General features: G+C 45.5%; 2 protein-coding genes and 1 long non-coding RNA gene across 5 annotated transcripts; 2 read left to right on the forward strand and 1 right to left on the reverse strand.

Annotated features, from left to right (window-relative positions):
* Positions 1 to 213: 213 nt before the first annotated feature.
* OCRL (OCRL inositol polyphosphate-5-phosphatase) lies at positions 214 to 48256 on the forward strand. 2 transcript variants are annotated; one of them, XM_070290797.1, is made up of 24 exons: positions 214 to 400; positions 675 to 745; positions 5105 to 5184; positions 7919 to 7957; positions 15922 to 16032; positions 16493 to 16582; positions 17291 to 17411; positions 17500 to 17661; positions 18929 to 19030; positions 19546 to 19660; positions 20730 to 20846; positions 20953 to 21140; positions 23119 to 23230; positions 24756 to 24865; positions 27099 to 27234; positions 31869 to 31979; positions 32589 to 32754; positions 33024 to 33259; positions 40139 to 40162; positions 42898 to 43014; positions 43926 to 44010; positions 44594 to 44721; positions 45490 to 45601; positions 45807 to 48256. In XM_070290797.1, exons 1-24 carry the CDS (start codon positions 362 to 364, stop codon positions 45929 to 45931), a joined length of 2697 nt encoding a protein of 898 aa, XP_070146898.1. In that variant the 5' UTR covers positions 214 to 361; the 3' UTR covers positions 45932 to 48256. The 2 variants fall into 2 exon arrangements, with proteins under 2 accessions (XP_070146898.1, XP_070146899.1); XM_070290798.1 differs by lacking the exon at positions 40139 to 40162.
* A 47625-nt stretch (positions 48257 to 95881) lies between these two features.
* APLN (apelin) lies at positions 95882 to 105306 on the reverse strand. 2 transcript variants are annotated; one of them, XM_070290800.1, is made up of 3 exons: positions 104755 to 105306; positions 98906 to 99092; positions 95882 to 98340 (listed from the first exon to the last, which is right to left on the reverse strand). In XM_070290800.1, the coding sequence occupies exons 1-2, from the start codon at positions 104819 to 104821 to the stop codon at positions 98926 to 98928; spliced, it is 234 nt and encodes a 77-aa protein (XP_070146901.1). In that variant the 5' UTR covers positions 104822 to 105306; the 3' UTR covers positions 95882 to 98340; positions 98906 to 98925. The 2 variants fall into 2 exon arrangements, with proteins under 2 accessions (XP_070146901.1, XP_070146900.1); XM_070290799.1 differs by having other exon boundaries at positions 98921 to 99092; positions 104755 to 105183.
* On the forward strand, positions 103948 to 133745 carry LOC138930486 (uncharacterized). Its single transcript, XR_011446199.1, has 2 exons — positions 103948 to 104371; positions 133189 to 133745. It is a non-coding gene; the product is annotated as an uncharacterized lncRNA (long non-coding RNA).
* Positions 133746 to 143636: the final 9891 nt, after the last annotated feature.

A 143636-nucleotide genomic window follows, 5' to 3' on the forward strand; every position in this document is an offset into this window, starting at 1 on the left:
GGCAACCTTCAAAGTCCCCAAAACAAGTCTGGCGTCACAGACAGCCTTGAAAACTTATCCCTTGCTGGACGTGGGGGAGACGCCCCCAGTCCGTCGGGTTGGCCTGCAGTTCCGCAGCTTGGCCGCAGGGGGCGGAATCTGCGGCGGCCTGGAAAACTGGCGGGGGTGGGAGGCGCCGCTCTCTCTCGGGTCAGGCTCCCGGCTCCCGGCTCTGGGCTCCAGGCTGCGGGCTGCCCGCGCCCAGCACGGAGCTGTTTCTCTAAGGACGCGCAGCCGAGGCTGAGGGGTGTAAGGACGCGGGAGGCAGTATCGTCGGATCAGCCCGCAGTCCGCAGCCCCGCCGAGCCTGGAAGCCGCCGGGATGGAGCCGCCGCTCCCGATTGGAGCCCAGCCCCTTACTGTATCCGCCTGAGAGAAGGGGGAGGGGAGGCCGCGCAGGGCGGGGGTGGGGGTCCGCGGGACTGCGGATCGCGGCGGAGGGGCTGCTAGGGGGCAATCGGGCCCCAAAGCCGAGCCGAGCGGGAGAGGGGGGCCAGCGCGGGAGGCGCTGCCTCGGACGCTGGGGAGGAAGGGTGGGCAGAGGGGCAGGAGCCTCTCGCCACCCTGCACCTCGGGTCCCCTCCTGGGCCGCGCTTGTAGAGAAGACCCTTGACTAGCGCCCGCATACTATCGAGGGTATGGAGATGAAGGGTCCTCTCCGGGAGCCCTGCGCGCTGACCCTAGTCCAGAGGAACGGGCAGTATGAGTAAGTAACCACCTGATACCCACAAAGGAGGGGAGCCTGCCATTACCTCCCAACCCCAAACCGCGACAAGCCACGCACCCTCCTCCCACTGAGGCCACGTGGGCAACAGGTTCGGCCCGGGTGTGAAGTGCCAGTGCTCTAACCACCTGGCTTTCTCCCCAAGTTTGCTCTGGCCTGTGGCTCAGGAAAGGGCTCAATGGGCAGGCAAGCAGGAAGCCTGGGTTCTTAGTTCCTGCCCCTGCAACTGACATGGGTTGTGTAATCCTGGGCTGGTCAATAAAGCTTTCTGGGTCTTAGTGTCCTCATCAGTTTAATAAAAACATGAACTGCCTTACCTTATAGCCTTTGGAGTTAACTGAGAGAATAATAAATATGAAAGTGGTTTACAAAGAAGTAAAAGTGTTGTAAAAACGCTTCATTGTTAACCTTCTCTTAATCTCATTCAACTGGTTCCTCCAGTCTCCCACCCCTTTATTCCATTTGCTTGAAGGCATATTCATTAATTCAGTCATGATTTTGTGTAGGCCAGTAACTGCTTCACTTACTGACTTGACTGCTAGAAAAAGTAATGACATGTATAGAAATGTAAACGACTTTTGGCCTTTCATCAGGGTGTGTTACCTCCCACTCTGCCTTGGACATAAGAGCTCAGTAAAGACTGTTGACTGGTTGATCAAAAGATTTTGATAAGCCATCACTATAGCTGCTGATCTCATTTCCTTGCCACTAATGTTTCATCTAAAGTATCTCTGATGACTATCCTATATAGGTAGGTCCCTATCCCTTTATGCCCCAGCCACCGCCCCTAGTTGTTGGCTGGTTTCTTGACATCAGTGAAGAATTGTCAATCACTTAAATCCTGCCATCCCCCAACAATGAATTCTGCTTAAAAACAACTTTTTTCAGCCCCTGCCTTTAGATTGTCCAGATTCAATCTTTGTCTATGCTGTCTAGTTTACAGAGAAGAAATTTCCATTAGCCTAGCCTGCCCTATTCTGAAACTCTTGGTGCCATTCAAACTGGATGTCAGCTGGTTCTATGGAAGTAGCTCTTCCCTAGATTCTGGTTGGTCAGTTCTGTTGATGTGATAAGTTCATTTTATTTTTCCCAGATTTCATCAAACTGGAAGACCAGTTTAATGAAAGTAAATTCAACAGAAAAGTGAATTGAAAAGTGGAACACCAGTACCACTTCCAAAGGCAAGAATAGAATGGGAAGATGTGAACCTTGGGCAAACCATTAAATTTTTTGTGCCTCGGTTTCCTCTTCTTTAAATTATGAGGATTAAATAAAAATAGCTACAGTGTTGAGATGACCACATCCCAGGATCTGGTCCCTTGGTTCTGTAGGTTTGGAACTGTTCGGCTGATAAGGGAACAAGCGGCTGGCCTTGAGAGAAACACCTCTTTCTATCTGGTCTCATATACTGGAAGCACTTTTAAACTTGCAGTGGTAGCTCTCCTGATTATTTTTATCTTCCCCCCTAGAGAAATCAAATTCTATGTTACAGTTCTGTATAAGTTATGAGTATAACACAAGTCACACTCAATGGCTTGATGTGTGTCAGGTACTCTTCTAAGCACTTGCATGAATTAGTTCATTTAACTCTCATGTGAGGATTGCTGTGAAATTGTAATATTATCATCGTCATCCCCTTTTCCTTGGTGTAGAAATGGAGGTTTAGAGAGGTTAAGTCATTTGTTCACAGTCAGGAAGTAACATAGCTGAGATTTAAAGCCATATAACATCTCAGAATTACATCATATCTGAGAAGTTTCTTTTGAAATCATTTATTGGCGACATTACATTATTGGAGACACCTAATACTGTCAAATCATCTGTATAATCCGTGTCTTTTGGGTGCCTTCTTTAGTTTTGTAGTTCCTGCTGTTAACCATAGGAGACATTTACTTGAGAGACTAAAATTACAATTGAAAATGACTTTATTGCACACAAGGAATCAAACACTGACATTCTTTTTTTTCAAGGTAAATAGATTATGATGCAACCTGTTGTTTCATCTTTAACCTTCCTTAAACAAATCAGAGTATTTCCTAGGGAAATATTTGTGGACTTGACTTGAATTCCCAGCTTATGTTTTTTGATTTTTTTTGGGGGGGGTCGCATTTCTTTTTTAAATTGATATTTATAACATTATGTTAGTTTCAGGTGTACAATATAATGACTTGATATTTGTATACACTTTAAAATGATCACTACCATAAGTCTTTTTCTGTCTTTGTGCCACGTGGTATGTGGGATCTTGTTTCCGGGGCTAGGGATTGAACCTGTACCCCCTGTATTGGAGGCACAGAGTCTTAACCACTGAATTGCCAGAGAAGTTCCTTCAACATTTTTTTTCTTTTGATGAGAACTTTTAAGACATATTCTCTTAACAACTTTCAAATATACAGTACATTATTATAAACTATAGTCATCATGCTATACATTACAGCCTCAGGACTTAACTATTTTCTAGCTGGACATTTGTACCTGTTGACCCCCTTCACCCATTTCACTCACCCACCCCCATCCTCTGCCTCTAACAGCTGCCAATCTGTTCTCTGGGTCTTTGAGTTCAGTATTTGGGGGTTTTGTTTTTCTGTTTCACACATGAGATCATATGGTATTTGTCTTTCTCTGACTTCTTTCATTTAGCATAATGCTCTCAAGGTCCATCCGTGTTGTCTGTTTTGTGTTGGTTTTTAACAAGACAATCCAGTTGAAACTTTACTGTTAATGTTCAACATCATTTCTGTATTACTTTACTTGGGAATTACATTGGTTTGTGTTCATTTTCCTTAAAGTAAGCTCTTTCTCGTTGACCATTATTTTGTCAGTCTTATCTAGTTTCTGGTCTACATCTGGGTTTATAGGACTCTACTCAACTCATGAACTTTGCAGTTTGAGAAGGACCTGCCCCCATATTCTTCTTTCTAATCACCTTAAACTATAAATCCCTGAAAGTTAGGCAAGTAGAATCAGAGCAGAAAAACGGCATTAGTACTTTTATTTCTCTTACTTCTATCTAAGCATTTCTTTCCCCCAAGTTACCCCTTCAAAGTTAACCAATTTGAAAAAAAAAATCAAAAAGCTAAAATGACAAGCCCCCAAAAGACAACAAAATAGAAATTAGGCCCTTCTAAAGAATGACTTCTAAAGTCAAAAGCTGACCAAGTATGTTTAGAAATTCACCTCTCTTTGTAGCTTAATTAAATGTTTATTCAACCAAAGTTATTGATCATCTATTAGGTAAGAGACAAAACTGAATATAATAGGGTCTTTGCTTTCATGGAGTTCAAATCTGAGAGATTCGCATGTAGTTTTTTGTATGTATGTATATAGTTATATATGTACCTGTAATGGAGTCTGTTAAGTGCTATATTTAAGGGACAAGCAAAGGCATGAGGCCACTAGTTCTGCCTGAGGTTACTTCGGAGGAGTTTCACAGGGGAGTTGATAGTTTGAGCTAGGTCTCAGAAGAAAAGAATAGTGCTCCTGGCTCAAAGAACCACCTGAAGAGTGATTTGGGGGAAGTTAGGAGATGTTCAGGATGACCTTTTACCAGTCAGTTACACCTTGATTCTGGACCACTAAGATTAAGTAGTAAGTGAAAATTAATATTTCAGGAATACATAGGAATTTGGAAATCTTGTGTTTCATACTGAGGGGCCAAGTTCAGTCATACTTACCAGAAATATTAGCATTAAATTGTAAACCATGATAAAAACACAGGGATATAAAAGCAATCTGGATGTGATATCTGCTACCTCATTGGTCACTGGATTATTTTGACTGATGCAGCTGGCTGGGCACCTCCTCTTACTTCTCCATGAACCTGTATACTTATTTGAAAAGATAGAATCATTCTTTGATAAAAGCCATGGGAATAAAATCAGAAAGCTAATTCATGAAATTTATAATCCATTTATTCAACAAACGTGAGGGACTGCTACATGCCAGGTGTTGTACTAGGTGCTAGAAATACTGTGGTGAAAAGACAGCCATAGTCCCTTCTCTCATGGTCTTCACACCTAACTGTTAGTTCTTCACTCTGGTATGCGTAATCTGAAGGTGTGTGCACTATAACTCATGCTCTTAAAATTGTAAACTGTTTTTAGGACATAGACTGTGTTCTCCATGGCACTGAACTGTGGGTATTCAGGTACTGATCATCACTAATATCCTTTTAGACCTCAAGCAATATCTACCATGATTCTCAGATCCAGGGAACAAGATCCAACAAGTCCAATAAATACAGACTAGATTTGTATAACAATACAGCAATGTATTTTGTTGTTAAATTTTTTTTTTTAGTTTTTCAGTATCTATTCGTTGATTCATTCTTCTGTTTCCTAGGCTAATAATCCGGTTGCACAAGAAGGAACAGCGTGTTCAAGATATCATTCCTATAAATAGCCACTTCAGATGTGTTCAAGGTACTAGCTTTAATTGCTTAGTTAGTTTTATAATGTTTTTTCCTTCGGTCATTATCTCATTGTATAATATCATACATCTTTAAATTTGTCACTGCACATAAAATGAAATGCATTACCCTCTGTAAATAATCTACCATTGAGAAGATGATAAATTCTTTGTCTAAGAGTACTGAAGGATTATATTGAAATATATATATTCTCACCTGCCACCCTGGCTAGGGTTAGAGATAGATGTGGTCTGTTACCTATGTAGGTAGTCTTTTATGCTGATGAACCTATATGTAGATTTTAATCACATTCTTGGGCTTAACTGATAAACTGCTCATTGTAAACTATCAAGGTCACTTCTATTCACATGCATTCAGCACTTTCTCCCCACACTATTTTAAATTAAAACATTTGGCAACACGCCTTGCCAGATTGTAGTACCTTACACTCAATTGTGCTGATTCTCAAACCTTGACATTGGTGAATCATAAGAAAATCAACTCTTGGGAGGAAATACTTGGCTTCCTGCCTTCAAATTTGGGGAAAGGGAACAGAAAATCTGTTGTTTCATCTGCTACAATGAGACTCAAAAAATTGGGAGGTTTGTGTAGGAGGTGTTGCTTCTGTCATTTCACATTGCCCTAGAAAGGAAATTGATTATTAGAGAACAAATGCATTATGTTTCCGGTGGCTCCATTGGCTTATCAGACAGGCATTCTGTGTCGGCTACAGCTTCTTGGAAAACTTGAATCTTGCCTTGCATAAATTCTTTCTTAAACTACATGCAACTTTTTTGATCACAAAAGTAATATATGTACTGTAAAAAGTTGGGAAAGAGCAGAAAATTATAAAGGAAATAAGTAAAGTCAACGTCCTTCAGAGATAAATACCTAACAGTTTCCTTTTTTCTACACATGTAACTTTTAGGGTCGGTGGAGCTCATATGTATGTGTTTTTTGTCCATTCCATTTGCTATCATGTTTTGAGTGCTTTGACATGCTATTAATAGTTGTATACTATTCAGTTTTATGAGTGACCTCTACTGTAGTTATTCCCTGTGTTTGACATTTGAGTTATTTTTTGTTAGTATAAATAATGAATCTTCCTGCATGTCTCTTACTTCCTTAGAATTTATTCCTATAAGTAGAAATACTAAGTGGGCATGACTTTTTAAGAGAGCATGTATTAAGAATTAAAAATACCCACTGTGAATAGAATCCATATTGTGTAGTAGAATGAAGTCTTTTATTTAGCCTGCCCTGTGTAAGAGAGACATTGAAGGAGGCACCTGCGTGCCAAAATAAGTTACTGTGGTCACCTCACTTCTGATAGCATAGTGCTTTTTGTTACATACTCAGCCCTTTAAGGAGGAGAAAAGCCAAAGACAATGATGTTAGTATCCTATTAACTCTATACCTTCTTTGTGCTACTTCTAGAATCTCTTTTACCCTGTTTCTCTTGGTATTGTCTTTAATAAGAAATAGATGGCAGATTGCTAGGTTGGAATCTAGGAAAATTTGTGTGCATGCACACAGTAATCCTCATGACAAAAGGAACAGATACCTCCTTGAGTTTTCACATCCTTTCTGTTTCCCAACCTGTACATCTATCTTGAAAAATCTATGAGTACTTGGGTTTTAAAGAATTAAAGTTACCAAAGAGCAGTTGTGAATTAATACCTCTGTCTTGAAGCACTGTTGTCCCTTGCTTCATTCATCATGCTAGTAAAAGTATTGAGACTATTCTCTAATATTAGACAACTTGGGGCATTATCAGTTCTTCTGTTGCACCTGAATAATGGAGCCAAATTACAATCCAGGCAAGTGAGGGAGCTAGAAAAGGCTGAGACTACTCCTGGCCAACGTGGATCCAGACTCATCCCAAGGAGTCAGTGCCTGCGTGCTCAGTTGCTCTTTACGACCCCAGACTGCAACCTGCCAGGCTCTGTCCATGGAATTTTCCAGGCAAGGATACTGGAGTGGGTTGCCATTTCCTCCTCCAGGAAGGAGTCAGTACCCAGAGGGAGTACCCAGAGATTAACCAGCCAGGAGGGTCTGACAGGTGCCAATGGCCAAATCCAGGAAAGTCCAAGAGGAAGTGATGAGTTGGATCTAGACACTAGAGGTAAGGGAGGAAGTCTAGGTGAGCCATGGAGAGAAAATAGAACTTTGAACTTGACCCGTTTTATACTTGTTGGGTGTGGTAAGCCTTAGACCCACAAGTGTTAATGGTAGCCTGAAGATAACTTCAAGTATTCTGTGTTCCTGTATGGGGCAGGGGTGGAGGTAATGAGGTCATTGGAAAATTTTCAGAGACTAGATTTGAGTTAAGAAAGTAATTTACCTCTAGGCTTTTGGGGTCACTTTCTTGGCTTTTTATAAGAATTATCTAAATGATACAGTTAGATTATATTAAGTTAGTGTGTTATAGTTGAGGGGAATTAAACTCACCTTCACTTGAATTAACATGTTATATTCCCTACTATTGTCATTGCTTGATTTGCTTTGAGGAATTCCATGTGATTACTTGTTCAATGCATTTTTGTTTTAGTTGAATTGCTTATAATCTTTAGGACACAGTGCTATTAAAATCCCCCTTTAAAAGTGCTAAACAAAAAAGCAAAGGATTGTTTTTAATGTGTTCTAAAACCTAGTAGTGGTGATTGAAAGAAGTAGTTAGGTTTGTACTTCTTTGGATTATAATGAATGGTTTTCTCTTCCCTGATCCTATTCTTCTTTTCCTTTAGAAGCAGAAGAAACTCTTTTAATTGACATAGCTTCAAACAGTAAGTATCTTTCTGAATGGAGTTGATTTTCATTCAACAAATATGTACTTGAAGACCCACTGTATGTAAGACACCTTTTTTGCACAACTTTTATCTTACCTTTTTATCTTATATTCTCTATTTTCATAAGGCAGCCATACAAATTAGTATTGCCTCCCCAAAACACTTAGCCTACGCTTAAGAAAAAGCAGGTGGCTGGCAAGAGTCTTTAAAAAGTTGAAAACGTGATCTGCTTTTCTGATGCTGAACTTCTTTGAGATACCAGTTTTTTGTTGCTATCAGTTAAGTCATTCCTGTGGAGTAGGAAATTGTAGGAAGGGCCGTAGAGTGTTTAAGGCACAAAAGGTTTATGAGGTTTTTTTAACTGCTATTATGTTTTAAGCTTTTTTCCCCTACCTACTTTTGATTTTTACATGTTAAATCATAATGTTTCCCTTAATTTATTATATTATTTGGGAGGCTACAGAGTCCCTTGTGTACCAGGGAAGTCTTTTTTTTTTTTTCTTAAAATAATTTTGGTCTTTTATTTAAGACCGTCTTCTCAAGGCATTTCTTTATCAGAGAGAACATGGTCTTCCTTCTCACTGTTTCCGTTCTCGCATTTTTTATCTGTTTGAAACAAATCATCTTAGACTTTCTGTGCAAGCTGTTCTCCATTTATCATTTAAAATTGTGCTTTGTTAACATGGGGAGGAAAAATTGGGCACTCTAATGCTACTGTATCTACTCTGTGGTTGCCGTGGGAAAGAGTATATGACGACATGAATCCAAATCAAATGGGGTGCTTTATCTCTTGGTTGAGTCCTTGGATGCCTGGGACTTGGCCCTTAGCTTGGGGCTATCAGTTCATACATAATTTTGCTTAGATATAGTCCCTGTCCTTGGCACTATTATTTTGTATTACACAGTTTAGGTACTTCTTCTGATTTGGATTTTATTATTCTTTCCTTTGGTCATAAATTTTGGAAGTCTTAAGGGCTGATCCTAAAAGGCTAAGCACATCCAACTTCTAGCTTCTACTGCAGATATCCAGGAGAGCAAGTAACCTAATATCTATGTCTTACTGTACTTAAAAAGGAGAAGGTAAGAGCAATACTAATAAAGCAAAATGTGAGCAAAGTTTGTTCAGCAGTGACTCACATTGGTGCTGAAATCTTCTGAAATTAGATACCTAAATGTCCTGTTCTTAGTATGGAAATAGGTATTTCCATAGCTGAAAAGTTAAACTGAGCTGTGCCTTTTTTCTTACAAACACCTAATTTATGACGTTGGTTTAGTTGGCCTCTCCTTCGTGGAAATTAACCATGTGTTGCTGTGTCCAGAGTTCAAGTTACTAGATTATATGGGAAGGAGTTAAGTAACCACTTGAAAAAAATCCTTCATTTCTGCCTATTTATTAATATTTGTACTGAAACTAGGTTTTTTCTTGATCCTTAGGCTTCACAGATAAACCTTTAGAGCACACAATATGTTGCTGGAGAAGACCTTGGGTTTGTTAAGCAAGGCTGATTTTACTGAAACTTTGTTTTCCCACTGTCTGGATGTTGGTATTAAACATTTTAAAATGTTTTTTCTGATTATAGAGACAATACATCCTTCATTAGGTACAATTTGTAAAGTTCAGGAAAGTTTAAAGTATCAAATTAAAATTACACTCCTGTGACCTAGAGATCACCACTGTAATTAACATTTTTATGTATCTCTTTCCAGTCCTTTACTTATATTTTTACATAATTGGAATCCTAATATATAGTTTTTATCCTGCATTTTCATTTAACAGATATTGTGACCTTTCCCATATCATTTAAAATAGTTTAAATGATTTTTAATGGCTAACATTTCACCATAGATATGCACCAAATTTTGTTAATTTAACTCCTTTGTAAAATTCAGTCACTGTCAAGGAACATGGTATATCTCTGCTTACCGAGGTTCTATCTCTCAGTAACACATTGTGGTTTCTTCATAGATAGCAAATATTTGTAGGTTAAGTATTTTTTGATGGATTTTTTTTTTGCTGCTATTGTCAGTGGAACTTTTTTTTTTTGGAAGCTTTTTTCTCTTCTATTGCTTACTACTAGTATACAGAGCAGCTGTTGGCTTTTAGATATTTATCTTTTATCCAGCCACTTTACAGAATTTTATTTTGGGGGAGCCTTTTATTTTCTTTTTTGGTTTTGATAGCCCTAGTCATCTGCAAATAATAGTTTTGTGTCTTTGTAGTAGCTATACCTGGAGAAGGCAATGGCAACCCACTCCAGTATTCTTGCCTGGAGAATCCCAGGGACGGGGGAGCCTGATGGGCTACCATGTATGGGTCGCACAGAGTTGGACACGACTGAAGCAACTTAGCAGCAGCAGTAGCTATTAGTTTTGATTCCTATCTCATTATACCAACAAGAATTTGGAGGTCAACGTTAAATGATGATGATGATGACATTTTATGTTTAGCTCCTGATTCCAGTGAGAATGCCTCAAGTGGTGCTTCACTGTTGAGGACATTATTGCTTATTGATTTGATAGTTTTATTTTTAAAAAATGTTAAGAAACTGCATATATTTCAAATTTGTATGAGTTTATTTAATTTTTTTGGCCATGGCATATGGGCATGTGGGATCCTAAATCCCCAGCCAGGGATTGAACCCACGCCCCCTGCAGTGGAAGCATGGAGTCTCAACAACTGGACCACCAGGGAAGTCCTTTGTGTTTTTAAAATGATGAATATATATTAAATTTTATCAAATGTCTTTTTAGTATGTATAGAGATGATTCTGTTGTTCTTCCTTTTTTGACCTATTGATGGACAGTATGATACTAATTCCCTAATACTGAGCCCTCTTTTATTCATTCTTCAACAAATATTTGTAGAGTGCCTTCTATTTGCCAGGCACTATTCTAAGTGTTGCACAATCGGTAGAAAACAACATAGATAAGGTTGCTGCTCCTGCTTTGGTTCTTGCTTCTGTGCTATTTGGTACTAGTGTCACATTGATGGCTATAATCCATTAATCCTTTCCATAAGCTTATGAATACCTCTTATGTGCCAGGCACTATGCTCTAGGGATACAGGGAAAAGCAGCATAGGCATGGTACCTCATGAAACGTAGTTCAAGAAATAGCTTTTAAACTGGTAATGTATGGTTACATAGTTACAGGGTTGTTGTTTTTTTTTTTTTTCCCCCTTGGCTTCATCACCCACAGCTTGTGGGATCTTAGTTCCCTAACTCGGGATTGAATCTAGGCCCTCTACAGCAGAACCCTGGAGTCCTAACCACTGGACTGCCAGGGAAGTCCTGATAGTTGCAGTTTTGATAAATACTATCAGGGAGAAATACAGAGAGTTGATAAGACTAAATTAGTCAAGGTCCTCAGGGAAGGCCTCTTTGAAGAAGTGACTTTTAAATTGAGACCAGAGGGGATAAGTAAAAGGTGAAAATGGGGAAGAGAAGATTCCAGGAACGTCATGGGCATAGGTCCCAAATTGGGAAGTAGCTTGATACTTTCTTTGAAATGAAAGAAGGCCAGGATGCCTGAAATAAGTCTCAGGCACTAAGGTAGGCCAGGCTAGGACCAGATCCAGTAGAATTGTAAGCCATGATGAGGAATCTGGATTTTTAGAGTTTAAAAACTGAAAGAATATGAAGGATTTTATGCCTGTGTTGGGTTGCCAGGAGGCTCTTTCAGTGGTTTAAGCTAGAGTGCTAGAGAGTCTGGTGGCAGTAAGAATGGAGAGAAGTAGACAGATATGATAAATGATTTTGAAGAGTAAATCAACAGAGGTTGGTGTGGGGGTAGGGGGTAAGCTGAAGAGAAGTTGTCAAGGATGAATCCTAGGTTTCTGGCATGAATGTGGTTGGTGGTACCATTTGCAGAAATAAGAACATTGCAAGAGGAATGAGTTTTCCTGGGGTTTTAGCTATGTTTACTTTGAAATTTCTTTGAGACATTTCAGTGTAGATGATAAATTGGCAGTTGAATGTATACATCTGAAGCTCAGAAGTAAGGTCTGGGTCACTAGCACAAAGAGGGTATTTGAAACCATAGGAGATGATGTAATTGTATTGTATAGCTGTGCTATCAGTTATAGTAGCCACTAGTCATTTGTGCCTATTTAAATTAATTAGAACAAAATTAGAAAATCAATTCCTCAGTTGCACTAGTCACATTTCAAGTACTCATTAGCCACATGGGGTCATTGTTTACCATATTGCACAGTGTAGTTATACAGCATGTCCATCATCACAGGAAGTCCTATTGGACAGTGCTGATACAGAGTGAAGAAAAAGGTTTAGGATTGAACTCACTCTACTTTTTAAAGTTTGGGTAGAGGAGAAGATACTTCAAAGGGCACTAAAAATTAGTGACCAAAGAGAGAGAAATTAGATGAGTATGGTGTCATAGAAGCCTTTTAAAGAGACTATTTCAAGGAGGGATCAACTGTTGATTTCTGCTGATAGATCTGATAGTATGACTGAAGAATATCCATTGAATTTAGCAATATGGAGATTATTGGTGACCTTAACAAAGCAATTTCAGAGGGGTAGTGGGAGCCAAAGTCACATTGGAGTGGATTAAAGAGCAAAATGGAAGGTGAGCAAGTAGTAACTTAACTATGTGTCTTTCAAAGCTTGACTGCAGAGGGGAATATAGAGATGAACTGGAGTTGGAGGAGGATATGGGGTCCAGGAAGGTCTTTTGTTTTAAATGAGAAGTTAGAGCAAGATTTATTTAAATGCTGATAAGAAGGAGACTATGAGGGAGAGGTTGAAGATACTGAGGGGAGGTGTCTAGAGAATGATAGAGAGGGTAAGATTCCTGAGAGAACCCAAGGGGTTGTAATTCCTCTGATCTTCTTCCTTGTACCAGAAGGGAAAGAAGATGAATAGAGATACAGGTAGGTTTTATATGATGGCTTCCATTTCCTTTGAAGTATGAGGTAAAGCAGTCTGCTTGGAAGAAAAGAGCTTGAGAAGAGTGGGATTCAAAGACTGACGATAAATGTGAAGTTGTGAATTGTTTTTCCAGATAGTAGTGGGAGACAAGTTGACTATGGAAACTTAGACTGATTCCTATCATACAGGGCTCTGTTGAGGTTAGCAGTCAATTTATAATGGGGTGTGTGTGTGCTTGTGTATCTGATTTTACTCCCTCAGATATAAGTACAGAGAACGCAGTTAGTTGGATTTCTGAGTGTTGAAAGTTAGCCAGGTAGGCATTAGCCAGAACACAGTGAGTGGTAAGGCAGTTCTGGGTTTTTGCAACTGAGTGAAATGATGGCTTCTGTTTGACAAAAAGGAAAGCAAAGGGCTTCCTGGTGGCTCAGTAGTAAAGAATCTGCCTGCCATTACAGGAGCTTCAGGAGACATGAGTTCAATCCTGGGGTCGGGAAAATTCCCTGGAAGAGGAAATGGCAACCTACTCTAGTATTCTTGCTGAGAAAATTTCTTAAGCACAGTTGCAGGGTTAATGCCCTCGCAAAGAAAGGGGGGGGAGGGTAGTGAAAGCAAGAGAGAGTGAATGAATACTGAGAAAGTGAAGGGATCAGTGTGTCAGAGGTTCCCCTAAGAGCAGGTAAGTGGCAAGGAGTTCAGAGTGGGTATTTGAATTAAAGATTTATGAGGTGATGGTGTTTCTGTGACAAAAGATCCAGGGTATAACTGAGTAGTCCCAGTAAGACTGAGGGAGTAGGTGGCTGAGGTGGAGGGGCAAGGTCGTTGGATGAGGAAGTTGAAGGTGTTGACTGAGTTTTTGGTGCTAATTTTGAAGGGATGCAAAATTAAAGCAAAAGTGTGAGTTGAGAGGAAGTCTTATGAATCAGACCTGGATTCAGAAATTTCTGGGAGGTTGGTACATGGTCTCATGGAGGAGGGAAGGGAAAGCGCTGGCATAGTCCAGTGGGTGAGCCTCAAAGGAGAAGGGATTTTTCCTGAGGGAGGAGGAGAGGGAATGGTCTGGAGATGGCATTAGGACAAATAAGGACACCAGTCTTAAATTACATAGCGTGTGAGAGACTATAAATAGCCTCTACTTCGGAGGGCCACAGGGGGAGCTACTCTCAGGGGCCAGCCAGTTTGCAGGTGACTGGTTTTCTGGATGCACTAGATCACCTGGGGGAGTGTTTTTAGAAACTGCCAGGGTCTGGGCTTCACCCCCAGAAATTCTGTTTGCTTGGCCTGGGGTGGGGCCCAAGTGTCAGTATTTCCTGAAAGTGCCTCTGGTAATTCTGATGCTCCCTGAGTTGAGAACTACTGAGAGATTCAGGGAGTATTCAGAGAAGTTGAGGAAAGAGGAGTGTTAGCTGATTTCAGAGGCCAGAAGGGCTGGCAGGGAAGAGAGTAGACAGTTGGGTGGAGGGGGTAATTTGTTCTCTTTCCCATGCAACATGGTGAGAGAGCATCTAGTGTTTTTTGTTTTGTAAGCAGTTTCTGGAATCTTCTGTTAAATGGGTCAGTTTATTTTTTTAAACTTGCTAAAATGTATCTTTCAAGATCCTGGAACAGAGAGAACACATGTTCCTGTTCTAAGTTTCTGTCCGATACAAACTGCTCTTTTTTTTTCTACTTTTAATATAAATTATCAGAGAAAGAGAGGACTATTTGTGTCCTGAAGGAGGTTTTCCCTGTATCTTGAAGGCAGTTCTAATTGACAGTCCTTATTCATGCCCTTTTTTTCTCCTTACAGTGGCAGCCTCATTAATTTTCTTATTGCTGGTCCTCTTGCATGCTTTTTTCCCCCATTTTAATCCTCTATGTTTACCTCTTTCTTCTGATCACTAAATCTGTGTATATAGAAACGTAAAGAAATGCAAAGAAAGAGTCAAAGATTCAGAAGTGGATTTCTACCATAAGATACTACGATTTTCATTTCATTTTCTCATCTCTGTTATTTACAAGTGTGAAAGAGTCCAGTTCTATAGTCATTAAATGCCTTCTGTCTGTGAAGTCTGATGTCATTATTATCAATAAAGTAACTGATGAGCCCAGTTTGCCTGGGGCTTTCCTGGTCTTAGCTTTAGAAGTCTTGAGTCCTAAGAAGCCCTTCTGTCCCAGACAACCCCGGGAGAACATTGAGAGTGTTGTGTTGGGTAAACCTTATGTGAAACCTCTCTTGCCCTCAAAGAGCTTATAGTTTCTAGGGCCATGAGAAAGCAGTATGTGTAATAAACCAGTTAAAATAAGAATATAAACAAGGACCTGGGTTTCCTGGATCACCATAGCCAGACAGTTGATACAGATGGTATATGTAAGGCTTTAGAAAAGGGGAGACAGTATGTTATATACATAAGAAACTGAAGTCCTAGGTAACTTTGCTTCTAATTACACTGTTTTCCAATTGGCTATACTTGAACCAGAACACTCATGGACATGGGTCATTATATTATTTTTGTGAGTTTTTTCAAGATGTAGATTTTTTACTGGAGGTAAATGAGGTATGGATGCTTCTTTTCAGAATAATTCAAGCAGCTCCCATTATGCTTTTCTTTTTTACTTAGCTTATAAATTCAGTTGCCTGAGTACAGTCTGTACCTAAGGAACAAACCATCCTATTTCCGTTTTTCCCTTCACACTTCAGAGATTCATATTATGTGATTTGGATTTGAAGTGGTAGGAATTTCCAGCTAGGAGCTGTGAGGGAGGTGGTTGGGGAATTGATCTTTTGCTAGAATTTGAAGGTTCCTACAGTGACATATGAGCAACATATCAGAATGTAGGAAACTATGATTTTATTATGCATCATGTCACTATATTGGGCTGCTCATTTACACAGTTCATTAGCCTACATTAAATTTTTCTCTGCATCACCCCCAATACCACCACCACAACGAATCCCTTGATCTTATAGGTATGCTTCATACATTAGAGGTCTGGAATGTTTGCTATCTGGATCTTCTTCTATTAAATTGGTAAGTTAAAAATATGATCCCAAGAAAACATTATATGTATATGGATTTCTATTCTTTTTAGGTGGCTGCAAAATTCGGATTCAAGGGGACTGGACCAGAGAGCGACGCTTTGAAATCCCTGATGAGGATCACTGTGTGAAGTTCGTCTCAGAAGTCCTTGCTGCTCAGGAAGGTGACTCAAACCTCAGCAGTTTTCTTTCTATTTGTATGGGACATGCATACAGAGACAGATGGCTGTTAGCAGAGTACCTTGCCCATGGAGCCTTGATAGGTGATTTTTTTTGTTGTTCAGGAATGACCCCAGGGATAGGTTAGGGTAAGTCTATTCAGCTTTAAGGACCCTGAGTCAGTTTCCAGAATCTTCTGTTTCTTGCCATGGCCAGCTTACTGCAGACAGTAATCCTCCTCCAGCCCCAGATGGTCCCAGAGCTGCTCTCCTTTTCTTAGTCTCTTCCTTTGTGTTCAGGAATGGTGCTAAGTGAATGGCCTTTGGTGGTGGTGGTGGTTTAGTTGCTAAGTCGTGCCTGACTGTTGCAACCCCATGGACTGTAGCCTGCCAGGCTCCTCTTTTGGTTATGGTAAGTTCCATTCAGTGGAATGGTTGTTTCACTCTATGACCCCTATCTCTCCAGCTCAGTCACAGCTTCTTGTTCCAGACCAAAAGGAGTCATCCAGCTGGTACCAGAAATTAGACACTAAGGACAACTCTTCTGTTTTTTCAGGTACTGAAAAGATTCTTTTTTTTCCCCTGGTTGCTATGATGATTGCAGAGTCAGTAGATTTTACCTCGGCAGATAAGATAGTGTGGGGTAATGTCAATGTCAGATACCTTCTCCTGTGGAGTGGTTTTGGAATCTGTACTCACCACCTCATGTTCAGTCCTGTTACTTTCTGTGGCACATTAGCTCTTTTGGAGCCAGCTTAGCAGATGGGTAAAAAATGCAGACTCCAGAGGCAGACTGCCTGGGTTTGAATCACAGCTCTCTGACTTCCTAGTTATATGACCTTGGTCAAGTTACTTTGACATCTCTGAGCTTCTGTTTCTTTTTCTGTAACTTAGGAAGATTTTTTAATAGCACCTATCTCATGGGGGGGTCTTTGTGACGATTAAATGAGATAGTGATATAATCCCTAATTATCAACCAGGCATTGTGCTAAAAGTATATAAATACTCGCTCTTTTAGTCACATTCCAAGTTAATGTAACTTACTAGTTATGTTTATCATTCTAGTTAATATGTCAGTGGTTCAGGGACAAATGTGCTTCTTCCCCTAGCTACGTTATCACTGTTCGTATACCTTTCTGTTTGGTAACGCTGCTGAGCAAATAGGGGTCAGACCAAAACCGCTGACCAAAGCAAAGTCCTATCTATCCTGAACAAGTTGGATGTTATCTTCCCCCGCTTTGACTCTGGGTTCTGCATCCTTCAGGGCTTCTTGGATTTGAGGATAATTTTTCATCTATGAATTTGGACAAGAAAATCAATTTGCAGAATCAGCCTATAGGGGTTCACCGGGAACCTCCACCCCCACCCCCTTCAGTGAATAGAATGTAAGTCCTGTGTTGAAACAGATTTCCCATGTGTGAGACTTCCCTGGTGAAGGCAGTTTCACTTCTGAATTGCTCATTTATTTGCTAGGCTTCCACGTGAAAAAGAAGCTTCTAACAAGGAACCCCCCAAAGTGACCAACACCATGCGGAAGCTCTTTGTACCAAACACCCAGTCTGGACAGCGGGAGGGTCTCATCAAACACATCCTGGCAAAGCGAGAAAAAGAATATGTCAACATTCAGACTTTCAGGTTAGTCTCTCTTCTACTTAAGGAGGTGAAACATTAGTTACCTTAGTTGGTATAGAAAAAATATTCTTTTGGTATTTAAGATATTAGTGTAATTAGCTTATTTCAGAATAAAAGCATAATAAAAAAGAATGGTGAGCTGATTCAAGCGCTTGTCTTTTTGCGGTCAGTAACCTACATATCCGCGATAATGCAAATGCTACAATTTCCCTTGGATTTTCTAATTACTAATAATACCACATCTACTAATACTATCCACTCTTAGAGAACGAAATCAAGCTCACATGTACTAGAGAATTGTCTCCTAGCACATTCCATAAGCAGGTGTGTTTATCTATCTGACCTGCTGAATTTCTTTTTGCCAGTACTGGCAAATTAAGTCCACTGTTACCGCTAGACCTTAATTTTCATTTTCCTACTTTGGTAAGTTAACTAAACGAAGTTTCACCCAATCCTCTTGATTGGGAGGCCTATCTTGAATTCTTTCCTCTATTATATTTTTCATTTCATTTTTACTTGTTGATATCCTCTTTCTTGGATTCACTGTGTGTGGCGTGTGGAATGGTGTAGTGTGCCGTGTATCTCGATGTGCAGAGCAGCAACGTTTTTCTTTGTTATTTGCGAACAGCATGTACTCTTTTAGTCCAAGATTCCAGTCCCATCTGCTATCCCATTATGCCTCATTTATTCTAATTCAGTCATGACTATATCCCTGTGCTGAAGCCTCCAGTTCTTCAGATTCCCCAGGATGCTTATATTTGTATGTAAACAGTTAAGACAGTCATGAGTTTTCCCTTCTGCTTTCCCCCTTAATACTATATCTGTCTCAACAGAATTTCCTCCACAGATGTCCTTCTAATCCTTCAAGAAGTGAGTTTTTGGATTTAACTATGGTTCCTTATGGAACAGTTATCCATATTAGACATCCTTACAGAGTGAAGATACCTCTTTCCCATCCAGAAGCTCTCCCTTCAAATATGTTTGGATGGAATGTAAGAGGAAGGAAATGTGGTAGAGCCGTTAAATTTGTGTTTTTTAAATAGAAACTTGATTCCTTTCTGTAGGTTTACCTGCTGTGAAAGTTAGAGGGAATAAGCCCACTGCCTTTGCATTCTACAGGCAAGAAGGGGTTTTGGTATGTGTGGCAAAGCAGCTTGAGAAATTGCACTGGCTTATTGTGAATATACAGTTGTATAGAAGTAATGAGAGAACTTTCTTTAGTTCATACTTTACCTTTGTTTCTAAATTATTTTTTGGTATTATGTATTAGATTTTTTGTTGGAACGTGGAACGTGAATGGCCAGTCTCCAGATAGTGGGTTAGAACCTTGGCTGAACTGTGATCTGAATCCTCCTGATATCTACTGCATTGGGTAAAATACATATCTGGAATTTCATTTTGGCTATGTGTTTGGTGTTACTTTATGTGACATTTTGCCCTTTTTTCCCCACTGTTTGTAAAAACCTACTGTAGACTATATATGAGAGCTAACTTGTGGGTCAAATTTGTGAGATCATAGAGGAACAGATATCTAAAATGGTGTGAGGAAGCATCTAGTCCTCTCAAAACCCATAGAAAACTATATTCTTCATAGAAACTGAGATCTGAGGTTAATTCTAATAGTGACTATTCCTAGGATATATAAGCAAAGCTCTGTTATCCCTTATGGAAGTTTTTTGTGTGTTTTGCTTGACCTATGCATATACTTGTGGGGGAGTCTTTTGAAAAGAAAACTACTTGTCCTTACTGATCACTTGAGCAGTAGAGCAGTTCTCTAAAATTCCTCTCTCCCACATTCCTTTTTTCACCTAATGTCTCAGAAAATGGGACAGGAGGTAGTCAGAGATAATTATGGGATGTAGATCTCACATCCTCTTGTTTTCTCAGATTCCAAGAGCTGGACTTGAGCACAGAAGCCTTTTTCTACTTTGAATCTGTGAAAGAACAAGAGTGGTCCTTGGCGGTAGAGAGGAGTTTGCATTCCAAAGCCAAGTATAAGAAAGTAAGCTGCATTTAATTATCTTTTTTAGTATATGACTAAATAGCACTCACTGGAAGTTACTCTGTTTATAGCTTGTTCCAAAAGAATGGATTAATTGAATTCTCCCCCATGTGTAATACCGGATAGGGCAGACTAATGCTTTTCATTCCTATTTCCTAGAAAAAAAATTCCCTAAGCTTCTCAATTCTATAGTTTCATTGCTTGGCTAAGTTTTAAGAGAAAGGAAGAATTTTACTGTGCTGATAGCAATAATTAACTCAAATGACATATAAGTGATTTTTTGCAACAAGAATTTAAGATTGAAATTGTTTGCTTACACGGTCAGAACTGGATGCTTTACAGAAAAGCAGTTTGAAGCATGTGGGTGCATTGGGTAAGCTTTAGAATTGGAGCAAGAACAGGAGTGTTGTGGAATTTAAATGAGTTTAAAACTTGGTTGTAAGTCAAGAGTAGAGTTGACTTTAGCAAGGTGACCCAATTTGTTGGTCTTTAGAAGGCGCATAGTAGAGGCTACCAAAAGAGTTATTTTAATTATTCAGCTACCATATCAAGCCCTTCAAAAGGAGTCATCTGTCTGAGTAATTTTCATCTGCCCCTTCTTACACCTGATGTAGGTGATAAGACTGCTGAAGATGTTATTCCTCTCATATAGACTAATACATATTTCAGACATATTTCTAGTTCACAAAGTCAATAGGATTGTTATACATTTTATTAGGAAATTTACTAGGAAGGAGAGGCAAAAGGAACAAGCTGGGATAGAGGCTTTGTCTTTATTATTCAGCTTTTAAATACTGCTTACTCATGGTAGGCTAAAACGTGATTAAAATAATGAATCTAGAGCTGAGGGTACTTGTTGTCCCTGAAGACTTTTACTGGTCAGAGCCAGATTAGCGCTTTCCTGGAAAAATTTTGTTGCCTGTTTATGAGGTCCATTGGGAAATTAGAGGATTTAGATTCAAATTGAGGCATGATTATATCTTCTTGGTGGAAAATTACTTGTGGGAAGTTAGAGATGTGCAAAGAGTGGTATTAACACAAACCTCTTCTAATTTCCTGGAACTTAAAGGTTCAGCTAGTCCGCCTTGTTGGGATGATGCTCCTGATATTTGCCAGAAAGGATCAGTTGCGATATATCCGTGATATTGCTACAGAAACTGTTGGAACTGGAATCATGGGAAAGATGGTGAGTTAATCTGGAGTTGAGCTTGATTATGATTTCATGTCCATATGAAGTTCAGGTGCTCATTGTGTCTTTTGTACTAACTGTGAATAATTACTCTTGCTAACAGGGAAACAAAGGTGGGGTAGCTGTGAGGTTTGTATTTCACAACACTACCTTTTGCATTGTCAATTCCCACCTGGCTGCCCACGTGGAAGAGTTTGAAAGAAGGAATCAAGATTATAAGGACATCTGCGCACGAATGAGTTTTGTGGTCCCAAATCAGACCCTCCCACAGCTGAACATCATGAAACATGAGTGAGTGGTTAAGTCTTCTTTAGCCTTTGAGTAGCGGAGCTAAGAGACTAACCATGATGAGAAACTATAGAAATGTGCAGAGTGAGAGATTACTGTTTTGGGATTGGGTTCACAAAGAAGAGGAAGGTTTTGACAACTAGCAGATGCAATGAGTCAGAGAAATTAGATTTGCTATCAGAGGAAAGCTTAGTTCTATCAGCGGACATCTGAGTATTGGTGGAGGGGGTCTGTCAGTTGTAATCAGTTTTCATTATTTTTTATTATAAAATAGAAATATTTATTATAAATATAATAAAAGGTGAAAGGAAAAAAATCCATCATTTCTTATCTCTGCTTTCCCCAGCCAGTCCCTCCCTCCAGAGAAAACCACTGTGGACAATTCAGTGTGTATCCTTCTAGATCTCTGCTGTCCAGTATGGCAGTCCAGTAGCCATAGGTGACTACTGGGCACTTGAAAGTAACTAGTCCAAACTGAGATGTGTGGTGAGCATAGACTATGCACTGAAATTATGGGGGAAAATGTAAACTATCTCAATTTTTAAGATATTGATGACATGTTGAAATGACAAAAGTTTGGATATATTGAGTTGAATGGAATTTGTTGTTAAAGTTATTTTCACTTGTTTCTTTTATTTCTTATATTCAGCTACTAAAAAATTTTAAATTACATTTGTAATGTGCATCCTATTTCTTCTGAATAGTGCTGTTCTAGACTTTTATCTGTGCACATGCACACACATACTCAGTATATAGGACTGTATTATCCTATTTTTTGTGAATTATTTTCCAAGCCAGTAAACATAGGTCTACATTATTCTTTTCACTGACTGTGAATCATTCAGAAAAGGGGCCATGGTTATTTAAAAACACCAGTGGTTAATATGAAAGGTTAGTGAATAATGGAATTTAATAAGAACAGAAACAAAAATCAGTTGAGGAATGGATTCTCAAGGAATCAGTTGAGAAAATAGCTGTGAGGAAATTAACACTAGTAATTGAAACTCTGAGAGGGTGATGAGACTTGGAATAAGTGGTTTGAGATAGGAATTAGCAGGAAAACAAAAGATAAATTGAGGGCTATTAGAATCAATAGAGAGTGGGGTAATTGAGGAAAGAGTAGGGCAAGATAGTGATGTTGGCCTGTTCATATTGTCTCAACATTTAGGATCATATGGAATTCTGCTTCACAGTGGTAAAGCAAGGCCTTGATATCAGTGGTCATAAAATTGACCTGAGATTCCATAAATTTATTTACCTGGGATTCCTTAAATTTCATGTTGCATCAAAGATTGGCAAGGAGACCCATTTAGAATTTGAAATAGCCCGTTTTGGTGCAGTCATTTCAGGGTCTCCCCTGTGGCGCTCTAAGCACACCTGGGGGTCTGTTGCTGTGATTGGGAGCCTGTGGGCCCCTGTGGGCTTGCCAGTCTTCTTCCTTCCTGGGACTTGGACTGTGGTTCCCGGGCAGGGGTAGATAGACTGACAACAGCAGAAAGCCCTGGACCTCTGTTCGCTAGTGGGCCCCGCCTGAGAGAGGTGTCATTCAGACTGTGCAGACCCTTGTGGAGAGCCTGTAGAACATCAGAGCTTGGAGAGGCAGAAAATGTTCAGATTCTCTTCCCCTAGAGACCTGGCAAGCAGCCAGGTGAAATTTTGAAGCTAGTCCAGCAAATAAACTACATGCTTTTCTGAGGCAGTTAACTCCTTGGCTACCGAGTCCCACACACACCCCATATTTCTCCATCTTTGTTCCTCATGCGTGCAGTGTCCGTCCTCCCACCTCTTTTCTCATCCCCTTGACCCTCTCAGGCGTTGATAGTACTCATCCCCAAAGGATAGTTAGCACTCAAACCCCTTGTCAGATAGTGATAAATGAATGCTTATCAGTAATCTACCCATTTTCCTTCTCTGCATTCTCCTCTCATTGACTTTTATGCTAATTACTGCTACTCTTACTCATATATTGCTTGATCCTCAGTGTCGTCATCTGGTTGGGAGATTTGAACTACAGGCTTTGCATGCCTGATGCCAGTGAAGTGAAGAGTCTTATTAACAAGAATGACCTTCAGAGACTCTTGAAATTTGACCAGGTAAGTAAAATTTTATCTTATAGGTTCTTTCTTACATAGCAGATAAAATTGTTAAGCCCCATGGGAAGTGTGTCTTAATCTAGAAGTAGATGGAAAGGTCTCATTGTCTTGGGAAAACATTGTGACTAGTGAAGCAGTGAATACACACAAGGTTTTTACAAAGTACTTGGATGGGAGGAGGGGAGATAATATTAGTGATAAATAGTCAATGTAACATTTATTCATTAAGTCTTTATCAAGAAGAGATTTCAGAGATTTGTATAAATGAGTTGGAGAATGGGTGGGGTTAATTGGAAAACACTTCCTGGAGGAAACAGGCCTTCAGCTATGTTGATGTGGTTTGGCAGATGGAACAGGGAAAGCTGCTCTATGATTACTTGGCAGGCTCAGCAACAGCTTGGAGGTAAAAGAGGGAGGCCCTATGAGGGGATTGGGGAGCATAGAAGAGAAGTTTGTCTGGGACAAATAGCACAAACTGCGGTCTAATGGGAACTGATCGAGAAGTTGAGACTAGCTGCTTTATAGATGTTAAAACTTGTCAGGGAAGCATTGATATGGTAGCATTTATATAAAACAATATTGAGGAACCTAGTTTTCTGGCAATTTGCCTCAGAACCTGGCACAGGACTTGGATTTTTTAGTTCAGCATATGGATACTGCTGCTGAAAGTGAATGCTTCTTATTGAGGGGAGAAAATGTTTCAAGTTGACTTGAATGTCTATTTTTTTAATGTCTTTAATCCTAACATGAGGCTTTTAACCTTCAGATATGGTCAGAATTCTGATGTTTTGCTGTAGAGTGGTGTTTATAGTAAGCCTATCTTCACCCTGTCTACCTTCACATTGAAGTTGGCTACCTAACTTCTTTGCATTTTTTCCTCTGTCCTGCCTCCAAAGGGGGTACAATTGGCATCTTATGTAATTCTGGTGAAATACTTGAGTGAGGATAATTTTCAAAATGATCTCTAACTCTTACTGAATTTGGCTTTGGGAATTATCCAGTCAACATTTGTGTGCTTTTTTAAAAAAAGCTGTACTCAAACTATTATATATAGGATAAATAAGATCTTAGTGTATAACACAGGAAACTATGTTCAATATCCTGTTATTAACCATAATGGAAAGGAATATGAAAGAGAATATACGTATAATTGAGTCATTTTGCTATACAGCAAAAACTAAGAAAACATTGTAAATCAGCTATGCTTCAATAACTTTAAAAAAAAAACATGCTAACTTCAGGGAACTTATGATTATTCAGGTTTCATTTTTCCATTGTACCCTGACCACCATTAGCAATAAAAAATTAGTGACATGCTTATATGAGCATCCTGTCTGTGGGTGAGTTTAGATGCTGTGGGAATGTCAAAATTTAATTCATAAGGCACAGAAATATTATCTATGTACTCTGACAATTGCAAAAGATACAGAAACTAGATGCATAGAAAAATAACTGATCAACCTGATTATCACTTCTATTAAGATGGTGTTACCTTGGCTTATATGATACATTTTTCTATCTCTAGCTAAATATTCAACGCACACAGAAAAAAGCTTTTGCTGACTTCATGGAAGGGGAAATCAAGTTTATCCCCACATATAAGTATGATTCTAAAACAGACCGATGGGATTCCAGGTAAAATAACAAGAACCTCATTATGGAATAGGTTAAAACCTGATCTTACTTCTGTCCCTCTGAATTGCTGAGGGACTGGGAAGTTTGGGGGTCTTGCCAGAAGCAGAGATAAAAACGTAATGGCTCAGTGCTCTTAAAGAAGAGTTTTTAATTCCTGTGTACTCACAGGTGAGCTCATCTTGCTTGCTTCTGCTTTTGCTCAGTTGTGGCCGATTCTTTGCGACTTCACCAGGCTCCTCTGTCCATGGGGTTTCTCGGGAAAGAATACTGGGGTAGGTTGCCATTTCCTCCTCTAGGGAGCTCACCTTAAGAGGGTGTGAACTGCTCTGAAGTTTTATGAGCTGCCTGCAGTGCCTTATTCTCTCACCTCAGCAGACTGCTTATTTGATTTTTGCCTTCCTGATCTTGCCCCTATTTCCTTACCTAGTGCCCTATTCTGCTTCTTTGCCCAAACACTTTTTCATCTCTTTAACTCACGATACCAGATGTGAAAACAAAGCAGCATGAAAGGTTTTTCCAGCACAGTGATTCTTGATCCTGAGTGGACATTAGATTCTCGTGTGTGTGTGTGTGTGCACACGCGTGTGCGCACGGCTGTGTGACTCTTTGCAACCCCATGGACTGTAGCCTGCCAGGCTCTTCTGTCCATGGGATTTTCCAGGTAAGAATACTGGAGTGGGTTGCCATTCCCTTCTCCAGGGGATCTTCCTGACCCAGGGATCAAACCTGTGTCTCCTGCATCCCCTCCATTACAGGTGGATTCTTTACCACTGAGCCACCAGGGAAACCCTAGAATCTCTTGGGGGACTTTTAAAAATACCAGTGCTGAGCCTGGCCTGCATGACCGCCAGAGGAGGCTGAGAATCCTGTCTAGTGAGGGGCTATTGATTTCCTGATCACCCCTAGTAAAGTGCCCCTGTTGGTGTGTGCCTGGTGGCTGTGTGTCTTCTTACTGTTTCTTCATTCACTATGGTTTCCTAGTTGTTTGAACCCAGAAGTTTGAAAGAAAAAGAGAATTCCCAGGCATCATCAGCTTCTTTAGACTTGGAGTGTGGGGAGGGAGGAGCCTGTCTCCCTGTCCTCTGAGGGAGGGAGCTGCTCAGCAAGTGAAAAGTGACCCTGACAGATCTTGTGCATGGCGCTTTGTTTCTTCCACTTGCCTGAGAGTCAACTGAAGAGCTACTGATATGAACTTTATTTGTGTCCCCATCTGGATCAGGTGTACACTGTTGCTTATTTTAATAGAATGATGAATAGGCTTCTTCCCTTCCTTTGGTATTCTTATAGGCTGTTATGTGTTCAAACTTGCATGTTTAGGTTTTTTAGTTCATCATTATTAGAAGCTCGACTTGTCCACAAAAGTCTAGGTTTAAAGAAACCTCTGAAAAAAAAAAAAAAGAGGAAACCTCTGCTATTACCCATCTCCATTGATTCAACCCACTCTAGAAGTATAGGACTGGATTTTTAGAGTTCATTTGTTGTCTATCTGTTGTGAAGTGTCATTGCAGTTGATAGAGCAAACAAAGGGGAAGTATTCTGAATATAATCCTACCCTTCTGAGGTTATTTTAAGAAGGTGCTATTCTACTTTCCCTGGGGCAACATTATTGAAAATGTAAATCCTGACCTTAGGAGCACTGTTTACTCATTCCCTGATAGCTCAGTTGATAAAGAATCCACCTGCAATGCAAGAGACCCTGGTTCAATTCCTGGGTCGGGAAGATCCCCTGGAGAAGGGATAGGCTACCCACTCCAGTATTCTTGGGCTTCCCTTGTGGCTCAGCTGGTAAAGAATCTGCCTTCAATGCAGGAGACCTGGGTTTGATCCCTGGGTTGGGAAGATCCCCTGGAGAAGGGAAAGGCTACCCACTCCAGTATTCTGGCCTGGAGAATACCATGGACTGTATAGTCCATGGGGTTGCAAAGAGTTGGACACAACTGAGTGACTTTCACTTCACTTCACTTCACTTCACTGAGCACCTACTTTCATCAGATCTTGTGCTAGGGGCTGAGAATTCAGTGGCAAACAAGACAGTCCCTTCACAGAGCTTGCAATAGAGTAGGGAATAGTTGAAGTCGTTAGGAAAGGAGAAGCAGATAACAAGGGGGCCGAACTCAGGTCTGAACCAGTGTGGTAGATATTCTACTCTTGCGTGGTATGTTCTCCTTCTAATCCCTTGCTGGTTTGTTGTTGTTGTTTTTTTGTTGTTTTGTTTTTTTTTTTTTTTTTGCAGTGGGAAATGTCGAGTGCCAGCCTGGTGTGACCGAATTCTCTGGAGAGGCATTAATGTTAATCAGCTTCATTACCGGAGTCACATGGAACTGAAAACCAGTGACCACAAGCCTGTTAGCGCCCTCTTCCATATTGGGGTAAACACTTGTTTGTTCACACAGTTGTTTGTTTGTGTGTTAAGTATCTATTCTTAGGGCATTATTCAGACTCAGAATGGATCAGTAATTCAGTGAACCATAAACGTTTTCAATTCATAACCGAATAATTGTTTGCAACATTGAGAAGTTAGAGCCCTTGACCCTCCTAAATGCTGTCCATATGGCCTTTTAATGACACAGATGTTTCTCATGCTGCATAATGTCTGGTAGCACCCTTCACCTCCTAAAGTTATTATACATAAAGAAGAGCTTGAAGCCAGGTTTTAAAGGATTATGAATAGCTTTGCATCAGAAAGATAGTGAAAAGTAGAAGCACTGGGAGAGAGGTTCCTGGTGGAGGGCTGGGGACAGCAGAAGCAAAGAGGCACAGACTGGTCAGAATACATCATCTGTATCTAACTCTAAGAGGCATACTGTCAGTCCTGCTAACTAAGATACTAAAGTCTTCCCATCCAGAAGCGTGGGTTTGTTTTTTTTTATTGTTGTTTTAAATTTTATTTTTTTTATTGAAGGATAATTGCTTTATAGAATTTTGTTGTTTTTGTCAAACCTCAACATGAATCAGCCATAGGTATACATATATCCCCTCTCTTTTGAACCTCCCTTCCATCTCCCTCCCCATCCTATCCCTCTAGGTTGATACAGAGCCCATTTGAGTTCCCTGAGCCATACAGTAAATTCCCGTTGGCTATCTATTTTACATATGGTAACGTAAGTTTCCATGTTACTCTCTCCGTACATCTCACCCACTCCTCCCCTCTCAGGAGCACAGATTTTAAATTTCTCTTTAACTCTGTTGCATCCTGGGCTGGAATAATGGCCAATATTTGAATTGTCTTGTCTCCGTTGTGAGTAAAGTTTTTGTTTTCCTGTTGTATTCCTAGGTGTGTATTATTAGTACACAGGTTATATTCTGGGATCTTGTTGACTTAATTTAGTACAACTAGTACATTTAGATTATTCCATGTAGATTTTCCAGACCTGATGTCATATGATCTGACAGAATCTGTATAGGGCAATGCTAGATAGAATGGACCTTATAGCTAGGCTGCTTAAACTCTCATCCCAGCTCAAACTCTTTCTAAATGTAACCATGGAAAATCTATGCAACATCCCTTTACTCCAGCTTCTTCCTCTATAAAATGGGGATAATGGTATCTCCTCAAGAGGATTAATGAGTTCAGACATGCCAAGAGCACAGTGGGGTGGATTTCTTTCCTCTGTGCATATGTAAATTTTTTTTGACTTCTGAGATTGGTTCTCAGCAATATGTCTTATCTAGCTCCTGTCTTAGAGGGGAATGACTTTAGAGCATTTCCTTTATGTAGAAATTTAATTCTTGGTCTTAGAATAGATTCTAAATTTTATTGAGTCAATCATGACTTGACTTTCGTCCATTTTGATATTTTAAAATAATAATGAATAATAATAGTATGTGTTAGTCAAATAGTAGCTAGTATGTAGCAGACACCATGCTAGGCAATCTATACACATCTCATTTGCTCCTCACAACAATGCTTTGAGTTAAATATTTCTTGTTTAACAGATGTGCAAGTGAAAAACCAGTGAGTTTAAATAAACTTCCTTAAAAAGCATTTAGCTAGAAGAAGAGCTGAGATTCAAATCTTAAGCCTGTTTAATTCCCAAACTTACAGATGATCTTTCCACTACCCCTGCAAGGCCTCCAGAAGTCCAAAGAACTTACTGAGTACATATAGCTTCAGATACTACTTTTTGCCCACTTAATTTCTAGCTTAGACTTGTAGACTGCCATGTTTTCTTCATTTGAGTTCTCTTAATCCATTTTTAAAAGGATATCTTCCTCCCAAACACTAACTTTTTTAGTTTCATTAGCTATGCTTAGCTTTTCTGTGCATATTTTTTTCAGAACCTCAGAATATTTCTAATACTCCATACATATTAATTCAAAGCTCCCAGAAGGATATTTACAATTTTTCCATGCTTTCTGTGTGTTTTTGTGTATCTTTAATGTGGCTCAGATGGTAAAGAATCCGCCTGCAAGGTAGGGGACCTGGGTTCGATCCGTGGGTTGGGAATCTCCCCTGGAGAATAGCTACTCACTCCAGTATTCTGGCCTGAAGAATCCCATGGACACAAGAGCCTGACGGGCTATGGTCATTGTGGTCACAAAGAGTCAGACACAACTAAGCGACTAACACATACATATTAATGCAGAGCTCCTAGCAGGATATTTACAGTTTTTCCATGCTTTCTGTGTATATTTGTGTAAAATATATTATATCTGTAATAAAGGTCTGCCTTTCTAGTTTTTAATACTTTTTCAATTACACAGAGATGCAAACATGTTTTCTCTTTAAACTAAAAATAAGCAAAATTCACAGATAAAGCTGAGATCTTCACCTGTTCTAGCCTCCACTCCCACTTTTGCAAGGCCAACTATCCTTATGAATTTCTTTTCTTCCTAGACTAGCGCTCTCCAATAGATTTTCTGTGATGATGGAAATGTTCTAAATCTATCCTGTCCAGTCCAGTAGCTACTAGTTGCAGGTGGCTACTGACCACTTGAAGTGTGACTGAAATAACTGAATTTTCTATTTTATGTAATTTGGAATTATTTAAATGTGAATTTCCTCATGTGGCTACTGGCTGATATATTGGTTGGCACAGTTCTCAGTGTTTGCATTTGCTTTTCTGTTTACCCATACCCAATATGGTATTATTTGTGTGTTGCTGTGTATATATCATAAATGGTCTTATCCTATATGTGTCGGTATACAACTTACTATTTTTTAATTCAGTGGTATATTCTAGGATGCTATCCATGTCTTTCTATAAAGATCTAGCTCATTGTACTTATTTCTTAATTCTAATTTTGTTGGTAATTTATTTTTCTAAAATGGGTGTGTTAAGTGGTGACATTCTGTGATGACATTTTTCCCTTCATTACCCTTCATGTGCATTAAGGGTTTTGATCGTGATAATGCTCTGAGAAGAGCTTTGATTTTATTGGGTAACCACCCCATATTTTGGACTCTTAGGCATGCTATGATTAGAGGCTTTAAGAACCACATTATGTTTCTTACCACCATTCGCATCAGTGACTGTTAACAAAGGGACCAAGTGCTCAGGGGCCAATTAACTTAAGCCTTGCTGTGGGCTGGCTGAGATTAAGCTGAGATGGAGTTCCGACCCCTGCAATTGGTAATGGGATCTGTTGCATTCAGACTTTGGTGGATTTCAGAATTGCCTGAGAGCTTCAAAATGCATGGACCTTGTCCTCTAGAGATTTTGATCTGTGGGCTGAGGCATCTGTGTTTTTAAAACCTACCCAAGTCACATACCTGGTATGTTGGAAAGGGTCTTATGCTAGAGGTTCAGATAACACCTCTGCTGTTAACTGGCAGTGAGCAAATTAGTTGATTTTTTTGTACCTCGAGATTTTCAACAGCGAGAACAGTAATCCTTGCTTTGGTCACCTCACAGGTTGTTGTGAAAATAAGATGACACATGTAGAATACTTTTTGAAATAAAACTTGGAAAATGTTGAAGAAGAATTTAAGAAGTATTAAATTCCCCTTACCCTAATGATGGGTTACCCCTCAGTTCTCTAAGTATGGTTCAGATATGTAAAAATCTTTGAGATATTTGAGATACTTGGCTCAGCTTTGATTATTTTTCATGCTTTCCTTACAGCCTCTACTGTATGCATCAATCTGTTTTTTTTTTTAATTGAATTTGTAAAGTTTTCTATTCTGAAAAAGAAATCAGGATCTTAATAAGTGAAAAGGCTATGTTAATTTTGTTCATTTGGAGCATCGACTTGTATAAAGTTTTAACAGTAAAAAAAAAAGGCACAGCTGTGTCAGGAAGCTGAAAGTGCTGTGTCAGATGGGAGTTTTTTGATCTGTTAGTCAAAATGATTTGTCTGTCTGTTGTCACACTTTTGCTCTGGGACATTTTGTATCAGCTGTTTTCTAAAATGGCTGTAGGGTCTATTTACTAACATACCTTTATCATATAATCTGAGTATCGATATTACGATTGTGCGTTGTGCATAACAGCTAATAGAGTTAAATGCTTTAGTAATTATTTTCTGCTATTTCAGTGCTTCATGATCATTGTTGGAAACAGGTATGTTTTGACACTGTCAATTTGTATAATGCTGGAAATAATATTTAAGCACAGTCATCACATTTTCTCCACCACTAAATTACTTAACAGTGGAGCAAAGAATATTCTTCCTAAATATTTATTGCCAAGTTTCTTAGCACAGAGGTGTAACTTTTCCAAGAAGTTAACCAATTAACCTTACCTCTACCTTGCAGTGTATGATTCTGTAACGCTTATTTAATTTCTGTTTGTTTTACTGACCTTTGAAAAATAGTTAGATTCTTCAAGATATATCAGTTGAGAGCACAGAAAACTAAATAAGGATCTATCTGGTTTGTTTTTTTTTTTTCAGATAAAAGGTGTGAATGAAATGAGATTTCAGAAAGTGTTTGAGGAAGTTGTTTGCACCACAGTTTATTTGAAATGATTGCTATAATGACTGGTTTTAAGCCGTTAGGTAATCTCGAAGGAAGATGAGCTGTGAGCATGCAAGACTGAAAAGAGGGTTTGTTTTCTTTCAGGTGAAGGTTGTGGATGAACGGAGGTACCGGAAAGTGTTTGAAGATATTGTACGCATCATGGACAGAATGGAAAATGATTTCCTTCCTTCCTTAGAACTCAGCCGGAGGGAGGTGAGCATACCCAGCCACCCGTCTCCTGCCCATAGTGGTCAGCACAGGGGAAATCGTGTAACTAGCAGAGTTGTGAAGACTGTGTGAGCTGAAGGCAGACTGCCTCTGTTCCTGTCCCTGCGCTGCAACCTAGTAGACATATGACCGTAGGCACCTGTCCTACCCTCTCTGAGCCACAGTTTCCTTTTCTGGATAAAGGGACAGTTGTGAGGATTACTTGAGTTAATACATGCGAAGCCCTTAAAACAGCACTGGGCACAAAGTAAGCCCTCAGATGTTAGCTGCTCTTATTTAATATTTCAGATTTACTGGTTAATTCATATCTTAGGAACCAGAAGTTGATCATGGGATACGTGCCCTGATCTGAGGTCAGGTTATCCTCTCAGGATCCCAGGAACAATCAGTAACCTAGAGAAGTAGTGAGACGTGCCTCACTCCGCTGCCATTGTGAGAGGGGACGGTGGACAGCTGGCTCGCTTGGCGAGTACATCAGCAGTTAATAATGGTTAATAATGACCTTGTTCTTTATTCATATTCTCTATGGAATAATCCAACTGACTTTCTTCCCCTACTAGTGATGCATGTTTGTGTCTGTCTGTTATTCCCCAGTTTGTGTTTGAGAATGTGAAGTTTCGGCAACTACAAAAGGAGAAGTTCCAGATCAGCAACAATGGACAGGTTCCCTGCCATTTTTCTTTCATCCCTAAGCTTAATGACAGCCAGTACTGCAAGCCATGGCTTCGGGCTGAACCTTGTGAGGGCTACTTGGAGCCAAGTGAGTTTCCCCTTTACCATTGTCTCTGCTCGAGATGCACTGTCCCCTCGTGACTCCCATCCCCTCCCTTTGTTTAACTTCTTGTTTTCTAACCACATGTCTCTCACCTTCACTGTCATTATATTGGGGTTCCTCCCTTTTTTGTGTGTCCCATCTCTCCTTCATCACTTGATGATTTTTTTAGAGGACAGTTCTTCTGTTGGTTCTCATCCCCTTTCTGCTTTTCCACTGGAAGTTTCTGTTACTGTTTATCATCTCTTATATTTCAGATGAGACCGTGGATATCTCCCTTGATGTGTATGTCAGCAAGGACTCTGTGACCATCCTGAACTCAGGGGAAGATAAAATTGAAGATATTCTTGTCCTCCACCTGGATCGAGGCAAAGATTACTTCTTGACCATCAGTGGAAATTACCTCCCAAGTTGTTTTGGTACATCCTTAGAGGCTTTGTGCCGAATGAAAAGACCAATCCGAGAAGTTCCTGTTACCAAACTCATAGACTTGGTAAGAGGCATCGTAAAGCATGAATCTCCCTAAGATGGAAATTTAACAGTGCTTCAGTGATGTCCTCCTTGTCTCTGTGCTTTCTCTTTGGTCAGGGCTGATGGGAGGAGGTGGGCAGTGGACCACAAGCGGTGAATAAGAATGTCACTTTACTCTAGCACGCCTTTCATTGGATTAAGCCTAAAAGGAAAGAAAAGAGAGTAATCTGTAATTGACTCTTGTCGTGGCTATAATAGATAATACGAAGTTCACTGAGTGAGATTAAAGCCTCCCTTTTCAGAGATACAATGCTTAATTGTTACACTCTTCATATTTTCAAGTCATTTTTATATAAATTAACATGTATGTGAGGTCCAGTGAGGGGTAGGGCGATATTATCCTCATCAAACTTATAAGAAAACTGAGGCACAGAAACAATAACCTGCCCAAAGTGGAATAAGTTAGTGATGAGTCTGTCACCCAGATTTTCTCAGTCGCAGTCCAGAGCTTCTCACTGTATCATCATATCTGATCCAAGTCAAACTTGGCTGTTTGTTGGAGCCAAGACCATAATGAAGCACAGGGTACCTGCCTCAGAGCCCCTCGGGGTCCTTACCTAGGTGCAGGCCCATCCCCCTCCTCACCTGCAGCAGTGGAATCAGAATCTCAGGGTGCAGGGTCTGAGGATTTGTGTTTTTGTCTGCATCCCAGATGGTTATAATGTGCACTGAAGTTTGATGCAAGTTTAATATGACTCAACTGGAGAAAAGAGAAGAAGAGGATTTTCATTTCCCAACACCAAGCTATGTCCTTATGGAGGAAATGCTTATTACCTTCAGGAACATAAATTATTTAGTAACAACTGTTAGGAGAAGGAAATGGCAACCCACTCCAGTATTCTTGCCTGGAAAAGTCTATGGCCAGAGGAGCCTGGCAGGCTGTAGTCCATGACGTTACATGACTGAGCATGCATGTAAGAGGAAGGTGGAGGGAGATGGGTTGGTAGCAATAAACTGGTAGAACTACAAAAAAAAAAAAAAAGAACCTTTCTTCTAAATGAAAATATTATATTTGTGTGCAGACCTGTCTGGGAAGTACACTCGGTCTTTTACCAAAGAAAATTAAATGATGTGACAGCCATATGTCATCATTACCACCAGTGTTCACATTGATCCTTTTGGCTTAGCTGGAGCAGTGATTGTATCATCTGGCAGGGAAGACTAGACCGGCGGGCAGGCTGCTGGCTTGTCAGAGTGTGATCTGTTCTGTTGCCGTGGAATTGTTGTAGCAATGACTCAGATGGCAGATTAAAACCCTTGAGCTCATTCACAGCGTTCTTTCTTGGAATTATGCTTGTTTCCCTAGAGCCCTCATGACTGCGTGTATTATTTTTCATGATACTTATTTTTTTCTTCTACCATCATATTTCTGTGTTTTAGATTTACTATTTCACCTTTTAGAATATAATCTAAATGAAGTTGTTTCCCTTTCTTTTTCCTACCACCTTGCCTCAATCCCAAACGCCATTTCCCAGCTTTCTTGTTCCCAACTTTTATTATGAAACTGGCACATGTGCAGAAGAGTTGAAAGAATGGTACAGTGCACCCACATGCTTTCCACACATATACCGACATATACCTTTTTTTTGCTATGTTGTTAAAAACTAAGTGGTCATGTGTCACTTCCCAGTGTACACTTTGACCTGCTTCTCAAGAAAAAGGACACTTTCTATATCAGCACAATGCCATTATGACACCTAAGAAAACTAGCCAGTCAATATTCAGATTTCTCCACTTGTCCCAATAATTCCTCTCATAGCTTTGTAAAGCCAAGATCCAATTCAGATTCATGCAGTACATTTGGTGAGGCCTCTGCAGTCTCTTCTAGAGAACAGTTCTTCCCTTTTTTTCTTTTGATGACGTTGGCTTTTTAAGAATCCAGGACAATTGTCCAGTCAAGGGCCTGCCATTTTAAAAATTTGTCTGATTGTTTCCTCTTAATGATTTTTTAAACTTATACTTTTGTACTCCCTCTAACTGGAACCTTTTGCTCAAAGTTGGCTTAGGCACTATATACTACCCTTTACTGAAATTGTCCCATCTTAATTAAAGGGATGGGAAGGAGACTTAACCAGCATTTAGGAAGGTTTCTTTAAGATATTATCAGGTAATTCAGCCACATTTGACCATGAATAGGAAGTAGCCAAAATCTTTAGTGGAGTTAATGGCTCTGTAGGAAGCCTTTTTCCTTCTTTTTGTGCACGAATGGTTCAGAGTTTGTTTGTTTTTTAAATAGAACCCTGATCATTTTTTCTTACGAAACTATTGAGTTCTTAAATTGTATGTGTGTGGTCACAATTTATTCTGTTTAAAGCTTTAATTTTGTAGGATTTAGAGTCCTGATTCTTTTCACAGCCTGTTGCATTTAATTATTATTAAATTCCTGGATCTCATTGATGAGGAAATTATCCATATTAGTGTGGGGCAACAAACAAGAAATCTAAGATTGTCTGTACCCCATTTGTAATACCTTCCCATGCTGGTTTGGCTTGATTTTGACCATCTGAAATGCTTCAGTTTGTTCTTGCTTATTGCAAGACCCAAGATGATAGTTCAAATCCCATGAGATGGTACCTATTGTCCTTTTTTGTATTATTTACTCTAAAATTTGAGTGAAACTAGACATGAGTTCAGTGCCTGTGTTGACTCTCCTGTGCTGTTTTCACCAAGATTCTTCTGCTACATGCTCTTCCCTGCAAGTGCAGAATAAACTAACTGGTATAAATCCTTTTCATTCTCCCTGGTAGTGACTTTGCCGCTACTAGAACTGTTAGGATTAGCACAGGCGACAAACAGGATAATCTCTTTGTAATTATCTTTATTCTTTTCCAGAATTAAGGTAGATTTTTCTGGTTTATTAAGTAGTGTATACTCATCAATATGTATTCATTATATATTTAATACAAAGTATTAGAGAGTTTATTGGGTTCCTATAATTCAGTGGTGATGAAATTTTACTTGTATTTACAGTATGGCTAAATTCTAAACCGAGGTTAATAGGAAGTTTGGTTAGAGATCATCTAAACATTAACTTCCTTTACTGGGGCCCATGTTCAATGTGTTTGGTAAGTCAATATTTTGGAAAGTTATTTAAAATGAGTCATTTAGAATGTGGAACTTGTAATTTATATTAACAAATAGATTCCTTTCCTGTGCTCCTTACTCAAGCCCTTATATGCTATAGAAGCTTATTGATTGATGAGCTAATTTCTGTGCAAATCAGTCTCAGAATCAGCCTATTTTGGTGTGTGAAGCTGACTAAGTAGGGTGGGAATGGGGGATGGAGAGTCTTGAAGTCAACAGATGAGTTTATACTGGAGCCAGAGGGCATCTAGACCCATCGGAAGTCTTTGATGAGTAGTATGTGGTTGTAAATGGTCACATTAGTAGGTGGTTATAAATAGACACATTTGGAGGGACATTCTAGTTTACATGTAGATTGGACTAGTGGGAAAGGAGACTAGGCTTGAACCCATCAGATTTAGCTAAAGGTTCGGCTTGTAAATACAGAGATGGAAAAAGTTGAGGGATGAGGGAACCAGCTGTATTTGCTTGGGGACCTGTCTATTAAGGGCTTTTCTGGCCACTCAGATGGTAAAAAATCCACCTGCAATGCAGAAGACCTGAGTTTGATCCCTGGGTTGGGAAGATCCCCTGGAGGAGGGCATGGCAACCCACTCCAGTATTCTTGCCTGGGGAATCCCAGTGAACAGAGGAACCTGACAGGCTACAGTCCATGAGGTCGCAAAGAGTCGGACACGACTGAGCGACTAAGCACATCACATGTCTATTAACAGAACAATATCAAAAATCTGAAATAGCATGAATAACAACTTGGTGAATAATTTGTTCCCAGTGATCTCTTTAGCAGACATTTATTTTGTCTTTCTGACCTAATGACCCATTTCTTATCTTATGAAGTTTAAGGTTTGTGTTTCTTTTTAGATTTCACATGAATGAATCCTTTCTAGAACTTCAGTATCTGTTCAGTTTTCTGCTTTTTATTTTTAAATTTGAATCTGCCTCTAAATGACTTTTTTACATGATTTTCATTGCATTTATTACTGGGAAATTTCCTCTAAGGCTGAATGCTGGGGTGAAGAACGATTCGCAGTGTATTTGTTATAAGCCAGTGTTCCTGCTGGGGACTCCTGGGCTCTTTTCCCCTTTTTTGTTTTGTTGAACTTTTTATTTTGTATGGGGTATAGCCCATTGACAATGTTGTGATAGTTTCAGCTGAACAGAGAAGGGGCTTAACTGTACATATACATGTATCCATTCTCCCTCAAACTCCCCTCCCATCCAGGCTTGGCTGCCACATAACATTGATCATAATATGATCAACATGTAATCTTTTACAGCCAGTAATCAAGTCAGTTGGACTAAGTGATTAGCAGCAATGGTAGGCCTGCGTTAGGAGAATGCTCCTTTCTGCTCCCCCGCCACTTGTAATGTCCCCACCTCGTCTCTACCCTTTAAAATCCTGTGACTCTTTTAAGGCCTAGTTGGACTTCTTCCTTTGTACAAACGCTGATTTTTTGTTTATGTATTTTTACCATTTATTGAGAACTCAGATTGGTGAATCAAAATAATGCCAGGCCATAAATTCTGGGCCTCTTTACCCCAACTCAGTTGCAAACCCAAGTCAAAGACCATGTCTTTCCCCTCTGTGTAGCCTCACTTTTCACACCTGCCCCCCACCACCACCCTTCAAAGACATTTAACTCAGTGTCTTGCACTGGTAGATAGTGCTCAAAGAAGACCTTTTGGATGGTTTGGCAGGTTAGTGTATAAAAACTCTGCCCGGTTTTACTCATCATATCATATGGCACATATTCACGGGAGGGAAGATAGAGAAGTCTGTCAGACAGGAAGATTCTCTGTTTGTTAACAAGTAGTTCCAAATTTTAAAAAAGATTGTACTCCAAAATTGAGTTAACCTAGATGTTTGGCCCTCCGAATTAACGTCCAAATATTATAATTACAATACTATAAATTTTGTATCCTTTATAAAGCACTATTGTTCTGATTACTTTTATTTCATTCTATATATGATATTTCATTGTATATATGCTACAAAAGCATGTTTAACTCATAATGTAGCTAATAGTGCTAAAAACTCTACCCATCATATGGAACAGTCATGTGGGACAAATGCGCTCAGCACCACTAGCTGGAGTGTCAGGGAACACATACTTCCCCACCTCCAACCTCCTGCACATTTCTGATGGTGAGAGCAGGATTTCTCCTTTCACTCTCAGACCGAGACATGGGATTTCTATTCAGGTTCTTGGAGGCCCCTGACAGGGTTGGGAATTGCTGGGGAGGTGCAGGGAGCTTTGAGAGACCTGGCCTGCTGCTGGCCTTTTGCAAAACCACTGCACACCCTCCGCCCCACTCCCCTACTCCGAGTTTTAGGCCACTTCCGCGTGCCTGTGAGGTAAATGTTGTTGTCTCTGGTTAGAGATGAAGAAACCGAGGCTCTGTGAAGTTCAGTAGCTTGCCTGCAGTCCGTACAAAATGAATAAGAGGTAGAATGAAGATTCATACCCAGGACTGCCTGACACCCATGCCTGTACTCTTTCCACTAACCCTGCTGCCTTTTAACTGTCTTTAGCCTGCCGAGTGACTTCACTTTCACTTTTCACTGTTCACTTTCATGCATTGGAGAAGGAAATGGCAACCCACTCCAGTGTTCTTGCCTGGAGAATCCCAGCGGCGAGGGAGCCTGGTGGGCTGCCGTCTATGGGGTCGCACAGAGTCAGACACGACTGGAGCAACTTAACAGCAGCAGCAGCCTGCCAGAGAATAGAATACATTCTCGAAGAGTTCCTCTGCCTCTCTGTCTAGGAAGCAATCAGCTTATCCTTTTCTGAATTACCTAAGGGAGCATAGTGGTCATGACTGTGGAGTCAGTCAGACTTGGGTTGTAATCCAGATTCTGCCACTTAATACCTAATAGTGTGGCCGTGGGCAAATAATTTAATCTCCCAGAGCCTCAATTTCCTCATCTATAAAATGGGAATAGTATCTACTTTGCTTTTGTCTGCAGACTAAATGACACTATATGAGCCCATTGCAATTACCGCTACATGGCAGATACCCCTTAAGTGGTGGCAGTAGTTGCTGTTGTCTTTGTTAGATGGTAATAATGGTGAAACACAAAGATGATTAAAAAGATAACCTTCTTCCCTCTTCCTTGCTTCTCTTTTTTTCTGTTATGCCCTGTAAGAAAACACACTAGGGGATAATGATGAATCTTATGGTCCACAAAGGTCTGGAATGAAATGAATTCGTATTTCAGAGAGACTGTATATTTGGGGACTCTAATGGCCCTTGAGGAAGGGAGAGGGTACCAGGCGGGGGAAAGGAGTGAGAGAGACTGCTAGCTAGGCTGAGAGGCATGGTAGTGGAGAGGAGAGATGCTCACCATCTCCTTCTGCGTGGCTGCTCTCGGGCTCACAACCACATTCTTCCATTGAAGTGGCACTAGGGTGAGCGAGATGCCGCCTAGCAGCGCAGGAAGAGGAAACCCCAGTGGGCGTTTGGCTGATCAGCTGACATCTGCAAATGGACACCAAAGTCTAGGACTGCACACGTATGTTTCTTGAGCGATAGTCTCAACAAACTGCCCAAAATTGAATATGCATAATCGAGAAATTTGTATGTGAGAATGTGTTCCATTTTCAACAGAATTTATTTGCAGAATTTAAAGCTGTTTAAAATATGTGTATCTAGTAAGCTAGTGCATTCTAATAATACTGATCTGTTTCTAATTCTGTAAGTTAATTCTAATCATTTTCTATCTGTCAATGACTTTCTTTTCCTGCTCTGCTCTCAGGAAGAAGACAGCTTCCTAGAAAAGGTAATGCAATCCGTTGGTGATTATGCATTTCCCTGTGCTTGGTTAACATTTAACCATGGTCCTTGGAATTTATCCCTTGGCTTTCCCATATCAGAGACCTCTGACTCCATGAGAATCCCCCCCGAATTCTGCCAGCTGTGTTTAAGTGTGTCTAAAGTACAGGAAAGATACTTACTACACCTGCCAAGTCATTGAGACCCAGAACATAAAAGCAATAGGACCCAAAGTTCCAGATTACTGTTTTTTGAAATGAGAAGTAACTGAAGAGCTGTCTCGATGTATATGAAAGCTCATAAGATGGAGGAGGGTACCGCTTAGCCATTCTCCATTTTCAATGGAGATAGTAAAAGCAGAAGTGAATTTCTGTTCTTTAAGAGTGATTTGGGGGAAGTGATAAGAGTAATTACCGAAAGAATACACAGATATGGTCAAGAATAGAGCATAGAATAGAATCCTAGACCTGAATGAGATCATAGGGATCATGTGGTAGAGTTCCCTGCCTTCAGACAGGGTAAGATGTCGTCTCCATTCTAATAGACAACCCAGGAAGGTTGAGAACCTCATTGAAGTCATCCTGCTCCTGACATCAAGGGTGTGGAGCACAGGGGACTAGAACCCGGGTCTCCTGCATACCCAGTACAGGAACCAAGTGAGCACTCCTTCTGTGTTGCTTGTGGCCCAGCTCTACACAGGGTCATCTAATAGAGAAATATGGGCTTGAAAACCATTCTTAAAACACTTTCACACAGTATCTAATGCGACCTCCCCATTTGGTGGAGTTTAATGTGTTTTGATGGTAGGCATGGCATACTGTTTTCGTGCTTCAGTTAACAGCACGAAGGTTACAGAGTGTGAACTTATCAAGTACTGAATGTGTCCCATTGAAAGAAGACACAGCGTGCCTGGTTTCTCTTTGAAAAATTAGAGTTCAGGATCATTTGTGGACTTTTTTTAAAGTTTGTTTCTTGGGTGTAATCTTTCTCTAGACTTCAGAGACAGCAAGCATGACATTTCATATTAGCACACGTGAATTTGAAAATGGATAGTGGATGGTGTATGTAACCTGGTGGCATTTTATTAACCTTTTTAAACCACTAAGGATTGAGACGGCTCTGCTTCCCAACCCTTTCCTGTTAATAGCAGGCCATGTGTCTTTTCATCTTGAATAGTGCCTTGTGTTGCCTTAATGCCTTAGTACAGGAAAAGTGCTAATTGGATGTCAGATTTTTTAAAAAGTACATGAATTGGTGCTGAATAATTTATTCTGCTGAAGAATCTGTACATGTGTTACATTTGGTCCAGAAAGTGAGCAGAGTGCATTATGGACAGTGTTTTGGCTCAGGTGTCATGTGGATGCCTGGATTTAATACTTGTAAGTAGAAAGAAGTTAATGGATGAGCCATGATTGAAGGTCTGGCAGCTCTAGGAGACGTGAATATAAAGTGATGGATTCCCAGGGAAAGAAAGGAAACAAAATGAATGTGAAGAAGATAGATTTTAAATGCTAACCAACTGTCATGCTTCCTTCTCTTCCTGATGCCCATAGAAAGGCACAGCAGCTTTAAAAGGTCACCCGTGCATGTTGAAGAACAGAATACTCTTCTTAGCCCTCTGTCTGTTCTAGTGTATGCGCTCTCTGGAAGTAGTGAAATACTTCTCTTCTTTCCCTTCAAGTGACACAGCTAAGGGTTGTGGATCAAATTTACAGCACTTCCTAAGTTTGACTATACATAATATGTGACCTTAAACCAGAGGTGTAGGAGATGGAAGATGCCAAAAACTGGTCACCATTTTCTGCACTAGATTTTGTATGAAGGCTACCTTCAGATGCCTTTTAACCTATTTCAGAAATCCTTGTGATATATTTTATATTTGACTATATAAACATGAAATAATTGAGTTTATTCCCCATTTCCAGGTTTAGTTACTGGTCTAACTTATATCACTTCTGGGTTTTCCTCTGAGATTCCTTCAGGAGAATCTAAGAGAGAGTAGAAAGTTAGGTGAATGGAGTCAAAGGCCTAAGAACTCTTTGCTGAGCTGTTACTATAAAGAATAACTTCTGGACTCAGAGCCTAGACTTTTCGTGGTATTTCTGGCTCTTGGTATGCTGTGTTCAGTTTACTATTTTTGGATCTTAGGACTTTGAGTTTTAGTGCCTTAAGATTAGATCTTCTATCAAGCCTGAAATATTCATGCATGTAGGTCTAATGTGAATTGTCTTTCATTCTTGAGGACCGGAGAACGCCATTTAAATCAACAATGCAAGCTCTGATATTTGTGGTAAGACCTGAAAGAAGAATAAATTAAAAGTCAACAACTCAGTAGCTGCTGCTCTCTCCAAGTGCTCTGTTGACAATTGTAACTTAATGGTCCGTGAGTCTCCGGTAGTGTGTGGACTCTACCGTGACTATATTGCCAGTTCTCAGTGTCACCCTTGAAAGGATTTACAGCGCACAGTGCATCGACATGAGAAACATAATAAACCCAGATGGAATGCTTAACAGTCAAATGAAGCGTCTTGTTAGAAAAGGAGATCATTTAACTGTGGAAATCCATATTGAGTGCCTTCTGACCAGGAGCGTCCCAGTGAGGGGAAAAAAAAAAAAAAAAACAGTCTTAAGAGCTGAAGATCAGATAATACCCATATAAGCAGAACTTGGGTGGGGGGAAGATGGTTTCACACAGGAATTTTTATTGAGACCCTTTGACTCTCACTGTTTTTCATCTATTAGGAGAAATCCCTTCTGCAGATGGTTCCCTTGGATGAAGGTGCCAGTGAGAAACCTCTTAAAGTGCCCAAGGAGATCTGGCTCCTGGTAGACCATTTATTCAGATATGCCTGTCACCAGGTGAGTGAGGGCAGGCCTCTGGGCACCTTTGGAAGGCACCCGAGTCTACTGGGAAATGATAGTACCTCGTGTCAGTATAGATAGTGCTTTTAACTTTCCCAAGCCACTTCTGCAGAACAGCACTGTCACATGAGAGCACCTGGGCAAATGGAAGTATTCCCAGGTATAGCTGTGAGAGCTGAAGCAGGCAGGCTAGGGGATTTACCGAAGACTATGGCATAAGTGTAGTGGCAGAGTAGAGCCCAACTGAGCTCCCCTGTCCCCTGGCCACACACGCTTTCCCCTGGACCACTCAGCACCTGAGTCCGGAGCACCTGCTTCAGCTGTCACCTTGGCATCACAGATTTCAAAGTCCAAAGCAAACTTCCATCCCATTTTTAAAAAAAATTTGTCCTTACTTTTCAGTCCCATCTAAAATACCTACCATCCCCAACCCATTCTCCCAAGAAAGAAAATTTTCTTGGGACTACATTGAAAGATAATGTTGTCTTACCTACTGAAAAGTAACAGAACTTGAAAACAAGGTTTGGTGTGGACATACCCTTGACTCCTGCCCTAGCAGTCCGTGTGTCAATATTTGGATATGATCCCCTGTTTGGACTCCACCTTCTGTACCTGTCAGGAGCCTGGAAGTGGGAATGCTTGATGTCCCCGTCAAGTCATCCAGTCCCCTGCCCTGTCAGGTGCAGGCTGAAACCTTTGATGATAATCTCCTAGTTTGAAAGAAAATTTCACATGGATTACAGAGATGATAAAGGGAAAAGGTGCCATTGTCACACCTCTGTTCCTCATCATGAATGATGCCTCTTCCTTCCCCTCGCTTCCTGGTACTCTCCTGATCGCTGGGTAATCATCAGAACCTTAGGGCTGGTCATTTTGCGTTGTTCCATTCATTGTAACCTCTTTGGTAGGAGGATCTGTTCCAAACCCCTGGAATGCAGGAGGAGTTACAGCAGATCATTGATTGTCTGGACACCAGCATTCCCAAGACAATCCGTATCCTTTTTGACAAAGGCTTAGGAAGCTGGATGTGCACTCACCCAAACTCTTCTTCCCACCTGCGTGTGATTTTTGTGTTTTCCGTATTTATTTTATTCGTAACTGTCTTTTGACTATACAGTTCTCAATTCCCTTTAGGAACTTTCACGCTTTCTCTGTATGAGATGCTTACTAAAAGGAATCAAAGGGTAGATAACCATGAATTGTAATTTGCATGGGACGTATGACCAACAGCCGTGGTGCTGCTCTGCTTTAGGCCAAGTGATCACTCCTGCCACAACACGACAGGGAGGAGGATGGGAAATCTTGATGATGAGTTTCCAGTGTGAACTGTCATTCTGCAGGCCACGTTCCCTTGACTCTCGAGTCAGGCCAAACCCCCCAAGAGTGTTCGATCAATTCTCTAACAACTCAGCTGCAGCACACCTGGACCACTAAAATATCAAACCCCAATTAGGATCAGGGTGCCCTGAATAAGAGGAAGAAAACCTCCCCTGAGAGAGCTTGAGGGAGGGAGCACATTGCGTCTAAGTGTGGCCTTTTTCCTGGAGCCTCTTTCCCTTGACAGAAGGCCATCCAGCTGGCAGTAACCACTCAGTGGCTGAGGCACTGCTCATTTTCCTAGAAGCCCTGCCGGAACCTGTCATCTGTTATGAGCTCTATCAGCGATGCCTCGACTCTGCTCAGGATCCCCGGATCTGCCGACAGGTGAGTCTTGTTGCTCTGAGAATGTGTTTGAGGCAAGTTCCCCAACAGAGAAATCACTCATTTTTACAAAGCCAGCTGGACAACCAGCTGTATGCTAGGACAGGTCTTGATCTGTTCAGAGCAGGAAACCAGCACTGAGAGTTGGGACCCTTCAACTGTAGGCTGTGTTATTCCTATTATATTTGCCACCCTTTTCCAGTTAGCCCATTGAGTAGGGTGCACACCTCTTCTCCAGGGTAAGATTGGTAAAACTGATCACATGCGGCATTCTAGCCAACATGACCAGGAAGGGTGGGTGACACTCGTGAGCCTTTCTTTTTATCTTCTCAGTGTTTGTTTTTAATCTTGAAATGCTTTTGAGGCACAATAACTGAGAATACCTCTGAATCAGACTAGTGAGTATCAGGAGGTGCTCCCACCCATGCCAAAAGGCATTGCACAGAAAGCCATTCAGCTTGGCAGATGCCACCACCACCTGCCTGGGGAGGTTGGGAGAGACCAGGCTGACACCCATCTGCTCCTGAGGCAGGGCGTGCGTATGACTATGTGTTAACGTGGCCTGCTCATTGAGTGGACAGGGGCCAAACAGGATGACCATTCTGCCGTGTGAGTTACCATTCAACAGGTAGTATTGGTCATGAATCAATAAGGGAGGGGTCCTGTAAGGGCTGAATTATAAACTACTTTCATGGCAGCTGTGAGCTCTTCTTACTCCCTTCCTCCATGTTATCCTCACTGCCCACCCCCTTTTTTTAAAAAAAAAAACAGGTGATTTCCCAGCTTCCAGGATGCCATAGAAACGTTTTTCGTTATTTGATGGCATTTCTTCGAGAACTCTTAAAATTCTCCGAGTACAACAATGTCAACGCCAACATGATCGGTAAGAACACTTCCTAGGAATGGCCACATGGGAGCATTGGTCAGGACTGTCCGTGGATGGTGGACACATGTATTCCCTTCTTCGTGTCCAGGCGTGTAACAGTCACTTCCTCCCACTGCCCTCATCCCCTGGCCCCCATCCCTGAGGTTTTGCTTAGGTTGTGTCTGACTGAGTGTTTTCCCCTTTTCTTTCTCTCTCCCTCTAGCTACCCTCTTCACTAGTCTCCTTCTAAGGCCTCCACCCAACCTTATGGCAAGACAGACTCCAAGTGACCGCCAGCGTGCTACCCAGTTCCTTCTGACTTTTCTACTTGGGAGTGATGAAGACTAATGATAAGCCTTTTCCTCTTACTACTCTCCGAGGTTCTAGAGGCAGAAGATCTTGGGCCTCGAGTATTTCAGAATGATTTCAAAAGTCATGCCACAGGAAGGGTCCGTTGCAGAATTTCGAGGCTGTTGGCATGAAAAAGTTCTGTTTCTAGTGTGAAAGGAAAAGAGTCTCCTAACCCCTCCCTTGCCATATTCTACGCAGCAAGATACTTTTAGACTTATATTGCCAAGCCAAAGTTAACCATATTTTGGTGTTTTTGTGTTCTCTCTTCATAAGGCAAAGAGACCTGTATTTACACTCCTTTACCTGGGGATGTGTGTGTTGCCCTCCAGCCCAGCCATCATGATTGTCCTTAGCACCTGAGACCTAGATTCTGAGGTGTACCTATTCTAGGCCCACAAGCACTACTTGCCATAGCTCAGACTTGTCTGTAGTCCTTGGTCTAAAGCACTTTGGCCCTACCGCCTCCCCATGTCACCCCTTTGTGCTCTACTCCACTAATACTACCATGACGAAGAAAGTCGGTGAGGCTAGTGACTCCTTGGGTGTCTCCAACAGTGAGTTAACCATCTCCATGTGGTTTTTACATGCATTTGTGCATTCCTACCACAATGGTATCTGTCCCCATCCCTGACATTGGCCTTTTATGGATCTATGATGAGTGGAAGCACATTCTCTTGTCTCAGACCACACTTAGTAGCAGAACATTAGGGACTATTAGAGATGACATCTCATTGATGTGAGAGACTCACAGAATGGAAGCACTCTTGAGTGTTTCAGGAGTGAGAATATTCATGTTCGACAGGTCCTGCTTCCTACTATCCCTTTTGGTTCTTATGCAAATTGTACACGAGAACCAACCCTGGGTGTCTGTGGGGGCCATACCCCACTTAGAAATCCAGCTCCAGAGCAACGCTTGTACCACAGTCAAAAATGGAGGCTGTACTCCAAGTGGGCCTCTCTACAGAAACTGTTCCTTCCCCCAGCAGGGGAATTGAGGATAACCCCAAGAATCCCCTCTCTGCTCTCCTGACGTACCGTCACCCCCTCCCACATCAGGACTGACTGGGGCTCTGCAGCCAGCTGCCCTCAGCTCCCAGTCACCTGTCCAGTGCTGCGTAAAAGAGACTGTGCAGTGGGACAAAGCAAGCACCTTCTCTCCCTCCCAAGACAACCCTCTGAGCTTGTCATTTACTCAAGCTCCCGTGGGGCAGCCCTTTTTAAAAAAATTAATCTATGTTGGTTGGCAAACCAGCCACTGACTGCAAAACTGCCTGATGTAATTGACTTCCTCCTGGTTTTCTTTCATTAAAACCACCCTGAGTTGACTCATTGTCACATGTTCACATGGAAACCCCAGGGCCGTGTGTATAGGCTGTGTGCAAGGTTTTAGGCATTGACTCCTGACTCTTCTAGAGCATCGAAGCAGAGAGCCAGGAAAGCACTGCCACTGAGTGCTTCTTCAACTCCCCTGTCTCCCATGCATTGAGTTCTTGGGAGGAAGAAAAGGTATGTATCCTGTGATATTCTGCCTAAAGCCTTTCCTGATTGAGAATTATGGAAGTAGGAATCAAGTTATTGGTACCAAATAGCCGCAGACCTAATAAGTCAGGGGCTGGGTGCTGAACTTAGTTACTGGCCGACTGAGCACAACCCTTTTGTCATGTCCAGTAGGTCAGAAAAGGATCTGAGGAGAGGCAGGTGATAGATAGACGCTGGGGCAAGGTGGTCACACAGAGACAGGGAAGTGCCTGTCCTAGACACATTTCCCGGTCAGCTACCACCTGGGGCCTTCATGTGGTCAGGGCTGTGGTTGGTGGGGGCCGTGGGCAGCATCTAGCTCACTCTCCGAAAGGCAGGTGCACTCGGTTGCTTCACTGCCTCCACCTTCTGTCCAGCTCTGGTCCTGGGATGTACACAGAGTCAAGGGTTTTAGACAATCTCTCGGGATGGGAGATCAGAAACAGAGCAGACATAAGAAATCTGTTTCCCTGTGTACTCCAGCACCCCACTCTCTAACCCCTAGGTGCCTCTAACGCACTGCTTCCTAGCACCTCTGAAGTAAGGAGTTTAGATCCAGCTGGTAGGAAGGACTCTGCAGCTATCGTTTTAGGGAAGAAATGGTTTAACCCCTCGTGATGATGTCGCATTAGTCTCCCTTTCACTGTTTCCTAATTTTTACCCTGTAATGAATGGTTTGTTACATTTCCCAAAAATGTCTTGGTCACTAAGCAAAGCTGCTAGTGGGATTCTGTATTTCGTGTCATCTTTTTTATTATAATTTATTGCAAATTTTTTCTGAATAAATATATGTTGTGTGAAAAACCAAAGTGTGATCTTAGGAAGAACTGAGGAGGAGGCTTATGTCGCCAGGTCCCACATGACTGCTGCCATCCCCCCAGCTATGCTTGGAGTGGCATTTCCTATCTTGAAAGGAAATAGCATCAGAATTCTCAGTGTACTTGCTGTTGGAGAGGAGAAGAAACCACATATTATCAAAAATAAAGCAGTCACAGTGCTTTCAGAAGTCAGCCAAGGATCCTTATTTTGACCCTGGGGATTCAGGCAACAAAATAACACTGTTAGAAGAAAAGATGCTGATTCTTGATGGCCACAAATGTCACACTGAGTCAGACCCATGATTGCGCCAGGCCCAGGAATCTGACAGGCTCTGTCATACACATTTTTGGAGAACCGCTTTGGCGTTGGCACCATAGCCTCAGTAGTTTACACTTGCCTCCCAAAGAGCCTGTTTTCACATCGTTCATTTGCAACTTTAAAAAAAAATCTGTTTTGAACTTGTAGTACCTCTTGGGGTGACAAAGCCCATAAAGTTAGTTGTGCTTTTTTGAACTTGAATCTGAGCTCTATCACTTGGAAGAGAAAGCCTCTCATTTGAACATAGTGCCTTTATTCCCCTGCCTCCAATCTCTGGTATGGATTTGGGCATTCTGATTCCTTTCCCTTCAGGACTCAAGAGGCCTCAGCTGGAGGCTGCTTTTCAATCAGGGATCTCTTCCAGTCTGCTCTGTGAACTTGACCCAAATGTGTGTGCTGATTCAGTGTTGTCATGAACGGTTTTTGTAGCCCCACCCAAAGCCTTGGCAAAAGAAGGTGTTTCCTTTTGCAAGTGATTCCCCACAGTGGATGGAGCAGCAGGCAGTGTGACAGGGCAGCCTCAGTGACTACCCTCCTGGAGGTTAGAAACTGCCTGCCAGCTGCTGCTACAGGAGACCCATGGCGGCCTTCCTGAGTGCAGGGCAGGTGGAAGCCCTGTCTCTTAGTGTAGCCTAGCAACCTAAAGGAGAAGGCAATGGCACCCCACTCCGGTACTCTTGCCTGGAAAATCCCATGGACGGAGGAGCCTGGAAGGCTGCAGTGCATGGGGTCGCTGAGGGTCAGACACAACTGAGCGACTTCACTTTCCCTTTTCCCTTTCATGCATTGGAGAAGGAAATGGCAACCCACTCCACTGTTCTTGCCTGGAGAATCCCAGGGATGGGGGAGCCTGGTGGGCTGCCATCTATGGGGTCACACAGAATCGGACACAACTGAAGCGACTTAGCAGCAGCAGCAGCAGCAACGTAAAGCTACATGTTGCCCTGGCAAGATTCCTGCTAAGTGGTAGAGAACCTTGGTGGTGGTCTAATCCAATCCTGTTTTTTCTCATGGTCTAAGTCAGGCTCAGAGGGGACAGTGAGTGACTTAATGTCACTTAGGTTAGTGACAGGACATGGCATACTGGGGGAAAAAAGAGCTCCAGTTTTGGAGTTAGACCTAGTTCTTTTTTCTAATTTTTTTTTTTTTACAAAACTTTTCAAACGTATAGAAAAGCTGAAAGAAGAGAACATGAACACCCTAGACCCCTAACCTGTGCTCACCAACTGTTAACATTCTGCCCTAACTGCTTTATCTCAGAGGGGCCTGGTTTCAATCTGGGTTTGGCCACCACCTCCTTGTGCATGGTCCTGGACTAACTAACCTCTAGTTTCCTGGCCTATCAAATAGAATGGGCAGAGTACCAGTGTTGTATGACTTAACTACATCACTCTCATCACTTCCCTCTTGAAAACCCTTCAGTTACTTCCCAGTGCATTTAAGAAAAAAGGCCAAACTTTCCTATGGCCCACCAGGCCTTGCGTTATTAAGTGAGAAAGAAACAAAGTGGCAAATGTGGTGCCTGGCACATAGTGGGTGCTGTGTAGATGCTACCCATCCCCCTTCCCCAAGCTCTGCGCCAGACAGCATGATGCTGGCTCTGCTGCCCTACCCAGGGCTTTCTCACTCTCGCTGTCATGTGATGTTAACAACCTTGGCTCAGTAAAATCTGACACCTGCTCTGCTGCCCTCCTCCCCCCACCACAGACACACCATCCAGTCCGCTTCCATACTTCCATATTTCAGTTTCACCACACATCTTTTTGGGAGTGGGACTGAAGTGTCAGTTAAAGGATGAATAATGAGGTGCCATCACCAGCATGTCACACCTGATTGCGGTGAGCCCTGAACCTTGGAACCCCACCCATGGCTCTGCCCGTGCCCACCGCCAGTTTCCTTTTGCTCCTTCCTGTGCTGCCCACCCCCAGTGCCTGGCTTCTAGCCCCACTTCCTCTGCCTGTGCCTGGGACAAAGTGCCCCCCTTGCCCAGTTACCACCTTTGCTGCTCACCTAAGTTGATCCTTTCCCAACCAATGCTGCCTTCTTCCTCACCTCGGTCCTGGTTCCCTGGGAGGAGATGAGGTCACACTTTGAAGCCATGGCTCTGTGCTGGTCAATGACCCCATCTTGGCTACTAGAATCATCTAGACCATGTTTCTCAAAGTGTGGGCCCCAAACCTCTATGCTGAGCACTGAAATGAATTCAATAAATATAATCCCTGCTGTCTACAATCAGGCCCCCAACCACTAACACCTAGAAACAGGTCTAAATCAGTGGTTCTCAACACTGACTGCATAACCTGGGGTACTTTAAAAAATACCAGTGCCTGGGCTCCATTTTGGACTATTTGCATGCCAACCAGTCACCATCCCCCATCCCTGCCACTCTACTGTGACTCTGTCCTTTCACTCCTCCCAATGAGCTAAGCTCTTTGCCACCCCAGGGCCTTTGCAGATGCTGTTTTCTCTGCCCAGAAACCCCCTCCCTCATGCACTTCAGAAAGCCTCAGCCTCCATCTTTGCCATGCTTAACCCTGAGTCACCACCTGCCCCACCCCGTGGTCCCCTTCACTCTGTGCCCCCATTCCTAGGTTCCTGGCACAGCATACTGGCTGGCTGGCTGCCTCTGGACCTGCCATGTGCCACTTAGGCCACAGTCCTCCTCATATCCTCCTGATCCTTCATATACCCATGCCTTGGGGACCAGGGAGGCAGGGAACTGCAGAGGTTCTTCACACAGGCTCCAACAGCCAGACTGCCATGTCCTAAATGTCTGACCTTGGGAAAAAGTGAATTGACCTCTCTGGACCTCACTTTCCACATCTTAAAATAGAAGTAATGATAATGCCTTTCCTCATAGGATTGTCATGAGATGAAATCAACTAGTCTGAGGGGCTTGGAACAGTGCCTGATGCATAAGTGCTAAATAAATGCAACTAGTACAATTATTCCAAAACCCTCCACTAGCCTCAGAGCCCAGACCCCTCTTTTGCTGCCCTTCAGCTCTCAGCAGGTGACTGCACCCTTTCCTTTGTGAAAATGTCAACGCGGTCAGCCGAAGCAGTGCACTTGAAGCCCTGTACTGCATATCAAAATGTCTCCAGGGTCCCCTCATCCCTCCCCCTTCCCTCCTGTCTTGGAAGTAAGTGATCTCCCCTGCCCAGGCCACTCCTCCTCCCCACCTCCTCCACCCTCACTGACCTTGTTCCTGTCACCATCACCCCTCCTTTCTCATCGTCTACACCAGCCATTCATTCAAGTATTTGCTGAGTCTCTCCCTTGCACCAGGTGCTGTTCAAGGTGCTGAGGACATAGAAGTAAACACGGTAAAGTGGCTGCTCTTGTGGTACTTTCTCCAGGAGGGTGAGGCAGAGCAGAGTCGATGGACATAGAAATAAACTGTGTGCAAGGTAACTGGAGATCACAGTGAGAGCTCTAGAGAGAATAAAGCAGGATGGTGTGCCAGAGGGCATGGCAAGGGGACTTGCTCAGGGACATTTGCTTTGAAGTCATGATGTCTGAGCTGAGATCTAAATCTCAGGAAGCCAGAAGATCCCATATCTCGATTTGAATGAGGATTACAGAGCATACATACTCCCTTGTCCCAGAAAAAAGCTAGCTGCACAAGATCTGGCAAAGAACCTTCCAAGCAAGGAAGGAACAAATGCAAAGGTCCTAAGGCAGCAGAGAGCTTGCTGAGTTCAGGGGTCAGGCAGGCAGAACACAGCTGAGGGGTTGGACAAGAGGCAGGCAGGGACCTGACCAAGTGCGGAGCCCAGGAAGGAGGCTGTCTTATTCGCCGTGCAGTGGGAAGCCGTGATGGTGTTACTCAGGGGTCATGTGATTTATGTTCCCTCTCCAAACCTTAATAATCATAACTATAGCTATTCTTTGCCCCAAGTGCTATATGAATACATTTAACCTCACCTTAGCCTTGACAACCACCTTATAGGATACCACTTTATCCCACTTTCACAGGTGAAAAAAAACCTGAGGCTCAGAAAGTGAAAAGTGAAAGTGAAGTCGCTCAGTCATGTCCGACTCTGCGACCTCATGGACTGTAGCCTACCAGGTTCTTCCGTCCATGGGATTTTCCAGGCAAGAGTACTGGAGTGGGTTGCCATTTCCTTCTCCAGGAGATCTTCCCCACCCAGGGGTTGAACCCAGGTCTCCCACATTGTAGGCAGATGCTTTACCATCTGAGCCACCGGAGGCTCAGAAAGACTACCTAATTTGGTACTCGGATAGTGGCAGACCAAAATATGACCCCAGACCAAAATTTGTGCTCTAAAACACAGATACTATCACCCCAGCTGGAGTGGGGGTGAAGGCAAGGATGTTCCTTAAAATCTCTCTCTTTTCTAGCTTGTTGTTGTTGTTCAGTCTGACTCTGCACACCAGGCTTCCCTGTCTGTCACTATCTCCTGGGGTTTGCTCAAACTCATGTCCATTGAGTCAGTGATGCCATCCAACCATCTCATCCTCGGCCACCCCTTTTTTCCTTTTGCATTCAATCTTTCCCAGCACAGCGCAAGATTTCAAGTCAGCTGCATAACCTGCCAGTAGCTCAGATTCAACCTGACATTGACCCTGAGCAGTTTCCCCTGGCATCCTGCTCTCTCCCACCACTCAGACTTGACTCCATGCCTTGGCACCTGTCCCACTTCTAATCAGTAAACAATGGCAATCCAACAAGTATTAAGTTTCTGGTAAGCATAGGCCACTATGCAAGGTTCAGAAGGAAACCTAAATAAGGAAGACTAATTATCATAAGGTAAGATATATGTGATACTTTTCTAAAGGAAGGAGAGAGGGAGAAAGGAAAGAGGGAAGGAGGAGAGGAGAGCAGAGAGGAAGGAAGAAAAGGTGGGATGGGACATCCACAGAAAAGAAGCTAAGGTCAAGTCATTCACAGTATCCATCCGGCCCCTCCTTGTCACTCCCCGCCTCCTGTGCCATACCACCGAACTCAAACCCTCATTACCTAATCCCTTTCTAACTAATTTCTCAGCTGCCTGTAGCTCTCCCTTTCAGTCTGCTCTACACACATCACTGCACAGCTTGATGTCATTCCCCTAAACCCCTCTGGGTCCCTCACCCCTGCTTACCACAGAAGTGCCAATTCTTCAGCCTGGCATTAAAGCTCTGGGTCTCTTCCACCCATCTCACCCACAGAATCCCCCCCTATTGATCTTCTCATGCCTGTGTCAGCCACCTAGAACCCTCCAGCCCCTACCCCTCCACCTGCCCAAACCCCACCACAGCCACTGTCACCTCGCCCTGGAAGCCTTTCCCCATGACTCCTGCCTCCCTTGAACTCTTAGAACCTTCCCTTTGTACCTCTATTTCTATCACACCACGTAACAAAGGGTGGTGTTGCCACCTTTGTGAGAGTGGGGTTTCCCAGAAACCCAAGCTAGGCATATTTCGGGTTTCCCCATGATGCCTCACAGAGACCGAGAGCTCAACAACATTTGGTTAACAAATATTGTCCCTCAAAGCACTTAAAGACACAAGTCTATACAATAGGTGTTCCTGAAATGTGTAAACATTTAGTTATTCATATTGAGCTCTTTTAACTTTGGAGACACTCGTGTGTGTGTATAGTTAGTAAAGTATAGTAATGTAATACAAGAAGTTGATAGCTTTCAGCAATATCCAGTACTATTTTCTATTGTTTCGTAGACAAGAGAATTAGCCTTGCTGAATTTGCTTCCTGAGAGTTCTCAAAGTTCCTCAAAAATTTAAAAATAGAGCTAACATAGGAGGGATTTCCCTGGCAGTCATATGATCTAGCAATCCCACTTCTGGGAATAGATCCAAAAGAATTGAAAACAGAGCTTAAACACATATTTGCACACCCATTATTCACAATGGCCAGAACACAGAAGCAACCCAAGTGTGCACTGACAGATGAACAGAGAAACAAAATGTGATATACACATGCAATGGAATATTATTCAGCCTTTAAAAGGAAAGAAATTCTGACACATGGTACAATATAAATGACCCTTGAGGTCATTGTGCCAAATGAAGGAAGCCAGCCACAAAGAGACAAACACTACATAATCACACTTACCTGAGATGCCTAGTCAGCTTTATAGACATGGAAAGTAGAAAGGTGATGGCCAGGGGCTGAAGGGCGGGAGAAATGGGAAGTTGATATTTAACGGAGACAGAGTTTCAGTCTTGCAAGATGAAAAATTTGGGGAATCTGTTGCACACTACTGAACCGTAACCACTCAAAAGGGAAAAAAATAAAATTAACCAGTAGTGATAAATTTTATGTTAGTTGTTTTTCTTTTAACCACTATTTAAATTTTTTATTTTAAAAATAGTGACTCTCAAAAGGCAATTTTGACCACACCACCCTGGTGTTTAAAACTATTTAGTAGTACTCTGGAATTTTTCCTGGGATCTGTCAATACATGGCCCAGCTGGTCTGAGCAGCTCTCCTGCAGCCTCCACCCACATTCAGCCACCGGCCACCAGATCCTCTTGGCTTCAGCCACACGGAACTTGTCTTTGACTGCTCTCTGCCTCCCTCACTCCAAAGCCAGCTCCCCCCGCCGCCCCGCACCTCCCCCCCCACCCCGCCGCCACACACTGCACTCTCCTCACACCCTCTCCTCTCTCCCAGATAACTCCTCCCAGTTTGTAATTCTACATTCATTATTTGATCAGGGTTGCTTTCTCCTACTAAGTCAGGAAATCTGGGGAGGCAGACACCAAGTTCTTTTTTTTTTTTTTTTTTTAATTTTCTTGCTAAGGTGTCTCCAGCATGCAGCCTACTGTTTGGCACCCAGTTGCTTACGTCTAGCATAGGCACAGGCGAGGGAAAATCCACACATCTATTGTTTGCCAAAGGGTAAAGGAGCCTCAACTTGCTAGAAGAAATATGGCCATGTATATCAAAGAGCCTGGAAGCATCTGTACTATTGATGGTAATTCCTGTTTTAAGAAATGATCCTGGTGGTTCAGTGGTTAAGAATTCACTTTCCAATGCAGGGGACATGGGTTCGATCCCTGGTCCAGGAAGATCCCACATGCCAAGGTGCAACTAAGCCTGTGTGCTACAACGACTAAGCCCACATGCTCTGAAGCCTGCAAGACACAACTAGAGTCTGTGCACTGCAGTGAAGATCCCCCTCTGCCTCAGCTAAGACCCAGTGAAGACAAATAAATTTTAAAAAATTAATTCATAGGTTAATTAAATATTTTTTTTTAAAAAAAGATCCTAGAGGAGCACACAGACATAGATCCATGGAAGTTCATTCCAGCATTTTCCATCAGGGCAAAACCTGGAAGCAAGTTACATAAACTTCCAAACTGGAAGGTGGATCTACACATTGCAGATTTATATGGATAAAATACTATGCAGCCTTTATAAATAATGTTTCAGAGGAATGGTGACATGGAAACATGTTAAGATATGCCATTGAGTGGAAAATAAAATATAAGCAGGTATGTCCTAAGTGTCCTAAATTTTAAAAAATCAGATATAAAGATAGTACATAAAGATAAGATATATAATGTACAGCATGATGACCATAGTGAACAATACTGCATTGTATATTTGAAAGTAGCTAAAAGACTAGGTCTTAAAAGTTGTCAGTCATCACAGGAAAAAAAAAACGGAACTCTGTGCACCAGTGGATTTTTTTTGCGGGGGGTGGGGGAGGCACTCGGCAGGTACGATCTTAGACGTGGAGTCTTAACCACTGGACCACCAGGGAAGTCCCGTGTGCAGCAATGGATGCTAAGGAGGCTTATTGTGATCATTTCATAATATATACAAACCTTGAATCATTATGTTGTACACCTGAAACCAATATAGTTATCTGTTAATTGTATCTCAATAAAAAATAAATTTAAGAAAAGATAACACACAGGCACAAAAATGGCAGACAGTAGTCACCTCCAGGTTTGGTGGCACTGTGGCCAGTGGGCCCTGCAGGAAGTCTATAATGGATGCTTTAGAAGCCATTCAAAGAGGGGCTGGGGACTTTCTCCTCAAACTGCAAGCTGCTCTACTAGGCAAGCAGAGGTTTCCCTCAAGTTGCATGCGTATTTGGAGTGACTTTGGGGGTGCTAATGGAGGTTGCGGTAAAGCCCCCCAAGCCACCCTCTGGTGCCAACCTAAATGATGTTTTTCTACTTTTATATTTGTTTGGTTTCCTAAATGTTTTACAATGAGCATGCTTTACTTTTTATATCAGGAAAAGATTAAAGAAAACATTACTCCTTAAAAGAAAGAGATGTCTGTGTGTTGAATGAACGGACACAGTGTCCTGCTCAGGCATGTAGGCGGCTTCAGAGGGCCTCCTGGGCACAAAGCCGGGCCCACTGCTCACGGCTTCCTCGCATCCCAGGCCTGCTCTGTCCTCATCTGCAGCCTTCTCTCCTCTGGCTTCTAGCACTTCAGACCAGAACACCACCAGGCAGCCTCGGGGCTCCCTGGCTGGCCAGGGTCTCATCCTGACTGTGGGCCATGGGGCTCCATGGGACATGTCACCGTAAGTCATGTCCATGCACAAAGACATTTACAAGGGCCGTTCAGTGATCTTGTGCCACTGCTCTACCTTTAATTATGGTGGCCCTGGCTCCAAAGACCAAAGATCATTTATCGATTGCAGCTGTGGCCAATAGATGGCAGAGAATGACTGTCCCCAGTTGTAAAACTGGTATTTAAAGCTACAGAGACTTCTCATTTTCTGATAATTTCTTTCTATTTGGAGTATGACTATTATAATCTCTTACTAATGGCCTGAAAAATCCACAAAAACACCTTTTCAAGAGTGCATTGTAATCATCTAAAGTCCATGGAGGTGGCAGCCTTCTCTTTTGCTGAAAACCAGGTGGAATTAAATAGCATTTTCCTCCCTGCCTCCTCCCCCGCCCCCTTCCAAGTTATTTAGAAATTTTCACGGACAGTCAGTGGGGAGGTGAATTTGTCACTGCAAGCTGATGAGTTAGATCTTCTTTGGAGATGGGTAACCTGGGAAAGAGGGCTGGAGGTGATGACGCAGTCGGAGGCAGGGGAGATGCAGATGTGAATGGGGAGAGACAGAATGATCTCTGGCCAGCCAATTGGAGAGGAAGAGAAAACAAAGGAGAACAAACGGCTGGCTATTGGTTGAATTATGTCTCCCCGCTTCCAATAAATTTGTGAGTTAAAGTTCTAACCCCAAGTATCTTAGGTGCTCCAAGGCTTGTGGGATCTTCCCCAAACAGGAATGGAACCAGTGTCCCCTGCATTGCAAGGTGGACTGTTAACCACTGACTGCCAGAGAAGCCCCATCATCTGTTTTGTAAATAAAGTTTTATTGGAACACAGCCATGCTCATTTATTTGCATGTTGTCTATGGCTTCTGTTGTGCAGCAAAATCAGTGCTGAGTGGTAGGGAGAGAGACCATATGGCCCACAAAGTCTAAGATATGTAGTATCTGTGGCCCTTCACAGAAAAAAAATTTGCTGACCCCTCCTCTAGACTGGGGTGGTCTGAGCCACCCACCACTAGAGGCTGTGGCCCCTTAACAAAGCACCCACAAACCCAGAGGTTGGTCCTGGTGGTAGTTACACATCGCATGGCATTTAAACTGCAGGAATTCACGTGTAACAGAGAGATAAAAATCACTATTTTGTGCAGCAATTTCACCCTCTACCACTCAACGAGCAGATAGCTCGGCTGAGCATGAGATTCATGGGAATCATGACTCTGCTGTTCCCTCCATCTCAGTGCCCATGTGTGTCCCTTGCATGAGCATCTCCCCCACTGCTGTGCACAATTCTAAGTGTTGACTCTTTGCTAAGCTACCCCCTGGTGGCTCAAACAGTAAAGAATCCACCTGCAGTGCAGGAGATCTTGGTTCAATCCCTGGATCGGGAAGATCTCCTGGAGGAGGGCATGGCAACCCACTCCAGTATTCTTCCCTGAGAACCTCATGGACAGGTCGCAAAGAGTCAGACACGACTGAGCAAATGACACTCTCATTTTCAAGCTGTATTGGGGCACCATAGAGCTGGATCCAGACCTCGCACATAAACCAAGACAAATGCCCTTCATCAGAGACTGAGAAATTCTTTCCCCACCTGAGGAGGTCAGGTTGGAGACATGAATGATGACTGATGCCTTGTGGAACCCAGTGAAGGCAAGAAATTGCATTGATGGAGTTGGTCTGCAGCAGGTGGCCCCCTTGCTGAATAGAACGTGGCCCCTTGGGCCTTTCACCTGCGTATCTCTCAGCACTGGCCAGGAAGTGGAGCTAAAACACCATCTAGGATGGAGCAGGCCAGTGGCTCATGCAAGGTGAAAGACTCCAGAGCATGTGTTGACGTCACAAGCAGATCGCAGCCCCTCAGCCCAGGAGGTCAGGCAAACTGTTGTTGTTCATTAGTTACTGGAAGATAAGTGGGGCGCTGCACTGCTCAATGACCATGACCATGGTCTCTACCCAAAGCCCGCCCAGATGCACACAACCTCAAGAAGTCCTCATTCTGAGAGGTTCACAGCCCATGGAAAAGATGGGCTGTTTCATTTTTCAAGCAGATAACTGGAGACCCAGTGATGAAGTAAAAGGAAGAGAGCTTGAGGCGCTTTAGACCCTAGCTGGTGTTTAAATCCTTGCAGAGACTCAATCTCACAGTCTGAGAAGTGCTCACCTTAACAACAATAACAAAATAGGTATTAACTCATGTAGTGATGAGGTGAATGTTATTGTTATTCCCATTTTACAGATGAGGCACATGGCAAGTTGCATGTTTGTCCAAAGTCCTAGGCCCTGGAAAATAGAGTCCAGGGCCCCTAGGGGCCATGGCAAACGCTGATGTCCAAAATCCTGCTAGAAAGCAAAGGGTGTGCTATTCCTGGAGGGTAGTTCACCATCTCCAGCCAGATAGCACTTGGTCAGTGGTCACCTCAGCCTCCTCCACCCGCCACAGCCTGGGGTATTCCCAGGCCCCCACAGCAAGTGCCTTGAGTCAGACAGCAAAGGTTAGAAGCTGAACTTCTGGATCCGACTTCCTTTTTAAATTCCTCCAGACTAGTCTTCCGCTCCTGCCCGCAAGGCCATCTGAGGCCCCAGGTCTCTCAGCTCCCCAGCTTGGGGCCCAGAACCTTGGCTCTGGCTGCACACTCAAAGCCTCTGGTGTGGAAGAGAGAGTGGGTGGGACATTTGCTTGTTTCTTTCTTTCTCTGGCCGAGACCCCAGAGAGGATGGCGGCATGCTGGAGAGCTGGACGGTCACCCTTGATGATGGCAAGACCCACTGTGTGGCTGGCAACATGGCCACGGTGGGGAACCCATCTGTCAGAGCCGCCACCCCTCCCCAGGCACGTATGGGGAGGGGATCCCCAAACACAGCTACCTTTATGGGTTTTTCTCAAATATGGAAGACTGAGAATTTAAGGGACTCTGACCAGTTCAACCCTGAGCCCTGACAAGGACAGAGACCTCAGGGCCTGGCTGTTCAATTCTTCAGGTGTAACCTTGGGCCACCTCTCTACCAGCAGGTTGACGGAACAGATGTGGTGTTCAGATCCGTAAGAGCCAAGGTGTGCTAACAGAACTCCTGAAGGATGGCCAGCAGAAGGGGCAGGACCACTGTGCCCTGCCAGGGGAGAGATCAGGATGGTTAACCTCTCCCTGTAAACCAGTCCAAAGACCAGTCTCCCATGTCACTTCAGGCTTCCCTGGTGGCTCAGACGGTAAAGAATTCTCCTGCACTCCGGGAAACCTGGGTTCGATCCCTGGGTTGGGAAGATCCCCTGAAGGAGAACATGGCAACCCACTCCAGTATTCTTGCCTGGAGAATCCCCATAGACAGAGGTGCCTGGCGGGCTGCAATCCAGGGGGTAGCAAAAAGTTGGACGGGCTTGAGCGACGCACGTCCTCCCCTCAGCCTGCAGTGTGCTGTGTGACCACTGAGAGGTGCTGTTGGCTCACAAGAAGCTCTGAGAAGCCCTGCCACCATTCCAGTCCTAGCCTTCTGGTGGTGAGAAAGGCTCTAAGGAAACCTGTGGCTTTTGGGAATTGTTTGGGATTTTCCTCCCTTGTAGGAAAGATGTGTCCTAATCAACCTCAGAGGCCTGGGCTGGGCACCCCATGCCAGTCCTTGTGGAGTGTGGAACAGAGAGACAAAGAACAGAAGCCTGAAGGTGGCCCAGATGACACTTGAGGCTGCAGTCCATTGCTGATAAACTGGACCATACAAAGGGTGAGACCAAAATTCAGAACCAAGCAGATATGGAAGCCAAGGAGCTGGGCAGAGGCGAATGGGGAACTGCAGGATATATTGGCTCCTGGGTTCAGGGATCTCTAGGAGATTTTAGGAAGAACCCTTGACCTTGGTGTGTGTGGTGTTTAGGATGGGGTGCAGTTAGAGGACCAGACACGGAGCAAGCAGCTCAGACTGAGAGTGGATACAATGTCTGACGCTTCCTTCTCACTTTCCCTCACCCACAGCATCTCCAAGTTCTTCCATTTCTGTCTGCAGAATACTTCTTGAATTTTTCCACTTCAATTCCAACTCTACTGCCTCCATGCTAGTCCAAGCCTCCATCATTTCTCCTTGATGACTCTAGGATAGGATTTCCAAATAAAATATGAGCTGCTCAGTTAAATTTGAATTTCAGATACACAATGATTCTTTGTATGTCACATACAACATTTGAGATAGACTTACACTAAAAATTGTTCTCTGTCTGAAATGTCAATTTTAGTGACATCCTGTTTTGTTTTTTTTTAAAATCTGGCCACCCTCCCAAGAGCTTCGCCAGCCTTACACTCCTACAGCCCGTTCTCTGCAAAGCAGCCAGAACGAACTCACGGAAATTCACCTGTCAGTACCCTGCTCGGAGCTCTTCAGGGACTTCCCAGTTGCCCTGGGATAGGGTCTAAGCCATTCGAATGACACACGAAACCCTCCACCCCTTGAACACCAGCCAGCTCTCAACGTCATCTCCCACTGTCCCCCCCAACCCTCACTATGGCACCAGCATATGAAACATTCTATCATCACTTACATATGTGCCGTGCCTTCACATCCACACCGATCTCTATCCAGAAGGCCCTTAAAGAACGTAAAGCCAGTCATCAAACTCAACCACCACCTCTTCTTGCCAAGCTCTTCCTGACATGTCCCCTGTCCCTCCCTCAAGCCAAACATAATGACCTTTAACAGCCTTTATTTCACTGTATCAAAATGATCTCTCTGTGTGTCTGTCTATCCCTCGAGACTGCAGCCCCCTAATCAAGGTCCAGCAATGAAGTCAGGGAAGAAGTATGGGATTGTAGATAAAAAGGAGATGTAGCCAATATTCAGTTCATGACTCACCTGGTTTATTGCACAGGTTGGTCAGAGTGGGGAAAATAGAGGAGTAAGCAACCACTCCAAGGAGGAACCCGGGGATGAGGCATCACCACAGGAGCCACCGTCTCAGGTTCAGCCACAGTTCTGGCCAAGGGTCTCACATGTGTGAGCGGGGATCACCCTCTGCTCACGTAGTACCTCCAGCAGCGACCCTGTGAACAGCTCTCAGCAACACAGAGCCTGGTCTTCCAATGAGGAAACTTCAAGTCGCTCAGCTCAGTGGTCCCTTTTTAAGAAGTCCATCAGTAGGGTGTAACAGTTATGCCCCAGGGTGTCTTGTCTCTATCAGTTGCTCTTGTTCCAGTGAAGTCTTTTTGTGGACGTTGCCAAATTTCTTATGTAAGTAACACTCTTCAATTTAAGACACTCGCAGTCCTATACCACATGCTTTAAAACCACTAATATGGAAGTTCACATTGGCCACTGTGACTCCATTTAAACTGCTTAAGATGGCAGAACAAACGTATCTTAAATCCTGTGTTTCACAGAATATGAGTAGGAATCACAACACAAAAGAAATCACATCATAACAAGGCCCCTTCAGAGAGGAGTCCTAACGTGATTCATCTTTGTTTCCACAGTGCACAGCGCAGAGCTTGACCCAGAGCGGAGCCCTCGATTCGTGTGAGGCCTGAATGAATGGGTGAATGGCCATAAGCGATTCTAGATCTGAAACCTAGCAGGCCCCGGCAGTGGCTGCAGTAGCAACGCAATCCACCAGGGGACAGAATAACCTCAGTTTTGTTTGGCTTGTTGAGGGAGTGGTACAGAAAGCTGCCTCCCTGGCATTCGACTCCCTTTGCCAGTTCCAAGTTTTTGTTTATATTTTGTTTTGTTTTTAAATCATGGAAACACAGAACAGGAAGGGACCTTGTGAGACTATACAGACCAGCCCTCTGCTTTCAGATAGTTTTAAAAAATTGTATTTCCATTTAATATCTGCTTTCAGACAGTTGGGCTTCCATGGTGGCTCAGCTGGTAAAGAATCTGCCTGCAATGAGGGAGACCTGGGTTCAATCCCTGGGTTGGGAAGATCCCCTGGAGAAGGGAGCAGCTCCCCCCTCCAGTATTCTGCCCTGGAGAATTCCACGGACTCTATAGTCCATGGGGTGGCAAAGAGTCAGACATGACTGAGCGACTTTCACTTCAGATAGTTTAAAACATTCTTTGGTTTCTTACAGATAATCACAGCTTAGGAGACCTACTCCAAATTATACAGCAAGAGATGGAACAAGGAGGCCTGTGGCCCACAGTTCAGCCAATGGCATCCCATTGGCTTCTCCTGCAGCCCTCTGAGGGCGGCACCACCATCACCTTCCACTTGAGGACACTCATAGAGAGGTTGTTCTTTAGCCAAGTCAGTCGGTGGGAGAGCTGGGCCTCAGACACAGGTCTCCAACCTTCCTTTCCACTGCTCTCACCTCCCTCATAGTCACAAAACTTTGCTTGACTTTTTTTGGGGGGTGCAAGGGTTGGAGGTGAGGGGTGCTATTTTCCGGGCAACTTCCTTGCAGGCCTCATCCGGGCTCCCCCTGAAGGAAAGTCTATGTCTGGGCCTGTCCTCCATTCCTCCAGCTGCTGGGTCAGCCTCACCCCAGAAGGGCCACAAGGAAACCACACCCACGAAAGCTCTGTGAAAAAAGCTCAGAGGGATGGAAGGCTTTCGGGGATGGAGTCTCACACCGTGTAACTGGTTTGTTGTGGAGTCTTGACTCAGTGGGGTACGGACATACAAAGCTTTTCTTTTGCTTCAGTCACTATCCCCAACCTGGGAACTGTCTGGGGGCCTCCCCATGTCAGAATTCCCTGAAGTGGAAGAAGCTCTTCAGCCATACAGATGACATCAAGTATGTAGAAGCCCTATAGAAACTGTGAAGTGCTGGTCCAAGGAGAAATGCTAATTATTAACCAATTAGAAGAAGCTGTGTGTATGTGTGTGTTAGTCACTCAGTCATGTCTATTCATTTGAGACCCCGTGGACTACAGCTCACCGGGCTCCTCTGTCCACAGGATTCTCCAGCAAGAATACTGGAGTGGGTTGCCATGCCCTTCTCTAGGGGGTCTTCCTCACCCAGGGATCGAACCTGGGTCTCCTGCATTGTAGGTGGATTCTTTACAAACTGAGCCACCACGGAAGCCCAGAGGAAACTGTTCATACCCTCGAAGAGCTTACAGGGATTGGGTGGGGGGAGCGCAATTCAGAGCAGATGATAGCAGAAGTTGAACTGTGGAGGGCAAGAGAGTGTGGTGGTTATAGTAGGGGGGATCTTAGAACTGGATACACCTGGAATCTTGCAGGTTCTGCTGTGTGACTTTGTTTGAGTTTTTTGCTTTGTTTTGTTTTTATGGCCATGCCACTCTTGCAGGATCTTAGTTCCTCAAAGAGAGATCAAACCTGAGCCCTCGGCAGTGAAAGCTCACAGTCTTAACCACTGGACTGCCAGGGAATTCCCTACTGGGTGACTCTGGATAAGTCACTTGCCCTCTCTGAACTTATTACCTCAGATTTAAAGTAGGGATGATAACACCCTCTCCCCTCAGGATCCAGAGGATCAAATGAGATGGCATTCATGTCGTACGAGCTAGTGAAGGGCTTAGTGTGTAGTGGTATGAGGTAAATGTTGGTTAGAGCTATTGGTATTAGATCAGCAGGAATTAGAAGGGAAGGGGGAGTAAGGGAAGGCTTGTTAGGGAAGGTTAGGGTTAAGCTTGGCTTTAAATGGGGAGACGAATTTGGAAGGTCAGATAGAAGAAGATTCTTGTAAGTCTTGCCAAGCATTTGAATGAATGAATGAATGAGTAAAAGCAAGGCCTCAAATTTCGCTTCCATCCTCTCTCATGGATGGTCTGAAGACATGGTCACACAGGTGGCCTGACCCAAGAGGGGCATACCACTGAGAAGTCACAGGGAAACTGAAGTTTTGAAATGACCCTCTTACTCCTGATGAAATTCAAACCTCCCCATGGGTAGAGGAGGGGTAATCCTGGGCCAAGCTGTGTGGTCTGCCTGTCCCCTCCAGCCCTCCCCTGAGAAATGGATCCCTAAGAAAGTGCCTCCTGGTTGTTAGTGGATAAATGAGTAACGCCTTCCAGGGAACTGGTCTGTATTTCAATGGGGGCTGTCTGGAGACAATGCCTTGTCTCCCAGGGTTTCCCAACTTTTTAGCAGGGAGAAGTCTTGTTTTCTCACTTGAGAGCTCCATGAATTCCCGGAGCAGTTTACATCTTCACTGTTGGCTGAATCCTGGGACCCAGAAAGCATGATTTTATTTACGTCTGTTTGAATACCCTGGGCTCACTGGATCCACACACAGTCGTGAGGGGCAAGCTGGGCCAGAGGGACAAGCAATGGTGGCTCTCCTCCGCTTCTGCTCTTGTTTGAATAAACACGGTCTACTCTGCGTCCTTTTCTCGGCCGCTGTGCGTTGCTTTAGGTAGGCCAGGTTTGCAGCAGTGACGCAGAAGCCCTGCAATCTCAGTGGTTTACCACAGGAAAGGCTTGTTTCTTGTTCACGCAGAGTGTGATGTAGGTTGAGTGATAGGTAGCTGGGCTGTCTGGAACATGTGTCCTCCGAGAGCTCCACAGCAGGGAGGAGAGAGACAGGGAAGCGCGAATCTTAGTCATCTGGGGCAGCCATGACAGACTACCACAGACTGGTTGGCTGACACAACAGAAATCTACTCCCCGCAGCTCTGGAGGCTGGGAAGGCCAAGATCAAGGTGCTGGCTAATCTGATTCCTGGTAAAAGCTCTCAATGGACATGAGTTTCAGCAAACTTCAGGAGCCAGTGAAGGACATGGATGCCTGGTGTGCTGCAGTTCATGGGGTCGCGCACAGTTGGACATGACTTGGCAACTGAACAACAACAACAAGCTCTCTTCCTGGCTTGCAGATGGCCAGCTTCTCACTGCGAGCTTCCTGCTGTCTCCTCTTATCAGAGCAACTGTCCCATCAGACTAGGGTCTCATGCTCATGACCTCATTTAACCATAATTCCTTCCTGAACCCAAATACGGCCACCCTGAGAGTTAGGCCCTCAACATATGAAGCGGAGACACAGCTCAGTCAGAGCTGATAACAAGTCTTAAGCCCCTCAGCCCCCAAAGTGATGTACATGGCTTTCAACGACTCACCCTCAGTCAGAATTCCTCACGTGGACCAAACTTAACTCCAAGGGAGGCTGGGAAGCATTGGGGAGCAAGTGGATATCTGCTGAGCACGACGCTTGCCACGCATGGTCTGTTGGACAGGGTCAAGTGAAGAAGAAACATTTTGAGAGAGCAGCAGCACTGAGATATAAGGGAGGAAACAAATTCCTGACATGACCTTCCAGGCAGGTTTGAGGAGCCAAGACATGGAACCCAATTCTAAATAGGATTCTTGGGGGTGGGGGTGGGAGGGTAGGAAATTTGTCCCTGTGGTTGGGATATTTTGAGGTTTTACCGTGTCTCCTGCTCAGGATGTGGACACAAACGTTTCCTCACAGTTATATCAATAGGGACTCAGGAAATTCAGATGAATTGGGCAGTGACCAGGCTTTGGATTCCATTTTTTTAAAACTGACATATTGCATATTTCCCTTCCCAAAGCTCCATTTTTTATTTTTTATAAATTCATGTTCTACTGTGTGCGTGTCTGCTAAGTCATTTCAGTCGTGTCTGACTCTTTGTGACCCCATGGACTGTAGACTGCCAGGCTCCTCTATCCATGGGGATTCTCCAAGCAAGAATACTGGAGTGGGTTGCGTTGCCCTCCTCCAGGGGATCTTCCTGACCCAGGGATTAAAGCCGAGTCTCCTGTGTCTCCTGCATTGGTAGGCAGGTGGTTCTTTACCACTAGCACCACCTGGGAAGCGCCTATGTTCCACTACACATATACAGACAAGGGAGCTAACAATCGCTGCCAAGGACAAGTCTTCAGGAAGCTACCTTAACGACTAGATACTTGAGCAATGTGTTCCGACAGGTTGTTTGAGGACAGAGTATGGGTCACGGCTTCCCTCCTGGAGGCTCACAAGGCCCACGCCTGCCTCTCCAACCTCACCCCTCTGCCTAACGACCCAGGCTCGCTGGCCTCCATTTTATTTCCAGAAACTTCAAACCCTTGGCTGCTCTGGGGCCTCTGGGTCTACTGTTCCCTCTGCCTGGAATGTTCTTCTCCCAGATCTTTGCAGTCTGCTTCCTTTTCATCTTTCAAGTCTAAGTTCAGACCACCACATAGAGGTCTGACTACCCACAAAAAAGCCATAAAGTCTCCCACCACGCCCCCCTCCAGCCACAGCATAGACAGATACCCTTTATCATCAGTAGGTTTATTTCTTTGGTATTATATCAATGATCACCATCTGCACCTACTTGGGTTTTAAAAATATTTTTAGTCCATTTATTTCTTTGGCTGTGTCAAGTCTTATTTGGATGCGCAGGCTCTTTGTTGTGGTGCTTGGGCTTCTCCACTTGCGGCATGTGGATTTCTCTCTAGTTGAGCTGCACAGGCTCCAGAGCATCAAGCTCAGTAGTTGTGGTGCCACAGGCTTAGTTGCCCCATGGCATGTGGGATCTTCCTAGACCAGGGATCGAACCCATGTCCCCTGCACTGGCAGGTGGATTCTTAACCACTGGACCACCAGGGAGGTCCACTGTGCCTGCCTGTTTGATTACTTCCTTCTGAATGGCTTGCAAGTGATTTCTCAGGTCTGGACCTATTGAACTGAGTTTCCCCAGGGAAAGTAGAGGAGACCATGATGTCTCTATCCTTTGTGTCCCTTGTGGGAGGGAGGGCCAAGGCTGACTCACGTATAAGAATATTTGAGGTCTAACATGGCAGGAGCGTTCCCAAACCCCTGGGTAAAAGTCACATGTGAGATTCAGTTGAGCATATGCTGTGTATAAGCTTTATGCCCACTGTGTTCTAGGGATCTAGGCAATCCTGGCCCCTGCCTGCCTTCATGGAGCTTGCAGTTCCTATTGAAGGCCCATCAGTTCAGTAGTGACATTACATGTACCCCTCCTGCTCCGTGTTCTCCTCCTCATGACTGTTATATTGATAACAGTATCAATAGCAAACATATTCTGCTCATATGTGTCATTCTTGACGTGGTGGGGCAGAGGACAAAGATTCTCACCTCATACATTCATTGTCTAGAAAGAACTATACAAATAATAAGTGACACTTGTATAATGCTTATTACCTACCATGTTCCAAGCACCTTACATCTATTCATTCATTTTAAGCCCTACAGCGGCCCTATGAGGGAGGCACTATTATCATTTCCATTTTTACAACGATACTAAGGCTCAGAGAGGTCAAGTAAGTTGCCTGAGGTGGCCCAGCCAGTGAAAATGAAATGAGTTATTATTAGTCACTAGCCAGGGAGTTCCCCTGTTTCTGTTGTGGTCGTTGTTGACCTAAGTTGCTTAGGAAGTTCTCTATCAGCTCCTACTGCAGTTTAGATCCTGTCTGCTGGTAGTCGTGATAAACAACATTGCTGGAGGTGACCTGTGTGTGAACGGAGCACTCCTGAATTTTCTCATGGCTTTTGTATGTGATTGAAGAACTTGAAACCTCAGTGAGGCCCTTCCTTCAGAGTGACGATTGCAGTAACTGATCTTGGCAGGGAAATCATGTTTATAAGATTTTTTTTTTGTTTTAAATTAGGATCTCACCCTGACCATTTTACTGGCTGTATTCCCAAATACCAAGCCTGCCCCTCAGGAATGGCTGAGAACGCATGAGACTGTAAACACTATCATATTTTGCATCATGCTCAAAAATAGTAGCAATCAGTGAGTTCATTCAATCAACATTCTTCTTGAGCGCCAACTCTATGCAAGGCACTGTTCTTGGTACTGGGGCTACAGCAGTGAGCAAAACAGCCTAAACCTCCCTGCCTTCATGACCCATACAGTGTGCCAGAGAGATAAACAGACAATAAAGAAAATGAATAAGTATAACATAAAATTTGATGATAAATGTTGTTGTAGAAAAGTCAAGAAAAGAAAAGGAGAGCTGGGGATAGGTGCCCTTTTAAATAGGGTGGCCTGGGCAGGCCTCACTGACAAAGTGACTCACAGGCAAACCTCTGAAGGAGTGAGGGTGTTTCCTGTGGCCTAGCTGGAGACCTTTGTATACGCAGACCTAGGGCACTGGCTGGCTTGCCAGGGCCTGGGAGGTGGATGTCCTCTTTCTGATTGTTCCGCGTGCTCAGCAGCTAGTGGGTGGGGCTTGGCACCACTAGCTCAGACCAAGGGCACCCACCCACCCTGCCAGGGGCTTGGGAAGCTGCTGTGTTGAAGTGACCCCACCCCTGTGCTTCTCCTGCAACTGAAGGGATGGGTGGACAACCACAAGAAGCTCCCAAAGTTTTAAAGGGGCAACCCTCACTCCGCAGTGCTTTATTAGTTTCCTGCTGAGAGCTTCAGCTGTGTCTGTCCTTCTGACTTCGTATCTTTACTGTGGAGGCAGCCCTGCCATAGGCCCTCTGTCTCCCTCCGACCCCCAGGGGTGCACTCTGCAATCTCTTCCCTGCTGGAAGTTGTAACCTTTGCATCAAAAAGATGTTCCCAAAGCGTGGAATGTGTGTGTGTGTCCTGTGTGTGTGCACTCCGTGTGTGTACGTGTGTTCCGTGTGTGTGCATGTGTGTGCATGTGTGTACCATGTGTGTGCCCGTGTGTGTGCCCCGTGTGTGTGTGTGTGTACATGTGTGTACTTTGGAGGGGGGGCTGTATTTCAGACCTTCACACCTATCAATTCCTGTCTTGTGCTTCGAGCACACGGCTGCTGATTGAGGCTTCTTGCCTTCATCGCACAGTGTAACACGGGGCGATGAGCCTGACTCTGGCATCAGACTGACTTGACCCTAAATACCAGACCCACCACCACCCACATGCTCTATGGCCTCAGACAGGTCACTTGTAACCTCTCTGGGGATGCATTTTCTCATCTGTAAAATGGAGAGAAAAGCAGCACCTTCCTCACCGAATTGTCCAAATTAAATGAGATGAGCCAGCAGTAGCCAGCAGTGGCCAGCAGGGGCCAACTTGGTTCTGCTCCTCACCTGCCCAGATCCAGCTGCCGCACCCATGAGACCTTGCAGTCGGGCACTCAAGCATGTGGTGTGGCCCCCACAGAGGCCAGGCCAGAGAGAATCCCCAGATCAGTGCACCACCCACACCCGCATGGTCCACTCTCCCTCCAGTGCTAGAGCGGCAGCTAGGGGTGCTGGGAGCTACTCCCCCATGGAGGTGGTGCCGGCGTGGGGCCAACGTAACAAGGTCATTGTGGCTCCGTTCCTCTCCCCAGCTTCTGGGCCACAGGCAACGTGTCATCACTCTCTACCATTTTTTGGGAAACGGCTTCCTCTCCTTGTCTGAGACTTTTCCTATTCGCTTTTAGGCCCTTTTCTTTTGCCACCTGCCTGTCCCCCAGTCTCCCACTCCCCTATCCCCATCTTTAGTCATCCCTAGTCTTGGCAGCTAGTGGATCCCTCTTGTCATGGGGAGGCTCATTGGATCTCATCATATGTCTCACTGGGCATGAGAGCATGGCCCATTGTTGGGTGCTGTTGGTGAGAGAGGAGGATGGAGAGGAAGGGAGAAAAAAAGAGGGGACTTGGTCTTGGCCCTGGCTGATGGTGGAGGATGCCACCTCACGCAAGAGGGTGGGAGGAAAGTTTAGGGGGATTCTGTCCATAGCCCAGTGCTGGACTCTGCAGCCTGTACTTTACACAGCAGAAGGAGGATTCTGCACGTAGGGAGTAAGAATAGGGCTGGACGCTGCAGGAGAGGAGGGATTGGCATGGGGTGGGCAGATTGAGTTCTGGCCGGGTTGGGACGCACTCATCTGTGTGAGGGCTGGTGGAGGGGACCAGCAGGCCTTCAGTGAGGACGGAAGGAGATGTGGGTCAAGTGCAGGCAAGAGGGCGAGCAGCCAGGTAGGGGCAGAGGTAGGGGCAGCAGAAAGGCAGAGAGGGGCCTTGGGCCAGATGGCTGCAGAGGCCGTGAGGGTTGCCCTTTCTCCCCACCCCATATTCTCTTCTCTTTGTATCCTTTATTTTCTGCATGCATCCCTACTCTCTCTCCCTCCTTTGGGTCTCATCATCATCCCTTTTTTCTTCTAAGTCTCAGTTATTTCATCCGCCGAATAAAGGTATTCGTGCTGGAGACTGCAGGCCCCCAGTGTCACTTCTCCTGCTTTCCCTTCAGCCTCTGAAATCTGATTCAATAAGAGCTGCTGCCTCCAGACTGTGGATGTTCCCCAGGCTGGCGGTGGAGCACGAGGGTCCAGACCTTGGCTTCCCTGCCCCTGCTTGTGTAGCAGCGGTTGTGAAACAAGCCTGTTTCACTTCTCACCCAGGTTGGACATGGGAGAAGGTGCCAAATCTAGAAACAACTTTTCTTCCACAGTCAAATGGCTTCCTCTCAGCACCAGTCCCTTTAAGATGAGAGGGAAATCAGAAAAGGAGATCTTTGATGTTGTTCAATTGGGAAATCCATCAGGTGGGAGAGAGCCAGAAATGCCAGAGAGAAGGGTTCCGTGGTCACTGCATTGGCGGGCCCGCTGCCTGGACTTTGTTTTTGTTTTTGTTTTGATGGTAAATATCCCCTGACATAAACACAGGCAGAGCAGGGTAAAAACAACCTTTGGTCCTCAGACAAACAAAACAGGAACGGGACCTGCCTTGCACGGGCGATGGGTCTTACTTCAATGATGCAGCTCAAGGAGCCTTCACTGTGGAATTTCCTGCCTTGAGCATGATGGATTTTCCATTCTTGTCCCCGGATGAATACCCGCCTCAGCGCCTTTGCCCTTGGCAAAGCCCCCCAAGAACTGAACAGCACTGTCTCAGCTGGGCCCAGCTTCAGAGGGGTGTGCCTCCCCCTCTGGAGTCGGGGCTAAGGTGAGTGCCGGAGACTCATTGCTGTCAGATGCCTGACGATTTAACTGGAAACCAACTTCCTTTTCTGTCCCATCTTGGACTTCTCCCTTCATGAGCCAAACACTCCAGTCCTAATAGACTCATCTCTTCTTTCCAGGAGGGGGCCATCTTTTCCTGCATCCCTGACTGTCTGCTTATTCTGTTCTTTGGACCACTCTGCTCCCATCCCATTTCTGCCCATCCAAGAGACAGTGTAGTCTAGTGGTGACAAGCACGGACTCTGTCTAGATTTGATCCTGGACTCCCTTGCTTGCCATCTGTATAGCCTCTATGCCTCCATTTCCACACCCATTAACTGGAGATAATAATGGTTCTTCTTTTGTAGGATTGTGGCTAACCCTAAATGAGTTACCATGTGTAGTGCATGCAGGAGAGTATCTGGTAGATCAGAAGCACTATATGAGGGACTAGTAATTCATATCCAAATCCAACTTCTTTTCAAAAGTCAGCTCCAATGCTACCTCCTCCATGAAGTCCTCCTGATCCACTCATATGAAAATACTCTCTCCCTCCTCTAACTTTCCACAGGCTTTTAATTGGATGTGTCCTGGGGACCCACTTGATGTCATAACAAGACACGTACAAGTGCCAGTCACCTAAGGGCTGCAATCCCTCCTGTAACTCCCACAGGGCCTTATATCAGGGAGGTGCTTATTAAGTCCTTGGGAAATGATTGCATGGAGTTGAGAAGGGGTGATAATGGGATCCAGGGGGAGACACAGTTGCCCCTCAGTCCTGGCTGGCCTCCCCCACAGGAAGGTGGGGGACCCATGACCAGGGAGGTATGAGTGCGGCCGCTGGGGCCAGCTCACATGGATCCACCAGCACTCCTTGATCAGGCCCCCCAGGCTGGGGAACAGTCGACAGCAGGCCCCATGTTGGCCTCTGACAGTAGTGGTGAAGTACACTCTGGACCACATTCGGGCTGCTTGATGCCTTCTCTCATCCTGGGATTCTCAGCCTACAGTATAGCCAGATTGACCAGGATCTCAAAGCCAAACCCCAGAGATTTCCTGCCCCCCACCCAGTGTAGCCTGCTCCCCTTCCTGCGTGGTTGACCCAGTTCTGCTGACCTTGGGCTCCAGATGCTCTCTCTCCCTCCTCCTCTCCCTCCTGGCCAGCGATTATGGACACATTTAGCATCAGACCCATCATTCATTGGGGCCTTGGGCCCTATGAGGGTGCTGGGCTATTTTCTTGGTGGCCCCAAGCACCCCCATATACCTTTAACTACTCTACTCATATTTTTGTTCATTGCCTAGGCCACCACTTGCTGAAATGACTCTGTGGCCTTCAAGCAACTGTGGCTTTTCCGTCCACTTCATAGGACATGGCATGATGGAGTGAAAGTTTTGGCCTTGCACGCAGTAGAAGCTTCCTTAATCCTTTCTAGTCCAATTGCTGAATTAAGGTGTGGGAGGAGGGAAATACAGCTGCAGTCACTCTGATCATATTCTCCTTAAATTTGAAATTCTGACCATACTAGGGACCCCAGAGTTACCAGGTCATGCATGCCCCTTGAGATCTAAATGATATTACTTTGACTTCTCCCATCCCCACCCCCAGGCCATGACCCAGGCAAGTCAAGAACCGTGTCCAAGGTATTGGTCAACTTCTTAGGGTGGAGGAATAAGTAAGATTTATATTCTCACAGCCCCCTGTGCCACCCAGGTTCCTGGAGCTTTGGGCGTGGTCTCCCTATTGATTTCCACCCTATCGACCAAGGCAAGAAACCTAGACCCTTCCCATCAAGAAAATAAGAGCAGAATTGACTGAAGGTCTTTGGTTGATGGACCCCCACAGAAGGAGTCACATCACACACAATTCACAGGCTTCCTCCAGCTCCCTGTCTCCTCTATCCCTCTTCCTCTCTGCTCCTTACTCTTTCCCTCCAGCGTTCCTAAGGTTGCCCCAAGTTCTTCCTCCACTCCCTGAAGCCTTTGGGGACCTTTTGTCTAAGTCTTTTTACCAACATAGGTAGTTCTTGCCCTGTGGATTCTTGTCGTTAAGGAATAAAATTTTTTCCACCTCATTATATGAGCAAGCTCCTTTCCCTCTCTGCGCCTCAGTCTCATGATATGTAAAATGGTCTACAATCACTAGATCAGCCCTGTTCAATAGAAATACAATGAAAGTCATATATGTAATTTAAGATTTTCTAGTAGTGGCATCAAAAAAAGTAAACAGGTGAAATTAGTTCTTGTTTATCCTCTCAGGTAGCAGTGAGGAAGCTACTAAAGTATTGTTTAACAACATCAGAGAGGTAAAATTGATATATAATAAACTGCACATATTCAAAGTGTACAGTTTAAGATCTTACATATGTGTATACCTGTGAAACCATCCTCAGGATAAAGGGTCCTTGTGCCTCTTTGTAATTATATATGTTTAATAGTATACTTTAAGTCAATTTATCAAAATAGTCCTTTTTACATGTATTCAATATGAAAATTATTAATGAGGTATTTAACATTTTTTGAATACCAGATTTTCAAATTCCAGTGTATCTTTTCACCCTTTTTAAAAATTGAAGTATGGTTGATTCCCAATGTTGTGTTAGTTTCCTGTGTACAGCACAATGATTCAGTTGTGTATATATATATATATATATATATATACGCATTCTTTCTCAGATTCTTTCCCATTATAGGTTATTACAAGATGAGTAGAGTTCCCTGTGCTATGCAGTGAGTCCTTGTTGCTTATCTATTTTATGTATAATAGTGCTAATCCCAAATTCCTAATTTACCCCTCCCCACCAAATTCCAATGTGTTTTACACTAACAAGGTGTCTTCTTTCACACCAGTCACATATCATGTGGCTGCTGGTGACTGTTTTGGACAACAGAGATCCATGGGATTTCTCAGCACCCTTCTCTTTCTCTCATTGAGGGGCTCTCTGTGTCTGTCTCTCTCCTAGGCATCGCCTGATGCGTGCCCTCGTCTTTGGTCTTCAGACACTACAGCATTCTGTCCCTGGATCCTTTACTTGACCCTCTCTGAATGGGGTCCAGCTTGGTGGCTTATGCCTTGGGGGTGGTGAGCAGGCTGCTTCCCGGGGTTCAATATGGCTTGAACCAAACTGTAGCTATAGTGTGTATGGTCTGGGTGCTTGTCCCCTGGTGCAGCCCGCCATCTGGACTCATGGTCACCCCCACCCCAGTGGAGACATCCAGGAAAGGGCCACTCACTGAAACCTCTTATGCAGTTCAATTCAAGAGAAGGTTCTGGACGAGGCCATTTCCATCAATAACAGAGTTAAGGCAAATCAGCTGTGACGTGTGTGACTAATCATAGAACAGCTAAGCACTTTTTGTGATAAATGAGATTGGATTCAGCATCATTCTTATTTAAATAAAAGTAGAGTCAGAGTTCCCCCACAGAGCAGGTCACTTTCATCCCAGCAGGCCTTGTTAAATGGGAGAGAAAGTGGGTTATAGCTTCTGGGCTGGGAATCATGCATGACCCCCAGCCTGTCTTCCCACCCTTGAGCAACCATTGAGGATCATGAATAGGTGCAGCCATGATTACTACTTATGTCTGTGTGTAGGTTGGGGTGAGGGGTTGGTTGTTATCACAACCCAAGTATGTCAACAGAAGCATACTCAGAGTGATTGTGTTCAGTTGCTTAGTCATGTCCAACTCTGTGACCCTATGGACTGTAGCCTACCAGGCTTCTCTGTCCATGAGATTCTCCAGGCAAGAATACTAGAGTGGGTTGCCATTTTTTCCTCCAGGGGATCTTCCCAATCCAGGGATCGAACTCACATCTCCTGCATTAAAGGTGGATTCTTTACCACTGAGCCACCTGGGAAGCTTAGAGTGAGTTGCAATGCTTAAAAAGATCAAGGAGTCCTAGAACAGGGAAGTCAGGTGGGTTAGACTGTCCAGAGTGAGAGGCCTCCATTGGCCTGAGGCCTAGTGTTGTACACTGAGACACTGACATGAGGTGAAGACATGAAGGCCAGCAGTGCCCAGCCAGAGCACACTAGGAGGGGCCCAGGGAAAGCACAAGAGGGCAAGCAACCTTCCAGACCCTGAAGCCCTCAAAAGCAGCCCTTCTTTTGGCAAAGCAGAGCAAACCCAGGGTCAGACAGGCCCAGCTTTCCCTTAGGCCTATGGGGCGCCCTGCTGAGGGTTGAGGGAGCTGCTTGCTTTCCTCAGGGACAGGGAGGGAGGCTGGGAGGGGGACTCGACAGCTCCCAACCTCTACGACTGGCATTTGGGGCCAGAGGGAAGCGACATCTTTGCTTTTGCAGCTGCAGCGGCAGTGAAGAAAGCGGGAGGGCATCCTGAGGCGGGAAATGCCTATCAGTGTCATCCCCAGCTGCTTCCGGCTTCCTCCTTCAAGGATTCCATGGCTCCTCTGTATCCCCGCCAGCCCCTGTCCCCTGCCCTGGGTTCTGGCCGGCAGCTGTGAACCCCCCTCAAGGCCCACGTCACGGGGCCACTGAGGGGCTGTTGGCTCCCCATTGTTCTCGAGGCTTCTCTGGCATTCCTTTGACTCAGGAGGGGAAATGCCTGAAGCTTCCCCTCCACCTCCTCAGAGATGCTTGGCCAAATAGTCACTACCAATGCGGATCCCTCAGAGGACACTGCAGGGAGGGTCTGGCCACGCCACAAGTCCACCTGCTGGAGGCCAAGGACGAATCTGAGGCATTGACTTGCTCTCTGCTTCTTCAGCTGACCCTAAAGGCCCTTCTCTCCCTCCTGAGTGCAGTCACCCCACAGTTACCACACACACACCTGCACCCCTTGTTCCCATCCTACCCATTTCCACACAGTTCTGCACACACTGTTGTCCACACACCCCACCCAACCCATTCTCCCTGGAAAGCCGTCAGAGGTGGCAGGGCCAGAAGCTACTGCTGCTGCAGATGTGACTCGAGGCTCTTTTAGAAGCCTTCCCTGACGATAGGCACAGCTTCCTGGGTGGAGGCTGCCCCCAACCCCACCTACTGTGTGCCAGTTTCATAGACACTGAGAATGCAGTGCAGAGCACCCCAGACCAAACCCTGACCCCTCCGCAGTTATGCTCTAGTGAGAGGAGGTGGAGAACAATAAACAAAGCAGTAAAATGGACAAGTAGGCGGGGACAGAGGATGAGATGGTTGGATGGCATCACTGACTCAGTGGACATGAATCTGAGCAAACTTCAGGAGACAGTGAAGGACAGGGGAGCCTGGTGTGCTGCAGTCCATGAGGTCGCAGAGTCAGACGCAACTTAGCGTCTGAACAAAAACAAAACGGATAATATGACACATGGTGCTAAGGGTAATTGGATAAAAAATAAAGGAAGAAAGAGGAATAGTGACTAGGAGAGGGTTTGCAGCTTTAAATACAGTGAGTAGGGAAGGTTGACCAAGAAGATGACATTTAAGCAGATACCGAAGGATGTGAAGGAGTAGACGGTGCTTATATCCAGAAGAACATGATGGACATGGAAGTGGGACATGCAAAGTCCCTGTGGTAGGAATATGCCTGGAACGAGCAAAGACTAACAAAGAAGCCAGTGTATTTGAAGTGGAGAACTGGAAGGAAGAGCACTAGGAGGTGAAGCTAAAGATATAATGGAGGCCAGATCCTAAGGGCCTTATTTGCCATTGTAATGAGGGAGATTAGGGCCACTGGAGGGTTCAGAACAGAGGCCCAACCTAATCTGATTTAGATTGTAAAGGATTATTACAACTGTGGTGTAGAGAATAGAATGTAGGGGGACAAGGGCAGAGACAGAGAGACCAGTTAAGAGCATCTTCCAAATAATCCAGGTGAAAGGTGATGGTGTGCCCCAGAGGTAACGGTGGGTGAGACATGGCAGAATCTAGATATATTCCGAAGGTAGAGTTGACAGGATTAGACAGGAGGGGTGGGATGTGAAAGAAAGAAAATAATCAAGGATGACTCAAAAGATTTCCACCTGATCCACTTGGGAGTTGTCATCTACTGCCATTTCCTGCAGGGGGAGCAGGTTTGGGAAGTGGGGCAGAATCAGGCAGGTGGTTGTGGCCATATTTGAGAAGCCTATAAGATGTCTAAATAGGCAGTAGGGTGCATGAGTCTGAAACTCAGGAAAGGAACCTATATTTTCTCTGTTAACATTTTTAATGTTTTTTTTAATACAGTGTGTATAAACAATTTCTATGGTTGCTTTATGAATGTTTAAATTTTATATAAATGATACCATGTTCCTGTTTGAGATTGATCATGTTGAAACATACAGTTCTTTCCAGTTAACTTTATAATGTTATTGTATCATTATGCCCCAGTTTATGGACCCAGTCCCCTATTAATGGACTTAGGTTGTTTGAATTTCTAGCTTTTTTTTTTTTTTTTCTGATTCTATGGAGTGTGATGCAATGCTTTCTGCTGCTGGGCACACAGATACAAAGTGATTAAGTGCTTCTGTTTACCTCCATCTGTGTGTCTGGGATCATTAAGTCCAAGGTATTAGGAAATAAACCATATCTGTTGATTTCACTGCGCCCTGTTCTTTAAGCTGGGCCCAGCCAGATTTCTCCCTGATGACATTTGGTTAGCCATGTTGTCCAAACTGCTGGAAAGTAACAGCAATAATTTGAACTTCATAAGTTGCCCCCAAACTTCACAGCTTCAGATGACAGGCATTTTTTTTCAAACTTTAAACTTCTTATTTTGTATTGGGTTATAGCTAATTAACAATATTGTGGTAGTTTCAGGTGAACAGTGAAGGGACTCAGCCATACATATACATGTATCCATACTCCCCCAAGTGCCCCTCACATCCAGGATGCCACATAACATTGAACAGAGTTCCATGTGCTAGACAGTAGGTCCTTGTTGGTTATCCATTTTGAACATAGCAGTATGTACATGTCCATCTCAATCTCCCTAACTATCCTTTCCCCTGGCAACCATAAGTTCATTCTCTAAGTCTGTGAGTGTCTTTCTGTTTTGTAAGTAAGTTCATTTGTATCATTTCTTTTTAGATTCCACATATACAGGATGTCATACGATATTTCTCCTTCTCATGATAGGCATTTTTATCTCATGGTTTGTGTGGGTCAGGAATGGGGTACACTTAGCTGGACTCCATCTCAGGTTCTCTCACAGGCAGTCGAGGTGATGGCCAGGTACAAGCACCTCAAGGTTCACCTGGAGGATGGTCACTCTTATGAGGCTGTTGGAGGGGCCTTCAGGCACTCACTGGCTATTAAATTGAGAGCCTCTGTTTCTTTTTTTTTAAGTTTTATTTCTTAAAGTGAATGATAGGTACATGTATCGCTTTCTATATCCTTCTGTATTTTAAACATTGCCTAATGCAATTTTAATCTGAAGTACATTTAATTAAAATATAAATTGCTAAAACATATAATACCTCCTATGCTAAATTTTATTAAAACTTTGTTTAAAAATGAATTGGAAAAAAATCCTAACATGGAACTTTAAAACTGAAAACTACTCAGAGATCCCCTAGCTAGCTACTTCACATAACCAAAAGAATAAAACCAGAGAGGTTAAGTAGTTGGCCTATTCATCACTATAGACTGGATCTACTAACTTATAGTCTTTTTATCACAGGAGTATGAGTTGAAAATAAATTGACAGCAAACATTATTTCTAACACATATTTGGAACTGAGAAAATTAATTTGCTATGGATCATAAAATACTTGCTTTGCTATGCTAAGCAGTCCCTGTGCATAGTCTCACTTGACCTTACAAGGTAGGTATCATACTACCAGTATCCCCATTTTAAAGATCAGGAAACTGGTGAGCCTCTGTTTCTTGCCAGCTGTTGGCTGCCCTTACTATAGGGCAGCTCACAACATGGTAGCTGGCTTCCAAAGCACCGGCAAATGAGAGATGATGGGAGAGTGCAAGAAAGACAGGGGTCACAGTCTTACAATCTAACCTTGGACACAACAGCCCATCACCCTTCAGTTCAGTTCAGTCGCTCAGTCATGTCCGACTCTTTGCAACCCCGTGAACTGCAGCACGCCAGGCCTCCCTGTCCATCACCAACTCCCAGAGTCCACCCAAACCCATGTCCATTGAGTTGGCGATGCCATCCAACCATCTCTTGTTCTGTCATCCCCTTCTCCTCCTGCCTTCAATCTTTCCCAGCATCAGGGTCTTTTCAAATGAGTCAGCTCTTTGCATCAGGTGGCCAAAGTATGGGAGTTTCAGCTTCAACATCAATCCTTCCAATGAATACTCAGGACTGATCTCCCTTAGGATGGACTGTTGGATCTCCTTGCAGTCCAAGGGACTCTTAAGAGTCTTCTCCAACACCACAATTCAAAAGCATCAATTATTTTGTGCTCAGCCCTCTTTATAGTCCAACTCTCACATCCACACATGACTACTGGAAAAACCATAGCCTTGACTAGATGGACCTTTGTTGGCAAAGTAATGTCTCTGCTTTTTAATATTCTGTCTAGGTTGGTCATAACTTTTCTTTTGAGGAGTAAGCATCTTTTAATTTCACTGCTGCAGTCACATATGCAGTGATTTTGGAGCCCAAAAAATAAAGTCAGCCGCTGTTTCCACTGTTTTCCCATCTATTTGCCATGAAGTGATGGGACCGGATGCCATGATCTTCGTTTTCTGAATGTTGAGCTTTAAGCCAACTTTTTCACTCTCCTCATTCACTTTCATCAAGAGGCTCTTTAGTTCTTCTTCACTTTCTGCCATAAGGGTGGTATCATCTGTGTATTTGAGGTTATTGATATTTCTCAGGGCAATCTTGATTCCAGTCTGTGCTTCTTCCAGTCCAGGATTTCTAATGATGTACTCTGCATATAAGTTAAATAAGCAGGGTGACAATATACAGCCTTGACATACTCCTTCTCCTATTTGGAACCAGTCTGTTGTTCCAGGTCCAGTTTTAACTGTTGCTTCCTGTCCTACCCTTGCTGCTGCTAAATCACTTCAGTCGTGTCCGACTCTATGCAACCCCATAGACGGCAGTCCACCAGGTTCCCCCATCCCTGGGATTCTCCAGGCAAGAACAGAGGAGTGGGTTGCCATTTCCTTCTCCAATGCATGAAAGTGAAAAGTGAAAGTGAAGTTGCTCAGTCATATCAGACTCTTAGCGACCCCATGGACTGCAGCCTACCAGGCTCCTCCATCCATGGGATTTTCCAGGCAAGAGTACTTGAGTGGGTTGCCATTGCCTTCTCTGGACCTGCCCTTGACCATATTCTATTTGTGAGAAGTGAGTCACTAGGTTCAGCCCATACCCCAGGCAAGAAATAGACAGGGGTAGGAATCTTAGGAGGTGGGGATCATGGGGACCATCATAGAAGCTGCTTACCACAGAAACCAGAGGACTTAAGTGGAGAGGGGTCAATGAGACCAAGTGCCTGCAGAGACACACACTAAGAAGGACGAACGGTGAGGTGAGGAAGGGGGCAGAGCCAGAGAGCAGAGCTGGGGGACAACTCTGAGTTGAGCCGATGAAGGTATCTGGCAGAGATTCTTTTTCTCAGATTTGGCAGTGAGAGCAAAGTGCCTATCAGTGAAGGGACGAGAAGCTCCTAGCACATTTGAAGGTCAAGGCAAGGAGCCAGTGGAGAGGTGAACATTGCAGATGGTGGAGGGGGAAGGAGAAATTGTGGAGCCAGACCCCCCTAGGACAGGACAAAGGGAAACCTGTCAATTGCTGGGAGCATTTACGTAGTGTGCTGTAGGCTACAGGCGCTTTTACATGTATGTACTTATTTGATCCTCATACCAACCCAGAAACATTAGCAGGACAAGTTATAGCATCATCCCCATTTTACCCCTGAGGAAACAGGTGTAAAGAGGGGCTGTCTGAACCAGGGCTAGAATTCAAGTATTCTACCTCCGAGTGTTTCAAGTCCGTGTGGCTTCCTCACTGGGCCCCAATGCTCTCAGTGTGCTATTCCACTGCTCAACAACTAGCCTTGGCTCCCTCGTGCCTGTGAAGTTGAGGAGCTTTTCTCACCCCGAGGGGATGGTGAAGGACAACAGTTTCACTTAAGGCAGGGTTGCAGATGGGAAGGAGTAAGAATTCCTCAATTGCCAAGGGGGCTGTAACTCAAATTGGACAGCTTTGGGATGGGAGAGGGGGGTGGGGAAGACCCTGCAGAGTGGCCTGGTGACATATATGCCAGAGTCCACGGGATTCTGATTAGACACCATGAGGCAGTGTATGGGGACAGTTGCCTGGTCAACGTGGGCCAGCAAGGCCCCCAAGGCTGACTCTCCCAGTGGAGGGGTGGTCCCTGTGAGCTCCTCTTTCAGCCACTCAGCATGGCTGACTCTCCTGACTTTGGCAACATTTGGAAACTCACTGGGGAGATGTTGGCCTCCCTCTGGGAATGTCTGCCACCAGCTCCACCCCTCTCCCCCCACCGTGGCCTTAACCTTGCCCCAGAAGACCTGGAGCACCTTGGGACTGGGGGCTGTGTCTTGCCCAGCAGGCAGGGAAGCCATGCCCTGCCCTTGGTGAGCTCCAGGACATACATACAACACACACACAGCAACACACACAACACACACAACTCATCCTGACCCCAGGACAAGGAGCCAAGAACACCCGGCCATCTGGAACCACCTCAGCTACAAGGGTCCTCAGAGTCTTTTCAGAGCCTCATTTTTAGATAAGGAAAATGAGTCAAAGGAGAAGGAGCGACTGAGTGGCTGAGAGGGAGGCTGAATAGTCTGAGGGAGACGCGATGCTAAGGCAGGAGTACTGCTAAGGAGATGTGAAGGAGCTGATGTAAGCAATGCTTGAGAAGGCCTGGGAGTGGCATACAGTAGGTGCTTAACAAATGCATCATAAATAAATGAAAGAGATTCTTGCTGCAGGAGTCGGGGAAGGACCAGGCCACAGGGGTATAAAACTCAGTCCTGCTGGTTTCAGATCTGTGAAACTGGAATAGCCTGGCTGGGCTTTTCTTTTCATGGGACACAGCTCTGACAGGAAATGGGGGTGGGGACAATGAGGGGCGGGGTTAAAGGGAGGGAAGCCCCACCCTTAACTGGGGCAGAGAGCTCCCTCCTTGCTTTCTCCTACAATTTTTATGGAGCATTTACTTAGTGCCAAGCAAACGCATGGGCACATGCACACACACACACACACACACACACACACAGCAGTGACACACACGATCAACACCTCGGTATTATAGATCAGGAAACTGGGCGTGAGAAGTTCAGGACCTCGCCCATAGTCTCACAGCCAATAGTGGCCATTTGGTTTCAGTGCCTGCGCTCTTAACCCCTACACCACATGCCCTTCTGGCTGTAGGGACAGCAAGGGCCCTAAGGAGACTGTCCCAGGGAGGCCTGCAGTCACAGCTCCCAGTCTAGAGAAAGAGAGCATCTACCAGGAGTGCCACCGCCGTGGGACCAGGGCCCACACAGGAGCAGTGAAAGGGCCATGGGCACCCCGAAGAGGGGCCAAATCTAGATCTAGTCCAAGCCTGGTCTAGCATGCCAGGGAAGGTCTCTTTTGAGCTTTCAGCTGAGATCTAGTTTGATTCTTGCCACAGCCCAGTTTACAGAAAGGACAACTGAGGCCCAGAGAGGTCAGATGACTTGCCTGGGAACACAGAGTCAGTGAGTCACAGAGCTGGGACCCAGAGTCGAAGCTGAGACTCCCAGGCCCCCCCAACTGCCCTGCAGTAGGAGCAAATGCAGACAAGCTCCAGTGAAGGAGGGAAGCTGTGCCATGAAGGAGGGTGTGAGGCAGCGACCCTTGGAAAGTCTCTGGCTGGAGCCTGCACACTTTGGCAGTTCCTGGGGGCAGACAAAGCCGGACCACACCCACCAGACCACCAGCTGGGAGGTAACTCCACGTGCTTCTGCCCCAGACCTTCTGTGTAATGGACGCGGTGTTCATGACACCTTCCCCTGAGTTTCCATGGCAACTAGGAATCATCTCGCTCCCCAATCACAACTCACAAGATGTTCTGCCTGTTGTGGCCAGCAGCTGTGTCAGGTTGTGAAGAATAACAGATGCCTGCCCTTTGAGACTCGATTTGTTCTCCAGTCGTCTCCGATGGGGCAGAGGTAGCTGTGGTTTTAGTTAAGGTAGTAAGGGGTTTCTAATACTTCGAATGTATCCACCTGCCTCAGCTCAATGTCACTAGAGATAGACCATGATGAGCATTCATCCCACAATCCCCTGCTGGAGCTAGTAAGGCGATGTCTCTGCTGAAGACATGCTCAAGATTCAATAGACCCAACCTTAAGTTACCCTCGAAGATTCCATTTTCTCACCTGCTAAACAAAGATAATTTCTTTTTCTTTTTGGCTGTGCCACATGGAATGTCAGATCCTAGCTCCCTGACCAGTGATTGAACCCACGTTGCCTGCATTGAAACTGTGGAGTCTTAACCACTGGACCACCAGGGAAGCCCTGGAAGAAAATTATACCTGTCTAAATAGGTTATTATAAAGAAATAAGATGATATCTAGCACAGAACGTATGTCTTAGTAAAATGTGTAGCACACAGCAGGTGCTCAAAAAAGTCAAATTTGGAAGGTCCATTCTAAACATTTTTGCCTGTCCCTACAGATCCTTATTAAAACCTCCACAAATAAGTAGAAAGACAGAAGCCCCTGGGGTCTTCGAGAATTCAAAGAGCCCAAGTTAGAGGCCAATCAGATATGCATAACACACTGGTTTATTGACAGTGGGCCTACTAGCATGAGAGTTCTGGGTTTTAGTCCTGGCTTCCCTTGTAACTCAGCTGGTAAATAATCTGCTGGCAATGCAGGAGACCTGTGTTTGATCCCTGGGTTGGGAAGATTCCCCTGGAAAAGGAAATGGCAACCCACTCCAGTATTCTGACCTGGAGAATTCCATGGACTGTACAGTCCAAGGGGTCTCAAAGACTGAGCTACTTTCACAATGATTGACTGTGGGACATTAGGCAAGTCATCAGTCATCTTTGGTCCCCAGTTAGTCTTTCCATTTAGACTGGCTTAAGTAGAGGTTTTTCAGACTATGTTCCACAGCAGCTAAGGTTCCTCAAGGACACTGTGGTAGGGAGAAGGACAAGACTGAATGGGGAATGCCCCTGCCCATCCAACTTTGATGGAATTCATATGTGCCACAGCTTTCACAGTAGTTTGAAAACTCTGGCCTCATGCTCCTGGATTTGCTAGGCAGACATGGCGCCTTAGCCCAGAGGGTAGTGAGTCCAGTGGCCTGGCAGCAGCCATACCAGGATATGTCCCCAACCCCAAAGGTATCCCAGACTTCATCCCCCCCCCCTGAAAAACCAGCCCGAGCCCTCTTCCTGCCCTGGCACTTCTCCCTGACAGCCCCAATGGCCCAAGCCCTGGTTGCTTCAGCCAGACACTCCAGACCAGTATGGTGAGGGGCCTGGGGCAGAGAGGGGGCCTCTGAGGGGGGACAAGGCCGGGCTGGCTGACTCTTCCCTTGGGGGAACAGCAGGAGCCAAGCCCCAGGACACTGGACCAGTAGTAGCCTGCCTCCCAGGGTGTTCTTGCTGAGTGTGGTGGGTAGGGGCCTAATCTGCATTTGGGACAAAGCCTACCCGGTGCTTGAGTGTTGTTGCCATGGAGACTCAGAAAGGTGTTATTAGCATCTTTTCAACTCAGTGGCCCTGTGTGGTCCAGTCCCGTGCAATCTTAGCAGTAGCACACCATCACCCTGGCAACCCATTAGCCTAGTGTTGTTACCATGGAAACCCCAGCAAGGTCGATCAGCCCAGGAATTCCCTGGAGGAGATGTGCGCTGGGGGACCTGCCCATGGCAGTGCTCACTCCTCAAGCCTCCCAATTGACAGTGCCCCACTCCATGGGCACCAAAGGTAGTTTAGGATCTTTTTTGGAAGAGCTCAGAGTCAGTGTGACAGGAAAGAATTTGGCCCTGCAGAGTGGCAGATCTATATGCTTCGTTACCATGGAAATGGTGCTTTTTAAGGATCTCAAAGCACAATGCAAAACTAACTCTTCCAGGGGACTGAGGCTGGCAGGAAAGGAGACTGTGAGCCTCATTCATTTGTGCAGTCACTCATTCATTCATTCAGCATTCATTGACTACCTATTAATACAGTGAAAGCTGCGTATGTCTTAGGTGCTTCCCTGGTGGCTCAGACAGTAAAGAAGCCACCTGCAATGCAGGAGACCCAGGTTTGATCCCTGGGTAGAGAATATCCTCTGGAGAAGGGAATGGCAACCCACTCCCAGGTGGCACTAGTGGTAAGGAGCCTGCTTGCCAATGCAGGAGACATAAGAGATGCAGGTTTGATCCCTGGGTCAGGGAGATCCTCTGGAGGAGGGCATGGCAGCCCACTCCAACATTCTTTCCTAGAGAATCCCATAGACAGAGGAGCCTAGATGGCTACAGTCCATAGGGTCACAAAGAGTCAGACACGACTAAAGCAACTTAGCATGCAAATGTATGTGTTGGCTTCTAACTATAGAACCATCTTCTCACTCACTAACCCCAGTTGAAAGAGGACTAATGAGATGGGGGTAACTATCCTACTTCCTGCTTCAGTCTCCATTTGAGGAGAAGGTACTGGTATGCCAAAGGGAACGGAATCACAGGGCCTCTGTGTGTCTAGGGATACACGGAAAATATTTGCCTTCTGTAGTCTCCTGTTTTGACTTACACCCTACTTGAGTCTTCAGGAAATTGGCATCTTTGTGTAGTCTGGATCACCAAAGGCCTGGCCAGACATGTGAGAAGATTCTAGCAACCACAGTTGCATGAAGTCAGAATAGGCTAAGCTGGTGAGTAGTGAGCTCTCTGTCACTGGAGGTATGCAAGCAGAAGCAAAACAGCTGCTCAGTGAAGACTGTCTATAGGCCATCGAGCACAATGATTAAGAGCACAGGTTCTGGGGGCCGACCGCCAGGCTTCAACTCTTGGCCCAACTGACTCGCTAGGTGACTTGGGGTAATTTTCCTAAGCTTATCAAGCTTTGGTCTCCTTGTCTATAAAATGAGAATGAAAAGAGTTTCTACCTCAACGGGCTGTTGTGGGGATTACATGAGTATAATATATGCCAAGCACTTAGAACAGTATATAATAAGTGTTCAATAAATAGTAGCTTCAATTATCTACTGATGGCTCAACTAAGGTCCCTGCCAACCCCAGGACTCTTGGTTACACCTTGGGGATAAAAAAGAGATTCTGGCAAAGCTAAGATTGCAAGCTCCCCTGTTGGGAAGCTGCCTGAGGGAAGCTCTCATTCCTTACCTGTTTCTAGCAACGATTTCGGTCTCCAAGTGCTTTGGGAATCAGTGACTCCATTGAGCCTCAAGACAACTCAAGAGGTACAGTGATCATTGGCATGTTACAGACAAGAGAGGCCAAACTCGGAGGGGGAGGGTGACCCCGCTACCAAGGGGCAGAACAGGGATGGGAGCTTCCCTTCCATCACACTGCCTGGCAATCCTCAGGGCTGCCACATGGGGAAGATGGCAGTTGGAAGGGACATGCATGTCATGGGGCAGGCAGAGGAGGAGCCCTGCCCAGGCAGTAACTTGTGGAGAGCAGCTCAGCACAGTTCGCATTTTTCCTAGGAGGAGCTGAGGCCCAGGGAGCAGAAGAGGGTGTTTCCTAGAAATGCTGTGGGTGTGGCTGGTGTGCACTACCCACGGGCAAAGGACAAGGCCAGGCCTGTTCATGTGTTCTTACTTGAACCTAAACTTGAATCCTCCCGAGCGCCCATCCCTTTGATCTCACTGAGAAAGCTGGGCCTTTGGGCAAAGTCCAAGGGAGTCATTAGACTCTGATCTGACATTTCTGTTCTCAACCTAATGGCGCAAGTATTTAACTGATGGCTGGTGGCCTGAGCAAGTGATTTTGCCTGCTGAGACTAGTGAGGTGGACTAGTGTTTTCATGCCATTTGGAGACGTGATGAAGAAGGGGGCTGTTTAAATAGAAAAACCTGCTGTTAAGCTGGAGAACAAGAGTAATACTCATGGTCTCCTGAAGCTCCAGGTTAATATGTATATATATTACCTGGGAGTATAGGAAATGGACAGGGGTGACCGATAATCTTTAATAACCAGCATGGCATGGCCACTAACTGATCAGAATGTTCAGAAACACCCAGGAAGGCGGCACTAGAGCACACAGGGAAAGAGCAGCCCTGAATTGGGCCTTGCCAGGCAGTGGGATGCTCCTTTGGGCCTCTCCTGGGAGCATGTGCAGAAATCAGATTTGTTGTTGCCTCCAGAGGCTGTGAGATTCCCACAGCAGCTGCAGGTGTACAGGGGTGTGCCTGCTGGGGGAGAACTGGTGGAAATGCTCTTTGGCAAAGCCCAAGACCCAGACAGCCTAGGTAAAGTCTGGTATGGAGGCAAATAGGGCCCAGCCTGGACTCAGAGAGCCGAATGCCACCTTTTGAAGCCACCAGCTGGAGAATTCTAGCCCGGCGCCCTTAGGTGTCAATTTCTGTCCCTCTTTCAGGCACAAGCAGGAAGCATGCATGCATACAGTGCATGCCGTGGAGCAAACACACATACCTGCCCAGTGTTCACAATCAGAGCCCGCCTGTGCGCATGACCTGTAGATACCTTCTCAAGTCATGGGGCCTCCACACTCACACCCACGAAATCATTCACAGACTCAGAGTCCTGCAGCAGAAGCAAGCAAAACAGTCAGTTTTCACTAACTCCAGTTGGTTGCCCTCCACATACACCTTGGTCTTTGCCCTTCCTCACACCTCCCGGTGAACCACAGAGTTGAGGTGACCTCAGGAACTTTCCTTCAATGGCCAGTGAGAAGTCCCTGCCATTCCCAGGCTCAGCCAGCAGGGAGCAGCCTCTCACGCCACACTGAATTTCTCCGGAGGACGGAGGGGCTAGGAGGAGAAAGAGAGGCGGAGTGCAAGAAAAGTGGAACATCTAAGAAGCGTGCCAAGTGTCCAGCCAGTCTGAGAGCTGGCCCAGGCACAGCCAGCCACCCAGTCCTGTGGGTGTGGGCCTCGCCCCTCCTGCCCAGCTGATGAAATCGATAGAGCCTTGGGCAAGCTAATGAGGAGATGATATTTTAGTTACCATAGCAGGGCCCTTCTGTCGATCTGCCCAGCCGAGAGCTCAGAAGGGAATCAGCTAACACACACGACTTGAATGGAATCTCTCATTTTGTGAATCATAGCGCCTCTCAGCGCCCACTTTCTGTCTGTGAAATGGGTTTAAAAATAAATCACACACGCTCACTCCCTCCAAGCTGTGGGCTCTCTCTGCCAGGACTTCCTTTTTCTTGCTTTATTCTCTATTCACCCTGATGTCTCCTGCCACATACTTCTCCTCAAGGAAACTTCTCGGACTCTCCTCCCCAACTGGATCCCACCACTTCTCCGAGATAAAATTCCTCGAGTCCTGTGCTTGCCCACAGGGGCCTGACACCATCGTGATCAGACCTGCCCTTGTGACTTTTGAATAACACAGGTCTCCCTCACCAGGTTCTAAGGAATGTGGCACAGAGCAGGCACTCAAAGGCATTTCTTGAATGTTGAGAAATGAATTTCTACGGCCCCTGGCAGGAGACAAACTGGGCACCCTCTGAGGTAGGCATTGTTCACACCTGAATCACCTCTGTAGTGTAGCAAACTTTTTCACTTAAGAAACTTCAGCCTCTCGACAAGCCTGTGAGGAAGCTAGGGATTATCATTTCCATTGTACAAACAGTAAAACTGAGGCCCAGAAAGGTGACATGTGACCCAGGCTTAGTGCTTGGAGGAGCCAGGATTTTTAAGCCTCCAGATCCCGTGCTGATGCAGGTAGATGTAAGAGACGTGGGTTTGATCCCTGGGTCAGGAAGAGCCCCTGGAGAAGGGAATGGCAACCCACTCCAGTATTCTTGCCTGGGAAATCCCATGGACAGAGGAGCCTGGCAGGCTACAGTCCATAAGGTTGCACAGACTCGGACATGACTGAAGTGACTTAGCACAGCACAGCACTCCGTGTGGAAAGGAGCTATCATTAGATTCCCCTGTCAGTCATCACTTCGGGCATCATCCCCTCCATTGTGGTAAAGGTCATGCTCAGTCTGGCCAGAAAGTATATATTTGGCAAGGACACAGGCTTTGGTGGAGGAACAAGCCTGCCCGTGACCTTCAGGACGGGAGGAGCATCTGGTCAGGCTTCATAGGGGAGGCGGCCTTAGCTGGCACTTGAAGGACTGGGAGCATTAGAGAAGGCAGAGAGCCAGGGAAGGGAAGGCTGGGGAGACTAGAGGTCTCCCGAGAAATGGGGTTTGGATGACAGGCCAAGTCCTTCCCAGCCTCTGCTTCCCGAAAGATACATGAGACGCTCACTGCATCACACTACTGCTGGGCCCAAGGCAGCAGCCAGGTCCCACCCTTGCCAGAGGCAAGGCGAGGAACAGTCTTCTCTGTGGTCATTCACCTACCATCCTGCACAGAGTAGGTGCTTTTTCTGTTGAGCTCATTGTCCAGGAGATTGATTCTTTTGAATCAGTCTTGGGTGGGGGCAGGCAGAACAGGTTTTTCTTGCGCTTTGGTTCTGAAAGTATTAGCCTCGGCTGAGGCGAGTTGGAGCTACAACTTGCATGGGACCTGAAACTTGCCAGGCCATTCGGAAGCTGGGATGGGGGTAGAGAGGGCTATGGGGCTAGGCTGTGGGGTAGCCCAGAGTCGCCTTGGAGTGGGATAGGAGGGGAATCAGTTTGAAACTCCTGGGGAAAGGAGCATCTGAGGTGATGGAGGTAGAAGGGACCCAGAGGTGAGCCCTCCCTCCTGAGATGCCTCCTTCCCACCTCCCCCATCCCTGTGTGCTCTCTCCCCTCCCTGCTTTGTTTTTCTTCTCTTATCATTCAGCTTCAGTTCAGTTCAGTTCAGTCGCTCAGTCATGTCCGTGTCCGACTCTTTGCGACCCCATGAACTGCAGCACGCCAGGCCTCCCTGTCCATCACCAACTCCCAGAATTCACTCAGACTCACGTCCATCAGGTCGGTGATGCCATCCAGCCATCTCATCCTCTGTCATCCCCTTGTCCTCCTGCCCCCAATCCCTCCCAGCATCAGCCTTTTCCAATGAGTCAACTCTTCGCATGAGGTGGCAAAAGCTCATCATTCAGCTTAGGAGTTCCCAAAAAAGTGTGTGTGCTAAGTCACTTCAGTCGTGTATGGACTGCAGCCCACCAGGCTCCTCTGCCCATGGGGTTGTCAGGCAAGAATACTGGAGTGTATTACTATGCCCTCCTCTGGGGGATCTTCCCAATCCAGGGATCGAACCTGTGTTTCCTATGTTTCCTGCATTGGCAGGCAAGTTCTTTACCACTAGTACCACCTGGGAAGCCAAGAGGACTCTAGGCTATGAGAAAGTTTGGGAGTCTAGAGATAAGGGGTAGGAAAGCTTATGACAGTGCCAGGGTCACTGACTCTTGTCCCCACACTTGCTGGGGAAGGAGTCCGAGACATCCCTGCCTTGATCTTCATCCAGGCCAGGCCAGTCTCCCAGATCCCACAGACACAAGTATTGTTGAACTGAGGGAGTCAGAGTGAAGGCTTCCCCATCCCCGGGGAGTGACTGCTTGGCATTTCACTAGTGCCTTTGGCTTCCTTTAAAACAGTGTCACCTGGGTCCCCCATTCCATTGCATACCAAAGAAGATCCTCAGAAGAACTTAGTCTCTTCGTGCCTCAGTTTCCTTAGCTGTAAACTGGAGTTGATGGGGACTAAGTCAGCCAGGGCAGGCGATGCACTCAGAACAGTGCTTGGCACCCAGGAAGCGCTGGCTCCCTAAGTGTCTGTCAGGACCGGCTTGGCGTGTCCCTTTAAGTGAGTCCCTTTCTTTTTCTGAGCCCAACTTTCTGTAAAAAAAGAAGAGGCTCAGGAGACTGAATGGCCTCTCAGGAGCCTGCCAGCTCTGCCCTGCTAGGATTCTGTAAATCTGAGGGAAGGGAAGCTTTAATTCTTGTCCTGTGAAAATAGATGAGGGGGAACTGGGACCCCCAGATGACTTGCCTAGGGTCACACAGCCAGTTACAGGCCAAGCTGGGATTAGGATCCCAAGTGCTGAGCCACTAGCTTCAGGCCACTGGGCTGCAGCCTGCCAATTCTCTCACACTCAGTGAAGGTCAGAAAGCATTTGGCTTGCAAGATGGGAGAAGTATAACACGGAGGTTCCAGGGACTTCCCTGGTGGACCAGTGGTTAAGACTTTGCCTTCCAGTATAAGGTGTGCCGGTTCGATCCCTGGTCAGGGAACTAGGATCCCACATGCCTCAGGGTCAAAAAACCAAAACATAAAACAGAAACAATATTGTAACAAATTCAATAAAAACTTTTAAAAAATAAATTTAAATGAAGGTTCCAGCAGCCTCTGGGGCCAAGGGAAGCTTAGACAGACCCACAGAACCCAGTCATGGACTTCCTCACTGTCCAGGGGTCCTGTTTCCCACCATTTCTTCAATTTCTTCTCCCAGAGCACTGAGTCCCTCTGGAGAGTGGCCTGAAGCATCTTCACTGTTTTCTGGGACCCCAACAAAGCCCTGTTCACAAGCAGGTTCTTCCTACCCACCCCCTCTTTCCAGGCAGCCAAGGCAGGTGAGGAGGCTGAGACCCAGAAGGGACTGAGGGGAGACTTTGCCAAGCTGCCCAGCTAGCCCTGGGCAAAAACAGATTTGGGACTGGAAGTCAGGTTTCCGGGTCCCTGGCCTCTGGTAGAAAGGAACCTAGGGGCCAGGCAGTTCTTCTGGAGCAAGTGCCCAACTCCAAAATTCCGGATAAGGTGTTGCCCAAGGTAATGCTGCCACAGGGGAGAGTGCTGAGGGCCACCAGTGCTCGGGTAGGCCCTGTGGATTGTCTGCGTGTGCGCATGTGTGGTAAGTCTCTTCAGTTGTGTCTGACTCTTTGCGATCCTATGGACTGTAGCCCGCCAGTCTCCTCTGCCCATGGGATTCTCCAGGCAAGAATACTAGAGTGGGTTGCCATTTCCTTCTCCAGGGGATCTTCCCCACCCAGGGATTGACCAGTGTCTCTTCTGTCTCCTGCACTGGTAGGTGGGTTCTTTACCACTAGCACCACTTGGGAATCCCATGGGTTGTGTAGACAGCTAACCTGAGCTGAGAACGGAGCCAACTTTGAGACTGCCCTGGCCAGTTATGGCTCTCCAAGTCTGAACAAGTTACTTGACCTCCCTGAGCCTGTTATTCCATCTATAAATTGGGGACAATGATGGCTGCCCTGTCCACTTCTCAAGGTTAGACTGAGGCTTAGTGAAGATAATATTACTTCCCACTAGGGAGCTCATACATGAGCCAGGCATGGTGCCCAACACTTGACCTGCATTGTGGCATTCCATCCTGGCCATAGTGCTCAGAAGAAGCCAGAGGATCCTGTCCGCAGAGGAAATGGGACTCACTGAGACACCGGCTTTCAGGTCTCACAGATAAGTGAGTGGTGGTGCTGGGAGTTGAGCCCTGATCTGACTTCAGACTTCCCCTTCCACAGACAGCCCTCTGCTAGTATATCTATGGTCCGATAGCATGGCACAGGAGCCAGCTCCTAACAAGTTGATTAACTGCTTTTAATTCTAGACCTGGCTGCAGAATGGGAGTCCTCCCTTTGGGCCCCAGACAAGGGTTCAAGGGCTCTGCTGGAGGGCTTGCTGATGCTCCACATGAGAAAGGCTTCTATGGCCCACCATCGTTTTTATAAATACAGTTTTGTAGCACAGCCACTGTGGTTCATTCACATTTTGTCTATGGCCACTTTTGAAGGGCAATAGCTGACTTGAAGACTTGGGACAGAGACCTCATGGCTTGCAAAGTCAATTTGCAGCAAGAGTTCACTAATCCCTGATTTGAAACATTCTAGGGGGGGATGTCCTAGATGCCCCCCTGGCCTTTGATTGAAGTCCAAAGCAGCAGTCAGGAGTGTCCTTTTCTGAACACTGGCCAGTATGTAGGGAAAATTGGTTTTTCAAAGAACCCTGGAGAGACCTTACATTTCAGGGGTTCCAGAAAAATGCTGGCTCAGTCGGCAGCCCCTTCTAGGATCAGAAAAGAAGATAGTAAGTCTTCTCCACCACGCCCTTTGGCAGTCAGCTGAGAGAGATTCACTCTATTTAGAAATTTGGAGTTGAGAAATTTCAGTTGAATAAACTTCAGGCCTGAAAAATAGAATTCTATAAGCACCTCGGAATGACCGGCCCCAGTTAGCGGTACCGAGTCAGCCAGGGCTTGTGGGAGAATTTGAAATGTTACACATCTAAGTGGCTATGGCTCATTTTATACCACACCTGGGGTCCTGAGAAGCCTTGTATAGCCTGAGTCTGTTTGCCTCCCTAATCTCTGCCTTTTGGGGACTGATTTCCAGGTGGATTTGAAGACCTGTTGTTTTTCAGGTTTATCTGCACCCCCCACGCCCTTCCACGTCTTGGTCCAGTAGTAACCAGTGAACAAAAAGTGATTTCCTTTTTCTTTTTTTTCTCTTTTTCAAAAACAACCCCCCTATTCTGATTCTATTGTATTTACTTGGTCAAGATATCTCCAAAAGGTGGCAACCCTTATGTCCCACCTTCTTTGGGTTTAATGTCTAATTATACTTACAGATGGCTTCCCAGGTAAATAAAAAGAACCCGTCTGCCAATGCAGGAGATGCAAGAGACACAGGTTCGATCCCTGGGTTGGGAAGATCCCCTGGAGGAGGGCAAGGCAACTCACTCTAGTATTCTTGCCTGGAGAGTCCCATGGACAGAGGAGCCCGGCAGGCTACAGTCCGTAGGGTTGCACAGAGTCGGACATGACTGAAGTGACTTAGCACACACGCACGCCTATCTTTACAGAAAGCCACCAGCTTTACTTCTCCTCATGGTCCGGTCTAAGGAGATCAGACTTACCATCACCCACTAGCATCTAGTGACAACACATGCCTGGAGGACCCTGGTAGCTACTCCCCTTCCTTGCCCCCACCTCCACTGTCCACCATCCTCCTGCCAACTTTACCAAACGCAACTGGGTCTTCTGGGGCCAGTGTTAGCTGGTCAGCCTCCGTTAGCCTTTCTTTGATTCCACCAGTCCACACTACACCACCTATTTCAAGTGCACTTACTGGTGTTTAAGTACATTTTGTACTTAAGTCTTCTCTCTAATTAGGGGATCTTTCATAGTACTATAGGAACAGTTTACATTCTAGAATTCAAAGTCCAGATTCTAGATTCACTTACTGGCTCTGAGCCTTTGGGCAAGTTCTCTTAGCCTGTTTTCTCATTTGTAAAATGGGGGATCTGTGTTGTACAGTTGTTAGGATAATAAAAAGATTTGATATTTTTTCAAAGAGCTCTGTAGACTGCTAAAAGGCTACACACTTATGGGTCAGTATTAAGTTGTTCTGTCCTGCCACCGCCCACCCCCTCCTTGGTTTCATGTGAAATTAGAGCTTTGGGGGTGATTAGGGGAGGTAACAGACCAATCAGCATGAAGCCAGCCCACCCCAAACCTCCTTGCCTAAAACCAGTTCCTTTGACGACCAGTTTGCCTAAAAGTCAAAGTAGTAATTTTGAAAGAAGGCATTTTGTACCAATTTTCCTAAGAGGCACTTCCAACATGATGTTTTCTAAAATCACTGCCACAATCTGCAACATTTTGTCAATGATAAGATTGCTGTGTGTGCTGGTGGGTGTTATTTTCTATTTTACCTTTCATTGACCAGCTTTATGACTTTTTAGCAAGTGTCTCAAGACCCTTTCTTCAAATTGTATATTTCTAGAACTAAATACCTGTCAAATCTGTAGAATTTCCCACAAAACTTGAAGGCACTTTTGGATCACTCCTGTCTCCTCTTCGCTGGGTTTTACTCTGGGTTGTGTATGCCTGTGTGCACCTAATGAGTTGATTAACCAAATTAGCATGTACCCAACGTTCCTTTCTGTTCTCCAAGATATTGGCATTTTGACAACAAATGTGAAGAAGTGTGACAGATGGGGCAGAATTGCATCGAACTCCTTGCATTTATTTCTCAGGCTATCTTGTGCATCAAGCAACTCTACTTTGTGAGACATAAAATGATACATACAAAGTCATTATCAAATGTATTTATTGCAGGAAACAGAACATTTCTCAAGAAAGGCAAACTGGCTAAAAAGTCCCAGGAGTGTTCAAAAGTAGATAAAAATAGAAGAAGGCACGCACCAAGGATATAAAACAATTTTTAGTAGAAATCCCACCTTTAATCAGAATGTTCTTAAATAAATTTTTTAAAGTCCCTTAAAGGACACTGCACATAACAATTAGGACACTCAAACAGATGCCAACACACTTAAAACTGGACTGCATGTTATATGAACTGGTCATTAAGCATCGCGATTCTTTTTGTGAGTTTTGGGCAATTTAGTTAGAAGCCATCAGACCTGGAACTGATATAGGAGGCAGGCACTTCCTTCCCTGTGCGTGAAGTTCATGGGCATTGCGGGGCAGGGGGTGGGGGGGGACTGGGGACCTCAGGGGAGAGGTGTGCCCCTCCTGAACGTGACCTCCAAGAGTAAGGGCGAATTGTCAGCTTTTCATTCTTTATTATAAAGACATATTTACACTGAACAATCTTTACAAACACAGTGAACACAACTAGGGAAAGGGGATGCTTTCTTAATGAAAAGGGCCTTAATAACTTTGTATAAATTAGTCTAAGAATCACACACAACCACTTTAAATAAGACAGCCCCTCAGCACCCCCACTGCTCGTGTCCCCAGGCTTTCCCAGCCATCCCTTTCCATCTTGTTCCCCACAGGGCTGGGCAACTGATGCGACAGGAGAAGCAGAGAGGAAGAGGGGGAAACGGCCCAGTCCCTGGTGGGGGTGTCCATGACAGAAGAGGCTTTCTGGACACTGGTCAGCCCCCACTCCAGGCTGAGAGGCACTGGGGGGTCAGCGGGTGCCCAGCCTGGTTCCCCAGGGTGGGCCTTGAAGCAGCAACAGCAGTAGCGTTAGCAGCAGTGGAGGGAAGGGGAAGGGTTCAGGTATAGGCGAAAGGGATTTGTTGTGGGACTCGGGGGGCCCTGACTCCCCCTGCTCCCACACATACATGGGTGGCCATCAGGCTCCTGTCTTCCCTTTTCTCCTTCCCAGGCCTCTCAGAAGAAAGCCTGCTGAGATCCATACTTCCTCCCATCTTTCCTTCCTCCCTCCCTCCCTTTCTTTCCCCTTTCTTCCCCTCCCTTTCTGTCTCCCCCCTCCCCAAGGAAAGGCCACTGGAAGAGAAAGTCCTGTCAACATGAAGGGAAGGCTATTGAGTCCAGTTGGTTAAGGCCACCTCCTGGCTCCTGGGAGTCTCGGTGCCTGAGCTGCCACTATGAAAATACCTGGGGTCTGCGAGTGTCACAGGAATGGGAGTGGCTGGCCAGTCATAGAACTTTCCAGGCCAGGTTGGGGAATGGACCCGAGGCCAGGGAGGCTGGGACAGCTCCATCCCACCACGGGGCAGCTCACAGCTAGTTCCCTCTCCCTTCCTAGGCACCCTGAGCCCTAACCCCAGGAGAAAGGCACTTCATGGCTTCGGAAAGCCTCATCAAGAAGGAAGAGGACGTCCCCACGTGGGAGCAGGAGACCTGAGCCCTCATTCTGGCTCTGGTGACACTGAGCAGGTCACCATCCCCCTCCAGGCCTCTGCTTTTTGCAGGAGTTTGCATAAGGAGGTGGAGCTAAGTGATCTCCAAGGTGCCTTTTGGCTCTGATAGTCTGTGATTCTTGGCAAAACCAAGTGTCCTGCTTGGCTTTCGTTCCTGGGAGGGTACAGAGCCGCCTCAGGCCCATCTCCTCTCCTCCAAAGCTGGAGCTGAAACTAGCTGGGGTAGGGGCAGAGGGACAGTCAGGCAGTGCAGCAAGGTGGTGAGAGAAGTGATAAAGTATCCATAACAGCTTTATGGAAAGCCCAAACGAACTTCTTGGCCAACCCAGTACAGCATGGCCCCTCTCCTTCACCTCTTTCCATAACTGGGCCAAATTCAAGGAGGAGGAAGACACCACAGTAGCTATTCCTCTCTTCTCTGGTGCTTCACCTCCTCCTTCACCAGAGCGCCAAGCCCCCATTCCCATGCCTCCCAAGGCACCCTGTCTGCATGCCAACACCCCATCCCTCTGCCTTCTCAATAGAGTCTCTCATTGCTTGGCTCCCTCTGCCCCTGTGGCAGCCAGGGGAAGGCTGATGCCCTAGTTGAAGAAAGGAGGGTTCCACCCAGCCCGCATGGCATACCTGAGGCAGGAAGGGCCAGAGAAGGGTTAGGCATTAGGGTATCAGACAGAAGAGGTAGGGCTTAGAGCAGGGGGAAGGCTGGCATTCCAGTGCGAGGTCTCCCAAGTCAGGAATCAGGGGCTGAATGGATCCTTGATGGGAAGGCAGGTGGGGGAGGAGAGCCAGCCGGTGAGCAGCTAGAAGAGGGGCCAGGTGAGGCGAATGGCTGTGAGGGCTCCAGAGAAGCAGGCCGATCTATGGAGGAGTAGAGAGAAATCGCAGGGGGTGGGCGTGTGGTGGCCCCTTCGGTCCTAAAGAGACAAAAATGACCAGAGAGGAGTCATTGATGTGTCCTAGGTCAAAGGAACCGCCTGGGGCGGGCCAGAAGACCACCTTCACCCTCCTCTGCGCAAGCCTGAACCTAAAGCCTCAGGCCCCTGAGCTGGTGCCCCTGTCCTGGAGACAGGGGGAAGGACAGCAGGTCACCTCTAACCTCTCCCCTCATAGCTCCGGGCAGCTCTCTTCCTGTCTTCTGCCTGCGGCTACCCCAAAGTTCCCTGCCTCCTTCTCTGCCTCTGGTGAGGATCCACACTCACACACATACCCTGGGGCAGCCCCCCCCCACAACCTCGAGTCTTCCAGAACACTCCACCTGGGCCAGCCAGCCCAACTCTAGGCAGCCGGGCAGATGGGAGCCAGCACCTGAGTCCTGGGGGAGCGCCAAGCCCCTCTCCAGCCTCGGCCCGCTGTCTGTGAGCCCCAGGGTTCTGTGTGGGGCTGAGACTGCCTGGCGCAGGTCTCTGGCCAGCAGTCAGCAGCAGGGCCACCCAGCTTCCAGACTCTTCCTCCCCTGCCCCCTCTGTGCCACCCACTCACCAGAGGCTCAAGTACCTGCTTCAGAAAGGCATGGGGCCCTTGTGGGAGAGGCGTGGCCGCTGGCGCCGGAACTTCCTCCGACCTCCCTGCCAGGGCCCTGGGCCGCTCCTCGCCCCCCTGGGCTGCACCAGGTAGCGGATGGTGCCTTCTTCCATCTCCTTCCCGTCAGATGTCTGCAGCAGGGGTCCTGTAGGAAGAAGAAAGCCAGTCAAGCCAGTCATCCCCAAAAGCTGATGCAGAGGGCAGGCGCCCCAGGGGAGGGGCAGATTCCCCATGAGGTGGTGCTCTCATAGTTTGTCTTTCTTTTTCAATCCATGAATTGATGAACTTTTTGCAAGAGTTACACTGTTCTGGGGCAAATGGAACCCATGACTCACATCTTGCGAATTATACACCTGATTGATGTCCTTTTGATAGTCTTATCATGTTTCTGATGGGCACAAATACATGTTCTGTGTTCAGAACGTCATCAAGAGGTGCAGTTTGGGGTATCAGACCTGTACTGAGGCTGGGGCATGGCAGACAGTATACCTCCCACTGCCTCCTAGCAACTGATACACTGAAAACATTTCAGATGCACAATATTTCAATGAAATGAACTCCCCCCCATCACGTGGCCATCACCTAGATTCAACAGTGATCCAGATGGAGTTACATATGCTTTGGTTCTCCTGTTTCTTTCTTTGCGGAGGTATTCTAAAGCAAATCTGGAACATGATGTCATTGTACACCCTTTGATATGCAGGTGACCCACTTTTGAGTCCTAGAGCTATCAGACCTCCCCCCTGGGCATCTCATCAGTGTCTAGCCATCTTGGGGCTCACTTGCTCCCATGGCCTCCTGGTGGGTGACTGGAGGACTGCTGGGGGGGGCCAGTCTCTGATTCTCTGTGTCAGGGGGGCAGGGAAGTCTCTGACTCTGCCTTATGCTGGATTCTATTCAGGTTGTGACCAGATTCAGAGGCCAATAAATATTGTACAAATGAATGAGTAAACAAATGAGTGAATGTCACCTGAAGCAGCAAGTGCATCAGGAGGGGGCTGGGCTGCTAGAGTTGCCCCCCTTACCACACCTCTTTTCATCCCCAGATCATACCCCCATCCTGTATCTGATGCACATTCCTTCTATTCTGATCCCAGTTGGCTTTTTTTCTGCTCTAGGGGCTCCCCTCTACATCTGTGCACAAAGTAGAAACCTCCTGGTGCCAGAGCAAGCCTGGCCAATAGAATCCAAGTGGTGCTGGGTGTTCCTGGGTGCGATGAGGGACAAGACCCATGGGCCACCTCTCATGGAGGCTGACGTCCAGCCAGGGCAGGCGAGCTGGCACGCCACAGACAAGCCAGCTACCAGAGGCCAGCAGAGCGGGGAGTGGTGACAGTCCTGGGCGAGAGGCAGCCCAGCAGAGTGTTGGGCAATGCCCAGGATGCGGCTGCTCTGGGCAAATACAGCTTCTGAGGCCAGCGATCATGAATCCCAGTCTCCCTCTTCCCACACCAGCAGGTTCGCCTCCAGCTATATCCCTCTCTCTCTCTCTCTCTCTCTCTCTCTCTCTCTCTCTCTCTCTCTCGAGACCTGTTTCTATCCTTCCAGGAGTCTCCACCGCTAGCTCACAGTTTCCATATAACCGCCCCTTGGCTGCCAGTTCCCCCATTATACCCCTGGCGGCTCTTCCTTTCCTTCCTCCCTGCCTCCAGCATCCCCATGCTCCAGTTCCTTCCTTGGCTAGTTGGCTTTTGTGATTCCTCCTCCACTTGCACACAATTTCCAGGCATTTCTCCTCCTCTTAGGCCAGAAGCAGGCGAGGTCTGTCCTTAGGGCCCTCCCTGCCCAGGCCCCTGGGGCCTGCCGCTCTCCAGCGCTGGCCCAGACACGCATGCGCACACTCTCTAGCCCTTCGCCCTCCCTCCCACAGAAGAGTCACAAGCCCATTAGGACCTCTCTGTTTACCAGCCACTCTTCATGCTTCTGGTTGGGGGTGGGTTAATGTGGCCCCCTAAACCCAGCACCTAATGTAAATTCAAACACAAATTGTCTTCGTGCTTTGGGGCAGTAGGGGCCAGGAGGCTGCTTCCTCCCATCGTGGCGCTACCTTCTGCAAAGGAGCTGGACCGTGTGTAGAGACAGGAGGAAGCCCCTTCACTCAGCCCCCTACCCCAGCTGCTTCAGCTTCTGCCCTGTGTTTTGGAGCCCCCTCAAGGCTGCCCTGCCCTCTGCAAGAGGATAGGAATGATGCTAACGAACAGTTAGTACCACAGAAACTCTCGGGGCAAAAAGGACTGTGCTGAGGTTGTGGCCAGGCACACAGAAGCACCCTAAGGACCATAAAGGTCTCAATGAGGTTTTGATTCTTGCGTCTGAAGGGTGACCAATGGCACAGGCTATGGTCCCAGGAACAGCAGGCATGAGAAGAGAGGCACAGTGCCCAGCTGCCCAGCTGGGAAGGGTATCATCTGCAAATGCTCAGACCCAGGGCTGTAAGTGGTGGTGGCAATCAGGGAGAGAGGCCTGGTGGGGGAGGCCCCTAAGAGGGAGGGAGGCCCAGAGCCAGGATGAGGAGCATGGCTGCTGGGCTCAGACTCTAGCCAGGGAGATGTCTAGACACTAGGGCTGCAGAGAAGAACTACCTAGGCTGACTGAGTTCTCAGCCAGACCCTGGAAAGCAGTCACCCAGAAGCCCCAGGCATCTTGCCCCCCACTAGGCGGGGGGCTCACTGTCCTCATAGCCAGAAGTTTGCAGTTCCTCTCCCACCGTGATCCCATCACCCACCTGTTTCGTACTTTTGATTCTGAGTCTGGTTCACCCTAAGATAAGCTGACACCTGAAACCCAGGCCCCTTTGTCTAAAGGGGCCAATCAGAGGCTTATGATTCTCATCACTGCAGAAGACCTGGCTACACAAGAGAATTCCCCTGTAGAAATTGGGGCCATCCCCAGTGAACTTAAATATTTTCCTCTAACTCATCTGCTACTTAAAGGAAGGCTAGGGCAATCCAGCCAAGAGTTGCAAGCCTTCAGGGACCGAAGTGCCATCAGCATCTCCACTGTGAACCACAGTCAGGGGTAAACAGGGCTTGCTTTTCACACCACATGAACTCCAACCCTGCCAGCACACAATGAGGTGTGTGCCACTTTTCAGGAACATGCCATCCTCACTTGGAATGAAGTATCATTTTTTTTTCTTCTTGCCATCCAGCCTGTCTTGTGATGGCTTTAAAAGCCCACACAATTGGCAGTGGCTGTGTCCCCTCCACTGCTCTGGGGTCCTGCATCTGTCTCCGGAATGAGGTGCTCCTCCTCTGTCTGCCCAGCCCCATGCCCTGAGCCATCTTCCCACACCAGCCAAGCCACTGAGGACACCTGCCCTGGCAGCCCTGCTCGTCTGCTTCACCTGCGTTAGTCCCTTACTGACTCAGGTTACCTGGGGGCTTAGCTCTGAGGCATAGGGGATGGAGTGGAGACACCCCTTCCCTGAGTCAGAGAGGTCAGAGGCTGTCCTCATGCTGTCACAGTGGCCAGGCCTCAGCTGGGGCTGGGGAGAGGCAGGAGGGGGCCGGAGAGAGAGAGAGGTGCTCAGACAAAGACCAAGGGCTGCTTGGCCCTGGCTCAGCAGTTTGCAGACTCAGAAGAGCAAAGTGTATCCCAGGTCAGGAGGCAGCGGAGGAGTCTGTGTGTGTTAGTGGGGGTGCATTCCCAAGTCAGGGCAGTGTTGTGGAGGAAGCATGGATTTCAGGCCTGGAACTCTGGGGACTCGGGCTGCGGACAGCATGTGAGTCTGCGCCAGGGGTGAGGTGCTTCAGAAAAGCTCTTTTTCTGACCTAGGACAGGAGGCACAAACAGCAGGATCTGTGTCCTTGGACCCTGAGTGGTGGCCTCCTTGGCTCCAAGAGAGGCTGGGGGAGGGGTTAGAGAGGGAGAGGGAGGCTGGGAAGTTTCCAGTGCTTGGCTTAAGCAAAACGTGAGGCCAACGAATTTACCCAAAGCAGGCTGTGGAGATAAGGCAACCTAATGAAAAAAGGCGAACTGAAGCAGGACATGGCAGGGTCTGAAACAGACAGCGCCTTCCCTCCTGTTGAAACCAGCTCTGCCTTTACCTTAGTGCTACCCCAACAGCTGGACACCTAAAGGGTCCGAGTGCTGGTCGGTCAGTGAAGGGTCTCCCTGGAGGCTCTGGGGGAGCCCCAAGTGTGCCAATCAGGTAGGCCCAGCTTCCTCTGGGATGCCCTCTCTGCACCCACTCTCCCTGAAGGCACCACCTGGGGCCATTTGCCAGTGGTGGTGTCCTCTGGGTGTCTTGTCTTGCCAAGTTCTCTGGGCGGCAGGCTCCCGGAGGGCAGGTCCCTGCGGGGTCCTTCATTTGTATCTTTTGCTCACTTTCTGCCACTGTCTGCCTGACAGGAGTTTGTCAGGAAAAAGCCTGCTCCCCTTCTTCTCAAAAAGGTGGTTGAGCCAGGGCTCGGGCCCTGAAAAGAGAGACCACTGGATAGCTAGCTGAAGGCAGGTGGTGCCAGAGCCAACCAAGTCACCTTCCTGAGAAGCCAGGCAGGACTCCCTGGGGCCAGAGCAATGCCAAAGGCAAGAAAGAGCTGAGAAAGCAGCTGACCTACAAAGAGAGAGGTGGAGCCCCGCCAGGCCCCTCAGAGCCTCCAAGATTGCATTGTGTTCTGAGGGCCTGGAACCAAGGAGGACCCGGAACCAAGGAGGACCCGGAGCCTGCCTCTAGGGAACATGCTGCCCTGCTCTCTGCCTCCCTCAGCTCCTACCTCCCGGAAACTCCAACCCTAGCACTGGCATTAGTCCACCTGGTCTTGGCCTTTCTATTCTGTGGTGCCAGTCAGGCAGCAGTGACAGCCAGATCACAGGACTGTGGCAGCTGGAGGTGGGAGCTGGCAGCCCCAGGAGACACTGACGCACAGACAGGCAGCCTGGACCGGGAGGCTGGGCTGTGGGTGGGGACCAGGCTTGGGGATGATTGCCAAGTATGCCAGGTGGGGCTGTGGTGCAGGTGGGGGCCAGCTACCTGGAGGTATCGACCGGGGTCAGGCGCTCTTGCCTTGTTTGGTGCCTGGAGACAGGGGGACTGAAGCGAAGCATGACCATGCCTGGGGTGAAGGGGAGGTGGGAGGGAGCCAGGATCTCGAAGAACTGAGTCCCTGCGGTGGGACTGAGGCCTTGGGGAGAGTCTTCCCGTATGGGAGCAGGAGAGCAGACCAAACAGGACTTGGGGGTAAGGGAGGAGACCAGCCCGGCCCGGCCCTGCCCGGCCCAGCCCAGGGTAGGTTGCCTCAGCTCACATGCAGGCTGCAAGGAGCAACAGCTGGGCTCCAGGCCGCCGCCCCCGCCGCGCGCTCCTGCCTATGCAACAAGTGTCACGTCTGCTTCTTGGCACATCATCCCCAGTGGCCCGCGCCCCTGGACCGGCCGGCGGCCCCTAACTTTCCACGCGGGAGCCCTGCCCACCCGGCTCAGGTCAGCTCCCTCCAATGATCCACGAGGGGAGCGGGACGCGCCTCCCCCCGATTCCCTGCAGCACGTGGGGCGTGGGGCGCGGGACCCGGGGCGCACTCCTGCGGCCCTGAGCTCCTCAGACTGCGAGGGGCGACCGGGAGGGGCCAGGCTCCGGACCGGTGAGGCCCCAGGCCGAGCCGAGCCCCCCACTGCCCCAGAGGGAGCGGTGTCCGCGGCCGGCGGGCCCCTGACCCCGGGCGCCCTGTCAGTGGGAGGCCCGGCGCGTGGCGGCTCCGGTACGGCTCGCGCGCGGCTCCCGGGAGGCGGAGAGGGAGTGATCGTCGGGGCGGAGGGCGGGGAGCGCGGGGTCTGCAGCGCGGACTAGCGGGAGGGCGCGCACTCACCTCCGCACACCGCGTTCAGGCAAAGCCAGAGCAGCAGGAGCGCCTGCACGCAGAGCCGCAGATTCATGCTGCTCCGCCGGCCGCCGCCGCGCGGCCCGGGCCAGGGGGCGGGGGTGGGGGGCGGAGAGGCCGGGGGCCGAGGGAGGCGCGAGCTGCGGCTCGGGCGGGCTGCAGGGCGCGGAGCTCGCGTGGCTCCAGGCCGCGAGACCGTGCGCCCCGAGCCGCGCCACGGGCTAGCCGGCCGCCGCCTCCTGTCTCCTGCAGCCTCCCTCTCCCGCCGCGGGGCAGCGCCGCCCAGCTGGTCTCGGCGGCTCCGGGGGCGAGCCCGTTCCAAATGGCTGGCGGCTCGGCTGTGGCTCCAACGGCCCGGGGCTCAAGCTGCCAGCGGGAATGCGCCCCGCTCACTCCAGGGGCTGCATTTTGTAGCCTGTGGCTTGGCCGCGAGCCCACTTGGTCATGTGGTCATCGGGAGGGCTGGAGGGGGGGCCAGGAAGAGGGAGAGGGAGCGAGCCTCCCGCACCGCCCCCCTCCCGGCACGCACTCGGCAGCCCCAGCCAGGGCGCGAGAGGGAACCTCGAGGTGGCCCCACAACAAAGGCGGCGCGGCCGCTCTGACAGCCCACAAGCGGCTCCCCGGACAATGCCCGCCTGGCCGGGGGCCAGAGGGTTCTGGAGACCTGAAGGATTTCAAACACAGGAAGCGTTTGGGGCGGTGGCGGGCACACTTAACCCTTTGTCGCCACGCTTCCTTAACAGCTGTCAAGGAACCGAGGCACTGCCCCCGCTCACTCCCTCTACCCCTGACTCGGTCCATCCGCACGGCCACCCCGCAGCTGTAAGGACTTAGCCGAGACCCTCAGGCACTGGCCCGCCTCTCTCCTCTGTGTCTTGACTGGGTTTGAATTGTGCCCGGTGCCCCCATTTCTCCTATCCCTCCAGGAAGCACCCTCTAACTGGAATGTCCCCACCCCATCCTTCCACTTATTCAGAAGACTTGCCAGGATAAAGGATAATCCAGAAGAGGCTGCCCGGGTTCCTCCTCGTCCTTGGGACATGCGACAGCTCCTAACAGAGGGCATCTGCTCTCTTGTTCCCCATCATCACAAGGAACCATCTACCGATTCCAGGCAGCCTAGGCTGAATTCATTTTGCATGTACTTGGGACTCCCCTCTGAAAGTGGGTCCCGAAGTTGTTTGCCTTCCCAGTCTAGACTGTCTCTTCCTACAGCCTGGGAGCTCCCAAGACAAGGAACTGCGTTTCAGCGTCCTGGGAACCCCCTAAGATAGGACCTTGTCTTCTCATCCTTCTGCCTCTCTCCAAAGTCCCCAATATCGGGCTCTGCACATAGGTGGCACTCAACACATGTTAAAAGACTAAATTGAAAGGTGTTTCCACATTTCAGCAGGCCAAGTAGTTTGCTTGAAGGGCAAGTCCAGATTTACACAAAAAACACCTTGAACGGTGTGTGTGTGTGTGACATTGAAGATGTAAGAGACCACTGTAGATTTAACATATTTTTGAAATGTTAAGACAATCCAGTGTATGCCCAACTTTTTAGGAGTCTCTGTCCACGGTAATTGTCAACTCTAGAGTGTTGGTCTCTGCTTTGTTCACAGCTGAATCCCCAGACCTAAAACAATGGCTGGGGCATGGTTGGTGCTCCCTACTAATTTTGAATAGATAAACGAACTATTCAAAACGCTTTCTATTGCCTAAATCAAGGTAGTGGGAAGGGGATAATATAGGGTTCTTGTCCATAGCCTACGGCCAGATTGGCCCCAGTCCAGTAGGAAAAAGGCAGAGATAGGAGAGGTAGAGGTGTCTTCACTTCTTCATCCGTGAGGCCCAGGTGGTGAGCAGTGGGCATTAGCAACATGAGATCGTTCCCCTTGTGCTGCCCCCTGGAAAGAGTCTTCCCCCTCCAAAAGGAGAAACAGGGGACCTCTACTTTTCACCCTCAACGGCTGCAGGGCCTTGCTGTTGTCACCTAAATTTACTGCATCTCGCGGGGATGATCATCTCCGTGCTACCCCCTTCAGGGTTGTTAAGGGATTGAATGAGATAATGTACCTGAAGGTACCATGCAAGTCGGAAATCAACCCTTGCGGGATGCTTCTTAGGAACCGTGATCCTCTGACCGCTGATGGAACTAGCCCAGGCATTTGCGAATGAGCGCCCCCATAAGTCCGTTCATGGAAGTGTTCATATTTAATTGCTCCTTAACCAGGGTGTGGATGGGCTATTTGCTAAGTGGTTAAGAGCTGCAGTACTTGGATGCAGTCTCAAAAACGACAGAATGATCTCTGTTCGTTTCCAAGGCAAACCATTCAATATCACAGTAATCCAAGTCTATGCCCCAACCAGTAACGCTGAAGAAGCTGAAGTTGAACGGTTCTATGAAGGCCAACAAGACCTTTTAGAACTAACACCCAAAAAAGATGTCCTTTTCATTATAGGGGACTGGAATGCAAAAGTAGGAAGTCAAGAAACACCTGGAGTAACAGGCAAATTTGGCCTTGGAATGCGAAATGAAGCAGGGCAAAGACTAATAGAGTTTTGCCAAGAAAACGCACTGGTCATAGCAAACAACCTCTTCCAACAGCACAAGAGAAGACTCTACACATGGACATCACCAGATGGTCAACACCAAAATCAGATTGAGTATATTCTTTGCAGCCAAAGATGAAGAAGCTCTATGCAGTCAACAAAAACAAGACCAGGAGGTGACTGTGGCTCAGATCATGAACTCCTTATTACCAAATGCAGACTCAAATTGAAGAAAGTAGGGAAAACGGCTAGACCATTCAGGTATGACCTAAATCAAATCCCTTATGATTATACAGTGGAAGTGAGAAATAGATTCAAGGGCCGAGATCTGATAGATAGAGTGCCTGATGAACTGTGGAATGAGGTTCGTTACATTGTACAAGAGACAGGGATCAAGACCATCCCCATGGAAAAGAAATGCAAAAAAGCAAAATGGCTGTCTGGGGAGGCCTTATAAATAGCTGTGAAAAGGAGGGAGGCAAAAAGCAAAGGAGAAAAGGAAAGATATAAGCATCTGAATGCAGAGTTCCAAAGAATAGCAAGAAGAGATAAGAAAGCCTTCTTCAGCGATCAATGCAAAGAAATAGAGGAAAAGAACAGAATGGGAAAGACTAGAGATCTCTTCAAGAAAATTAGAGATACCAAGGGAACATTTCATGCAAAGATTGGCTCAATAAAGGACAGAAATGGTACGGACCTAACAGAAGCAGAAGATATTAAGAAGAGGTGGCAAGAATACACAGAAGAACTGTACCAAAAAAATCTTCATGACCCAGATAATCATGATGGTGTGATCACTCATCTAGAGCCAGACATCCTGGAATGTGAAGTCAAGTGGGCCTTAGAAAGCATCACTATGAACAAAGCTAGTGGAGGTGATGGAATTCCAGGTGAGCTATTTCAAATCCTGAAAGATGATTTTGTGAAAGTGCTGCACTCAATATGCCAGCACATTTGGAAAACTCAGCAGTGGCCACAGGACTGGAAAAGGTCAGTTTTCATTCCAATCCCAAAGAAAGGCAATGCCAAAGAATGCTCAAACTACCACACAATTGCACTCATCTCACATGCTAGTAAAGTAATGCTCAAAATTCTCCCAACCAGGCTTCAGCAATACGTGAACTGTGAACTTCCAGATGTTCTAGCTGGTTTTAGAAAAGGCAGAGGAACCAGAGATCAAATTGCCAACATCCGCTGGATCATCGAAAAAGCAAGAGAGTTCCAGAAAAACATCTATTTCTGCTTTATTGACTGTGCCAAAGCCTTTGACTGTGTGGATCACAATAAACTGTGGAAAATTCTGAGAGAGATGGGAATACCAGACCACCTGATCTGCCTCTTGAGAAATCTGTATGCAGGTCAGGAAGCAACAGTTAGAACTGGACATGGAACAACAGACTGGTTCCAAATAGGAAAAGGAGTACGTCAAGGCTGTATATTGTCACCCTGCTTATTTAACTTACATGCAGAGTACATCATGAGAAATGCTGGACTGGAAGAAGCACAAGCTGGAATCAAGATTGCTGGGAGAACTATCAATAACTTCAGATATGCAGATGACACCACCTTTATGGCAGAAAGTGAAGAGGAACTAAAGAGCCTCTTGATGAAAGTGAAAGAGGAAAGTGAAAAAGTTGGCTTAAAGCTCAGCATTCAGAAAACGAAGATCATGGCCTCCGGTCCCATCACTTCATGGGAAATAGATGGGGAAACAGTGGAAACAGTGTCAGACTTTATTTTTTGGGGCTCCAAAATCACAGCAGATGGTGATTGCAGCCATGAAATTAAAAGACTCTTACTCCTCAGAAGAAAAGTTATGACCAACCTAGATAGCATATTAAAAAGCAGAGACATTACTTTGCTGACTAAGGTCCGTCTAGTCAAGGCTATGGTTTTTCCTGTGGTCATGTATGGATGTGAAAGTTGGACTGTGAAGAAGGCTGAGCGCTGAAGGATTGATGCTTTTGAACTGTTGGAGAAGACTCTTGAGAGTCCCTTGGACTGCAAGGAGATCCAACTAGTCCATTCTAAAAGAGATCAGCCCTGGGTATTCTTTGGAAGGAATGATGCTAAAGCTGAAACTTAAATACTTTGGCCACCTCATGCGAAGAGTGGACTCATTGGAAAAGACTCTGATGCTGGGAGGGATTGGGGGCAGGAGGAGAAGGGGACGACAGAGGATGAGATGGCTGGATGGCATCACTGACTCAATGGACATGAGTCTGAGTGAACTCCGGGAGTTGGTGATGGACAGGGAGGCCTGGCGTGCTGTGATTCATGGGGTCTCAAAGAGTTGGACATGACTGAGCGACTGAACTGAACTAAGAGCTGCTCTCTCTAAGGACATGACTGAACGACTGAACTGAACTAAGAGCTGCTTTGTCTAATGCAATTGGCCCCAGTGACATTTAAATTAAAATGAAAAAATCATTTCCCCGGTTGCACTGGCCACATGTCAATTGCTCAGTATCCATCTATGACTAGAGGCTACTGAATTGAACGGCACAGAATAGAACCTTTCAACCATTGCAGAAAGTTCTATTTGACAATGTTGGGCTAGAGTAGCCCAGTCATTCTTTCTTCTTTCTTTCTTCATTTGGCTGTGCTGAGTGTTAACTGAGGTATGTGGGATCTACTTCCCTGCCTGGGGATCGGACCTGGGCCCCCAGTGTTGGGAGCATGAAGTCCCAGCCACTGGACCACCGGGGAAGTCCCTCATTCTTTCTTCTATAATCCTTTTCCCCACCTTACTTTGTCTTCAAAATGCTCAAGGGAACAACATACAAAAGCAAAGCCAAATACAAATTTAAGACAAACAACTCTCAGTAAATAGAAGCTGCACTGTGCAGCTTGTGGGATTTCAGTTTCCTGACTAGGGATTGATCTCAGACCATCAGCAGTGAAAGCTTGGAGTCCTAACCACTGGAGCACCAGGGAATTCCCAAGACATGCATTGAAAGCAAGATTTAAAGAGCTGACCATGTGGGAGAGTTATGTTTTAATCTAATTCTTCTCTCCACTTCACTGAACTGCATCCATTTTTCCAATCCTGGATCCAAGATCACATCTTTTTCCTTTCTTAGTCTTCTAGATCTCATCTTTTTCCCTTCTCAGTCCACTCTTGCCAATGGTAACTTTATCTTCTTCTTAACAGCTATGGTTATAACTTTCATTGGCAGTTATTTCAGCCTGCACTTTTGTATCTGCATGCCATGTTCTGTGGGCCTGTGGAGAGGGTCCACTACCAGGATACCCCTTTCAGAACCGAGGCCTGTGAGGTAAGGGATATAACTCAGCTTAGTCATCCTGAAACCCTTGTGGGTTCCTGTATATCTCAGTAGCTTATTCAAATAACTAGTTTGCATACTTGTCTCCACCCATTGAAGGTCATCAGAATGATAGAAACTCATGCAGTGTGTGGCAAAAAGTTGGCATTGGAGGCAACTTGCTGAAGAAATAACTGACTGTTGGTAGAACTATGTGCTGTCTTTTGTTCGGAAGAGGACATTGCTGAGTTCATATTAGCAGAATAAATGTTTAAAGGTCTTTGCTATCTTCCCTGGTGGCTCAGACGGTAAAGCGTCTGCCTACAATGCAGGAGATCTGGGTTCAATCCCTGGGTCGGGAAGATCTCCTGGAGAAGGAAATGGCAACCCACTCCAGTACTCTTGCCTGGAAAATCCCATGGATGGAGGAGCCTGGTAGGCTACAGTCCATGGGGTCGCAAAGAGTCGGACACAACTGAGCTACTTCACTTTCTTTCTTTCTTTTCTCCAAGGATGGGGAGGAGGTGCAAGCTGCTGTCCCCACCTTCCTGCCCTGAGGCAGCAGCATTCTTGCAATTGGAGCCTGTAAGGAGGGGCAAGAGTCGGTTTCCAATCAAGTTCAGAGGCAATTCTGAGGACCAGGGTAGATCCACTGTACTGTTGGAGACTGAGATGAGATATCGGACCCCTGTGAAGCCAGCCTGTGACTCGTTGCCCTCATGGGCGCTGTGCACAAGCTATTCCATTCTGCTTGGTGACCTCTGTATTCCTTCACTGCCAGCCTCTGCTGCTTGGTTGACTCCCTGTCCTCTAGGTTGCAGTGAGCAGTGTGGTGTATCAGAAAGAACTCAGTTTCTGGAATTTCAAATACCTGAGTTCAAATCCTGATGCTCAGCCTCAACCCTTAGTTGTGTGACTTTGGGCAAGTTTTTTAACCTCTCTGAGCCTAAATGTCTTCAGTTAGCAAATGGGGGTAATAATAGTACCTACCTAGTTATGTTGGGAGATTAAACAAAATAATGCCTGTAAAGTACTTAGCACAGGCCCCAGCCACAGTAGTTGCTCAGTCAATGTTAGTTTTCTCCTTTTACTGATAAGATCCCCCCCACCCACCCACCTACCTTTGGGCTCTGGCCTCTGATCTCTTGGAACTGATCAGGAAAGAACAGCTCTATCTTTGCCCTGTTCCATCCATACCTCTCTTCTTAGTAGACATCAGAACTGTTCACTATCTTATTCCCCCAAAGCACCCATCTCTACTGGAGTTAATCTGATGAATACACTTGATCCAGGAAGTTAATGCATGACAAGAATTTGAGGTTTGCCTCCCAGGTATGGTATTATGATAGTAGTCCGATGAAGTATGTCCTATTCCCCAGAGTAGTATCAAGCTCCACCCTTTCAAGCAAAGAGGTATTCTCGTGACTTTGGCTCAAAAAAGACACTGTACTTCATTGCGGTGTGCAGGGCTTCTCTCATTGCAGAGTGTGGGCTCTAGGCACGCAGGCTCAATAGTGGCATATAGGCTTAGTTGTTTCATTTGACTGCTTTATATAGAGCTCCAGCTTCCCTCGTAGCTCAGTTGGTAAAGAGTCTGCCTGCAATGCAGGAGACCGGGTTCAATTCCTGGGTCAGAAAGATCCCCTGGAGAAAGAAATGGCAACCCACCCCAGTATTCTTTCCTGGAGAATCCCATGGACAGAAGAACCTGGCAGCTACAGTCCATGGGGTTGCAAGAGTTGGACACGACTTGGCAACTAAACCACCACCATATAGAGCTCACCTTGCTTCAGAGTCAACTCAAAAAGGGATTCCCCTCTGACAACTTACAACCCAACCTTCTTTTTTTAAAAAAAAAAAAATTTTGTTGGGGTAGAGTTAATTTACAATATTATATTAGTTTCAGGTGTACAACATAGTGATTCAACATTCTTATAGACTATGAAAGTGAAAGTGAAGTTGCTCAGTCGTGTCCGACTCTTTGCAACCCATGGACTGCAGCCTACCAGGCTCCTCTGTCCATGGAGTTTTCCAGGCAATAGTACTGGAGTGGGTTGCCATTTCCTTCTCCAGAAGATCTTCCCACCCTGGGGATCAAACCCGGGTCTCCTGCATTGCAGGCAGACGCTTTACCATCTGAGCCACCAGGGAAGCCTATACTCCATTTAAAGTTATAAAATATTGGCCATATCCCCTGTGCTGTACAATATAATATATCCTTGTATTCGATTTATTATGTACTCAGTAGTTGGTGCCTCTTCATCCCCTACTCTCACCTTGCCACTCCCCCCTAATCTCCCCAATTGTAGCCACTAGTTTGTTCTCTGTGTCTGTGAGTCTGTTTCTGTTTTGTTATATTCACTAGTTTGTTTTATTTTTAGATTCCACATATAAGTGATATCATACACCGTTTGTCTTTCTTTGTCTGACTTATTTCACTAAGTGTAAAACCCTCCAGCTTCATCCATGTTGTTGCAAATGGCAAGATTTCACTCCTTTTATGGCTAAATAATATTCCATTGAATATATACCACAGCTTTATCCATTCATCTGTTGATGGACACAGGTTACTTCCATCTTGGCATTTGTAAATAACACTGCTGTGAACAGTAGGGGGGTGCATGTAATTCTTCAAAGTAGTGTTTTTGTAACAACCCAAGTTTCAACTCATAGGTTCATATGCTGAAACCTCAGAGTGCATTCCTGTTGTAGCCCATTCCTCTCTTACTGTCCCCACAGAGGAGGAGGAGGATGTAGCTAAAATTTATTGAGTATCTGCTGCATGTGAAGCACTTCACATATGTTAACTCATTTAATCCTCATGCCCATGAAGTTGTCCTACTTCTCACCATTCCCGTTTTACAGATGAGGCAACTGAGGCTAACAGAAGTTAAGAAATTTTCCCAGGTCTGCTTAACCTGGAAGACCACACACTTCCCTCACTGAACTTTGAGAAGCAAATTCTCACTTCTCTGAGCCTAATATATCACTTTATTTGCACTTCTTTTTTTAAGATTAACTTATTTATGGCCACATTGGGTGTTGGTTGCTGCGTATGGGCTTTCTATAGCTGTGGTGAGCAGGGGCTGCTCTTCATTGCAGTGTGCAGGCTCTTCTCGTTACAGAGAGCATGGGCTCTAGGCACGCAGGCTCAGTAGTTGTGGCACATGGGCTTGGTTGTTCCATGGCATATGGGATCTTCCCAGACCAGAGGTCAAACCCGTGTCCCCTGCATTGGCAGGTGGATTCTTAACTCCTGAACCACCGAGAAGCCCTATTCGCACTTCTAACACTGCACTTGTACTGTCTTGAATCAAATTAGGAAGCAGTGAAGCATAGTGGTTAAGCTTCTGGGTTCTGAAATAACACCACTGTCCCTAAATAGGTAACTTAGAGCAAATTATTTCTGAATTTTAGGTTCCTCATCTGAAAAAAAGGGGGGGCTTAGCTCCCTGGAAAATTGAAAGGATTAAACCCAACAATACCTAGGAAGTACTTGGTACACTGCTTGACTCTTCTAGTAAGGGAAGCATTATATAAATTTTATATATTCTCAGAGGTATTTGTGTATATCTTAACAACAGTAAGAGATAGTAAGGCTATGCCTTACTCATTTTTGTGTTCTTACCAGCAGTGCTAATGCCCAAAGCAAATAATAAATATTCATTGAACGTGTGTTAGTCACTCAGTTGTGTCTGACTGTTTGCAACCCCATGGACTGTAGCCCATCTGTAGGCTCCTCTGTCCATGGGATTCTCCAGGAAGTACAGTCATGTTAATAATCAATCTGGGTTTATGATAAATATCAGGTATCCTTATTTGGGCAAAATCATTACAGCCTGTCCAACAGGTTCTGAGATGGGTCGACAGCAAGAGTTAGCAGAAATAACACAAAGATGTGAACTCCCCCCACCCCTAATTGGTGGTGGCTATGTTAATAGGAGTAATATAAAAAGTGGAGTGAGAAGTGCACATCTGGAGAGTGATAAGCCTAGCCAGTACTCAGAGAACACTCCCTAACCGAAAGAATCCCAACCCCCTCATTATGCAGATAGAGAAACTGAGGTCCAGAAAGGAATAGTGACTTGCCCAAGGTTACACAGAAAGCCAGCGGCAAAGTCGGGACAGAGACCTAGATGTGATTAACTCGTGTCTCTTGCTTTTCCCTCGGTGCCTTCCCTGCATACAGCTGTCACTCACTCACTGGCTGAGCAGTGCCCCGGCTGACTGTGAAGCCACTCAGAACGGCTGTGGTTAGTCACCGACTCTCATTCACAGTCAGGCCTTCTGGAGCACATCATAATAATGAACCTTCCCAATATCACTCATCCAATTTGTTTCCTAAGACATAAGCTAAATTAATGATCAGAGAAGTTCAGTAGCAGCAACCTTGGTGAAAAGTCTTTAAGAAGAGCCTCAAAGCTTCCGCTGTCTCTGTAGCTACTTAACAGGAACTTGAAAAACAGCAGAAAAGGCTGCTGGTTGATGCCTCACTAACTAGCTCCTTGACAAATGATCTTTGCTTGGCTCAGCACCAGCAGAGAACATGAATTTTCACTGTCTCATTACTAAGTATTTGTCTTTCTGATTCTATTGGCTAGAATTGAGCTTTCTAACTCATCTATATGCCCCAGAGCAACCAACGCAATGTTTGCCATACAGTAGAAACTTAATATATCTTCAGGGATTAACTTTCCCACTTTGAGTGTGAAACCATGATGTTAATTACATGGAAACTAGGCTGAAACTTACTCTATAAATCAAAAGATCCTAATGACCAATTGGGGGGGAAAAGTCAGTTGTTGGGATTTTGGGACATTGCCAGGATTTCTTCTTCAGCTAGCTGTATGATTCTCCCCTTGCCTTGGACCCTCCCAGTCTTTATCATCAACTGGATCCTAACCCTGGCAACAGATTAAGGTCTTGCCTCTCACACTTGCCCTTGCCCCAAGCATGCAGCGTCAAATACTAAACATTATAAGTTATCACTTTTGCAAAAATTAGAGAAGTAGCCATTTTGCAGCATAACCACACTACCTCTATTCACATCCCTGGCTTTAATTCCATAACTCAGTCCCCTTGCATGCTAAATCCTTTCACAGGGTATGTTTCTGCCACTTGCAAATAGGTTCCAAATGTCCCAGAAATGTTTATTCAACGTTTACATTTCTTCCAACTTCTTTGCAAACAACATACATTCCCAGTTTCTCTTATATATTTAAGAGATCAGGGGTTCCCTCACAGATACGCCTCACATTACACAGCTACATTCCTGAAAGGTATTATGGCAATGGAATTCAGATCACTGGCAATATATCAAATATTTTCAACGGACTGACTTCTCACTAGCGGGATCCAGTCCTAAGAGGGAGCCTCCAAAAAGGTAAGGAAATGTTCTTCCACCCCCACTGCCACCCTAGCCCCCAGAGTTGCCCCTTTTTCCTGCATCCTGCCCATTCCTTCTGATCCTTCAGCCTCGCCCAGACCCACACAGGTCCCCGTTCCTCCCGTTGGTCTTTCAGAGCAGTTTCATTTCCTCTGCACATCCTCTATGACGTCTCCCAGGAGCCTCCATCCTTCCTCTCCTCCAAGGTCTATAAATACACTGGTTCCCCGGTGTGGTGGTGGTGGGGGCTATGAATTCCTTCCTCAAGCAGCAAGGCCCTGTGAACTAGGATGGCCACGCCCAAATGAGCAGGTTTATCTCCAAGGTCCAGTGGGCCAGTGAACCTTTCTTCTTCTTGCTTTGCTGGCTAATCTTAACCAGACTTACATAAGGTGGGGTATTATACCACCTCAAATCTGGTACCTTTGTGTGCTGAGACAGAGCAAAGATGGATGGGGACTAGGTGTTAAGTCTGTGACCAGTTTGGCTGTGTGCTTAGAGCTCTGAGATAATGAGGTTAAGCTAGCGAGATCATCTCGGTCAGCTTTGCTCCATCCCAGATGTGAGTTTCTACCCCTACGGTGATCAGAGATGGCATTGTCACAGCTTTGGTCTTAACCCAGGTCACAGACTGAGAGCTTCTTGATGTCTCACTTCTTCGTCTTCCATACATTTCTGGAACACAGAAAGAGAGAGCCCAGTAATGTATTAACTTTAAAAAGGTAACATTTGAGGGGGAAAAAAGAAAAAGAAACGTAGCCATTTTACAGCAAAATCTCACATATTACTTTCTGAAGGTGGCTGTAACAAATTACCACAAACTAGGTGGCTTAAAACAGCAGAAACTTATTCTATTCCAGCTCTGGAGGCTAGAAGTCTGAAATCAAGAAGGTTCTAGGTGAGAATCCTTCCTTGCTTCTTTGAACTTGTGATGACTCCAGGCATCCCTTGGTTTGGGGCTGCAACATCTTCACATGGCCTTCTCTCTGTCTGTGTGACCTCCGTCTGCCTCTCTCTTTTCTAAAATATTTATGTATTTGACTGCTCCAGGTCTTAGCTGCAGCATGCAGGATCCTCAGTCTTCGTTTTGGCACATGGGATTTTTAGCTGTGGCATGTGGGATCTAGTTCCCTGACCAGGGATGGAACCCAGGTCCCCTGCATTGGGAGCTCAGAGTCTTAGCCACTGGACCACCAGGGAAGTCCCTGCTTCTCTCATTTACCACTGGATTTAATGCCCACCCGCATGATGCAGGCTGACCTCCTCTTGGAATCCATAACTTAGTTACATCTGCAAAGACCTTTTTCCAAATAAGGTTACATTCACAGTTTCTAGGGGTTTAGACATGGATATATCTTTTGTGCACTCCCATTCAACCTACTGCACCCACTACCTCTGCTCGCATCCCCAGCATGCTGGAATCGTAAAAGCATGAACTTTCTGTCCACGTTGCTTCCAAATCTCTCTCAAATCTGTATACTTCTCTACGTTTCTGTGCCCCATCCTCATTTAAGCCCCATCAGTCCTTGCACATCATTCTCCAAAGCAACCAGAATAGTTAGGCTGGCCTGCTCAGTTTGCCAGTCTTCCATGGTTCCCAGTGGCTCTGAGGGTTGAGACCCAACTCTTGGCCATGGCCTGCAAGTTGCCAGCCACCTGTCTTGCCTCTCTCCCTCTTTCTATCTGCAGTGTCATGTCCTTTCCTCTTGGAGAACTCTCTACTCCACCCCATCTTCTCTTGTCTAACACCCATCATGCATCAGCTCAGCTCTAAGGTCAAATACCACTTCCTTAAGTGATGCTTGCCTTGGCCCCCAGACCAGCTGAGAAATCATCATATCTCTCATAGTTTGCAATTAGATTTGCATTGTATCAATAACTCTCCTCACCTACCTTCCCCACCAACCCCAACTGATTGAGCTCCATGAGGGCCTGTGGCTGTCTGGTTTCATCACTGTCCTCAGAACCTAACTGGTGTCCAACACATAGTAGGTGTTCAGTCATTATTTGAATGAATATATGAATTAATTAATTCATCCAAACATCTGTGTTCTCATCGCTCGTGTTCCTCTGCTAGAAATGAGAGAAACAATGCCTATCTTACAGGGTTGAATAATGAGAAAAATGAGATCATGGAGGGAAAGGGGCTTTATAAACCATGAGATGCCTTACTCATTTAATCAGCCCTTTGGGAGCCAGGGAGGCACCCTGCCCAGGGTCTGGGGCAGCAGGAGATTCGAGGGTGGAAGCAAGAAAGGACCCTTTAGAATAAGAGTTTCTGTAGGAGCTCTGCTGGGTAGGATAAGATTACATGGACACTCCATTTCCCTGCTTCAGACTTGCAGCTCCTAACTTATCATCCTCTGGGATCAAAAGAAAATGCCACTCTCCTCAGGTGTAAAGATTGCCCTGAGTCACTCTGGGCATCGAGGGTTTTAATCGTCTTCTTTAAAGCATCTGCTCCAGGTGCGGGCTGAGGGGAGGGTGACAGCCTCCCAGGCTGGGTCCATCTCCGCTTGTGCTTTCCACGAGGTGATCCATCAACCTTGGCACTGGCTTCAGGCGCTGCCCAGCTGACAAATGACTTTGAAGCGTGCCTCTGGGCTTTTCATTCTTTCCCTTCCTTGCCTTCTTGGCTTTCACTGCCAACAGGCGGGAAGGGGATCACCTCCTTCCTCCTGCTCCTCTGGCACGTCCATCTAGAAGGCATCCCTGGAGGCCTGACATTCCAGTTCTTCAGTGTCTTGCATTTGATTTCCCCAGACCCTGTCAAGTCATAATCTCCTTTCCTGCAGGGAAGGGACACTTCCACCTCTTCCTCCATATCCTCTCAGCTCCCTGCATTTGGGTCAAGAGACCTAAAAAGGCCATTTCTCATTTCCACCTTGTCTTCCATTGTTTTTTCCCCTGGGATGTCTATGCATTCATGGTTCTGAGATGCCTCACTGGTCTGGAATGTCCATGACGAGCCGATCCTCTGAATCATAGACTTAAAGAAGTTGGAAAGAGCAGAGCTCATTAGGCTGTCGTTTCCCCAGTTTCCTCCTCTGACCTGAACGTTTTCCCACTGCCTGGAGGGTGTGCTTCCCTACTCCGTCATTCAACTGGGCTTTGGAGCTCTGTCTACACAGTCCAGAAAGTAAAGAACAAGGCCTGTTTCTGAATAATTCAAACAAAATCTTGTTTAATCTCAATTATTTGGGCATCCTATTACAAAGCACCATTTCCGTGCAAGGCTTTGGGATAATCCCCTCTAATAGCTATCACAGAATCAGAGCTGGAAAGGACCTGGCAGTTCATCTGCTCAAAAACCTGCTTCTGGGACTTCCCTGGTGGTCCCGTGGCTAAGACTCCAAGCTCCCAATGCAGGGGGCCTGGGTTCAATCTCTGGTCAGGGGACTAGATCCCACATGCCGCAACTAAAAATCCCACAAGGAAGATCAAAGATCTCGCCTGCCGCAACTAAGACCCAGCGTGGTCAAATAAAAAAATAAACAAACCTGCTCCTTTTAAAATTTTGTATTATACTTTTACTTGAGAAATAATCAACATACAGTAACCTTCACATTTGCCTGCTGTACAAAATGTGTACAATTTGCTAAGTTTTGACATATGCATATCTCCATGAAGCCATCACCACCATCACATTTCCATCACTCCCTAAAGTTGCCTTCTGCCCCGTTGTAATCCTTCACTTCATCCCCTCTGCAGTCCCCCGTCCCCAGGCAACCACTGATCTTCTTTCTGTTACTGTATAGTTAGCATTTTCCAGAATTTTATATAAATGGAATAGCACACTATGCATTTTTTGAGCTGGTTTCTTTCCCTCGGCAGAATTATTTTGAGATTCCTTTATGTTGTCTGTATTAATAGTGTCATATGCATCAGTAAGTTGTTTCTGATTTTTGACTGTTGTGATAAATGCTTCTATGAACATTCAGGTACTAATTTTTGCATATATGTGTATCTTCAGCTCTCTTAGGTATGTGCCTATGAGCTTTTACCTTCATATGGTAACTATATTTAACCTTTTGAGGAACTACCAAACTATTTTCCAATGCAGCTGTCCCATTTTACAATCCCACCAACAAGGCATGAGGTTCCTATTTTTACTCATCTTACTATCTTATTGTTCTACTTTTTTTTTTTAATTCGAGCCATCCTAGCAATGTAAACTGATATCTCACTGTGGTTTTGATTTGATTTTCCTAATGACCACTGATGAAAGTGAAAGAGGATAGTGAAAAAGTTGGCTTAAAGCTCAACATTCAGAAAACGAAGATCATGGCATCTGGTCCCATCACTTCATGGGAAATAGATTCGGAAACAGTGGAAACAGGGTCAGACTTTATTTTGGGGGGGCTCCAAAATCACTGCAGATGGTAATTGCAGCCATGAAATTAAAAGACGCTTACTCCTTGGAAGGAAAGTTATGACCAACCTAGATAGCATATTAAAAAGCAGAGGCATTACTTTGCCAACAAAGGTCTGTCTAGTCAAGGCTATGGTTTTTCCAGTAGTCATGTATGGATGTGAGAGTTGGACTGTGAAGAAAGCTGAGTGCCGAAGAATTGATGCTTTTGAACTGTGGTGTTGGAGAAGACTCTTGAGAGTCCCTTGGACTGCAAGGAGATCCAACAAGTCCATTCTAAAGGAAGTCGGTCCTGGGTGTTCGTTGGAAGGACTGATGCTAAAGCTGAAACTCTAATACTTTGGCCACCTCATGTGAAGAGTTGACTCATTGGAAAAGACCCTGATGCTGGGAGGGATTGGGGGCAGGGGGAGAAGGGGACAACAGAGGATGAGATGGCTGGATGGCATCACCGACTCGATGGACGTGAGTCTGAGTGAACTCCAGGAGTTGGTGATGGACAGGGAGGCCTGGCATGCTGCAATTCATGGGGTCGCAAAGAGTCGGACACAACTGAGCGACTGAACTGAACTGAACTGAATGACCACTGATATTGAGCATCTTTTAATGTGCTTATTGGCCTTTTATACATCTTCCTTTGAAAAATATCGATTGAAATCTATCCCATTTAAAATATTGGGATAAGGAATTCCCTGGAGGTCCAGAGGGACTTTCACTTCCCAGGCGCAGGTTCAATACATGGTCAGGGAACTAAGATCCCCAAGCTGCACAATCAAAAAATAATAATTTTTTTAAATTAAAAAATTTAAACTGACATATAATTCACATAAAATTCACCATTTTATAGTGTGCAACTCAGTGGTTGTTAGTATATTCACTAAGTTGTATAACCATCACCACTATCTAATTACAGAATATTTCCATCACCCTAAAAAGAACTTCTGTATCTATAAGCATTCAGTTCACCCCTGCCTCCATCCCCTAGTAACCACTAATCTATTGTACTTATATCTCTATGGATTTGCTTCTTCCATGTTGTTGTCATTCACTTGCTAAGTCATGTCCAACTCTTTGTGACCCCATGGACTGCAGCCACACAGGCTTCCCTGTCCTTCACTATCTTCCAGAATTTGCTCAAACTCATGTCCATTGAATTGGTGATGCCATACAACCATCTCATCCTCTGTCACTCCCTTCTTTTCCTGCCTTTAATCTTTCCCAGCATCAGGGTCTTTTCCAATGAGTCGGTCCTTCGCATCAGGTGGTCAAAGTCTTGGAGCTTCAGCATCAGGCCTTTCAATTCAGGGTTGACTTCCTAAAGGATTGACTGCTTTGATCTCCTTGCAGTACAAAGGACTCTCAAAAGTCTTCCTGGGTTGGGAGGATCTGCTAGAGAAGAGAAAAAGTTACCCACTCCAGTATTCTGGCCTGGAGAACTATACAGTCCATGGGATTGCAAAGAGTCAGCCAGAACTGAGCAACTTTCACTGGGGCTTCCCTGGTAGCTCAGAGGGTAAAGCATCTGCCTGCAATGCGGGAGACCTGGGTTCGATCCCCAGGCCAGGAAGATCCCCTGGAGAAGGAAATGGTAACCCACTCCAGCACTCTTACCTGGAAAATTCCACCGACAGAGGAGCCTAGTAAGCTACAAGTCCATGGGATCGCAAAGAGATGCACAACTGAGCAGCGTCACTTCTCAGTCCAAAGGACTCTCAAAACTCTTCTCCAGCACCACAGTTCAAAAGCATCGATTCTTTGGCATTCAGCCATCCTTATGGTACAACTCTCATATCCATACAAGACTACTAGAAAACCCATAGCTTTGACTAGATGGACCTTTGTTGGCAAAGTGATGTCTCTGCTTTTTTAATACACTGGCTAGGTTTTTCATAGCTTTCCTTCCAAGGAGCAATTGTCTTTTAATTTCACGGCTGCAGTCACAGTGACTTTGGAGCCCAAGAAAATAAAATCTGTCACTGCTTTCACTTTTTCCCCTTCTGTTTGCCATGAAGTGATGAGACTGGATGCCCTGATCTTAGTCTTTTGAATGTTGAGTCTTAAGCCAGGTTTTTCACTCTCCTCTTTCACCCTCATCAGGAAGCTCTTTAATTTCTCTTCACCTTCTGCCATTAGAGTGGTACTGATATTTCTGCCATCAATCTCAATTCCAGCTTGGGATTCATCCAGCCTGGCATTTTGCATGATCTACTCTGCATAGAAGTTAAATAAGCAGGGTGACAATATACAGCCTTTACATACTTCTTTCCTAAGTTTGAGCCAGTCTGTTGTTCCGTGTCTGGTTCTAATTATTGCTTCTTAATCTGCATAAGGTTTCTCAGGAGACAGGTAAGGTACCTCTTCCATATATTTCATACAAATGGAATCATATACCATGTGGCCTTTTATGAATGGCTTCTTTCATTAAGCATCATATTTTCAAGTTTCATCCATGTGGTAGCTTGTTTCAGTACATCATTCCTTTTTATGACTGAACAACATTCCACTATATGGACATACCACTATTGTTTATCCTTTCGTCAGTTAATGAACATTTGTAGTTGTTATCATTTTTGGACTACTATGAATAATGATGGTATAGATGTTTGTGTACAAGTTTCTGTGTGGACATGCTTTCAGGTCTCCCGTGGCTGTATATACGTTGGAGTGGAATTGTTGGGTCATGTAAGAACTCTATATAGGGCTTCCCTGGCGACTCAAATAGTAAAGAATCTGCCTGCAATGCAGGAAACCCAGGTTCGATCCCTGAGTTGGAAAGTTCCCCTGGAGGAGGAAATGACAACCCACTCCAGTATTCTTGCCTGGAGAATTCCATGGACAGAGGAGCCTGGCAGGCTATAGTCCATAGCGTTGCAAAGAGTCAGACATGACTGAGCAACTAACATTACTTCTACTATAGTAACTCTATGATTAACTTTGTGAGAAACTGCCAAAGCATTTTCCATAGAAGTTGCACAATTTTACATTCCCACCAGCAATGTATAAGGGTTCCAATTTCTCCACATTCTCCCCCAACACGTATTTTCCACTCTTGCTTTTATTATAACTATCCTAATGCATGTGAGATGGTATCTCACTGTGATCTTGATTTGCATGTCCCTAATGACACAGGACTTCCCTGGTGGCTCAGAGGTTAAAGTGTCTGCCTGGAATGCAGGAGACCAGAGTTCGATCCCTGGGTTGGGAAGATCCCCTGGAGAAGGAAATGGCAATCCACTCCAGTACTCTTGCCTGGAGAATCCCATGGAGGGAGGAGCCTGGTAGGCTATAGTCCATGGGGTCGCAAAGAGTCGGACACGACTGAGCGACTTCACTTCACTTCACTTCAATGACTAGGTAGCATATTAAAAAGCAGAGAGATTTCTTTGCCAACAAAGGTCCATCTGGTCAAGGCTATGGTTTTTCCAGTGGTCATGTGTGGATGTGAGAGTTGGACTGTGAAGAAAGCTGAGTACCAAAGAATTGATGCTTTTGAACTGTGGTGTTGGAGAAGACTCTTGTGAGTTCCTTGGACTGCAAGGCGATCCAACCAGCCCATCCTAAAGGAGATCAGTCCTGGGTATTCATTGGAAGGACTGATGCTGAGGCTGAAACTCCAATACTTTGGCCACCTCATGCAAAGATTTGACTCATTGGGAAAGACACTGATGCTGGAAAGGATTGGGGGCAGGAGGAGAAGGGGATGACAGAGGATGAGATGGCTGGATGGCATCACTGACTCGATGCACATGAGTTTGGGTGAACTCTGGGAGTTGGTGATGGACAGGGAGGCCTGGCATGCTGTGATTCATGGGGTTGCAAAGAGTCGGACACAACTGAGTGACTGAACTGAACTGAACTGAATGATGTTTCACGTGTAACCATTTAGAGATTTCTTTGGAGAAGTGTCTGTTCAGATCTTTTGCCATTGTTTTTTCATGTATTTATTTATTATTTTATTTGGCTGCATCGGGTCTCAGTTGTAGCATACAGGATCTTCGTTGCATCATGTGAGATCCTTTCGTGGCCACTCACGGACTCTCTAGTTGTGTCTCTCAGGCTCCAGAGGTTGCTGGCTTCAGTAGCTGTGACATGTGGGTTTAGTTGATCCTTGGCATGTGGGATCTTTGTTCTCCCACCAGGGATCAAACCCAGGCCACCTGCATTGCATGGCAGATTCTCAACCACTGTACTATCAGCAAAGTCCCTTTTACTTGAGTTTTATCTTTTTATTGTTGAGTTGTAAGAATTCTTTTATATTGTGGGATACTAGACCCTTATCAAATGTATGATTTGCAAATATTTTCTCCCATTCTGTGTACTTTTTCACTTTCTTCATAGTGTCCTTTGATGCACAAAAGTTTTTAATGTTGATTAAACCCAATGTGTCTATATTTTGTTTGGTTGCTTTTGCTTGTGTCATATCTAAAAAACAATTGCCTAATCCAAGGGCATACAGATTTACAGCTGTTTTCTTCTAAGAATTTTACAGTTTCACCTCTCTTACATTTAGGCCTAGGATTATTTTGAGTTAACTTTTATGTATGGTGTTAGGAAGGAGACCAGCTTCATTCTTTTGCATGTGGATATCCATTTGTTCTAGCAACATTTGTTGAAAAGGCTATTTTTCCCCCATTGAATTGTAAACAGCATTGTTTGAAAACTTCAGTTTCTGGAACTTCCTTGGCAGTCCAGTGGTTCAGACTCCACCTTCCAATGGGTTCAATCCCTGGTCCCACATGCTGTGGGCCTGCAGCCAAGAATTTAAAAAAAAACAACTTCAATTTCCAATTATTTTTGTTGCTAGTATATAGAAATAAAAAGTGATCTAGTATTCTGAAACCTTACTAACGTCACTTCATAGTTCTAGTAGCTTTCTTGTAGATCTCAGTAGATTTTCTACATAGATGATCATATATCTGCAAATAAAGTTTTACATCTTCCTTTCTTATCTAGATGCTTTTTGTTTCATTTTCTTAACTATTTGCATTGGCTAGAACTTCCAGTAAAATGTTGAATAAGGGCAGACATCCTTGTCTTGCTCCTGATCTTAGAGGGAAAGAATTCAGTAGTTGACCATTAAATGTTATGTTAACTGTAGGTTTTTCATAATACCCTTCATCAAGTTGAGGAAGTTTCCTTCTATTTCTAGCTTGCTGAGAGTTTTCCTTAGGAATAGATGTTGGATTTTGTCAAGTTCTTTTTCTGCATCTATTGAAATAATCATATGCTTAGAGTTTTTTTGTTCATCAATATGGTGAATTACAACTGCTTGATTTTCAAATGGTAAACCAAATTTGCCTTGCTGGAAAAAACCACACTTGATGTGGCTATATTCTTTTTATATATTTGGCTACATTGATTTGTTAAAGTTTTACATCTGTATTTATGAGAGATATTGGTCTGTAGTTTTCTTGTTATGTCTTTTTCTGATTTTGTTATCGTGGTAATGCTGATAATAAACACAAATCGAATTAATGGGGAACTATGTTTTCCTTTTCAACTTTCTGGAAGACTTTGTATAGAATTGGTATTACTTCTTTAATTTTTTTTTTCTGTTTTGCTTTTTAAATTTTTATTTATTTATTTATTTTTATTGGAGGCTACTTACTTTATAATATTGTATTGGTTTTGCCATACATCAACATGAATCCCCCATGAGCGTACACATGTTCCCAATCCTGAATCCTCCTCCTACTTCCCTCCCCATAGAATTCATTAGTGAAGCCATTTGGCCAAGAAGATGTCTTTGTAGCATGTGTTTAACTATAAATTCACTTTCCCTAATGGAGGGCTATTCACAGTACGCATTTCTTCTTGAGTGAGCTTTTGTGTTTTCCAAGAGACCTGTCCATTTCACCTAAGTTGTCAAATTTATTGTTTATAATATTCCCTTAGTATCCTTTTAATATCTGTAGAATCAGTAGTTATATCACCTCTGTCATTCCTCATATGGGCAATTTGTGTCTTTTTTCTTCTTTTTCTGATCAGTCTGGCTAGAGATGAACCATTTTATGGATCTTCTCAAAGAATCAGCTTTTGGTTTCATTTATCTTCTCTATTGTTTATTTCTTTTCTATTTCCTCAATTTCTATTCTGATCTTTATTATCTGCCTTTGTCTACTTACTTTGGGTTTTTTTCAGTTTTTTTTTTAAATTTTACTTTACAATACTGTATTGGTTTTGCCTTACTTTGGGTTTCATTTGTTCATCTTTCTCTAGATTTTTATTATGGAAGCTGAAAATCATTGATTTGAGACCTTTCTTCTTTTCTACTATAGACATTTAGTGGCATCTCACAAATTATGTTATGTTGTGTTTTCATTTTTATCCATTTCATGATAGTCTCTACATTTTTATTTCTTCTTTGCCTTGTGGATTATTTAGAAGTGTGTGATTTAGTTTCCAGATATTTGGGAAATTTCCAGAGATTTTTCTGTTATTGGTTTCTAATTTAAATTCATTTTAGTCAGAGAATATACTTTGTATGACTTAATTATTTTGAATTTTTGAGACTTGTGGCCCAGAATATTATCTAGCTTGGTAAATGTACTGTATGCTCTTGAAAAGAGTATGTATTCTGCTGTTGTTGGATGGAATGTTCTATAAGTGACAATTAGATCAAGTTGGATAATGCTGTTATACTTATCTTCTAGATATTTGCTGCTGATTTTCTGCCTACTTATTCTATCTATCAATGAAACATGAGAGTTGAAATTTTCTACTGTAACTTTGAACTTTTCTGTTTCTAGCTGTAGTTCTGTCGGCTTTTGCATCATGTATTTTGAAGTTCTGTTATGTGGTGCATAAATGCTTAGCATTGTCATGTCCTCTTAATGAACTGATCCACTTATCACTATGAAATGACCTTTACCTCCGATATTAACTTTTGCTTAATATCATTTAATATTGCTGTTCCAAATTTCTTTTGATTAGTGTTACCTTGGTATATCATTTTCCCATACTTTAACTTTTTCAACCTATTTTAAACTTTATAGCTAAAATGCTTTACAGACAGTCCCTGACTTACAGTGATTTAACTTGTGATTTTCGACCTTATGATGGTGTAAAGCAATACATATTCAATAGAAACCATAATTCAAGTTTTGAATTTTGATTTTTTTCCTAGGCTAGGAACATATGGTACCATACTCTTGTGATGCTGGATGGTGGCACCAAGTCACAGCTCCCAGTCAGCCATGTGACCATGAGGGTAAATAATCAATACACTTAGAATTATTCTGTATCCAGACAACTGTTCTGTTTGTAACTTTCAGTATTCAATGAACTACATGAGATATATTGATATAAAACAGACTTTGTGTTAGATCATTTTTGCCCAACTGTAGGTTAATGTAAGTGTTCTGACCATGTTTAAGGTAGGTTTGCCTAAACCATGATGTTCAGTGTTGTTGTTGTTGTTCAGTCACTAAGTCACGTCCAACTCTTTGCCACACCATGGTCTGTGGCACACCAGGCTCCCCTATCCTTCACTATCTCCTGGAGTTTGCTCAAACTCACATCCATTGAGTCGGTGATGCTATCTAACCATCTCATCCTCTGCCACCCTCTTCTTTTACCCTCAATCTTTCCCGGCATCAATAAGTTAGGTATATTAAATGAATTTTCAACTTATGATTGGTTTGTTGGGACATAAGCCCAAAGTGAGTAGAGGAAGATCTATACTTGTTCAGTTCAGTTCAGTTCAGTCGCTCAGTCGTGTCCGACTCTTTGCAACCCCATGAACCACAGCACGACAGGCCTCCCTGTTCATCACCAATTTCCAGAGTTTACCCAAACTCATATCCATTGAGTCGGTGATGCCGTCTAATCATCTCATCCTCTGTCGTCCTCTTCTCCTCCTGCCTTCAATCTTTCCCAATATCAGGGTCTTTTCCAGTGAGTCAGCTCTTCATATCAGGTGGCCAAAATATTGGAGTTTCAGCTTCAACATCAGTCCTTCCAATGAACACCCAGGACAGATCTCCTTTAGGATGGACTGGTTGGATCTCCTTGCAATCCAAGGGACTCTTAAGAGTCTTCTCCAACACCACAGTTCAAAAGCATCAATTCTTCTGTGCTCAGCCTTCTTTATAGTCCAACTCTCACATCCATACATGACTACTGGAAAAACCATAGCCTTGACTAGACGGACCTTTGTTGGCAAAGTAATGTCTCTGCTTTTTAATATGCTGTCTGGGTTGGTCATCACTTTTCTTCCAAGGAGTAAGCGTCTTTTAATTTCATGGCTGCAATCACCATCTGCAATGATTTTGGAGCCCCAAAATATAAAGTCAGCCACTATTTCCACTGTTTCTCCATCTGTTTGCCATGAAGTGATGGGACCGGATGCCATGATCTTAGTTTTCGGAATGTTCTATACTTGTAGGCAGTATATAATTGGTTCTTGCTTTTATATCCAATTACAATCTCTGCATTTTATTTGGGTATTTAAATCATTTACATTTCAATTGATTATTGATATAGTTAGGTTTAAGTCTATCATATTGTTACCTGTTTTCTATTTGTCCAATCTGTTCTTTGTTTCCTTTTTTCTTTTTCTTATTTCTGTCTTTTTTGGGACTAATTAAATATCTTTTGTGATTCTATTTTATCTCATTTATGTATTTATCAGCTATGACTTTTATTATTTTAGTGGTTACTTTTAGGTTTATAGTAAACATCTTTAACTTACCTCAGTTGATCTTCAAATGGTATATGCCACATAACCTATACCATGAAAACATATTTACAATAGTAAATATATGCCCTTTTCTCACTGTTGTCATACATTTTGTTTATGTAGATTATAAATCCCACACTGCATTATTATTTTTTTTCTTAAATAGTCCACTACCAAAGGTATTTAAATAATTTTTCAAAATCTTATATAATTACCCATATGGTTACTATTAATATTTCTTTCTTTTGCGTAGATCCATATTTTCATCTGCTATCATCTTCCTTCCATTTCTGGTAGTATGTGTCTGTTTGGTATTTCTTTCTTTCTTTTTTTTTTTGACCCTACCAGGCAGCTTGCAGGATCTTAGTTCCCTGACCAGAGATCAAACTTGGTAGTGAATGGGTCAAGCCCTAACCACTGAACCACCAGGGAATTCCCTGGCCTTCCTTTTTGAAAGATATTTTTGCCTGATATAGAATCCCTGCTTAACAGGGGTTTTTGTCTTTGTTTTTAAAAAGATTTTGCTCTATAGTCTTCTCATTTGCATTGTTTACAATGAGAAGTCTTATCTTTGTTTCTCTGTACATAAAATGCCCTTTTTGTCCGGCTACTACTAAGATGTTCTATTTATCACTGATGTTGAGAAATTTGATTATGATGTGTCTTGGTGTCATTTTCTTCATCTTTCTTGCACTTGGAGTTACCTTGGATCTCTGAGTTTATAATCTTCATCAAATTTGGAAAAATTTTATCCATTATTTCTTCAAATATTTCTGTTCCCTTTTGTCTCTTTTTCTCCCTCAGTGACTCCAACTTTTTTAGATTATGCCACTTGAATTTTTCCTACAACTCACTGATGTTCTGTTCATTTTTTAATTCTCTTTTCTGTGTGTATTTCATTTTGATTCCTTTCTACTGCTTTGTGTTCAAGTTCACTAGCCTTTTTTTCTGCAGTGTCTAATCTGCCATTAATTCCATCTAATGTATTTTTCACCTCACATGTTGTAGTTTCCACCTCTATAAGTTTGATTTGGGTATTTAAAAATACCTCCCATGGCTCTACTTAACTTTCTGAACATCTGGAATGCAGTTACAATAACTGTTTTAGTATCTTTGTTTACCAGTTTTAACTATAAGTCAGTTCTGATTTGACTTCAGTTAGTGATTTACCACCTTCTTATTGGCCATAGTTTCCTGCTCTGTCAATGCCAGGTAATTTTTTTTTTTTAATTGGAGCCACACATTGTGAGTTCTACTTTGTTGGATTCTTTACTATGACTGTATTCCTACAAGCAGTGGTTCCCAACCAGGGATGGCTTTGTTTCTCTGGTCTTGGTATCCAATAAGTAGGGCCAGGTATCATGGTAAACACCCTCCAATGTACAGGAGAGCCCCCACAACAAAGAATTATCTAGCTCAAAATGTCAGTTGTTCTGAAGTTGAGAAACCTTGCTATATATACTCTTGAACTTTGTTCTGGGACTTAGCTACGTTTCTTGGAAATTCTTGGTCCCTCTTGGGTCTTGCTGTTAAGCTTTGTTAGATGAGACCAGAGCAGTGCTCAGTGTAGAACTAATTACTCTCTAATACCAAGGCAAGACCCTTCTGTGTACTTTCGCCAATGCCTCAGTTTTAGCTGGATGGGAACCAGCATTATTCCCAGCCCTGTGTGAATGCTAAGCTCCAGTCCCTCTAATCATTTGGCATAGTTCTCTCCCCAGCATCAGATACTTTCCTCACACGTGTTCATGAACCTACGTAGAGTTTGTTCTGTTCCTGCTTCACTCACCGCATCTAGCCTACCTCCACAGGATGTCCTGGAGATACCCCACAGTGGCTATGTCTACTCTCACCCCCCACCTCAGACCTACTCTTCCTTCCATATCTCAGCCCATGATGCCAGTCCCCTAAGCTCAAAATCCGGAGTTCTCCCCTGCTGCCTCTTCACTCCACCATTCAGCCAGCCAATTTGGTCTCGCTAATGTCTCCAGCATTCTGTTCTTACTTTCCATCCCCACTGTCCCTACCTTAGCTTGGGTCATCATCATTTCTTGCTTGAACCCTTCACAAGAGAGTTCCATGTAGCATCCCCTGCCACACCTCCTTATATACTCTCATCTCTACTACTACAAAAATTTTCACTGCTTATCAAGCAGGCCACACCCTTTCACAACTTTACGCTTTTGCACATGCCACTCTTTTTGCCTCCCTTCTTTGTCTGGCAAACTCCTTCTCAAGCTTCAAGAGCCAGCTCAAAAGTCACCTCTTCTGTCAAACCCTCCTTGATTTCTATTCGCTCCTGCCTGTCCATTCTCCTTTTGCCTTCTGTTCACACTTTGTTAACAATACTGCTCGCATCTGGTTAATTGAGGTCATAAGGGTGGGCCCTAATCCCATGGTACTGTGGCCTGATAAGAAATGGAAGAGAGAAAGAGAGAGAAATATCCCCCTCCCCTAGGCCACATGAGGACACAGTGGATAAAGGCTGCAAGCCAGGGAGAGTCTCACCAAGACCTTACCATGTGGGCACTTTGATCTCAAACTTCCAGTCTCCAGGACTGTGACAAATAAATTTCTGTTGTTTAAGCCACCCAATCCACGGTGTGTTAATTATGGCAACCTGAGCCGACTACTACAGTGCTTAATACCTAATGTTGTTGTTTAGTCACTAAGTCGTGTCTGACTCTTTTGTAACCCTATGGGCTGTCCTGTCAGGCTCCTCTGTCCATGGGAATTTCCCAGGCAAGACTACTAAAGGGGGCTGCCATTTCCTTCTTCAGGGGATCTTCCCCACCCAAGGATCGAACCTGTGTCTCCTGCAGCTCCTGTATTAGCAGGCAGATTCTTTACCACTGAGCCACCAGGGAAGCCCTAATACCTGATGAGTGCATTTATTTTTTAAAAAAATGAATAAGGAAGGAAGAGAAGGAGAGATGGAATGAATGGGGAGAGATGATGAAGAAAGCTGGAGAGAACAAGAGAAGAGTATGAAAAACTTAAGGAAACAGGAGAAAGAAGGCAGGGAGTGAGCTGACAAGGGAGCCAATTTCTTAGTGGCAACCAGGCCCATGCCCAGGGAACCACTGCCAAGATGGAGGCAGGTGGGTACAAGCCTCAGGGCCAGTGCTGAGCATCCAGGCACAGGATTTTATAGATATGTTTTCCCACAAAAGGGGCCACAGTCTGCTTTTCTCAGAAGCTATGTGTCCTCCAGGGAAAGACTCAGTGCCTGTGGCTTTTAGAAGGAGGCACCTTGGTTCTTTGGCTGAGAAACTACTGGGTGCCCTGGCTTCCCTCAGCTGCTGGAGAGACAAGGAGAGTGTTTACCCAACCATCCCAGTGTCCTCAGAGGACTCAGCTCTCAGTTACATGGCAAACAGCTGGCTCTGGAGGGGCTGTGTCCTGGGCGCTGCGACTCCGTGCCTCCAGTGATGTGAAAGCCTCCTCCACCTTGGGAATGCTTCCTACACTCTCACCCTCCTCCGGTGGGGTTGGGGTGGGCTCATTTACGAAATGGGACCCGACAGGTGGCTTTAAAAAAAAAAAACAACGCTGCTTCTAGCAGAACACTCCCCGAAAGGAACACAAAGTTTTTTGGTCACCCAGGGCTTGTGCAAATTGGTTTCAGACTCTGTCACCCGCTGCCGCAGCAGACAACAGCCGTCTTTCCAGTAAGAAGACATTTCCTGGCCAGGCAACCGGACCGGCGGGCGGGCGGTGGCGCAGGCAGTGCCAGACCGCCCGGGAAGCCACGCGCTCAGTCCGCCCCCCGGGGACAGAGCAGCCCGCCGGCGCCCTGGGGCCTGCAGCCAGCCCCGGGCTCACGTCTCCCCTAACCGGCTGGGTCTAGGCGAACGGGGGCAGCGTGACGCCCAAAGCTGGGAGCCAGGCAACGAGGGGGTCCCGGCTCCACCTACTCGGCCCAGCCCAAGAATTGGGCCAAAACCAGGCAGACATTCGGAACCTGTCTGATCGCTTTGGGGAGGGGAGGGGAGAGGGGTGGGGTGGGGTGGGGTGGGGGAGAGTTGCAGGGAGCTGCAGCTCTGAGAGCCATTCCCTGACAAGCATCTCTGCTCAGCAATGCGGGCAGGGGTTGCGAGGCCCAACCCCGCGGGTAGTTGGGTGCAGGGACGTGACGGGACCGCGAGGGTTGATGCTTTCTTCTATTGTTCCCACTCGTCAGAGAGGGCTCCTGGCAAACATACTCTGCTCTTCCCAGCTCTCCCGATGAAATCCAGAGCTCGGCTTTGCTGCCGCTATCCAGGACGGGATTTTTGGTCCATGTGAAGACCTTATTTACGCTGCTACACTAGGATGTCGACCCAGCAGCCTGGCCAAACGCCGAGGCAGCCGTGAAGTTGGGACTTGTGGAGGAGTGGAGACTGGCTCCCAACCAAGCAGCCACACACTCCCCTGGAAACTGGGGGCACCTGAAAGTCCACACTTTGCTGCCCGGCTCTTTGGCCTTGCTTTTCAAATGTTATTGCTTGGACAGATGGCTTGGGGTCCTTGTTAAAGTGAAGATTCTGATTTAGGTGGATGGGGCCTGAGACTCTGCATTCCTAGAAAGCTCCCAGCTGCTGCCGTAGACCACACCTGGAGGGGCAAGGGGCAGAGCATCGCTCTTGACTGCAGCTGTGCCAGTTTAAATAACCTGGGGAGCCCAGTACACTTGAATTTGGTTGAGAGTCATCCTAAGTGTTCTTGCCATAAGAAAAATAAAAAGATACTATGTGAAGTGATGGATTTGTCAATTCCACTGTGTAATCATTTCACAATGTATACATAGATCAAATCATCATGAGGCACACCTTTAAGAAAACATTATATTGTACAACCAAAACATATTAATATACACTTTTAATGTTTTGATCATACCTCAGTAAAGCTAGGAGAAAAAAACTAATCAGGCCCCACCCCCAGATGTTCTGATTTAAATAGTCTGGGGTGGGGCCAGCTTTTTTTTGTTTTTTTTCATTATGCTTCTCTGGTGATGGTAATGGGCAGCCAGGATTAAGAGCCAGTGGTGGAAGCAGCTGTGAAAAGGGACTTAGGCTGTAATCAAGGATATTGATTCCATACTGGGCCCAACCACAGGGGTTCAGTATATGACCTAGATTAGGAATTCAGTTGTGATCAAAGAATATAATTGGCTCATATGGTTTCATATACCTCATCTTACCTCTCATTCATTCAACCATTAAATATTTATTGAGCCATTATATTGTGGTGGCCACTGTGCTAGCTAATAAGAATTCAGCAGTGAGTGACAGATATGGAGCTGACAGTTTAGTAATCAATTAACCACTGAAATAAAATGCAAATATATGATTGGATGACTGCTAGGAAGAATCTGATTTAATGTGTACATGGGAAGAGGGCTAGAAAATGACAGTTAATTACCTGTAATCTGAAAGATGAATTGTCACTCTCTAGGTGAAAGGGGTCGGAGAAGGCGATGGCACCCCACTCCAATACTCTTGCCTGGAAAATCCCATGGACGGAGGAGCCTGGTAGGCTGCAGTCCATGGGGTCGCTAAGAGTCGGACACGACTGAGCGACTTCACTTTCACTTTTCACTTTCATGCATTGGAGAAGGAAATGGCAACCCACTCCAGTGTTCTTGCCTAGAGAATCCCAGGGATGGGGGAGCCTGGTGGGCTGCCATCTATGGGGTCACACAGAGTCGAACACGACTGAAGCGACTTAGCAGCAGCAGCAGCAGGTGAAAGGGGTGGGCTGGAGAAGAATGTTCCAGTCTGAGAGACTAATAGCAGGGCAGTGTGGCTGGAACAGAGTCAAGATGGCCATGTGTGCCATCAAGAAACTGGAGTGATAGGTCGGTACCTATGTAGAGCAGAGGTTCCCAGTTCTGGCTGAAAATTTAAATCCTCAGAGAATTTCAAAAATATACCCAAGTTTGGCTTCCTAAAAATTCAGATTTAGTGGTCTGGGTTTGGACCTAGGCATCAATATCCTGTTTTGGTTTTGTTTTTGTTTTTATCGTATGGGCAGCATGTGGGACCTTAGTTCCCTTAGTTCCCCTACCAGGGATTAAACCCATGGCACAGAGCCCAAACCACCGGACCACCAGGAATTCCGCTAGGTATCAACGTCTTGAGTTAAGGATGAGTATCTTATGATGAACATAGAGCCATAAGTCTTTTGACCTTTATCTTAAGAAGCATGGAAAAGCATTGATATGTTTAAGCAGGCAGGTAACATGATCGGATTTGCATTTAAAACACTCTGGCTGCCATGTGAACAGACCAGAGGGGGCAGATGTATGGAAAACTAATTCATTAGACCAGGTAAGAGATGATAACTGGGGCCAGGATGGTACTGGAAAGGACTGGATGAACTCAAGAGTTACTTAGGAGGTGAAATCAGCAGGACTCAATAATCTATTGGACATGGGGAATGGAGGGGGGGCAGTAACTGTCAAGGATAATTTCCAAGTTTCTGATTTAGACAATTGATATTGGTAGCATAGAGATAGGGGATCCCCTGGAGAAGGAAATGACAGCCCACTCCGCTATTCCTGCCTGGAGAATCCCATGGACAGAGGAGCCTGGCGAGCTACAGTCTATAGCGTCGCAAAGAGTCAGGCATGACTGAGCACACACACGCAGCATGCAGAAGATGGGAAGTGGACCGCACTTGGAAGGAAGGTCATAGATTTGGTCCAAGCAGAGCAGCTATCAAGTAGGCAGTGGGATAGGCTGTCTGAAGCTCAGGAGAGAGATCAGAGCTAGAGATATTCATTTGGGAGCCATCAGGAGAGGTATTTGAAGCTGGGGAGTGAACTGGTCAATTGGGGAAAGATCAGAGAATGGCAAGAATTAGGAGAGACCTTGAAGGATGTTTAATGGCTTGGTCTCCCAAAATCCATATTATAAGGTTGTATTAACCTTTCCCCTTCCCAATCCCTGTCATCTCTCCCCACTCCCTTTCATTCATTAAAGACTTTTGGGAAAACAGGTCATGATTTTCTTCTCCTCCAGAAGCGCCCCTGCTATCACGGATGACATGTCCATACGAACATGCCTTTCAATGCCTCAGTCTCTGCGTTCCTTAACTTCCTCACCTTTCTCTCTTCTGCACTCCTCCTCAAGCTACACTTACAGAGTCACACTTAAGCCCTGATATTGCTCTCAACTGTGAAGTGAAGTGAAGTGAAGTCGCTCAGTCGTGTCCAACTCTTTGCGACCCCGTGGACTGTAACCTACCAGGCTCCTCCACCCATGGGATTCTCCAGGCAAGAATACTGGAGTGGGTTGCTATTTCCTTCTCTAGGGGATCTTCCCGACCCAGGGATTGAACCTGGGTCTCCCACCTTGCAGGCAGACGCTTTAACCTCTGAGCCACCAGGGAAGCCCGCTCTCAACTGTGCCACTTTAATAAAAGTCACTCTTCCAAGATGTGATACGTATATACGATGTAATATTACCCTGCCATAAAAGGAATGAAATAATGCCATTTGCAGCGACGTGAATGGACCTAGATATTATCATACTGTGTGAAGTCGTACAGAGAATAACAAATATATGATATTGCTTATATGTGGAATGTAAAAGCAATGGTACAAATGAATCTATTTACAAAACATAAACAGACTCACAGGAAAAAAAAACATAGATGTAGAAACATAGACACAGGAAACAAACTTATGGTTACCAAAGGGGAAAGAGGTGGGGGAAGGATAAATTAGGAGTTTAGGATTAGCAGATACACATTTACCTGGTGGCTCAAATGGTAAAGAATCTGCCTGCAATGCAGGAGACCTGGGTTCAATCCCTGGGTCGGGAAGATCCCCTGGAGAAAGGAATGGCAACCCATTCCAGTATTCTTGCCTGGGAAATCCCATGGACAGAGGAACCGGGAGGGCTACGGTCCATGGGGTTGCAAACAGTTGGACATGACTGAGCGACTAAGACTTTCATATTAAAAATAGGTAACTAATAAGGACCTACTGTGTAGCACAGGGAACTCTACTCAATACTGTGTGATGACCTATATGGGAAAAGGATCTAAAAAAGAGGGGATATATGTATATGTATAACTGAGTCACCTTGCTGTACAGCAGAAACTAACACAACATTGTAAATCAACTATACTCCAATAATTTTTTTAAAAAATAAATAAAATTCACTTTCAAGTCTCAGCTCTCTGCTACCTCCACATCTTCCAGTTTGCTTGTTTATTACCAGGACTGTTCTTCCACCTCTTTGGGGGTCTGATCCATTGATGCTTCTATTTCCCCTACTTTATCAGTCCTCTGCTTTCCTCACTTCTTTATTATCCAGCCTGGAGTCTATGGTCTGTCACTTTATTACCATGGTGACTGAGCTTTCTCCAAAGATTAGTGTTGGGAACCAGATGCTGGGTACATGGGGTCAAGGCTGAACTCTTCGGTGAGTATTCAGAGGGCAGGTTTCTGTGCTGCAGATTAAAACTCAGACCTGGGTGCTCTGCATACCAGGAATGGTGAACCAGGTAGAGGAGTTGCCATCTTGTTTTGAAAATGAACATGCTCTCCTTTCATTCTTGCCTGGACAGAAGGCCACTGCCTATCTCAAGCTGCTAAAATGCTTGAGGGCAAAACCAATATGTTCCTCAGAGAAGCAGCTGAGGATCAGCTCAAGTGTTTGAGCAAGTATTCAGTGGGGTTCCAGAACATTGCGTCTTGAGGGCATGAGTGCGTGCTCAGTCATGTCCAACTCTTTGCCACTCCATGGACTGCAGTTCACCCCCAAAGATTGGCACCAGGCTCCTCTTTCCATGAGATTCTCCAGGCAAGAATACTGGAGTGAGTGGGTTGCCATTTCCTTCTCCAGGGGCTCTTCCTGACCCAGGGATCGTACCTGCATCTCCTGCATTGACAGGCGGATTCTTTACCACTGAGCCACCTGGCAAGCCCCTTGAGGGCATGAAAACATGTTATTAGCCCCTATGGTTGAAAGATCTGCTGTTTGAGTAGCATGGCCTTGGGCCAGCATTCTAGCCGGAGAGAATGGCAGAGGCGAAGGTAAGAAGGTAAGATGTGTGAAGCTCTCCCAGGGAACAGTGAGCAATTTAGTTTGGATGGTACAGTGTGTCCAGGAAGGAGTTAGAGACCCAATGCCTGCCCTGATCAAACTCCCAGGAAGGAGTTTGAGACCCTAGGCCTACCAGTCATTTGACAAATCAGTTCACAGACATAATGACAGAAGCTGAGACAGTGGGGAAGGGGGGTTCCCCCATCCAGGAATGGAAAGAGTCTGCCCCAATCCACTTAGCACATGCTGGTGTGGAGGTTCCCATTGGAAGAAGTCACCAGAGAGCTGGGGCCGATTGCAACCACACAGCTCATGCTCTAACCCAGAGCTCTTGGAGTTTTTTTGTGCCACAGACCCCTTAGCAGTCTGGTGAAGCCTGAGCCCTCCCCCCTGCTCAGAATAATGTTTTTTAATACATCAAATAAAATACAGAGGATTATAATGGAAACCCATGAGAGTGAAATACAGCCAACATATTTTTAAAATTTGTGATATATGTGCCTCATTTTCAGCAGATTAAATAACAAGATCCAGCAGTGAGCCTTACAATTATCATAATTTCACAGTAGTGATGAGCATATTGATATTTTAAGATTCACTCACTATGATATGAAAATATATGTGATTCCTGTTGGTGGCCGAGTCACAGGCCCTCTGAGAACATGGTGGGTTTTTGCCTGCATTCATGATTGAAGGAACTGATAAAATGGAGTTGAGAGAGGGCAGAAATAAAGATGCAGCTTTCCCCATCCAAGTTCATGAGCCCTCTGAATTCTAGTGACAGATCCCTTCCAAGACCAGGGGCCCAGGTAGAGGAGCCATGCAGCCTCCCTGGTGCTCCTCTGTGGGACTTGCCCTTCGCTTGAAGTCCCCTGTTTCCTTTTGGGGGGCAGGAATGAGGCTGGAGATCAGGTTTTTAGAAACTGCCTGAGGTCCTGCCCTCCCTCCTCTGCACTCTTAGAGCACGTGTCTTTGTATTTTCTCTTGTGGCAGGTAGAGAGGACTTTCTACCCCAAGTAGAGTTCTTCTTTCAACTCATGCCAACTGAGTGTATGGCTCTGTGCTAAGCCACGGACATAGGAAGGGGGACCACAAATAGTCATTTGTAATAATAACTGCCACTTACCACACTTTTTATATGCTGGGCACTATGCCAGCCCTTCATTGATTCATTCAATCCAGACTTACTGGATGCCTACTGTATGCTGAGGGCTGTGGGGATGCAGTGAATAAGACAGCCAAAGACAGCTCTCATGAAGCTTACATTCTTAACGGGGAGGACAAATGGTTGCACGAACGAAAGAAGTGATAGCTCAGTTGATAAAGAATCCGTCTGCAGTGCAGGAGACCCTGGTTTGATTCCTGGGTCGCTGGGTCAAGAAGATCCCCTGCAGAAGGGATAGACTACCCACTGCAGTATTTGTGGGCTTCCCTTGTGGCTGAGCTGGTAAAGAATTCGCCTGCAGTGCAGGAGACCTGTTCGATCCCTGGGTGGGGAAGATCCCCTGGAGAAGGCAAAGGCTACCCACTCCAGTATTTTTGCTGGGAGAATTCTATGGACCGTATAATCAATGGGGTCGCAAAGAGTCGGACACAACTGAGTGACTTTAACTTTCATTTTCACATCATGCCAGCCTGTGGGAAGTGAGAGAAGGCAGACAGGGCACAGTGTCAAACAGAGTTACCCTGGGTGGTCTCACCAAGGAGGTGAACCTTTGAGACTAGACCTGGAGAAAGTGAGGGCTGAGTCTCCGCAGGTATTTGGAGGAAGAGCTTTCTGGGCAGAGAACATCAAGCTGAAGCCCCTGCAGCTGGGAAGTGGAGGAGGCCAGCGGGGCTGGAAGAAAGGCGTGAGAGGAAGTAGTAGGAGATGAGGGCAAAGGGGAAGTGGGGTGAGGGGTGGGGGGGTATCCAGTGGCCCAGGCACGTGGAGGTCATTACAGTGACCTTGGCTTTTACCCAGAGCGAGCTGGGACGCCATTGGAGGGTTCGAGCAGAGTCCCCCACAACCCCCAACAACACTATTAGGTGACAATACCATTGTTCCCGTTGTCAATTGGGGGAGCTTTGGCTCAGAGAAGCTCAGTGCCTTTGGCAAGTGACTGGCAGAGTGGAAACTTAGAAGCCTCAGGCCTCCCTGTCCCCTAGCCCAGGCTCGCAGAAGGTTCTTTAGTCCCTTCTGCTGCTTCCTGGCTGCTGTTCCTCTCATTTCCCAGGGATTTTCCTCTGGTCTGTGTGCCCCTCACCTTGCTCTACCCCCCAACTCTGCCACCATACTTAATGAGTACCTGCTATTTCCCGCATACTCTTTCAGATGCTCAGGGCCAACCTTGCTCTCATGGAGCTTTTATTCTAGTCGGGGAGGGAGATAGGCAAGGAGAAAAAATTTTTTAAAAAAGAAAATATTCTTTAGTAATAAGAACCATGCAGAGAGAAGAGAGTGACTACTCTTTAGAAACTGGGTAGCGAAGGCCTCTTTGAAGAGGTGACGTTTAAATTGAAACCTAGGGACTTCCCTGGTGGTCCAGTGGCTAAGACTCTCAATGCAGGGGCTACGGGTTTGATCCCTGGTCAGTGAACCAACATCCCACATGACTCATGGTGCAGCCAAAAAATAATAATAATTTGAGATCTGATGGGAGAACAGTCTAGGCAGAGAGGGGTATGTGAGCAAAGGCAAAGGTAGGAAAGAGCTCAGCTTGTTAGAGGAGGGAGAGGGCAGGGAACCAGGGTGGCAACAGAGGGCTCAGTTCAGGCAGTGCCATGTAGGTCAGAGCACGTGGCAATCTGCAGGGGGATGAAATGATGTGATTGATGTATTTAGGTTCATGCTGACTTCCTTCTGGATATGGATTGGTGATGGGAAAAGGGAGGGAGAAACATGAAAAGATTTAGGATATGTTTGAGATCAAGTCAACCAGACACTAGATTAAATGTCAGGGGTCAAGGAAAGAAAGCATTCAAAGCTGGCTTCTGGGACTTCCCTGGTGGTATACACTGGTTAAGACTCTGAGCTTCCAGTGCAGGGGTCATGGGTTTGATCCCTGGTCAGGGAACTAAGATCCTACGTGCCGTGCAGCATAGCCAAAAAAGGAGGAAAAAAATGATAACATCTCAATTGTCAAGCCCTGGATTGAGCGACTGCCTGAATGATGATGCTATTTGCAGAACTAAGAAAGGCTTTGCACAAGCGACTTTGGAGGAAGGGTCAAGAGTCCTGTTTTGAGCGCATTAGTCTCAGAGTGATGTCACGTGGCCAGTTGGATTCATAAGCCCACAGTTCTAGAGAGCAGTCTAAGCTAGAGAGATAGAGTCAGACATATAGAACTATTGCCCCTGTGTATACCCATTGATGCCAAGCACAGGGACTGGCATATATCAGACAGTCTATGAAAGGCTGATTGGTTGAATAAATGAATGAATAAAAAGCTGCAGAGTCAGACTTTGGTTCAAATTTAAATCCTGGTTCTGCTACATCCTAACTTGACCTTGAACAAGTTATCAAACCTTCCAGATCCTCAGTTTCCACACCTTGTAGAATGGAGACAACAACAAAATCTGTTCCACAGGGTTGTTGTGAAGATTATAAAAATCAGTCCTGTAAAGTGCACAATCCTTGGTGCATAGTAAGTGCTCAGTACATTGGTGGCTGTTATAATGTTCAAAGCATGAGGAAGGCCCCAAGAGGGCCAGCCTCGAAGGGACACTTCACAGGGCAGCCCCAAAAGGTGGGACCTTGTAGCCAGCCTGTGACATGACAGGCAGCAAGGCCTGGTTAGTTTCACCCTCTGGAGCCAAACTCTTGAGTTCATAATCCTGGCTGAGGCACTTACTAGCTTACTTAACCTCTGTGTGCCTCAGGGTATTTTAAAAGTATTATTATTTAATCTCTAAAATAGATATAATAATAGCCCTATCTCATACGACTGTTGTGAAGGATTAAATGAGATGATCCATGGACAAGGCTGAGAACAGAGTCTGGCTAAGACCCTGTTCTAAGGGCTCAGTAAGTGTTAGGAGCTATTATCACGGCACTGTAGGAAGGAGGGAGGGAGCTGCGAATAGGCTCCAGCTGTGTCCTTGACCTCCCTCCAGAGAAGACAGTGCTCAGCCACCCACCCTGCAGCTGCCGGCAGTACAGCTCAGTTCTCCCAACACGCTTCCTCCGACCCCTCCCCAGCAGCCCTCTTCCAGTTTGTGCAGCTCCCCGAATAGCCTGCAAGCCTTCGGCAGCGCGCTGGTCTGGAAAGGGCTGGCTCCTTGCCACAGGGTGGCGGACACACGGGCCACCTCCCCCTTCACTCCGGGAGACGCTTTAGCCACAGGCTAGGCAGAGGGAGTCCAGGTCCCCATGCTGCCTGGAGTTGTCTAGGAGCAGAGAGAAATAACCAACTGAGAGAGTCCCAGCAGCCCCCGGGCTTCTTTACCATTCCAATGCTCCCTTTGTTGCTAAGAAGCAAAACTTCCCCATCCCCACTGGCACCAGCCTGCCCATTGTTCTCCTAAGAGACCATCCCAAGCCAAGAGCCAGGGCTACCTCCGCCTTACAGAAGTGGCAGCCTGGAGAGGGGTGTCATATAACCCGACTCCCCGCAGCTCAAGACTCTAGAACAGGCCCAAGGGCAAGTGTTGTTGGGCAGACCCCAAACGCCCCCCCCCCCAAGTCACTGAAAACATTTGGCCTGGTTTTTCCCCTGCACTAGGCTACCTGTGGTGACGACTGCTCAGGGCCCTGTGAAAGTGAAGTCACTCAGTCGTGCCCAACTCTTTGCGATCCCATGGATAGTAGCCTGCCCCAAGTTCCTCCATCCATGGGACTTTCAAGGTAAGAGTACTGGAGTGGGTTGCCATTTCCTTCTCCAGGGAATCTGGAGAAGGGCCCTGACATCCGAGCAATAGGCACAAGGCTAGTGTCTAATCTCAGCTCCATTTGAGCAAAGTGAGCCTTGTGGGTTTCTCCCAGAGGTGGGAAAGCATAAAATATCCCACCTGGAAGAGACAGAGAGATTTCATGAACAGATGGTCCTTCAGGCAGATGGAGATGGATGGGTCTGAGGGGGAAAGGTGTGGGGTGCTCCTTTCCCCAAATGAGAGGGAGCCTCTTTGGTACTCTTGCAGATTCTGACTCTGAATCTGGTTATGAGGCAGCCTTTTATTTCCCTCCTCCTCTGGTTAGTTATCTGCCTGGGAGTTTTTCGTCACCTCAATGCTCACCTTCCTCTCACCTGAGAAAGAAGAAAGTCTTCATCCACATGTTCTTGTCTCTAGAACCCTCTCTCAGCATGTCTTCAGTGACTCTCCATTGCTAAAGGATCAACTTCCAACTTCTTTAAGGCTTATCAGTACAAAGAAATTTTTAACACTAGAAAAAATTTTGTCTTTCTCCAGATCCTCTGGAGAAAGGAATGGCAATCCACTCCGATATTCTTGCCTGGAGAATTTCATGGACAGAGAAACCTGGTGGGCTACAGTCCGTGGGGTTCCAAAGAGTCAGACATGACTGAGTGATTTAAGTATTGACCTGACTCTGCCTTCTGGAGTCACCCAGAACTTGACTCTGGGTAAGAGCTAGCCCATTGCACATCAGAAGTCG

The sequence above is a fragment of the Ovis canadensis genome, chromosome X, assembly GCF_042477335.2.
Source record: "Ovis canadensis isolate MfBH-ARS-UI-01 breed Bighorn chromosome X, ARS-UI_OviCan_v2, whole genome shotgun sequence".
Classification (NCBI taxonomy): domain Eukaryota; kingdom Metazoa; phylum Chordata; class Mammalia; order Artiodactyla; family Bovidae; genus Ovis; species Ovis canadensis.

What these genes read in the sequence shown, in the direction of transcription:
- OCRL (XM_070290797.1), top strand. Translation starts at nt 362, where the DNA reads ATGGAGCCGCCGCTCCCGATTGGAGCCCAGCCCCTTACT. An exon ending in CCACTTCAGATGTGTTCAAG is followed by an intron (nt 5,185 to 7,918) that starts GTACTAGCTTTA and finishes CTTTTCCTTTAG; the next exon opens with AAGCAGAAGAAACTCTTTTA. An exon ending in GTCAACATTCAGACTTTCAG is followed by an intron (nt 17,662 to 18,928) that starts GTTAGTCTCTCT and finishes ATTATGTATTAG; the next exon opens with ATTTTTTGTTGGAACGTGGA.
- APLN (XM_070290800.1), bottom strand. Translation starts at nt 104,821, where the DNA reads ATGAATCTGCGGCTCTGCGTGCAGGCGCTCCTGCTGCTCTGGCTTTGC. An exon ending in CCTGAACGCGGTGTGCGGAG is followed by an intron (nt 99,093 to 104,754) that starts GTGAGTGCGCGC and finishes TTCTTCCTACAG; the next exon opens with GACCCCTGCTGCAGACATCT.